Source organism: Prionailurus viverrinus, chromosome C2, assembly GCF_022837055.1.
Source record: "Prionailurus viverrinus isolate Anna chromosome C2, UM_Priviv_1.0, whole genome shotgun sequence".
In the NCBI taxonomy this organism is placed as follows: Eukaryota; Metazoa; Chordata; class Mammalia; order Carnivora; family Felidae; genus Prionailurus; species Prionailurus viverrinus.
The window spans coordinates 78,799,598-78,942,736 of NC_062569.1; the positions used below are offsets into that span (position 1 = coordinate 78,799,598).

General features: G+C 46.1%; 2 protein-coding genes and 1 long non-coding RNA gene across 7 annotated transcripts; 2 read left to right on the forward strand and 1 right to left on the reverse strand.

Moving 5' to 3' along the window:
* Positions 1–1,652: 1,652 nt before the first annotated feature.
* Positions 1,653–61,694, reverse strand: MASP1 (MBL associated serine protease 1). Of its 3 annotated transcripts, XM_047875313.1 has the most exons (16): positions 61,506–61,694; positions 54,660–54,910; positions 34,878–35,055; positions 32,909–33,040; positions 30,554–30,750; positions 28,917–29,064; positions 27,470–27,588; positions 26,413–26,491; positions 20,052–20,189; positions 19,170–19,244; positions 8,746–8,883; positions 7,224–7,337; positions 6,154–6,339; positions 4,317–4,384; positions 2,273–2,372; positions 1,653–1,843 (listed from the first exon to the last, which is right to left on the reverse strand). In XM_047875313.1, exons 2-16 carry the CDS (start codon positions 54,900–54,902, stop codon positions 1,653–1,655), a joined length of 2,106 nt encoding a protein of 701 aa, XP_047731269.1. In that variant the 5' UTR covers positions 54,903–54,910; positions 61,506–61,694. The 3 variants fall into 3 exon arrangements, with proteins under 3 accessions (XP_047731269.1, XP_047731268.1, XP_047731271.1); XM_047875312.1 differs by lacking the exons at positions 1,653–1,843; positions 2,273–2,372; positions 4,317–4,384; ... (1 more) ...; positions 7,224–7,337; positions 8,746–8,883 and adding an exon at positions 12,734–15,220 and having other exon boundaries at positions 54,660–54,891; XM_047875315.1 differs by lacking the exons at positions 1,653–1,843; positions 2,273–2,372; positions 4,317–4,384; ... (2 more) ...; positions 8,746–8,883; positions 61,506–61,694 and adding exons at positions 12,734–15,220; positions 50,989–51,074 and having other exon boundaries at positions 54,660–54,735.
* Positions 56,491–60,416, forward strand: LOC125175037 (uncharacterized). The gene is made up of 3 exons (XR_007155646.1): positions 56,491–56,623; positions 58,638–58,728; positions 60,347–60,416. It is a non-coding gene; the product is annotated as an uncharacterized LOC125175037 (long non-coding RNA).
* Positions 61,695–130,904: 69,210 nt separating the features above from the next.
* Positions 130,905–134,120, forward strand: RTP4 (receptor transporter protein 4). Of its 3 annotated transcripts, XM_047876590.1 has the most exons (3): positions 130,905–131,187; positions 132,122–133,077; positions 133,782–134,120. In XM_047876590.1, the coding sequence occupies exons 1-3, from the start codon at positions 131,006–131,008 to the stop codon at positions 133,829–133,831; spliced, it is 1,188 nt and encodes a 395-aa protein (XP_047732546.1). In that variant the 5' UTR covers positions 130,905–131,005; the 3' UTR covers positions 133,832–134,120. The 3 variants fall into 3 exon arrangements, 2 of the variants coding, with proteins under 2 accessions (XP_047732546.1, XP_047732545.1); XM_047876589.1 differs by lacking the exon at positions 133,782–134,120 and having other exon boundaries at positions 132,122–133,336; XR_007155956.1 differs by lacking the exon at positions 132,122–133,077 and having other exon boundaries at positions 131,050–131,187.
* The last annotated feature ends 9,019 nt before the right edge of the window (positions 134,121–143,139 follow it).

A 143,139-nucleotide genomic window follows, 5' to 3' on the forward strand; every position in this document is an offset into this window, starting at 1 on the left:
CTCCAAAACTTTGCATTGCAATTCTTTGGTGTCTGAGATAGAGCTCCAGCTTGTCTGACATATATCTGATGAAGTTGGGTACCCATTGCCATCTTCCCTTTACAGCATGGACCGCAAGGCCCAGAGAGGTAGAATGACTTGCTCCTGGAACCAGCGGCAGGCTGTGAATTGCTGTCCCTGAGCACTCAGCCTAGTGCTTAGTTTCTGTGAGTTCTCACCCCTCAGTATCTTCATCTTCCAACAAGAGGTTCTGACTGAGTCCACCAACCGCAGTGCAGGTTAAGAACTAGAATCTCCCACGAAGACCAATTTTGATAAAATAGAAGACAGGAACCTGGGGCTTCTGACCCTTGAAGAGCTTAAATCTCAGAGCTCTGGAGGGGATGAGGTCTCCCCAGAGAGGAGGTGGTTCTTGGAGGGGAGAGGCATTCTGCCTGGGAAACACTTGTGATCTTTCAGTGCCAGGGCATCCAGGGTGAGGGACGGGGTGTGAAATCAGTGGCACTGCTGCTTGGGGTTAGCTGGGGACATAAGAAGGAAGAGTTCAGGGGTCTGAGTCTAGCCTACCAGGGCTGACCTTGTGCAGCTCAGGTTCCCAGGAAGGGTAGGAGCAGATGCTCTGCTTTGGAATGTGGAAAGTTCCCTTGGCTAGCACTTTGCTAGGCGACATTCTTGGAAACCAGGGCATGGTAGACGGGGTGGGGATGGGGAGAGCAGTGGATGCAGTATTGGGTCTGCATCAAAGCTCTGTTGAACCTTAAAGTAATTTTTGCCTTTTGGTTACTTCAGCTTCAACTCATCTCATTAGAGAAACATGTCTTCGTTGGATCTTAGACTGTCAGAGCTGGGAGGGTCCTTTCAAATGAGGGGAAGGGACTGGCATAGAGCCACACAGGAGCTGGGGGAAGAGCTATTTGTAAAACCTGGCATCTGACTTCCCAGTCCACTGCTCCTGGTCTGCCCCCCTCCTCCTGTCCTGCTTCTCTCGGGCACTCTCTCAGTCTCATGTCCAGCTCACATTCACAAGTGCACTGCTATGGGACATGCTATTGGACTAAGAAACTTGTCACTTTTTCTTTTTTTAATGGGGAACATGGATTGGGACTGAGAAAAGTGCATGGTAGCAAAGAATCATGGAACATTTGCAGGCAGATGAAGGAGATGGTCAAGGTTGAGGAAAAGGGTACACACTGAGCAGCCCTAAGACCCGACGGGATTTGTGGGAGAACTTCATTTGCCTGGTAAACACAATGACTTTTGCTAAGTCATGTTTATTGAGGACTTATGTCTGCACTGTGCTAAGTGCTATGTATATATTAATTAATTTTATCTTCATCAGACTCTTCTGAGGTAGGTAAGGTATGCCATTTTTATAATATGGACAAAGAAACTGCCATTCAGAGGTAAAGCCACCTGCCCAATGATGCAATGTCAGTAAGTGATAGGGCCTGGGTTCAGCCTTGTGTTCTGATCACTCAGCTACTCTACTCCTTTACAGAGTGTGGAGAGGGGGCTGAGATACCTCTTTATTGGCCAGTAATGGGTGGGCTGAACGAAATGGGTGAAAGGTGAGGGGTGGCCATCTTGCATCAGATAATTCTCCTGTGCTGCTGAGTGACCCGGGGCAGGCGGTTGGGGGTGAGGAACAGAATTCAATTCCTTATCTTGGTGACCCTCTGGATCCAGTCTGTGTTGTAGTAGATGTAGGAATACACTCCATAGCGGTCCTTCTTTCCACAGTCGTCGCCCCAGGACACCGTGCCCACCAGGTACCACTGGCCTGTCGCGTTATCCAGGGTCACCATGGGGCCTCCGGAGTCACCTGAGCAAGCGTCCTTTCCCCCTAAATGAAAAGGAGATGCATGTTAAAGCTTTCCCCTTCCTAGCCCCAAATAAATCCAAAGGAGCCTCCTTTTCCCTACATCTGACTTGCAGTTCAGAGAATTGAACACGAGGGGGCGCAACAGACCATGTGACCCAAACCTGGACTCTGCAGTTCTGTCCGGCCTCCCGAGAGCTCAGTGATTTCAGTTATTGCAGGCAGGTTCGGGACTCTCCTTTCATAGGGGAATCCTTGGGCTTGGAGATGGGAATGATGGGAATTTCTTAGCACTCGTTTCTCTGACGCAGTGTAATTCTCCAGTGGAATCCTTCCTCTCGTGACCTCCCCCATTCCTCTCTGAGTCCTCCTCTGTTCAGCCTTAAAGACTGGACGATCTCCAGTCCTTCCATTGCTGGTGGTGCCCTGTTGTATGCCATCCTCTTGACTTACCTTCCTTCTCCCCAGCACAGATCATGTCCCTGGTCACTTTCTTCTTCAGAGGGGCATAGGCCTCTTGGCATGTGCGGTGGTCAACAATTGGGATTTCAATCTGCAACATAAGGCCATTGTTGGCTCTACCCCTGGCTGAGGAGTTCTTGCTGTTCTGATACCCCTAGAGCTGGCTCCTCCCCATCTCCTTCCTGGATGAGCTTAGGTCGAACCTTAGACCTGGTCTCAGAGACTATCCTATTGTGCAGGTGAAGGAACACTGAAGAATGGGGAGATCATGTTCTGCTACAGTCTTAGTCATGAACTTGCTGTGCGACCTTGAGCAAGTCTTTTGCCCTCCCTGGGCCTCATTTTTCTCATCTGTAATAATACTTGCCTAGCACATTCATTATTTCAAATATGGGAATGTATACAAAACATGGCCAATCTTCTCCCCCTGCCCCCATCCCTACAACTGCTGGCTGTGAGACCTGCGGCATATAGTTTGCTTACTGCTTTTCAGACCTCTGAGATCGCTTCCTCATCTGAGAAGTGGAAGTCACACTACTTGCCATACGAATCACATGGAATGGTCCAAAGAGGAGATGAATAAGCAGATACTTTGTAAATTACAAACACCGGATAAATGTTAAGTCCATAGGGGTTACCACTGCTTGCCTTACAGCAGGCATCACAGTAGTATGAGCTTCTGGACACTGGGTTTGTATTTTGTCCACTTCTACTTACATAGCTTGGGACAGAGTCAATACTCAGGGAATAGTCTTTTTAACTGAAGCAATAAATTGATACGTAAAAGTAAGATATTGTGATTATTATTGCCCTGGATTCAGCTTGGGGGTAAATGTTGGAGCAGATGTCTGGAATAAAATGAAGAAACATATGAGTCTCATTTACCCACACCAAGAACTGAATGGGTCATGGGACCCCAAAGTATAGTTCTTATTGACCTTTGTCATTTAGGTCCCTTTTGGGCCATGGTCTTCCCAGATCACTGGGAAGAGAAACTTAGGGCAGAGTGGTCACAAGCACATATCTTCAGCAGACCATCAAGTGCCTGACTGACCTCTATTCATTGTTCAGGTATTAAAGTGTTATTTTCTCTGGAGAGCCCTTCTGTACCCTTAAGACGAGGTTGGATTTCCTGTTATACATTCTGGAGCCTCCTGCACTTCTTCCTCATCACATTTATCATGTTGGTGACTACTTTCTGTCCCCCTCACTTGACTAAAAGGGCAGATCCAGTCCCTATAAGATTCAGGAACAGGATTTGTCCTTTTACCCCCCTGCATACCTAGTAACTAGTACAATGTCCGGAACATGGGAGGCACCAAATAAGTACCTGGAAGTTAATGAAGGAAAGGATGAATGGCTGTTGCAAATCTGAAATTTCGAAGTGTGTTAAAATAACATATGTTGAAAGGTCAAAAATTAGCTGTGGCAGTCACTAACCCCAGTCATGTCAGAGTCAGGCAGATCTTGGGGGGGGGGCGTCTAGCATTGCCCCTAACTTTACAGCTCGAGATACTATACAATGGTCTAGAGAGGCAAATGACTTGTTTAAGATCACCCAGCAAGTTAGTAGGAACCAGTACTTGGAGCTATGGCTCCTTACTTCTGGTTCAGTGTTCTTTTATGAAATGATATAAATGTGAACTCCTAAATGCAACTGTCAAGTTTATTACTACAAGAACTGCAGCTCTCAAGAGCTCATTCTTTAGCCCATTCTCTGGTATGTGAATCTTTATGGTATACTGATGGGTCACCTTTTGGGGTGTCCAAGCCTGCTGTTTTCTGGAAGAATTTCCATAAGCTGAGTCTTTAATATGTTACGGAAATACTGAACAATGTTTAGAGACTAGTTCCCCATGTAGAACAAACAGACCAAACTTGTTGGGGTTCAAAGTCCCAGTGAACTTTGGAGGTGGGTCTGGGCCCCTTTTGTCTCTCTCACCCAAAACTCTAAATCCCTGAGGGGAACATGGAGCAGAAAGGGTCAATGCAGGGCAGAGGCATCATTCTCTATGGGGCATAAATTGAACCTCACCTCCATCAGTGTCTCTGGGAACCTTTGCAAGAACTGTTTCCCCCAGCCACTGACGATGACCATGGCGCCTGGAGGAAGGAAGACACAGTGAGAGAAGAGAGGCTGTCTGTGGGGTTCTCAGAGGGTTGAGTCTTGCTGTCCCATCATTCCCTGCATGGGAAGGAAGGGCTGAATTTGTCCCCTTGGAGAACGGCAGCATGGTGGAGAGGAGAACTGCTGGGTTGGAGCTTACCTGCAATAGAGGTTCGGACATTTGTTTCTAGGACTCATTAGGTGGCTAATTTGTTGTCCAGTTTCTCCTGCTCCCAACTAGCACGGAACTTAGGCTCCATTAAGTTAGTAGACTCAGCTTTCTCTCTCTTCCCTGCTATATCCCCATGCCTCCAGCAGTGCTGGTGCATAGTAGGTGTTCAATCAATAATGGTGAGAAATTAAAAAGTTCAGCCTAGTCCACAATGTGCTCTGCTGCCTTCGGGGAGCCCCCTCACCTCCCTCCCTTGCTGAGGCTTGGCTTCCTTGTCCATAAAACAAAATGAATTGGCTGGACTTGGTATTCTCTAACACCTCTCCTAGCCCTGATATTCTAGAAGTCTATATGAAGTTGGCAAATATTGGGACAGTGTGGAAATGGGTTGAGCTCTGATAGAGCAATCATTTCTTCATTTGAAAAAGAGTCTGGACACTGGAAACAGCATTGGGTGTTAAGAGGGAAAACCTGGCTTCTGGTCCCAGCTACGCCTCTTACAAACCGTATCTTGGGTAAAGTCACTTCACCTTGTGAGGACTCATTTTCTCATCTGGAAAATAGGACTACAATACCACTTCACCAGGCTTTTAGAAGTAATAAATAAATTAACGAAAGCAAAGCAACTGGTACGTGTTAGGCACATGACATCTGATAAAGCAGAGTCATCGCTGTGCCTTTCCTGTTGGCTCAGCTCTATTCAGCCATGTTTTATAACTTGATCAAACCGAAGAAGGTTAGCTACGATGCGGCACTACTGGGTTTAGACCAAGATGAAAAGAAAGCCAGTGTGTTTGAGTGTATTATTGAACTTAAATATTACAGCCACCCTATAGGGTATTATCCTCTGTGTAGAGGTAAGGGCCTTGAGGGTCTAACACTGTCTCAAGGTCACCCAATTGGGAAACGGCAGGGTGGGGTTTTGAATCTATGTGGTGATGAAACCATCGTCTCTCTGGCCCAAGCTTCCTCTTTACTCTGCTTTGTGATGCTGCAGATGAGGCTCTAAAATGGGAGTTGTGCTTTGTTGAGGAGGAGGGGTCCCAGAAATAGGGGGCGTTTCCAGGAAGCCTTGCTGTTACTGTTGGCATTGCCCTAGCCCTGGGGGCTGGCCCTGGCTATTTCCCCAGCACCTCAGCACAGGGCTTTCTCCTCGGGCTTCTGAATCCCCTTTCCAAGTTTCTAGGTCCTGTGACTGCCCCCTCCCCCCTTTGTTCCCCCAGCCCCAGGAGGGGTGGGTTCTTCCTGTGGGTACTACCTGTGTTACATTAGCATTAGTATCCCCCTTTACTGTCCTAGTCCTCCAATGCCCTGTATTAAATTCTCTCTCTTGTGATAACTAGTCTGGTTTCTGTTTTCTCATCTGGATCCTGACTGACATAGTATTTACAGTACTGGTCAAGCCTGCCTATTTACTCTGTCCTGCCATGGAGCCGGTTCTGACTTAGCTGTTTTAGGGGAGGCAGTGGAGGGATCACGCAGACATGGTCAGCAGGCTCGGCTGGCACCAGAACCTCCCCAGGGCTGGAGAAGAAGTCCCTGTGAAGGCACCTGCTGCTCTGCAGAGGCGGGAGCAGGGGCGCGGCAGAGTACCTTCCTGTGGGGGCCCCTCGGGCAGACAGATGGGCATCACATAGTCGTTCAGCACCGGGCTCTCCAACAGCTCCACCAGAGCCACGTCATTCTCAAATGTGTTGGGGTCATACAGGGGATGGAGGAAGAAGCGTTTGACTCTGAGATGCTGTTCATTCTCATCTGACCGGCGCCTCCAATGCTTACCTGGGCAAGAGAAGGCCCATGAGGCATGCGGGTAATGGAGACATGGAGGGTAAGATCACACCTTGTCTCCTGTCACCCCCTGTCCCATCCAGCCTGTTTTCAGCCTTAACCCTTTTCTGCCTCTCACTGCTCTTTTCCCAGCCATCCCCTACTTGACTTCTGCAAAGTCATGGGCTCCTACCTCTGGCTTTCTTCTTGAACTGATCCCATTGCCTTATAATCCTCATTCTGATGATCATTGCCACATGTCTAAACTACATAATCACACCTCAGTGCCTCGGTCAGGTGTTCCCTCCTCCATGAAGCTTCCCTGATTCTTGCGTTAGATTTTTCAGTTAGAAGTCTCTTTCTTGTGAATTCCAATGGTACCTCATCTGTTCCCCTCCTATAGGACTCTCTGCTTCCTATCTTATACTAGAGGTCTCTGTGTTCATATTCATAGTAGGCTGTAAGTTCCTTGGGGTGCAGGAACTGGCTCTTAATTACACTGTGTTCTTAGATCCCGGCATAATGTCAGTAGGTAAGTATGTGCTGAACCGAACTGAATCAGCTGATGGTCTAGATTTTATAAAAGAGAGGGTCAGCTTGGATCATCTGTATGTGACTTACCTGAAACCATGGATTCATAGAAGCCTGAAGTGTCTTTAGAAAATATCTAGACTGGGATCCTTATTTTACTTATACAAACTGAGGGCTGGACTTTAACGACTTGCTCATGGTCTCACTACCTGCAAATCATAGCCTTGGGCTAGGACTGAGGCCTCTGGACTCCAGTTCTAGCTCATTCTTCATCCCAGGTGTCCTGCCCTGATGAGTGAGTGAGTGGACACAGTCTATGCCTGGAACCACTGTTGGCTTCAGGAGTCAGCCTGCCCCTCACTCACCCAGGATGATTTTGAAGTCAGAAGGTCTGATCAGGTCTGAGTCCTGTAGGGCTGGGTATTCTGGATTGAGTAACTGGTGGAGGCAGTGAGCCGCGGTCACAATCCAGCTGGAGCCTGAGAACAGAATTGTACATATGTACTGCCCTAGACTGCCCCCTCCTGCCTTTTGTTGCCTTGAGCTGAGAGCCTTTAGACTACTTCAGGCTTTCCCCTTTCCATTGTGTTTCACAGCCCAAATTCAGACACTCATTTGACCCTAATCTGAAGATGAGGATTTAAATCTGATTTCATCTATCTATTCTAACCAAGAGGCCAAGACTGAACATCTTCAATGGGATTTTAGGGCTCCCTTAAACCTATGGGCTTGGTGAACTCCACACAGCCCAAGATGGGTCCGCAAAAAGCCTTGTGCTTACTGGCTACCCTTTAGGCATCAGCCTCAACTGGGAACTTCTTAGAAATGCAGACTCTCAGGCTCTGCCTCAGATTTACTGAAATACAATCTTTATTAATTCTATAATAAAATCTGGGGATTTTAACAAGAGCCTCAAGTAATTCCTATTCATATTACAGTTTGAAAAGCACTGATCTAGCACGGACATGTCCTTACCTGACTGTACTGTCAGGAAGGTGAGTCAGTGAGAGACGAGGCTGGCAGCCTGGGAGCTGCCCAGGCAGATGTGGACCCATTCAGGCCTTCTGATCTCTCAGAGATCAGACCAGGAACTGGCCAGGGATTCTAGGTTGCTATTCATTTTTCCTATGATGTCAGAGCTGGAATGGATCTTTGATCATCTGGACCAAACTGCAGTGGGAAGAGCCGCCAGCCATTTCTTTCCCACCCTTACTCCCTTTCCCACCCACGTTCACTCCTTGCAAAATCCTGACAGTCCTATTTCCTAATACTTTCGAGTCTGCCTTATTTCTTTCCCTTGTCCCATGTCCTTATGCTGAGGCTAATGACTTCCCTCCCTACAATTGCAATGGCTACCTCACTGAATTCCTGGCTTCTGGATTCACTCTTCCTTCAATCCGTGTTACCCCGGCAAGAACTTTCCAGAATATGTTTATAAATCTGCAGCAGCCTTCAGGATAGATCTAAATTCCTAAATATGGCACTCAGGGCCTTTGTAAATCTCCCTTCCCTGACTTCTCCAGGGTGAGTTTCCTGGTTCTCTCCAGTCCCACAGCCCTAGTCACCATGCCTTTGAGCTGCACATAAGTGCCTTGTAATTCATGTTTGAGGGTCTGACTCCTTGACTTATTCCTTCCCAGTGCCAGAGACTGACCAGGACTTCATAGGTGTTTGTTGACTGAAGGAGCAACCTAGAGCAGGAACACATGTCTCCTAGCTCCAGTTAAGGACTCTTCCTACCACACTGTCCTTCTGGGTCCTGCTACTAGTGTGGACAGTGATTCTCAATGAAGAAATCTTGATCAGTCTCTAGAATGAAGGTTGGTTCCCTTCACTTTCACCCAGTCCCCGAATCCTGGGTCCCCCACCCTTTCCACATCTCCTTACCTAGAAGGGAGCCCCCACAGAAGGGCTGCTCACTCCAGTGTGACAGCATGGCAATCCAGGGGGTGGTGCCCTTCTGGGCTGGGCGTCCATTGAAGATCCTGGCCATCAGCTTCCGGGAGAACTTGGGGAGCCCACACACTGCAGCCAAAGGAGGGAGGGACAGATCACACTCTGGGCTTCATCTTGCTCTTTGCTAGAGGTATGAGTTCATCATCGTCTTTTAGGAACATCTATTATTTTTGATTTCCCAGCATTCACTGCACTTTAAGTAACAGCACCCCAGTTTTCCTCTGGGGTCTACTCTTCCCTCATTCTTAGTCTATTATGTCCTGAGTTGGAATGATCTTACATCTGTTTCCAGACATAGGAATGTGACCCAGACTTAATGAATTAAATCCTCTCATCCTCTGGGGACAACAATTGCTCAGAAATGGGAATGTAACCCTGGCTAGCCCAATGAAAGCTGGCCTTGGGAATTTTGCTAAACGTATTAGAAAAAGAGAAGGCCTTTCTCTATTGGGGTTGCTAAGCTGCTGGTTATAATCCAAGATCTATCAATGATCACTTCATTGAGAGTCTTCAGAGAATGATGCTACTAATGGAAAAAAGTGGGTCTAGATGATGAAGGATGAAGCAAGAGAAAGATTGTATCCTGATTTTTGGGTTCCTTGATCTAACCATACCTGAAGTCTTGTGATTTGGACTTTTTAACTATGTGAGCCTATAACACAAACTCTCTCTCCCTCCCTCCCCTGCCCTCTCTCTCTTCCCTAAGCTATTTGTATTGGGTTTCTTTTACATGAATGAAAGAGTCCTGACTAATAAAGAATTTTCATGCTCTATCCAGGGGGATCTCTTCTCAGAGAAGCCCTTCCTCAGGCCCTTGAGGGGTTGAAGACCCCTCCAAGGGTCTCCCTGATCCATATTGTTTCCACTGACTTGGATTCACAGACACAGACACACAGCATCTTACAGCTGAACAGCCTTGGAGACCATCTAGTCTATCCATCTCATCATACACCTAAGGAAACTGAGGCTTTAAGAAGGGAATTAACTTGCAAGGAGCTACTCTATGAGTTAGTGGCAAAATTCTAATCTAGGTCTCCTGACTTCAGGGATTTTCCCACCATATCCAGCACCACTAACTCTTACTATATGACTTCCTAGAGCACTCATACCCTAAGCCCCTGGATCCAGGTAGCCATTTGCCTTCTTGGTAGCTGTCACCAGGCTGCTGAGTAGGGCTGGGGAAATCCCAGATGGATGTGCTTTAACCTTGACTGCATCTTCAGTATCTTCCAGTAGCTTCATTCTACATGCCCTTGGCTAATGTCCCAGGCTAATGTCCTGCCCCTACTCCCAGCAGAATATCAGAGCCCACTGGGTGGGAACTCTCCCAAGCATTCTCTCTCCATCTTCCCCTGTCTATAAACCTTTTTCTCTTCAGAACTAATTCTGGACTCTGGATCTTCTCACTTCCACACTCTTGGGGACCTGGCTTGGGAGATTCTCATCCCTCTCTGATATCTTGAATCTTTCCTTTGCCCACACCTCCAAAACATGGCCAATTTCTCATCCTAAAATCGCACTTCCACTTTCCTGGCTTCTCATTCATTCTACAGTCTCTCCTTCTCCTCCCTTCCATAGCCAAACTTATGGAAAGAGGAATTGACAGTTAGTCTCCACATCCTCTCCTCTCCTTTGGAGGTGGATTTGGAAGAAGAAAGTGCCAGACTGTGCATACACTTGGAAATAAAGTGGCTATTTGGACATTTAGTAGATCCACAACAATATATGGAGGTAGAATGACTCTGGGCCCATACATAGGACTTCAAAAGGCATGTTTTCATGTGTAGGAAAACAGTATTTGAAATTTTCTGTCATATATTCTCTATCTCCAGGAATTCCCCTTGCCCTCTGGCTCCTTATTATTAAAGCTGAGCATCCATTGTTTTAGGTGAGGCTGGATACAATTCTGACTTTTGAAAGAACAAAGTAGAAAGCAAAGTTGGAAATTTAAACTTTCATTTGAAGAGTCAAGGATTGTGGTAAAAGATTTGTTAGGTTTCAAGGAACCCAAACCCAGAGAACTAAGCATATAATCATATAATTTTTACTATAAGTCATAGAGAAAAGTGGATGTAAGGATAGTTGCCTGCCTCAAGAGAGAGAGATAAAACCTAGGAAAAGTCTGGAGACAGAGGGGGGAAATGAGGGAGGGAGAGAGGAAGGAAAGAAAGAGAGAGAGAGAGAGAGAAGAGAGGAGGAGGAGGAGGAGGAGGAGGAGGAGGAGGAGGAGGAGGGAGAGTTGGAGATTTAAACACAGCAGGCGCCCTGCTTCCTAGAGCCTCTGAGTGGACAGTAGAGGCTGGGTCCTTGTCCCTGGGGAGTGTCCTGCTTGGAGGTTTGCTTCAGACTGTCCTGTGGCATTGGCACTGTTGACTACTGTACCCTTCCTGATAATGCCTCCTTGGCTTCTGAAGCACTTCTCTTCCTGTGTTTCTGACCCCTCTTTTTGGTCTCTTTCTTGGAGTTTCTCTTCTCTCCATGCCTTCCATGCTGCGGCACCCTTGATCAGTCCTTGGCCCATTCTTCTGGACACTTCCAGTAGATAATAGCAGTCTCCTGTGCCATCCTACTGTCTATACTGTACCCTGATGGATTCCAAATCAGTATCTCTGACCTGGCTTCACTTCCCAGTGATTCCCTTCTTGCTTATTCATTCCTTACATCTCCAGCTGGATTGCTCGTGACCTTCTCCCCTCTGATATTCCAGATGTCTGTTAAGGTCTGCATAGATTGCATCCTAAAGCTGGTAAAAAAAAAATCACCAGGGGAAGTAGAGAGTAATGTGACTCCTCCCTGCCATGTCACAAGGTGGTTTCCATGTAACCTCATGATACCTCAGTGTCTCGATATGTCACAACATAAAGTCCTAATATTTAGAGGATAGTAAAAATCCGACACACATTAGAACGCAAGACAGGATAGTGCTCGAGACCAGCTACATATACAATGTCAAGCATAATTTAGGATTCTTTTAGTTCTCAATAGTGTAAAAAAACATGATATTTTCATTATGATACGAACCCCAAACAAAGGCAAACCATGAGCACATCCATGGAGAGCCCTCATGAGCAGGTTAGCTGTGCCCCCCCTCCCCACCAGCTCCGTGCCTGCACTATTTCACACCAGGCCTATACACTGAGCCCTGCTGAATACATCATTTGGAGGTTTTAAACTCCCCCAGCTCCCACATCTGCACTGGCTTAGCCATAGGTCTGGTGGGTTTGCACCTTTTTCTCCAGCACCTTCCCCCTCCCCCCACTTCCCACACTGTGCTGCCCACCCTCAGAATCCTCTGCCTGTGAGACCCAGGAATCTGCATTTCTAATGAGCACTCCAGGTGATTCTAATATACTCCCAATTAGAGAGTCACTGGTTACAGGACATAGTGCAAACATTGTATGGCCTTTAAGACTCCTTCCACCTTCCCTGATTCCCTGATGCACCTCTCCACTCAGGCATGCTTCCCTGCTTGATCTTCATCCACACTGGCCCTTCTCTCCTGTCTCCTGGTGTGTTCTCTGCAGCCTGTTTATAAAGCTCCCCAAATCCTCTTCAGCCTTGTGACTCTCCCACCTTCAAGTGCCCACAGTGCTGTGATCTCTACTCTTCTTACGACACTTCGCTGCTTTCACCTGTGTGAGACAAGGATGCACGTGACCCTGTCTTGCATGCTAGTTTGGCCTCTTTGAAGTCAAGGACTTAAATGACAGGTGCTTCAGTGAAGGCACACACAGCCTGGGGGACACATGTCCATAACTGACTCCATTCCTCATTTTACCCTTTCTTGGATGATGTCCAAATGACAAAAGTTGTACCTTTTCTGTAATGGGAGAGAGAGTAGCTTAATGAGGGGCCAGTCTCCTTCAAAAGGTCAAAATACACAAACATCAACAATAACCAAACCTCAGAATGAAGGCTGTTTGTTATCCACAGAGGGTTTATTTCCACTTTAGACCCCTGACAGGAGAAACGGAGCACAGAGGCACCTTACAGAGTAGTGAAGCTTGTGGTATGAAATATACAAAATACAGCATTCTCTATGTGCACTGTTCATAGACATAGGAGTGTGTTTCATGAACTGATTGGACAAGCGGACACTTCCCAATGTTCTCTTAGAATTCTTCTCAAGAGACTTCTCTGGCTGCCTTTCTCTGATGGAGAATCCCCAGAAAAGCAAGCTCTGGGGAGGAGGAACACAGTCAGCCCTGTGAGAGGCAGGGAAAGGCTCTGGCAGTCAGAAGACTGAATGCTAGCACTAGAAGAACACTGAGAGGGATCTGATGTCTTCCTTTTCTAGATGAGGAAACTGAGGCCCAGAAAGGGAAAGTGATTTGTGAGAAGTTATACAGCCAGTTAGGGGACTGGAACCCAACACTCTTGGCTGTCTCTCTCTCTTCCCTGCAAGAGAAGTCTTCATGGGCAAGTCTCTGCTTCCCATGACTCGGGCTCATGGAAACCGGAGGGGTGGATCTCTCTGAACATCCATGCCAGGTGGGTTCTCTGAAGAGCTTAGACTGCGGGCACGCTGGGCAGTCTGGTGAGATCGGGTTACTCCTAATGTCCTGAGCCCACCCTTCTTCCATTTTCTTGCCCAGAAGCCCAACAGGACACAGTGTGGGCCTTCTCTTTTTCTAAACAATCCAGTTGTGTCTCCACGCCTAGGGCTGGGGCTCAGGTCGCCCTTTCAGATGATACACTTCAAAGCTGGAAGTTTGCTTCATGCTTGTCTGGAGCGGCAGGTGTGGACGCCCATGTTGTCAGCTGATATTGGAGAGTAACATATGGGTCTAAATGATGTGTTCAGAATTGACAATAGGAATTTATTAGGGATGGGGGGCCTCCCACTAATATTCTTCTCCTCCTGGTCACCACAACACCTTCCCAGCTTTCTCGTTGTCCTTTGAAATTCCTTTAATAGAGAACACAGGCATATGGCTTGGACTACAAGAAGCTTTTGGGAGAGAAACCTAAGGAACAAAAGTATGCCAAGGCATCACCCTAGGAGACAGGGCCTCGGGGGTCTGATCCCTGTGTTCTAAAACCCTAGAAGAGACTAGACTTGTCTGTGCCAGGGCTGATCAGGGAAAACATACCGACTCAGCATTCAGCTCAACATAAGGAAAGATTTTCTAACAATCAGGTCCCAGCTCGGGCACACCAACAGTGCGAGGAGCGGGTTTGGTAAGTGACTAGGAGTGCATAAGACCACCAGGGTCAAGCGCTCCCAAAGAGGAGTGTTGGGATTGGCCAGAGGTCTAGTCTCCCTCACTGTGCTGCCGGGGAGAGTGAGGCCTACAGAGGGGCAGGGGCTTGCTCAGGGCCATACACCCAGGTCTCTTATACAGCCTTTTCCTATACCACACTGCTGGCTCTCAGGGCCCCTGGGCTGTCTTGGGAGGATGAGAACAGCGCGTTCCATTCCATCTGGTCTGGTGAGTAACGTGGAGTGTGCCGTCGGAAGTGCGTGTGCAGACTCACTCGGGCTGGGGTGGGGCAGGCAGGCCCTGAGGAAGTCAGTCAGCTCACCGTTCCACCTGGAGCGCCCCCAGGCCTTGTGGGGAGCCCATCTGCTCCCACAACCAGTCCACGTAGTTGGAGACCTTTGTGTAGACCCCATAGACCTGCTTGCTGCCGCATTCTTCAGGGCCCCCCCATGACACCAGGCCTTGGGCCACCCAGCGCTGGGTCAAGTCATCCAGAATGACAAAGGCTCCACCGCTGTCTCCAAGGCACGTGTCCTTGCCACCCTCATAATAGCCGGCACAGAACATGTTCTCCGTGACACTGTAGTTACCCGATCGAGACTCATAGCTGGTTTTGCACTCAGCGTGTGGCACCACAGGTAACTTGACGTACTGCAGGACATCGGACAAGGTCCGTGTGCCACTGCTGATGATTTCATCCACTGTCACGTTAGGATTGGAGATGCCCCACCCAGCTACCAGGCCCAGCATGTGGGGCTCCGGGCCTTCGGGCTCAGGACTTGGTAGGCAGATGGGCATGACGTGGGGTCCCAGGGGCACAGGTTCCTGAAGCTGCACCAGAGCTATGTCATGGTTGTAGTTCTGGATGTTGAAGTCTGGGTGGAGCACCACTTGTGCAGCTGAGCTGTTGACAGCGCCTGATTTGTCCCGCACATCGTGCAGGCCCAGGTAGACGGTGACATGCTCCTTGGAGACCGGTGTCACTGTGTTGTCTCTTCTCTGGGAGCGCAGCACGTGGGCTGCTGTGAGGATCCAGGACTCGGAGAGCAGAGCCCCACTCCCAAACCACTTGTCATTTGGCACCCTTGAGGTGTCCTCCACCACTATCAGGGCCTGCCACGGAAAGAGGCCGGGCTCGGCATTCCGACCCCCAATGATTCTCTTGACCAGGTTGGGCAGAGAGCGGGAGGGCTGACCACACACTGTAAGGAGAAGGAGGGAATGGGGACAAGAGACAGAGACTGGTCAGGTCAGACATATGGAAAGAGCTGCTGAAAGAAATTCACATCATTCACTGTAGATTATGCCACACGGGACCCTACTCTACATCACAGGGCCACACTAGCCTGGGAGAGTTCTACACAGGTGTCATCTTCGACTTAGGTCTTTCTGATCTGGCCTGTGTATGGTCTGGCCCTTCTATAGCCAGTGCCATCGACAGACCAGACCATTTCATGTGTGGGGGCTTCACCATCCTGAATCATTTCCAGCCAACATCACTTTCGGCTTTGACCAGCTCATATTCCAGAAGAGGCCCATGCTGTGGGTACTTAGAAAAGTTCTGAAAACCATAGGTCATGGGCTTTAAGCGATGGAAGGAAACTAAAAGACTGTCCAGCGGGTCACAGCAAACACTGGGCTGGGAGTCAAGATACCTGGGGACTTGACCCAGCTTCTCTCTCCTATGTCCTGTGTGACTCTAAGTAAATTTGTCTCTTAATTTTTGATCTGCTAAATGAAGCAGTTGGCCAATATGATCTCCACGGATCCTTCAAATTCCAAATTCCCTCAATTTTTATTTCATTTTCCATGGCCATCCCCATTTTATGGGAGTAAAACTCTCCAGAGGTTAAGCAATTAGCCCAAGACATATGACTATTAAGTTAGTAGGAGAATTAACTAGATTCTAAGGTCAATGTCTTGTCCCATATCCCACAGTACCTCATTACGTATACAGATCATGGTCATGGGCTCTGTAACTTTTTCTTCTTTGGCCTAAAGGACTCATGCTATGAATGCATGCCCAGGGCATCCAAGGTTAGGGGAAAGTGGCATAATCTACAAGCAATGATGCATGGGCTCTGCTCTGAGCCACCCATCATTGCACCCAGGAACCATGTAGTACCTTCAGGGGAAGAAGAAAGGTCTGATCAAACTTCGTTCCACTGAGTTGTACCCTGAGCATGCACATGCACCACCAGCCTCCTGCAGCCAAATGTCTTTGGCCCATGAGCAGAGAGGGTCTTCAGTACCAGTCCCCTGCTGGTCAAGAACAAGCTCACATGGGCCTTCCCAGCAGGGCTCTTAGGCTTGGGAGGTGAGCCTGGTGTGAGTGTGGGCTTCCTCCTGGTTGCAAATGGCCAGGCTACATTCTTTGGTTCTGGATACTTTCAACAATTCTTTAAAGACCAAGGAATATTTGTGTTTTCTTGGCAACTTTGGGAGGTCAGGCTTTCAGCGACCTAATGTTTTTCAGATGCTCTTCTTCCTGATGCCAAAAGCTTCTGACATGATCCTTAGGCACTCTGTCCTTCACATCAGGCCAGATGTGAGCTGGCCTTTGCTAATTCTCTGTGGCCTGGTCTTTCAGAGTTGAAGGCCAGACTCCCAATTACAAGCAGCAGCCTACAAGGTGACATCTCAAGGCAATCTGTGACTGGCCCTGCACAACAACTCACTTAGTGCTGAAAGGGCCTCATCTGGTAAGGGACATGCCTGTGGTTGAGTTCATGCTTACAACAAAGCCAGCTCTGAATGGTGCCTTTCTTCAATGTCAGAGCTGGGGAAGCTTGGAGCACCACTAATTGACAGATGGAGAAATCGAGGTTCAGAGAAGGCAAGTGACATACTCAAAGTCATTAGTGACAGAGCCAGAAGTAGAGCCTGTTTCTTCTAACTCTTGTTTTATTTTCTGCACTAACGTCTGCTTTTCATCTTGATGTGCTTTTGTCCTTTCAAGAGGTTGAATGATGCAACAAGCCTTGAGCGAGCTCATTGAAATGGGACCTTCTTTTTGGCTGCTACCCTTTTCCATCAAATCTTTCCTGGAATAAAGGAATCTTCTTGAAAAACTAGAGCTTCAGCTGCAATGAAGCCAAATTCAGACTCTAGAGCACTGGAGGTACTGAGGGAGGGCCCTTAAAACAAAAATATAATATTCTAGAATTCTGGGTCCATGAGGATGCCATGAAACATAGAGTCAAGAATGGCTCAACATTGCTTGTGTTGACAGCAAAATTCTTGGCTTAATCTTCCAGCTCTGCCCCTAACTTTGTGGATAGCTTTGGATAAATCAGTGCTCCTCACCGATCCTCAGTTTTCTCACATGTAAAATGAAGGGCAGAGAGTATTTGCTTAATAAGATTCTTTGGAAAGGTGGATGTTATGATGCTAAATAAAATGGCTTTCTCCTTTCTGGTTTGCTTTTGGGTTCAATTTTTGTGTTTTAGGAGGAAAGGATTTAGAAATCTCTGGCATGGTCCAATGGTGAACCACAGTTCTTCCCAATACCAGGTGTTAAAAGAATTTCATGACTCACTGTATCCAAGATGCTTTGTGTAAATATAGAGGATGATAACCATTGAAGGTTATAGAATGTTATGGATCACTTGGTCCTACTCCCTCACTTCTGAGGTATGGAATCTTAGCCCCAGAGATTACTTACCAAAGATCACAATAAGAAAATGACAGCACCAGGACTAGGACCCAAGCCCCTGACTCCCAGCTCAATGCCTCTTCCCCTTCCAGAGGTTGCAATATGGCTGCCCAGGATGGAATCCACCTGCAATGTTTTTACCTTTGGCCCACATAGTATTTTAGCAAAATGGGGATTTGGCTTTCCAGTTTTCCACAGCTCCACCATTCCCCATCTTCTCTGAGGGTTCATATTGGGTGTGCTCTGTGCCCTTGGGTGTGCTCCTGGCTAAGCCTGAATGAGATGATGGGGATCAGCAGAGTATGAGTGGGTTGACCTTTCCTCCGCTTCACCTCCTCCAAGTTCTTTCTTAAGTATAAAACCCTCCCAAGTGATGTCTTCCTAACAAGTCCTGACTCCTCCACTCCCAGACTACCACACGCAGTGAATTCGTCCTTCTGTAGGATCTCATAGCAACTGTGATGGCCAACATAGAATGCTAACATTTTCTTTGGTTCTTACAGATAATGGTAGACAACCCTATAGTCTTTCTATTTTAACATCTATATCTAACATATAGAAGCCTACTGAGTGGATATTGAGGATTACTAAAAGGTACCGTTCAGATAATACACTGTCTCAGTTTACCCCACACTCTAATTCAGTAAAATACAAATGCCACACAACATTTAACTATACTGCAAAGCTCCTGCTGTTCCAGCAAATATGTAGGTGGGGTCAACATCACTCCTCAGTGCTGTCCTGAATGGTTGTATCTTTTAATGAATTCTGCTTGATAAATTAAGTCAATTCTGCTATTTTTGCTTTTATTAAGAGTGTATATTTCTGTGCCATGACTATTAATTTTCTTTTTGGTGTGGATTATTTGTTTCACCCTACAGAGTATGTTTGAGGCTACGGTTTTCTAGAAAGTTGATTTGAATATATGTGTGCACTATGATTGCAATGCAAATCACCTATACTTTTAATGCTAACACAAATATCCACAAAATATCTCCCAAATCTCTATGCACAGTGACACTTTCCGTTACCACAAAGTTCTTTTTTCATCTTAGAGTGGGGTGAGTAGGTGAGGCATGGGGCTGCAGTGGTCAGTAAGACTTGAATACGTTGCTCTTTGGAGGAACTTCTTATTCTGTCCTATAGTTGTCTGTTATTTGTCCTATGTTGCTCATCTCTACAACACAGTGAGCACTTGAGGACAGAGTGCCCACTTTCTTGATTTCCCTGGTGCACAGGAGGTGCACACACAAACTGTTGGAGGGAAAGCCTGGTGGGAATGGAGCAGAACTGCAGAAAGAAGAGATAGGAAGGCTCTTGGCGTGATAACAGAGGCTGAATGTAGAGGCTGGATGGTTTGCCAAGACCTGATCTTGGGCTCTCTGAGGTAGCCCTTAACAAAGGACCAAAGCATCATGTTCCCCATCCACTCTCCATCAATAGCCAGAGCACCTTGGATGGGAGACCTGGAGGCAGAGGACTTGAGGGTCAGGTACCTGGCAGACATGTGGGCTGGCTTCTCCCCAGTACTTCATTCATCCAGACTCCTTGGGCAGAACAGGTATATATACCTGGGAGAGTGAAAATAGATGGGAGAAAAGGGAGAGAATGGTTGATTTGTAGCACATGGAAAATAGATCTGGGTTCTTGATTCTTTTATAGTAGGCCATTGCAAGGGGTCTCTCTGATGCCATTCTCTTTAGGCCAGTCCTCTCTGCACCCTGAAGGACCTTTCTAAAATTAGAATCTATGCCTTCCCTCTGCTCACAATCACCAAGAGCTCCTCATTGCCCTCACAAACAAACAGCACACTCTTCAGCATGGTGTCCAAAGCTCTGTACAATCTGACTCCTGTCTGTCTGGGGCTGCCCCCTTCCTTTGATCCAGCCCAGCCCCTGGAAGGCACTTCCTCCTTCTCAGTCACCAGCCCTTTGCTCCTGCAGTTCCCTGTGGCGCACTTGTCTGCCCTCCTTTCCCCACTTAATAAACTCGTGTCCACACTCGTGTCCGCCATCTCATCTGAGTCTCACATTAGCTCTATGAGTTCCCCTTTTGAAAAGTGAGGGCTTTGAAGCTTAGAGAATTTTCTTAGTACCAGTCTGTGGCAGAGGCAAAACTGATTGGCTTTACCATCTCCCTGAGGGTTCCTTCTCTGCCAGGGGCTCTGAGTGTGCATGTGAGGGTTTTGGGGGTGCCATGTGGCCTAACCCGTGGGATGTCAGCTTGAGGCAGGGAGAGGTAAGACATGCCCTCAGGTGTTTCTCCTTCCAATTCCTCCCAAACTTCGGCCAGTAGACTGGCTGCCTCATCCCCCAGTCCAACCCTGAGGCCCAAATGGTACAAGGTGGGAGTGGGCTGGTTTAGCATGGAGGGCTCACCTGTGATATTGTGGAGCATCTTGTAGTAGGGCTGCTGGCAGGAGTATCGGATCTCAGATTTGTATGTGGTAAGTTTGTTCCTGGTGGAGAAGGTGATTTGCCCATGTTTCAGCTCTGCTGGGGCTCCACAGTCTGCAACTGAGAGAAGAGAGTAACACCTCTTAATTACCCTGTGCTCTTCTCCTTGGGGCCATATGAAGGATCTGTCTCATATAGATGTGCAGGTTGTGCACTGCACACAAGTTCAGAGAGCAGTGCTCTAGTCTATGAGAATGGTACCCTAGAGATTTTACAGGGCCTTTGCCACCATGAGTAGCTCTGCTTTTGGGGTCTCTTCCATCTACTGTGGCACTACTGTGTGGCCAACTCACCTGGCCTTGTGTCAACTCCAGGGCAGGGGCAGGGCTGCTGAGATTTAAGCAGACCCCAGTCTCTTCCCCACATAGTCCTTTCTTTGACTTCCAGTTCTATTGTGCAATCCTCTTAGTCTCTCCTGCCCAAGCATGAAGCCTGTAGCTCATTGAAAAAACTCTGGCTGACACGAACCAAGGAATCATCAGTTCTTCCAGACCCGACCACATGCTGAGCAAGAGCAGTTAATGTGCTCACATTGGTGCCTGGCATAAAAATACCAAAAACAAACAGAAAGACAGCAGCTCCTGCATGAACACACAGCCCCACCCTGCTGGCTTTCTGTGGGCATCCTGGCCACAGAAGGTGGGAGGTGGGGCCCAGGGTGGGCTAAGTTTGAATCGTTCACCTGCTTATGTTCTCCAATTGTTGGGGCTGGATGTTGGGCTTGGCTGTAGGATGCCTGCTCCTCAGAGGTGGTCTTAGGGGGTTGCCAGCACAAAGTCCAGTACAAGTCTGTCAGAAGCCCAAGTCATGGGCTGAGGACCCAATTTATCAAACGGTCTCTTCAGGGACTTCTTTTAGGGGTGGTGCTCATTTCTAAGGGCATCTTCATTTTAGGGCTAACAGCCTATGTCAGAGTTGAAGAATCACAAAAAAGTCGTAGATAGAACTTTGTAGTTCATAAGGAAGCCCAAAGGCGGACAATCCAGAATACCTTTACTTTACAGATGAGCCCAGAGAGAAGACTTGACTGGCCTAAGGTCACACAACAAGGTACAATCAGAAAACTGGACCTGATTTTGAATTCAGGTTTCTTTTGAGAAAACCAACTAACAATTCCTAAGGATCTGTTTTCTAGGTAAAATGGCTTAAAATCAGTATTAGCTGGGTAATGATGGACATTAACTATTAATCTTCTGATAATTTCAGAGGACAGCACTCCACAAAGAAGAACTTCCAGAATCCTCCCTCCTTGGGAAGCAGAGAGAGGGCAATTTCCCCCTGAGATGCTACCCAGAATTTGTGATTTTTAAGTTTAGAACTCTAAATTTATCATTTTGATCGAATAAAGAGTTACCTAATTTAAAACATAGATGGCTCCAAGGCCCTTCGATGTGGAGGAGAGCGGTGACAGCTGAGGGTAACAGCAGGTGTCTCCTATCCACAAGGAAGGCAAAAGCCAAGAGAACTGGCTAATGTTTTGTCTTGACCTCTAGTCTCCCTAGACAAATTGTTCCCATTCATTTTGATAACCCAAAACTAGAGACACTGTTCTACTCTGTATGATGAAGGTCAGCACTAGGGTCACCAGAGGTGATAACATCTATTATTTAAAGATATAAAACAGTTTGAAATGTGCTTTCCTGCTGAGTCTCAAAGCAGATCTTTCTTCCTTTTTTAGGAAATACCATTCACTGGTGCCTGGATCTTGGTATTACTGTTGTGTCTCTGAGCTTTGGTTCATTTTACCTATCCTTTGGACCTAATACCTAGTTCCAGGGGGAGGAATTGCAGGGTTGGGCTTAGATCCTAGAAGCCCTGGCTAGAAGTTCAGTCTATTGAGAGACTGTTACTTGGCCAGCAATGGTGGGGAGATATTTCTTGAGTACCTGCTTTCTCATCACTCTAGAGAAGGAACTTTGCTGGCCCTCTAGGCAGATGGAGGTGATAAATAGTATATAATAGAGGGTTGCTTCAGCTTGGGACTTCTCCCAAGTCTATAGTATCAGGTGAAGAGCCATGCCTCTCTGGGACCTGGAGACAACTTCCCTTTCCCGGGGGCCTTGAGTGCCACCTGGTGCAATCAAAGATGCTATACCCAGAGCCTCCTTCCTCAGCTAGCCTAGCCTCTTTGCTTTGGAAGGGGTCTCATCCTTTCTCTAACACTCCCTCTGGCCACTTCCCCACTCTGGAATCAAAACACTCTTCCTTTTTTCCATTCCCTTGGATGCCCTTTCTCATCATTCCCTGGGATGGGACGCAGCCCACACCCTGTCTCTGCTGTCACTACTGGCTGCCATTTATTTTCCTTCAGACACATCTTTCTTGACCTGCCATCCTGAGTGTGCTTTGCCACAATCTGGGGCTTCCTGCAGAACAATGCACCATGGGCTCTCCTGGCACTCACCCCAGCATCTCTTGGTCCCCACCCTCGGTGCACCTGTGCTCCAGCATCACACACCCTCACTGTGCCGCTCACTCGCCTGCTTTCCCCACACGGGAAACCATGTGGTCCACGCTCTGGCCACCCTTGAGGCCTTGATCAAGCGCTGCTTCTTCTTGAAAGCCTTTTCTCCATCTTCTACTTGGAGAGGGCTGCTTCCCTATTTCCCCTTGCTGAGGCCTCTGTTCATCTCTCTGATGTGTGCATCTTATGTTGCCCAGTGTTGCAATTATTTGGGTCCATATCGGATCTTCTGACTAAGTTAGGATCCCCTCTATCACACTGAGTAAAATATCTGTTGCACATTGTGGGCTTAAACGTATTGACTTAACTGATGCCCATCTTGACTGCCCACCTCATCTACGCTCTCGGGGGCACCCCTGCCCTAGGCTGGCACTGCCGTCTCCAGACCTGCCATTATCCACCTGCACAGGATTCTGCCCTCATCGAAAGCCCTCATTAATCACCACATAGACTGACTGACTGGTCACAGTAATGAAGGGTTTATCAGATGCGTCTATTCTGGTTTTGTTCAGGCTGAGGCAGAGATTCCTGCTGCCACTAACAGAGCCCTTTATCGTGACCCATTGATGGCCCATGGCGCGAGAGCTGAGGACTGTGCTTTCAAGCGTGATACCTATCTTTTGAAACCTTTAATCAGGGAGTTTTCAGAGATGCAAAATTTATAAGCCCTGGTCCAGAGGAAAGAATACTAATAATGATAATGATAACGGGCTTTCAGTCCCGTGTTAGGTCTAGGTGGAAGCAAAACTTCTGTGGATGAGAATAGGTCTAGATTTCCTAAAAAGCCATGCTCTAGGAGTTATGGTTAGTTTCACACCTACTCATGGTTAGAAAGTAGCAACAGATAAATATACTAAAGTCATAAAGTCACAGGCCTTCTGGCCCAGTTCAACTTGAAGTGTGGAGTGGATGAGGAACCAGGGCTCACTTTGACCTGGTCAGCCTAGGGCCATGTGATTGTATATGAAATCTTGTGTCTCTGGAACCAAAGTCATTTTTCCTTTGAGAATTGTATGGTCCGCTTGGAGGGTGCTAAAAAAAAATCCCCCTTGGCTTTTCATTATTTTCCAGAGTAATGTTTGAATGATGGGTGGGCCCTCCAGGAGGGAACTGTTCTCCATTACACAGCAGTTTTGACTGCTTGACGCTGTGTTGCCTTGTTCAACATCCACACTAATCCGCACAGAAATTGGAAATGGAGCGTTGGCGGGGTAGGGAGGGGTGGAGTAGCTCTGGGGCCCCAGGGTCTTGGGTATGGTCCATTCCTGGATGTCTGCACTCTGAGGGGTCCCGTCATTCACTCTGTCTCTTGCTCTGACCCGAGTTCGTTCTCCTCATCCATTTCGGTTTCTGCCACCGTGGTGAAGATCAAAGAGGGGTCAGGAGGTGCAGAGAAAGAAAGCAGAGAGAGGAAGAGAGGGAGAGAGAGAGAGAAAGGAGAGAAAGAGAAAAATTAGCAAGCAAAGCAGAAACAGTTCATGCAGGAAATACAGAAATCGCTCCACCAGATTGATTAAGAATGCAGTTTAGGTACAGCCAGTGTGGATGACAGTTTGGGATTGTGGAATTTGTACCATTCTGAGAATTTGCATGGTCATAAGTCCTGGCTCACAAGGATTCCAGCATTCTGCCCCTGAAGTGAGCTTTGTTTGCATCTGGTTTGAACCTTCATTTGACATATGCATTCAGCATGGAGAGTACTTGTGTTGGATGGCCATGGCAAGGTGGAGGCAGGGTCAGGACAACCCTCCATCATTTCCACTTCCTGTTCCAGTGCAAGTTTCTTCACTACACATGCACACTTCCTATCTGTTCCCAAACTCTTGCCCCACAATCCCTAGGGACTTGAAATTTCTTAGTCCTACTCATCTTTGCACCTAGGACCCAGCATATGTCTGGGACGCAGAGATGCTCAGTGAAAACCTATTCAGTGAATGAGTACAGGTGCCAGGTATGCCTGAATTGGGATTCTAATAACCCTAATCTGGGCTATGTTGGGAGAACCAGGCCATACTCAGGAGAAAAAAAAATATTCCTCTTCTTTAGTACAAAATGACGGCCATTCTTTTGTATATTAACGTAAGTCACTTAAAATAGTACCATCAAATGAAGTACTTCTGTTGTAATCGAAGTGTGCATGCTTCACTGGGGAAAAATTACTATTAAACTTTTCTACCTTCCAAAAGCATGAACGAGAGAAACCAAACCTCTGCCTAGTGAGGAGTTTGGATGTGGGGGGTGGGAGGGAAGAAAGAAGCTTTTATGAACTTTCACTTACTCCTGGTGCTCCACTGGCACAGTAGGTACATTAGCCCAATTGGTCTTGAGAAGACTCAAGAGTGTAGGAAACTGAGGCCGGAAGTCTGAGTAAATTGCTTAGGGACACTCAACTGGTCAAGTCTGGATTTGATCTAGAACTTTCTGACTTTACAAACATCCTGTCTTCTCCACACCACATTCTCTTTTGCTTCCTCCTTCACAATGCGCCCTTGCTTTGCCTTGTACAGTATTCACACAGAACTTAGTCGAAGCACTACACGTGAGCCAGGCATTGGAGAAGGTGGTGGACATGTCTGCTGGCCTTTGAGTTCCTCAGTTTCTGGACCTTTCTTTTCTACCTGAATTTCCTGTTTCCTATAGGCATCCAACTAGTGAAAGCCATAAAATGCGCCCCCCCCCCCCCCCGCCCGCCTTTTCCCACCCTGGGCTCTGACTCCAGCCACGTTGTCATATAAAAAAGAAAGATTTGAAAAGCAAGTGTATTTTCTAAAGTTCTGTCTGGGATTTGCCTCAAGAGAGCTCCTACTGACAGAGTCCCCCCCTGGGGCTTTGGGAGTGGATCTGCCTGCCTAGAGAATTTGAGCCATTTAGTTCTCCTAACTACAGGGAAGTGGGATACTACTCCACTGTTTATGGCAAGCCATGAAACGGGGGTGGGCAGGACCGACTCTTGCCTTTTCACCTCTCCATCCTAAAGCCAACCCTCTCTTTGCCCCTTCCCTTTCTTCCCTTCCCACCCTCCCGTCACCACACCTCCCTTCCCCCATGCTGCCATAATGAGTTTCCTAAAACTGTGGTCTTCGCAAGTCTCTAACTGGAGCGACCTGGGTAGGGGACAGGGTGGTGGCTGGTAATCTATACTTTCACAGTGCACACTAGGTGATTTATGTGGAATATATTATTTGAGAAATGCCCCAATGTATTCTAAAGTATGAAAGTTAGTTCAACTTTTTATTGCGCATTTGAGGTGAAGGATCTTGTCCATGATCATGGGGTGGGTTAGGAGCAGAGTCAATGCAAAATCTCAGGGTCTCAAGAGCCAGTACAGAGCTGTGCCCCTGGCCCCTGCTTCGCACAGATCTACTGACCTCACAGCCTTTCCTGACGGGCCCTAAATCATGAGCTGTTGCAGAAACCTTAGTGGGTATGGCTGATGACCACATAGAGATTGGCAAGGTCATTTGGCTCTGGGCACCGGTGCTAAAATAGTTTCCTGAATTAGTAATTGCCAGAGCTAGTTTCAGAGCAGGGGACAAGCTACTTCTTTAGCAAGTTTGGCAACTTGCCTGCAGGCAGAGGTAAAGTTAGCATTTGGGAAGTAAACTGGGACCAACAAGAAGTTTCTTTTGGAATCCTAATGTCGTATTGCCTAAACAAACAATAGTCTTTCGGTCCAGCCCTCACGTGTCTGCTGAGTTACTGGCTCTACCCCTCGTTGAGCACACCCGTCAGGTTTTCACCCTTGTGTGGTCTCTGATTGGAACCCACCAATGCTGGGGAGCTCATTATCCTTATCATAGACCAGTTTTGTTCTCTTACTTTTACAGGTGGGAATCTTGTTACTCCATGTCCCATCCTTCAGACACTCGATCTGGAATGTGTCCATCTCCACATTATCCTAGGAAGAAACAGGAAGAAGATGTGGCAACAGGGAGGAGGGGTGGGGTTGGTGGTTGTTCCCCAGTACAACCGGCTCAAATTCCATACCCAGTTGTCCTCGACTAACATTTTCCAACCACTGGCTTCCAAGGGCAAGCTTGACTTCATGGAAAAGACAGACTCTGAATTCATAGTGCCCATTCCTACCGCGGAAAGGGGCAAGGGCTGTGTATGAGGAAGGGCTGGGGCAACTGTCCTGGAGGGGAAACCTGTACCCTTGACTCTCTTTCCAGAGCAGGGCCTCTCAAACGTGCGTAAGCATCCGTATGCCTAAAGGCTTTTGCACAAACTGCTTGGCCCCACCCCTGGAGTTTCTGATTCAGTGGGCCTGGCTTGGAGACTGCCGTTTGCATTTCTAACGAGTGACATGATGCTGTGGTGGGGACCCCACGTGGAGACCCATCCGGTGAGAGCTCCTCCAGCTTGGCTCGCGCTGGACTCACCTGGGTGACATAACAGAAAAACCAACCACTGGCCCTGCCCCAGAGATCCCGCTTTAATTCATCTCAGGTGAGGCCTAGGAGGTGCTTTTGTTTCTATTTTCCAAGGTAGCCAGGAGGCTCCTGGGAAGAGTGAGCCATGTGCCGCCTCTCAAATCTCTGCTTCCCATCCCAGTTTCCCCCAATCGGCCTGATGAACTCCGTTAAGGTTGTTTGTCCTGATTGTAGGGCTGAACGGATCTTGATTTGTTTTTGCAATTCAAACCAGCCCAAGCTCTGATAAATGACTTTTGTGCCATTTCTAGAAGTGAGAGTCTGGGATGCATGCTTTGGATTTTCAGAGGGCTGGCATTTCTGGAACATGCTGGAGGTTTATGGGGAAGTTGGTAAATAAAGTGGAGGGGTCATGGCAAGCTCCGGGAAGCCCGTCTGCCCTGGGAGGCACAGGAGCATCTCTCTGGCCTGGTGGCCCTTCCTCCCTCAGCAGGACCCTGTACCTTTAGCACTTTGTAGCCTGTGTCACAGCTGATGAGCACCTGATCTTTGAAGGAATACTTGGCTTGCAAGGGCTCGATTTTCCCGTGGACAGGAGGTTGTAGGTCCGGGCACTCATTCCCTGGTGGGGAGCAATGAAAGAGCGGTGGGTGAGAAAACAATGAAAAGGCTGCAGCAGGTGGCCAGCCCCTGCAGTGCAAGGTATGGTGCAGGGGAGACCCACAGAACTAGGTGTTGGGGGTCTGTACCTACTAGGTTCTGAAGACTTATTCTGGAACCTTGAGCAGGTCACTTTCCAACTTGGACCTCTATTTCCTCATCGGTAAAATGAGCTGGTTGGCCAAATGATTTAATCACAACACACGGTAGGAAGGATATTAAATGTCACTGAGTGCAACCCTTGTCTGAGGCCTCCTTTACAACATCTTCCGTGGTAGACGTCAAACATCTATTTGCATTCCTACAGTGACAGGGAGCTTAATACCTCCCAAACCTGTACCTTTCCTACTGGACTCCTCTGATGAAAGGAACAGTGTTTTCCTATTTCACTGAAATTTATATCCTTGTCATTGGCACTCACTGGGCAAAGTTTATTCTCTTGGGCAGCTCAGTATGACTTAATCGCTCTTTCTCCCCAAGACCGTTCTTCAGAGTGTTAGAGAGAGACCGTGACCATATGCTTCTGAGTCCGCCCTTCCGAAGCCTAAATTGGACAGGATTCCCAGGTCTGGCTCCACCCCTGACATTTTTTTCTGGACAAACTCTCTGTTAATACACTCTCCATTCCCCTCCCCAGAACCAGGCATTGATGTGATAATGCAGGCAAGGCCAGGATATCAGATCTATGAGATCAGCCACAACCAGTACCCTCTTTTTCCTCGGCTTAATGCAGACCCCTGGGGCACATGGCTCTATCAGGCTTTGGGCCAGGACTGGCTGCCTTGGGGTACTAGGGAATGAGGCCTACGGAGGCTGCCAGTCTGGGGGCCACAGGAGGCAAACCGCCATGAGGAAACGTTTTGAGCTATAAGGCCCGCACTCAAATTCCTGCCCCAGACTTGGAGAGGGCTGAGCTGGGAGGGTTCTCTCCAGGCCCAATGAATCGGTGTGAAAGAGTAGTGTTCAGGAAATAAGGGTTTTTTTTGTTAGTTTCTTTGTTTATTATTGTTCTTGTTTAAATCTCTTTATGTGATTCTGAAGTGCGGCAAGTTTGAAAACTATGTCTAGTCTAATCCCACCATTATTGCTGCCCTTGCCCCCATTTTCTGGATGGTAAACTGAGTCAGGAGACAGAATGTACTTGGCCCCAACCACCTTTATAGCAGAGCTGAGGGTCCTGTCACGTCCCCAGAGGAGTCCCAGGCCTGCATCCCTCATCCCTCAGCTACTGTCCCATGAGGGCTGAGCATGGTGACTAAGTGTGACCCATGGGGGAAGAGGCTGTATTACCTGTTGCCCTGTACGAGAGCCTCCAGCCCTGGTTCTCGCCAGAGTTGTCGCTGCGGAACAGGATCTGGACACTGTGGCTCTGGGTATTGATGGGTTCTGGGGCTCTCTCTCCACAGAAGGGCCCCCAAACTTTTGGGTCAGCTTTAATCTGTGAGGGGCAAGATAGAGAAAAAGGTCACATCTGAGCTGTGGTGGCAGCTGCTGGGACCATCTCTGTACTGAACCCCGGCTTTCTGGAAGCTTCCATGTGCACCCATAGTATTCACTCATGTTTTTAGCGGGCATTAGCATTCACCAAACAGTTCCATCTCTACTCTCTCACTTACAGATTACAATGGACTTGGAAGTGGACAAGGCAGTCCTCTGCTCCAAGATGAACATACTATGTCTCAGAATGGGACAGAGTCCTGTCTAGGTGCATAGGATAGAAAAGGCTTCTGCTCTCAAAGAAACTGCAGTCTAGTCAAGGATGGAGGCGAGGGGGGGACTAACAATAAATAAGCAAAATAATTATAAAAAATAATCATGATGGTGTGTGTGTATATATATATATATAATACAAGTATATGCTATATATTTCTAATGTATGTAGTAAAATCTATGTAACCTATATAATTCATCATTTATATAATAGATAAAATATTTATTTGTTTATTTGTAGACAAAACTTTAAATAGATGGTCAGGGAAAGTTTCTTCAAAGAGGTGACACTGGATTTGAGACATGGAGAATGAGTAGAAGATTGTCACTTGAGGAAGAGAGAAGAATACTTTCCAGGCAGAGAAAACAGTATATGTAAAGGTCAAGGCCAAAGGTGGGAAAGAGCCCAGCATTAAGAGCAGGAAGGAAGCCAGAGTGGCTGGAACAGAAGGAGTGCCATAGCATGAGGTTGGAAAGGCAGGTAAGCACCACATGGTATTGAGGGGTTTATGTTTACTTCCAAGAGCAGTCCTAATCGGATCTGGATTTTATAAAGATCAGCCTTGATGTCATGGAGAACAGACTGTGTAGGGCAAGGCTAGTAGCAAGAAACACAGCTAGAAGCCTTGCCACGGACCAGGAGATAAGAGGGATTTTCCTGGAATGGAGTCAGTGGGGATGGAGAGAAAGAAGTAGGCACTATTAGCTGATCTAGATTTCCTGACTACCAGGTATGGGTCCTTCCTGTGCCTCTAACTCGTGTTTTCTTCCATCTCCGAGGACCAGGCCTCCTGACCCTTCATCTGGTGACTTCCACAATCTTGGGTGATATCTCCATCTTGTCACCTTATTGTGAATGGGGGAAAAGTGAAGCCCCATGAGGTTAAGTGCCTGGAGAAGGTTTACAGCATAGCTCCTGGGATACTATACGCGGCAGGCAGAAGTCTAAGATGGTCCTCATGACCTTCACCTCTGGTGTTCCTGCATGGTGATGTCACATGACATGGCAAAAGGGATTTTACAGGTGGCCAAGGAGCTAGTGTTGGATCAGGGAAGATCCCTAGGCTGGAGCTGATGGAGCTGGTAGACACTATTTTAAGTAATTTTTGGTCTTGGTCTTCTATCCTGGGAGAAACTAGAGGACCAAGAATATCGATTTTCCCAATTCAGCCAAGATCTCCCAGCATGGCCAGGGCAAATGTCCATTGTAGGCTTACCTTGATGTAGTCATAGGGGCAGGGCACCTCAGGGTGATCCTCAATGTCGAAAATGTCCTCAAACTGGAGGCTGACCATGAAACCCTCCTCTAGCTCTATCGTGTAGAAACATTCCGAGCTCTTAGGATAAGGGTTGGGGAAGTCGGGGCTGGTGATCACGCCGGTCCTCTGGGTAAAGAGGTTATCACTGCACTCCACTGTGGGAAACATACCAGAGCAAAGTGGCACACCACAGCCATGGCCACAGCAACCCCTTTCTCATCGGTTACTGTATGACTTTCCCACTGGTCCTGAGAGGCAATGGGAAGGCATCATTAGCCCCATGTTATGGATGGGTAGACTGAAGTCCAGGGAGAAGTGATGTATCCAAGGTCACACACCTCATAATGTTCAGAGTCAAGACTCAAAGGCAGTGAGTGTGATAAACCTTCTCATCAGCCTCTCTGGTATTGGTGTGGGGCAGAGGGGGTCTGAGAAGGAAAAGTTTTGAGATAGACTGGTAGGGGGAAACCTCTAGACCTCCTTTGTCTGCTCTCCCCTCAGCCCAGAACTCCATTAGGTCTCTGTTCAAAGCCTTCCTGATCCCTCATCCAACACGGGACACTCACACATATCCGTACTCTCTGGCCCTGACCTCGTTCTGTTTCTCCTCATGCGGCTGACCACTGCTTGACATTGTGCAATATATTTGTTAGGGGATTTTCTTGCCCCCAGTAGACTGTAAGTTCCCTGAGCTCAGGGATTCTGCTTTGTTCGCCACTGTAGCTGCAACCAAGGATCCAGTGTCCTGGGACCCTGGCCATGGCTTAGCCCTGCCAAGGCCCTTTATCTTCCACTGAACCTTTGTCCTTGGGCTGACCCCTCCCAGATCTGGGATGTCAATCCTTTCTAAGCCCTTGTTTATCCTGCTCATTTGAATATGAGAAAATTGTGGCTTAGAGAGGGGGCATGGCTAACCTAAAGTCCTATAACTGTGAGCTGCAGAGTATGGTTAGGATGAGGCCTCTTGAATTCCCACCTCTTTTCATTTCTTACCCCAAGCACTCTCTGGGGGGTGGCATTTAGCCCATGGAGGCTATTTTTTTTTTTTTTTTTTAGGCAAGGTTACTCTTTTTATGCATAATACACAGACAGGACATACAGTATATAAACATACATACAATATTATCTGTGGTATTAAAATTTCATGGGTAGGGGAAATTAGGAAGATAATGTTTTAAAAGGCTCCTGGAGGCAGAGGAGAAAATGAAAACAAAGACTGAGAAGCCTTGCTCATTCTTAGAGCCCACCGGACTTAGTATGTAGTAGATACTCAATAAATACCTACTGAATAAAAACCAAGGAAAATACAGCCCTCTTGAAGAAAACTCCTGTATGTGCCTCCTTTATACTGATGGATCACATGGGGGTTTTATTCAGAAGAAAATAAAAGTTTTTTAAGGAGGAAGGAAAAGAAGTCTTGTTTCCAGCCTTTCTCTCCTCCAATGATCCCCCACTCAGCTTCCAAGTGACCCTCCTAAAACACAGATCTTTACCCTGCAGCCATACTGATCTGATGGCAATGCCCCAAACATGCCAAGTTCTACCAGGACTCTGAACGTTTGTTCTCTCTGCCTGGAGCACTCTCCTTTTCCTTCTTCTTCCCACTCTGCCAAGGGCCACCATCTCTGGGACATGTCTGCTCACAGTGCTGTGCAGACTTAGGTCACTTGTGCTGAGCCCACAGCATTTGCTACATTTCACCACTTGCTTCTGTGCTGATAACCCCACCAGTCAGGGAGGCCCTCATGGAAAGTGGCTGAAGTCTTCCATTTCTCCATCCTCGCCCTGCCCGGAGGTGGCAGCAGGGTGAGCGTGTTGATTAAGACAGGAAACCAGAGATGGAAGGAATGGGGCATATTCCTCACTGTCTCTGTCTTTGCCTCTCTCCTTCCTCATCTGTTCTCTGGACTGAGGTTCTCTCGATCACAGAGGAACTTGTGAGGCTAGGGGAGTGAAGAGGTAAAGGAACGGCTGGGTGAGGCCGGGTGCATGGCTGAGAAAGGACTGGGAACCCAGCTTTTCCCATAACTGGGGCCAGGCCAGTTACCTACAGTAGGAGAGCAGAAGTTCCTGCTGTCCAGGAAGAAAGATGGCCTAGAGGCTTCACAAATGTGGTCCTTTGAGAACCTGAACGCAGACTTCCCGGCTGGCGGGCATTTCAGCATCTTCAGGCATAGGGTATCTGAGGCAGAGCTCTCTGGCTTCATTTTTACTTGTTTCTACTCCATATCTGTTCCGCCTCTGAGCCTCCCCTAATCTTATTGAGAAACATGGCACAAAGTGGTGATATACGGAGTCATCCTTGGGCCCCACCTCGGCAGGTCCTGTTGTCCGTGTGGAGGAGGTAGCCAAAGCGGCAGGAGCAGTAGTAGCCGCCGATGTAGTTGTGGCAGTAGTGGTCGCAGGACAGCTCCTCGTCCTCCCGCTCAGTGCACTCGTCTACATCTGCAGGGCAGGTAGAGCCTTTTGGTCAGTCAGTCCATGTGGGACGATGAAGACAACAGCCATGTACAGAGCACACAGTATGGGCCACTCCCTGTGTTAGCCTCACATAAAGCCCCAAAGTAGTCATTGTCTCCATTTACAAATGAGGCAACTGGAACTCAGAGAACGGAGGCAACTTATCCAAGACCGTCAAAAACCAGGTTCGAGGCCAGGCGAGCTGCCTCTCACGGGTGCCACTACCCCGTAAGAGTTGTGATACTAGCAGGTAGAACTCTTACCATCCCCTTTCCACAGATGATGAAACAGACAGTTGGGGCCTTTAAAGAACTTACTCCAAGTCATAGAGATGATAAAAGGTGGAGTCAGTATTCACACCCAGGTAGGGTAGCTCCAGAACCCATTCTTTCTTTCTAGTCCATGCAGCCCCTCTCTCTCTATATATATCCCACTTCCCTGGGCAGTGGGAACATAGACATTAAAGAAAGGCATGTTCTCAACCCAATTTAAAAATTTGATCATGCAAGGGCACCTGGGTTGCTCAGTCGGTTAAGCACCCAACTCTTGATTTCAGCTCAGGTCATGATCTCATGGTCGAGAGATCAAGCCCCACATTGGGCTCCATGCTGTCAGCTTGGAAGCCTACTTCGGATTCTCTCTCTCCTCTCTCTCTGTCCCTACACCACTCCCACACTCCTTCTCTTTCAAAACAAATAGATACACATCAAAAAAATTTTGATCATACATTTCCCCCTAAAAGCTAAAAGAATGGCCAACAGGCACATGAAAGGATGCTGAACATCACTAGTCACCAGGGAAATGTAAATCAAAACCATAATGAGGTACCGCTACATACCCCATCAGAATTTTAAATTTTAGAAATTAAAAAATTGACATCAAACTCTTGTACATTGGTGAAAGAATATAAAATAGTACAAAAAAACTTTGGGAAAGGCCTGGTAATTTCTTATGAAATTAAATATACACCTGCCCTATGACCCAACAATGTTGCTCCTACCTATTTACCCAACAGAAGTGAAAAATATGTTTACAAAAAAAGTTGTACAAGAGTGCATAGAAACTTTATTAGTGAGAGTCAAAAAACAGATAGAGTGCAGGTGTCTACCAATGAAAGAATGGATAAACAAGACAGTATTATATTCATACTATGGAAAATTACTCTGCCAGGAAAGGAGCAAGTTAGCGATGCATTGCAACATGATTGAAACTCAAAAACTTTATTCTGAGTAAAGAATCCTCACTTCCAAAATATATTTTGTGTACGTTCATTTATATGGAGTTTAAGAAGAGGCAAAACTCATCTATAGTGGAAAAAAAAAATCAGAACAGTTGTCACCTCTAAGGTAGATGGGACCAGACTGTGACTGAGAAGGAGCATAAAGGAACTTTCTGGGTTAACGGTAAAGCTCAACACCTTGTTAGGGGCTTGGGTTACATACAATATAAAATTTTTGAAACTCAACAAATGTACTGAAGGCTTATGCATTTCACTGAATGTACATTTTACTTTAAAAGAAGGAAAATTGTGAATCGATATTGAACTTCAGCAAAATGAAATGCATGGGTAAGTATTTAGGAAAAAGTGTACCACTGTCTGTCTGCAACTTACTATGAAATTCATCAAAAAGAGGGGATTAATAGCTAGATTGAGGATGGATAGATGGGTAGATATGTGATAAAGCAAATGCAGGAAGATATTAATGGCAGAATCTCTATGGTGAGTATGTAGGTGTTCATTGTAAAGAAACGAGCATGAGGTACTTTTAATCTTTAAAGAGAAGGGGAGACCTGGGGTGAGCCACCCATTTCTCCAACTTACCTACAGCCATGTAGTGGGCATCAAAACCCGTGAATCGCTCCTCATTGGAGAAATCTGACCGGAAAGTGATGGACATGAAGGAGCCGGGGGAGAACACTACTTCCTGGCCAGGGGTCTGCTCCGTGTCTGTGGTCTCCCTGCCACAGAAGGTTGCCAGCACCTGCTCTTCGGTTTCTACCTTTGGGATCAAAGAGGAAGGGAACAAGATGAGTAGCTTCCAAAATTAGCTTGGTCTCTAAACGAAAAGAGGGAGGGGCTGCCCATGAACAGACCAGGCAGCCTGGGAAACCCAGAGAAAGAGGATTTAGGACTCTGGGACTTGAGGAAAGACACAGTGCGGGTTAAGTCCATGTGGCCGCATAGTCACTGCCTCATTCCTTTGTTTAGGTCCATCAGCAGTAGCTTGACATTTGTCATCCTATGGACAAAAAAATGACTCATCTGTCAAAACTAACTCACTATTAGAACTCAGACTTAGATAACCTCACAGATGGATTCCATATGCAACAGAAACTGACCACATTTCCAAAGACGAGAAACGAACTCCGAAGCATTCACTGAGCATTCAGTGTGTGCCTGCCACTGAGTAAAGCATGGGAGCTGTGCCTGGGGAGCCAAAATTCAGACTGATGAAAACACAGACAGAGCTGTTGTACGGTGCGACAAGTGTTTTAACGGGAACGCAGTCACTGGGAACGCACTGGCACTCAGAAGATGAAAGATCCCATCAGAATGGAAACTACAGGAGAACGAGACTTTGTTTTCTTTGTAGATGTGTTTTTAGTTCATGGAGCAGGACCTGGCACCTAGCAATTACCCAACAAATGTTTGTTACCAAGAACTAAAGTGTAAGGCTCTTTCTGAGAACAAGAAGCCAGGGAGTCTGTGGGAACATAAAGTTGTAGGAAAGGTTGAAACGAGATTATGACTGACTTTGAATACCATAAGAACACTATGTGACTCTTAATTCTGAGTAAAGAAAAGACACTGGAAACTTTTGAACAGGGAAATTATATAATTAGAACTATACTTAGTAGGTAGTCTTAATAATTCAGAAATGGCTGGAATCATCCCTGAAACATTTGTGTTTGTGTTAAGACTCAGATGCAAAAATTACCTGTTTGCTAAAAGAATTCCCTTCCTTGGAGGAGCCAGAGACCCTGTGTAAATTCAGAGAACCCAGCGGAGAGCCTACATTGGGTGCCTAAGCTGATTTTGTGTGAGTTTGGTTTGGGAAGTACAATACGGTAGCTGGTTGGTATGTTTATTTGACTATGAATACTTGGCCTACCTACCACTCTATCATTTACACTGACTGGATTCTTTTGAGGCTGTATTTGTGTTTGCAACCTCTAGATTGACATTTTAGCCAAGATGCGTGAGAAAATCTCTTACCAAGAATGATTCTGATGCCTTTTAAAGTCATTAAGGGAAAGTTCTCAAAGGCTCTGCGTACCTCTAGTAGCTTCTAATGCATTCATTGTTTTGTTCATTAGCCTAGTATGTCAGAAGTATCTTGACATTTGACACTTCTGTTTTGAAACTAATGATTTATTTATTTAAGATAAGTGGGAGTTTTAAAGAAAAACAATTTGCCCTGGCAACAAAACACAAGGACAATTAATCACTAACTTTGGGAATTGAAGTGTAAACAGAAGATGAGATCATGGCTTTGCTGTTTATTCCTCTTCTCTGCAGATACTAGCCAAACTCACACCAGCCTTGTTACTGTAGAATGTACCTATCTGTACACAGTCACTTCCTTGACCACCATGGCTTGTTTGTTATTTTGGTTATCTGAGTTTTCCAGATAGCTGAAGTTTTACCTGACCATAATTAATAATAATAACCATCATCAGCATCATCATCATTATTATTATTTAGTGTAATGCTTTTTAAAGTGCTTTATACAAATCCCTGCTTTTGTAGGTGAAACATGCTAACCCTTTCTTGGTGACCAAGGACATTATTATGAATGTCAGTCATCTTGGGGATATTGAGTTGTTTAATGTTGCATGCCCTGCATCGAACATTCCTGGACCATAATGTCTTTGCAATTCTTAGGTCTCCTTTATGTAGTGTTTTATTTTGTGTATTTTTAAAAATCAGTTTATTAACTGAAATATGTTGTAAAATGGAAACCAGAGTGAAGGCCTAGGAAAGGCGTGAACTGGAGGACCCTATCTTGGTGACCTCTAACTCTGAGTTCTAATATTGATAATATAAGATATCCTGACCTGGCAGTTGAAGGTCCTGAGCTCTATTCCTGACTCTACCACAAACGGTCACAGGGCTGCCTCCTCTCTACTCTCAGTTATCCACCTGATAAAACAGGGGTTTGAACTAGCTGAGGTATATGTTCTCTTCTAATTGTGATATGCTAGTATTCTAACAAGTCGTTACACCCACACATTCAATAGGCCAACTGGAGGATGGTGAGCAGCATTTTCAAGACACCAATTGTTTTCTGCTGAAGAACTTGGTGAACTTGAACTTGTTTGTGGTCTATACCATGCCATACAAAGTCAGTCAGTTAACGAATAGTCATATGACTTGAGCATTAACACTTCCAGACTCAGCAGCTTCCTGCTTATATTTTGGTATCCCCCAAAGTCTCTTGGATCCTATAGTGCCTGGGGCATGGACACTTTCAAGTGAAATCAACCAGGGATAACTTGGATCACGGGGAGACATAATGAGGGTCTGTGATAACAAACTCCCTCATAACTTGCAGGATAAAAGACATTTTCATGATGGTAGATAAACAGTCATCATGTGCAGAGCCACACTATTCCAGACAACAGGTAAGCATGTTCTGGCTGAGGCCCATGGGAAAATCTCAGCCATCTATATCTTTAGGAACAGGGGATAGAAGGCTCTGGAAGCCTGGGAATTCAGCCTGCCGCTCAGAATAGAGTCCTGGAATATCAGAGCTGGGAGAGAAGGACCTGTAAGAGCTATTTCAATCCCCCTCCTTCTAAAGGAACCTGAGGTCCAGAGTGGGCCAGTGACTTGCTCAGGAGTAGACAGATAACCATGAGCATTTCCTGATAGCACTTTTGCTTTTGGAACTATTCTGACTCTGGAGAAAGGAACCCACCAGCCCAGAGAGTACATGACAAAAGACATAGGCACTTTGCCAAACAACTTTTCTGGCTCAAGGGCCTCTTGAAACTTTATCTTGGGGGCATGGACTGTCTCCCAGAGAGGATGTGGCTCAGTGACAGCTCCAGTCATAACCTAAACAGAAGGGTCACTGACCTTGGTTAATATTTGCAGCCCCTGCTAAGAATTGTAAAATTCTACAAAAATCATTTACCTCTGAGCACAAGCAAAAGATTGAGCCCTGGCTTCTGTTTGGACTGTCCCATTTCTAGGGTCATCATGTGAACATGATGGTGGGAAGTACATTATCAAATGAAGACACAAAATTCATAATAATAGAGAACCATCTGGCCAGGGATCACAGACTCTTCATTTTTCTATTTCTTATTATGGCAACCATATCCTTTCAGGCTATTGTTATTTAGGGCCCCAACACATGGATGCATGTCCTCAATTTGTTTTCTTTCAACTCAATTCAAAAAATATTTATGTACCAAATTCTGTCTGGACTGTAATGTGGAGGATGCCAAAAATTACTTATTTGTTGCATGAGCTTAATGAGCAAGTCCCCTGCCTCTGGGAATGTGAAATTTAGTAGGAAAGTAAGATAAGTAACTCAAATGGGTATGTGTTCAGGAACTGTCAGGGCATAGTTATAGCAATGAAAGATAGGAAGCCCCAGGGGTTTAAAGAAGGAAACAAATTCCATCCAGCTGAGGGGAATCATAAAACATTTAGGAAGAACAGAATGTTCTTTGAACTGAGGCCTGAAAGATGAATAGGAATTAGGGAGGTAGAAATAGTAGGTAGAGTTGGGGGAAGCAGGAGGAGCTTCTAGGCTAAGGGAATAGTGAAGTCCCGGGGGTATTCAGAGTCTCCACCATCCCTCCTTTCCCATCACCACCTGCCATGGGAAAGGTGTTGATGACAGGGAGCTGGGAAGAGAGATCTAAGGAAGAGAAGCCAGGGTCTGTTTTCTATGAATTTTCAACTTAGTAGAAACAGCACAAACCTTGGCAAAACTAAGACAGGCCAGCAGATATTTTAATTAGACAGATATTCAGGAAATGTGCTGGATTATTCTGCGGTCAATTTAGTTAATCTGGGAACGATATTCCTCAGAATCTCCCTTTCTGTATAGCTCCAGGGTAGAGGGGGCCAAAAGAGAGGCTTGTGTGAGTTTAGAGCACAACAGTCCTTACTCTCTGAAGGCTGTTTTGTGATCAGCTACGGAGAATGAACAGACATAGATGCGCCCAGTGGGTTCCCACTTGCCCTCACTCTCCTCCACTCTGCAGTCAGCGCTTCTTTCCAACTACTGGCTCTGCTGACCAACAGTGGCTCAGACCCACCACCCACTCTGAACAGCTTCCACCTCTGGGGGTGGTTCAGAGGTGTTCAGAGTCAACAGCTTCTCACAGACCTCTCCCCGTGGGCCCCCCTTCATGGGCCTACTTTGGCTTCCGAGAAGGTCTTGGATTCTCACATTCCCCTGCAGGTGCCAACATCTCCACCCACGTCCGGTTTTCAGGAGCACTGATTAGTGCCCGTGGTCCTCCGGCTCCCCAGTCCTGCTTTCACTTTCCCAGCTTCTCCTCTAGTCATGTGATTTCTGAGGCCCCAAATAGCTCTTACGTCTCATTGCTCACAGAGCAATTTCTCACTCTGCTTTCCTCACTGAACTCTGGCTGATGCAGGTAGCGGCTTCAGAAGTACGGGGCTGTGGCAAACAGGACCCTTGGCTTGGGTTTTGGGACTGGCTAGCAAGTAGAGGTTAGAAGAGCAATGAGCAAACCGCCACGGGGGGAGCTTGACAAAGACAACCTGCATCACGTAGTGGTGAGACAATTGGTACAACCTGCCCGTGGCAATGTAGCTGGCAGAAGAGTGTACACAGTGCACTTGTGGATCTGCTAAGGAGATCTCTGGACAGTGTTGAAAGCGTCAGTATGTGCTTCTAGCTGTGCGTGGCAAGGCGCTTCTGGAAGGAGTAGTCCTTCAGTGTGCAAGCCTTGTGACTTGCCTTGACAAAAGGCATGTGACATGTGGAGCTGGTGTGCCACTTCCAAGGGGCCCTGTGGCTCTTGCAGGCATCAGGGGGCCTTGTAGCTCTTTCCCTGTGTGCCTCCATGTGAGGAAGCCCTGTCACGCCTACTGGAGAAGCAAAGGTCACACAGGTCAGAGAGGAATTATCCCAATCGAGGTCTCTTGACCAGCCAGCTGACAGCTACCACCATCTGGAAGGTCATCTTGGACCTTCCAGCTTCAGTTAAGCTTCTAAATGACTAGAGCTCCTCGAATGACCTCAGGCAAATCCAGCCAAAGACCATCCCGTGAGCCTAGCCCAGACTTCTGACCAAAGGATCTGAGCAAGTAAAATGGATGTTGTTTTAGCTACTAAGTTTTACAGTGGTTTGTTGCACAGGAATAGATATGCTATGGGGAGTAGGAAGCAATTTGGGACAAAGGGAAAGAGTGACATTTATGAAGTGATACTTGGAGAATTACCATCTCATAGGTTCTTGGGGCCTTGGAAGCTACTTGGCCTGACTCCTTATCTCCCTATCACACCCCTATCAAAAAATCATGCCGCCTTCTTGAGATCAATTGCAAAGATGAGAAACTCACTACCTTCTAAGACAGATCAGGCTGTTTGGATTATCCTCCACCTACAAAGTTCTTGCTTGGCCTCCTATCTGGGAATAAAACTTAGGGGAAGATATCCTAAATGTGGAAAAACCTTTTGCGACAAAGATGTTTATAGCAGTCATGTATAATAATAGAAAACTAAAAAAAAAAAAATGGTAAATATCCAATTCTAGGGGAAACAGTCTAAATGAGCCTTAACTTAATAAATATTAGGCATTAATTATCACATTAATGAAGAATTTGCAATGACCTGGAAACTTTCTTAGTAGGTTATATTACGCATATTAAACATATACATGGCGTAATTACCACAATGCATTATGTCGAAGAAACGCATTGAAAATAAAAAGGAGAAAGAATTAGAGCAAACTGTTAACAATGGCTAGTTGAACTGCAGGTGATTTTTCTTTCTTCTGTTTCTATATTTAGAAGTATTTTAAAAAGAAACCTGGGCCCAAAGCTACTTCCTTCCTTCTCATTCTACCAGTGGCATAAAATTGGTCAGTTTAGGTCAACAAACACGGAACACACAAGAGCAGCAACTAACCCAGCCTGGAAGTTGAGGGTTGGTTTGCAGTCCCTCTGTCTCTCATAAACACCTGAATCTCTGGTATGGTGACTCCTCCCCACTCTGTCACCTCCTAATGTTTTCTTCTAGCCCTTGGGTCCCAACAGAGCTGAAAAAGAGGTGAGGCTCTTTGCTTTAATTCCACACAGATAATATGGTAAGAGGTAGAACTCTGATAAAACAATCAAGAAACTCAGAATAACTAAAATTCACATATGGCAGTGCATGAATGGTTTTTGTGATCATGAAGTCCAAGGGGGAGTCAGTGGATGGTGTGAAGTGGATGGAGGAGGGGAGACAGAAGAGTTCTTTGGTGTGGAGTTCTTGGAGACTGGGGGAATAAATAGAAGGGGGAGAGAGAGACAGATTGAGAGAGAGAAAGTGAGGTGGGGGCATATAAGAGTATAGTAAAAGCATCTCTGTTTGGGTTTGGTTTCTCAAGAAAGTGAGTTGAGTTGTGAATTGCTTTCAATTTTTAAATTTCTCTCTCTCTCTCTCTCTCTCTCTCTCTCTATATATATATATATATATACACTTATATATATAGAAGTGTATATATAAGTGTATATATACTTACACTTAAGTGTATATATACACTTAAGTGTATATATAAGTGTGTGTGTATATATATATATATATATATATATATATATATACATAAAGTGTTTGTTTACTTAGAGAGGGAGAGAGTGAGCTCTAGCAGGGGAGGGGCAGAGAGGGGGGGACAGAGAATCCCAAGCAGGCTCTGTGCTATCAGTGCAGAGCCCAATGTGGGGCTCAATCCCATGAATCATGAGATCATGACCCGAGCCGAAATCAAGAGTTGGGTGCTTAACCAATTGAGCCACCCAGACACCACCAAAATTTTTCCTTTTTCTTCTTCTTCTTTTTTTTTTAGTGTAATCCCTTACTGACACTGGATCATGTGGGACCTCATTTTTATATGAGTTACACATGAGTCTTCACCAGTTATTAGATGCTGGGAAAATCATTCAAACTCTCTGTGTTGTAGGTGACTTGTGGCCCCCCTCCCCCATAAGATATATTCAAGTCTTAACCCTTGGATTTGATTCGACCTTATCCGGAAGTAGGTCTTTGCAGATGTAGTCAAGGTAAGATGACCTCATACTGGCTTAGGGTAGACCCATGATTCAAAGACTGGTGTCCTTATAAGGGGGACGTTTGTTCACAGAGACACACGGAGTCAAGTGTGAAGGCAGAGGCCGAGATTGGAGACATTCTGCCACACAGAGGGAATGCCGGGGATTGCAGTCAACCACCAAAAAGCCAGAAGGGGCAAGGAAGGATTCTTCCCTAGAGCGTTCAGAGGAAGAGTGGCTTTGCTAACACCTTGATTTCAGACTTGAAGTCTCCAGAGCTGTGAGACAATACATTCCTGTTATAAGCCACCTAGTTTGTGGTGCTTTGTGATGGCAGCCCTAGGAAACGGCTATGCTCCGTATACAGGTTTCCTCATCTGGGAAATGGTGACAGCGATAGCGTTAATATCACAGGACTGTTGTGAAAGTGACATGAGTTCATACGCGTAGAACACTTAGAAGGGCACCTGGAATCTAGTCAGCTCTCAGGACGTCAGTGAGAAGAACAAGACTGCTGAGATCCGGTCATCCAAGATGACCCCCTTCTGCACTCCCTGCTGGGTGGGCATGGGTAATTTCACTGTTTGAAGAAGAGGGAGAGACTGGAACTGTCCCCGTATCCCCTCTGGTTTCCAATTTCACACCTTCATTCCCGATCTCACTGAAGCCATCAGCACAGACTTCTCATCCTGTGAGGACCCCAGAGCCCAGGCCGATGGAGAGGGAGGGGCACCTTGAGACCCCTCACAGCCTGGCCACTTCATGTGGCAGGTGGCATCTATCTTAAGTTCCTTTGGCCCTCTGCACTCGAGGCATCTCCTGGCAATCCCGGGAGGTGGGTGACAGACAGAGGATACTACACTGATTTCACAGAGGAATGTGAGGGAGCTCTCAAAGTTTCCATCCCGCAAGGGAATGTAAGTCCAGGAATCTCCTCACTTCCCTGTGTTTCAAAGGATTCTTCTATTCCATGGGGGGAAGGGAAGGGGAATAAATAGTTTCAAACAGAGAGGGAGGGAGTCAACCCACAAAAGACTCTTAAATACAGAGAACAAACTGAGGGTGGATGGGGGGTGGGGAGAGGGAAAATGGCTGATGGGCATTGAGGAGGTCACTTGTTGGGTTGAGCATTGGGTGTTGTATGTAAGCGATGAACCACGGAAATCTACCCCAAAGACCAAGAGCACACTTTACACACTGTATGGTAGCCAATTTGACGATAAATTATATTTAAAAAACAACAACAAAAACAAAAAACAAAGGATTGCTCTAGATGTGGGAATTTAGGTCGGGGATTCACGTGCAGCCCTGGGCTAGGACTTCTGACTCGCAAGAGAGTGCTCTGTGCTCCGGAAGCCACCCTCTCAGTAAGTCTATCACCTCCAGGGACCGGGCCAGGGCTCGACAGCTCAATCTTTTACTTTACACACTTGCCCAGATTTCCGCTAAAGATCACGAGAAGGAGCAAATTACAGGTACTGGATTCCAGACAAGAGCCTGGGACTAGAGAAGAAAGGAGGTGTGTGTGTCCGTATGAGTGCGTTTTGTGTATTGCATTCTGGAAGCTCTTGAAAGCCATGGAAGTAAAATAGCACAGCTGGTGGGTCTAAGGCTCAAGTTGGCTTGCCCGAGAGGGGCTGGAGGTTGATGCTTGGGTTTCAGCCAAGTCATTTGGCCATAAGGTAATAATAATAATAATAATAATAATAGCGCTGGTAACAGTCATTTCCCTCCTCTGTGTGGAACTTTCCAGCTGACAGGTATTTTCACCTTCTTTATTATATTTGCTTCTGCTGGCTCTCTTGCAAGGAATGCATTTCAGGCACACATTGTGATTCTGAGCCCAGAGAGGTGACATGAGTCCCCAAGGGAACACAGCCTAGGAGTAGCAGACCTGAGACAAAATCCTGATATCCTGACTTCCAGCCCTGGTCCAGTCACTGGAATCAGAGAACTACAGAAGGTCAGAGATAGAAAGGATATGAAAGGCTACCAAGTTTATCTCTTCTCTTTCTTACGTGGGGAAAGTGAGGCTCAGGGACACGGAGTAACCCCTTCAAAGCCACATGGCCTGATAATGGCAGAGGTGTGTCCCATAGTCCCAGTACGGTGTTCTTACTTATGTGTTCATCACAGTAAAAAGCTCCTAACAGACCTGGGTAAGCCCCTAAGAAGGTATTGTGTCCATGGAAATGACAGGCACCATTAACGGCGTGGGGGCCTGAGCCATGGCTGGCGGGTCCTCGGAGTCCAAGACTCCCACTGCTCCCGGGAAGGATTGCCTTTTTGCAAGAAGGGCTCTGGACAGAAAAGGGGATGGTCTCCAGGCAGCAGGAGCATGGGGAGAAAAAGAGGGCTGGCAGGGAGGGGCTCTAAGAGCCTGGGAAGCGGGGCGTCCCGCAGGTGGGAAACTGGCAATGCCCACTGTCCCAGCAGGAGCGGGGTAGAGAGGGGGTAGGCGGGAGAGTCTGGGAACTGGGGCTGGGCAGGAGGGCCAGGAAGGATTCACTCTCTCCAGCTTGTGAAAGACTCCCCACCCCGTGCCTTCTGGAACTTCAGAGCCAGGCTCATTCACATGCAAATCCCCTCAGAGACAAGGGGTGGGGGGTGGGGGGGCTGGGCCTCAAACTGTTTGGAGCCCGAAAACCGTCCAAGGGCAAGAAAACACAGCAGGGTTGTGTTTTGCAGCAGAGGCAGCCTGGCTCAAGGTATGTCACAGTCAGGCTGGGGGTGTAAGCCGTGATTGAGTAAGGGCTGAGTGCAGCGAAGGGGCCTGCCACAGGCCAGGGTCCCCAGGCAGAGTTCCCAGGAATGTGTGAGCTGGCATATTCTTCTGCTCCTGCCAAGGACCCTGTCCAGCCCCGGCCGTCATGAACATCCTCAGATCTTCACGGGAAAACTCCTGCAGAGCACAGGAACAAGGACCAAAGGACCTGGGTGCCCGCCCTGCCTCTCATGGCATGTGTCACCCTAAACTCCCCAGACAGTAGGGTGGCAGAGCTGGCTGCCACCAGTTTATAAGTGCAAAGGGTCAACTTTTCGGAGATTTTGCAGCCGGTTGTTAAAACACAGCCATCGTTAACAATTCCGTTTCGGAAAGTTGCAATTAATTAAATTCTATTGGAGACAACTTATACAGAAGCTCATCACCTCCCATTGTCAGTATTTAACTGGTTACCTATGCCCTGGAGGTAATGAGTGTCTAGGGCACCTGAATGGTGAACGGTGTGTGAATTCTGAGCATCTCTTCTCCCCGCCCTCCCCGCCTACCCCCAAGTCCAGAGCCACTTGTTAATCATTGACAAGCACACCTCTGTCATCAGGCCTCAGTGTTCACAAGCATCTACGGTGGGGGCAGGATGTTAATAGTGTCCTCTAGGAGTTGAGAGGTCATGAAACACTGGCATGAAAACAGCTTGTAAAGTCTGTCATTGCTGTGGGCGCTGAGCAGGGACCCTATTTCCCAGCCGCCTGGTGATCTGGCCGTCCTTCCCGGCTCCCTTCCTGCACCTGTCTGTCTCCATTTCTCATCCCTGTACCTCCTGCTCCGGTCACACTGCTTTCCTTGCTGTTCTTTAGACAGACCGGCCACGTGCCCTCTTCAGGGTCTGCGCCCTGGCTGTTCCCTCTGGGTGGAAGGCTTTTCCCCAGCAAGCCACATGGCTAACTTCCTCAACTTCTCCAAGTCTTTGCTCAAGGGTCACCCTGTCGATGAGGACTACCCTGACCGACGTGTTTATTTATTTTAATTTTGTATTTTTAAAAAGTGTGTATTTATTTATTTTTGAGAGAGAGAGTGTGTGTGAGCGAGTGGGGGAGGGGCAGGGAGAGAGGGGGACAGAGATCCCAAGCAGGCTCTACGCGGTGAACCCAACGCGGGGCTCGAACTCACGAACCATGAGATCATGACCTGAGCCGAAATCCACAGTGATGCTTAACCAACTGAGCCGCCCAGGCGCCCCCTGACCAACGCGTTTAAATCACAACCCTTGCCCTGCCTCACCGTGACCCCTCTTTATCCTGCTGCATTGCGTGTCTCTGCCTATCGCCTTACTACGCCCTGTATAATTTATCTATGGATTATGTTTGGTGTGTCTTATCTGTCTCCCTCAGGACAATATAAGCACCCTGCGGGCAGGGATTCCTGTATGTTTTATTGCTGTACCCCAAGCTCTAGTAACTAGTTTTCCCTCTTTGAGCACACCAAAGTAGATTCAAGCTCTGCTGTTCACCGAGGTGGAGCAGAGATCGGTCTTCGCACACACAGGCATGCAGATTCGTGCACCAGGTGTCCCGGCACCCCAGAGCACCCCCGCGCCACACCCATCTGAGTATGCCTGTGTGCTCTGCCCCGGCATCGGGACCTTCCTTCTGTTTTCCATCCCCCAGAGCCTACGCTGTTTGCCCTTCCTGCATATAATGAGCGTTTGTCACACTTTTCTGAAGCTCATTTCCACTTCCTGGGTTCTGTGTCCCTAGCATTAGAACCCACTATCTCAGGAGTGGAAGAATACCCCCAGGGACTACAACCGAGATTCATGAGAAACATCTCCCCTCCTCTCGTTTCCTTCAGAGGCCAAGGCCGCCTGTCCACTCCCAGAGAATTAGCAGAGCTGCTGCGGTAGCTGGGGTCAGTCACAGCCTGAAGGTCGAGGGCATGTTCTGAGTAAACACAGAGCACTGCACAGAAATTAGGAGCCCGGGGGTCAGGGGATTCGGGCTTGGAGCAGGGCCATGGGAGGGACTTATCTCGCCATTCCACAGCAGGATGCAGACTGACCCTATGAGGCCTGGAGAAGGGAGCACTGGACTGAGAGCTGTAGGCCGTCAGAACTGGGAGGGCTTGGAGACGCCCACAAGTCCTCTTCCCTCACTGGGCAGATGGGGAAACTGAGGCCCAGAGCAGGGATCTCACTTCGTCCAGCATCTCAGCAGGAGTCAGTGGCTGCCTTCTAGGCCACGGCCCTTTCCTTATACTCACTAATGGGACACATAGGCCTTTTCTTGCTCTGCCTGAGACCGTGCTCGCTGCTGGAAACAAACCTAGACGTGGGCCCTAAGGTGCCAGCGCTGACGGTCTAGTGAAACGACCTGGAGTTCACTGTTAGGGCTTGTGTACCACACACAGATAAATCAAGCCCTCATCCCTCACAGCTCAGTCTCCATTTCCTGATAGCTTTGTAAAATAGATGTCGTCTCCAAGTGAGGATAAAAGAGAAAGTTCTTTAACAGATTCTAGACAATACGAGGACCCTCAAAGTCCTTCTGTTTTACCAAATTTTACTAAATTACCCTGACGGGCAGGGTTGCCTTAGGACTAATACATAGCCAGGAAGCATACCAAAAGGTCTCTTCTAGGACAAAGCCTGTTCTAACAGAATGACTAAATGGAGAGACAAAATTATGACTTGGGGGTAAGCAGACCAGGGCCTGAGAAACTGGCTTTCTGTAAAGACTTGACAAGTCCACCTGGGTTCTTTGCACGATTTCTTTTTCTGTAAAGTAAGTGTAATGATCCCCGCTCTTCCCCCAAGAATCAAATGCGGCCATACACGGGGAACAAATGTGTGTTACTGAAAGGTAACTGAAAGGTAACACACAAATGTGTGTGACTGAAAGGTAAACGCACAGGAGAAATGACCTCTCGCATCTGACCAGTCCTTTCGAAATATTTCCCCATAAGTTGCCTGAAGAAACCGAGGGGCACGAGCAAGATCATGGGTAGCCAGTTACTGGTACGGTCAGAGTGGATGAGAAACGCGATGCTCATGCAGCACCTGGCGATACCAGCAGGCACTTTATTATGCACACGGTTGCCATCGTTACCCCTATGACAACATTACTGAGTGAATTCCATACGTGTTGGACAGATGTCATTAAAAATTCTGCCTCGTTTGGCATTTGCGATAAGCCCATGAGGTAGGCATCATATTATCCCCCATTGTGCAGTAAGAGGTGGGTGGAGGCAGGACTCCCTCCCCACCCCCCCCCACCCCCCCCCCCCCCCCGCCCCTGCCCCCGCCGTCTGACTGGCTCTAAAGCCTGATCTCGGAACCACTGAGCATGCTTGCCCCTTGCGCTATGAATTCTACTTCCAGCCAACATTTCGTTTAAACCCTCCCACCACCTTCCAGGAAGGTACCATGTCATGATAAACTTCTTTTGGTTGTTGTTGTACTAGCGATAAAACCAGTGCTTAGGGAGATCGAGAAGCTTAGGGAGTTGCGCTGTGAATTCCTATTTATTGTTATTTAGTATTATTCCTATTCCCCAGCCTTTCCTGAACACCCGGAAATGACTGCTCCCCGACTTGTATACTGCCTCACTCCCTTTGTGTTACTTGCACAGCTTTGATGTATTAATTAGATATTTGTCTCATGACACACTATGAAACTGCCGATTCCTGGAGGGCAGATACATGCGCCCTGTCTTTGCACAGGTGCAGTGTCCTGCTTACAGTAGGTTTTCAATGGGATTCTTGGACTGTATTCCATAGGCCATGGGGTGTCACTGAAAGATTAGAGAGTGTCACAGTCAAAAAGGTGTTTTAAGAAGATCTCTCTGAGGGCGTCTGGGTGGCTCAGTCAGTTGAGAGTCTAGCTTGGGCTCGGGTCATGATCTCCTGGTTTGTGAGTTCGAGCCCTGTGTCAGTCTCTGTGCGGACAGCTCGGAGCCCGGAGCCTGCTTCAGATTCTGTGTCTCCCTCTTTCTCTGCCCCTCCCCCACTCGTATTCTGTCTCTGTCTCTCTCAAAAACAAATAAACACTAAACAAATTGTTTTAAAAAAAAGATACCTCTGGACACAGGCAGAGGGTGGACTGGATGGGGAAAGACTGACAGCTGGTAGACGTTTAGGAAGCAATTGCAGTAGACGTGATGAGAGGAATAAGAATTGGAATGGAGGTGCCAACAGTGGGAAGAAGGGAGGAAACGCCGAGCGCGTCGAGGACAGAGGGTTAACAGGAGAACACTGGTGAGACGTCACAGGAGCATCTGGCAGATGCCAACTGAGCTATATGTACTCAGTGAGAAAGAGAGAGAGAATAGAAACCAAATGTAGGTTGTTATTGTCTCTTTTTCCAGTGAACAGATGTTGCAAAGTGAACTTGAAGATAGGGTGTGTGACTTTGGTGTTCCCTTGGGGGTTCTGGTTTCTCAGGACCTTTTTCAGTGACCATGGCTCCGGGGACCTTCTCTAGGCACAAGTCGCCACTTCATCTGATGCCCAACCAAAGGACCTAATTTGCTGTATTCCTGGGACAAAAGGTTCTTCTGTGCTCTATTGTACTGAAGAGACCAAATAGGATTGACTAGAGACAATGTTGGCCTTCGTGGCACTTACTTACATTTACATTATGTTAAAAACCTAAGCACCCACCCGGTGGGACTTCACTGTTAATTTTTTTTTTTTAACGTTTATTTTTTGAGACAGAGACAGAGCATGAACGCGGGAGGGTCAGAGAGAGGGAGACACAGAATCTGAAACAGGCTCCAGGCTCTGAGCTGTCAGCACAGAGCCCGACGCGGGGCTCAAACTCACGACCCGTGAGATCATGACCTGAGCCGAAGTCGGACGCTTAACCGACCGAGCCACCCAGGTGCCCCCAATTTTTTTTTTTTTTTTTTAAAGAAGAAAAGACTGAGAGTCTTGAGATACAAATTCTCAGTGTGGCCCTGGCCAACGAATGGCCCCTTCCCTAGGCTTCGGTCATGCTGGTCTGGTCGTGGAGTTGAACCATGATTTCTGAGGTCTTAGATGCATAGAATATCCGGGCCGGGGTGGCTTTGGAGACCGTCTGTTTCAACTTCCCTTGTATGAGAGAAGATGAAGTTGAATCCCCTCTAGAAATACTCACTTGCCCAAGGCTAGTGAGTGGAGAATGACCCCAAGAGTCCAACCCTTCTGACTCCACCACAGCCAGCGTCCGTGCTGTCCCGTGCCTGCAGTGCTAACCAGCTGTGACTCATCTGCCTCATCTGTGCGCTGCAGGAATCCACACATTGCAGCCACATTCCAAGGAAGCAGATGCTGTCGTGCAGATGTGCACACGCCTCGAAGACCAAGGACTGCGGGAAATCAGGCCAGAGAGGAATTTTCATAAAATGAGAGCATCCGGACCACAGCCTTGGGGTCCTGCTCTTCTTCAAGCCTCTGAACTATGGAGTCAGCAGTTCCATTATTGTTACCCTGATGGGCCTGGGTGGGAAGGACAGTTTGTGTCTGTGAGTTTAGGCTGGGCCAGCAAGGGTCCCTGTGAGCTCGAGGGTGCTTTAAATCTACTCCTAGGCCTGCCAGGGGAATTCAGTCACAGAGTGTAAAAGCCTCAAAATAGGGGATAATGTCCCACCAAAGGGACATCAGGGATATTTAAAGTTGCTTGGGAAAGGACAGTGGTGGCATGGCGTGTTTACAAGTTTTCTCTAAATGACATCCCCCGCGGACGGTAGGCTCTCATTGGAATGCTTATGGCCACAGAACTTGGAGAAGTGGATGTTGTAACACATTATTACTATTTTCTGGCATTATCCTAACTAGGACAGTGAGGGTTTGGTGGGGTCATCTGGAAAGTTCTGGTGAGGAGCATTAGGGTTAGAGTCTAGGAATTTAAGAGACTTTAGGGATCATCTCATGTCACCCCATCGTGGAACAGATGAGAAAATAGAACTTTGGAGAGGAATGTTGACTTACCCAGGAGTGACATGGCATGTTCCTGCTTTATTCAGATGGAAGGGAAGGAGCTTCCCTCTCATTCATAGCCAGGAAAGGCACCTTTTCTGGAGGGCAGAGGGAGGGGGGCAGTTAGAAGTGAATGGATTTCAACTGTATGTGGAAGGCTTCTGGGTTTGGAAGTTCAGAGGCCAGAGTACTAGCCTTGTGCCAGAATTTGGAGCTCCCAGGCTCCTCTTCTGTCTGGTGGGGACTAAAGCAGTATTCAAGTCATAAATGCTGACCTTCAGGGTGCCCCAGGAGGATGAGTGAGCTTCAGAGCCACCTTCCACCCGCCGGCCACTCTTCTGTTTTCTCTATCGCGCCTCCCAGAAATTTGTTAGACGAAAACTTTCACGGGGCAGAAATGTTTGAAAAACAATAATAACAACAACAGTGGGGGATTAACTGAGTCTCCTGAGGGCCGAGGCAACTTGACGTTCTGGGAGTTCATGACTCCAGACAGGAACTCCGCCAGGTGCCTGTGGGCAGGGGCACAGAGCGTGTTGCTATGTTAGCATGAGTTACCAGCCAACGAGGGTGCAACGTCCTGCGAGGGGAGGCCTGCTCAGGTCCCGTGGCCGTTGGAACCTCTGTAGGGAGGCTAATGCTGATGCCCGGGATAACATTCTGGAAGGCAGTCAGCACAAGAAGAGAGATACATCTTGCCCTCCCTGCCCACTACATGAATCCCTTTTTGAATTAGGAAAAGGTGTCTGAACCAGAGATGCAAGGACTGTGGGGCACTTCAGGTAGCAGACTGCTTCCTTGCTATGCCCAGGGGTCACAGTCTTATTCTGGAGTGGAGAGAGTGCTATAACGTTTCCTTCATTCAGGAGTCGGTGGCAGACTGGGGACTAGACCAGGCGTTTCCTGGATCCCAGGCAAGCGTCCAGGACCATGCTGCCCTTCCAGAGGACCTACCTCCATCTGCCTGGACTTTCTTGAAGGTGTCTCACAGTCCCTGATAGAAACTATCAATTAGTTTCCCAAGTATTCTTCAGCTAGAAAGGTCAAGCTTTGGGTAGAATACTCCAGGGTCCTTAATTCAGTGTCAGAAGAGGTCTTTGGGTTCTATTGTTGGACTGGAAAAGTGCCTTGTCGTTTTTTTCCCATTACAAAATGCAGCTGATGTCAGCTCCTTAATCTGCCTTGCCAGGAGACTCCATTTATTTGGGACAAAGGAATGAGTTAAATCCTCTGCTGTGTGTTTATTATCTCTATAAAGGAGTCCTAACAAGGTCAAGCTTGGCATCTGTCTGAACAAGAGGAAAACTGGTGAGAAATGATTTCTCAGTGTATATGAATTGAGAGTCAATTCTCCGGGTGGCGAAGGGGGGTGGATAATGAAAGTAAGTCATTGTTACAGCTAACGAAAAAATTCTGTGATTTCCACAGTCTTAAGGCCTCAGCTACTAGCAAAAGCAAGTTTTTTTTTTTTTTCCACTGCAAAAAAAATTCTAGATGGTTGACGTGTTTGAAAATAAGAAGAAAGCAGTTAGGAAGTTCACATCTAACCTTGTTTAAACCTATGGAACCTACTGTTGTATTAAGCCAATGTTTCGTCATTTTCCTTCTGGTTAAGACCACTTTCTAATCCAGATATTTGAGGATGCCATGGTTTTATGATCAGCATTAGTTGGGGGAATGGCCTGGAAGAGCCTGCCAACCTAATGTCCCCTACCCATAATGCATCTTCTCCTAGAGTCTGGCTATGGCAGAGGCTAGATTACATCCTGGAAGACATAACTAATGTATTTGTCAGAAATTTCAATTTAGGATGATGAACACTTCAAGTCTTGCTCAATACCGCTTGCTGGATCCCTGTGACTCTGACCAGTTGGCTCCATTTTTAATTAATTTAGGGAAACTATATGTCAGTCTAGATTGCCAGCCCACATCATCTCCTAGAGCATCCAGATCTACCTCTTCTCATTCTTGATCTGTCAGTCTTTTATTGTCATTATTCTTTTCCATCTTATGCAATGGCCACTCTTCTAGGCTCACGTCTCCCTGTGAGGGACCAGATCTTTTGTATCTTTAAATTCTCATAGTCCCTAGCATAGGACACTCACAGAGGGGCGGCATCACAATGAGCAGTGGTTCTCAAACTAGGAGATGCTGTCCCTCTGGAGATATAGGCAACTTCCGGAGGTGTTTTTGGTTGTCACAACTGGAGGGGGAGTGCTATTGGCATCTAGTGAGTAGAAACCAGGGATGCTGCTAACAATCCTATAATTCGCAAAACGGTTTTCCTCAGCAAAGAATGATCTGGCTCAAAATATCCACAGCGCTGAAGCTAAGACACTCTGTCGTAGACCACCAATTTGGGAAAGTTTTTAATCTTAGAAACCTTGCCGTAAATGAGATAGTTGGTGGAGACCCAATGTATAAAATAAGCAATACACAACATTTAAAATAAATTTAAACAGGGTGGGGATTCATAGTCCCACTTATCAGCCTCCTCTATCCCCACAGTGGTCTTATAAGCCCCTGCAGTATCCTGGGGCCCAGTGGATTGTGACCTGAGAGCCGTTCGTTTGGTGTAGCCAAAAGAACATGGAAATGAAAGTCACAAGACATGGGTTTGTAAATTGACCCACCGCTTCACCTTCTTGGGTTTGTTTCTTTGCCTGTGAAGTGCCTGTCTTATAGAATTTTTTTAAAGATTGAATGAGATTTCAAGTATCAATGTACATTGTAAACTCACTGCTTTGCTGTTGTCAAACATTCTGGTTAATACAAGGTTAACTCTTGTTGAATTCCTGGCTGTAGAAAACAGAGACTACGATAAGACTGAAAATATATAAAATCTACTCTGGAATGATTTGGTGAGAACTTTTCCAGAAAGCCAGAGAGAGCTTAGAAAGTAGATTAGTAGGTCTCCACATCTTTTTGAGCCAGATAGAACCTTAATAAACTTGATCTCCCAGACGTACTCCAACCTTTCTCAGCCCTACTTTCAGAGAACAGCTTCCCATCCATGGAATTGTTTGTGGGGTCCCTCTAAAGTTGAGGCAATATTGCTTGGATGCTGTAATCATTTCCTGTTCCTCTTCCACATGATCTTTACATGCACTTCTGATTCTGACCCCCCAACCTTGCCCACACCCTTTGCAGAGAAAACCTAAACTTCTCAGCATCACATTCAAGACCCTTCAGAATCTCACCCCAATCCAACCTGACCTCACCGCCCACTGTCTGCTACTGTATACCCAGCCTTCCCAAGTACCTGATCATTACTTAGGGAAGTAGGCAAGGCTTTCAAATGCCTCAGCTTTGGACATGATTATGGCTGTGTGTCAGTCTGGTTATGCTTACTCTGGGGTCTCTGCCCTTTTCTCACTGCTTGTAAAGGTGACCTTGGAGCAGAGGTTAGTGGAAACATTAAGGACTTCGAGAACAGAAAGAAAACAGGGGAGGTTACGTTTGGCTGAGTTACACCTTGCCAGCCTCAGTTTCCCTTGTGGTCCTTTCTAGATCTCCCACTCAGCCTGCACCTAGCATATCACCCCAACCTTCATTCATCATGTTGTAACTTTGTGTGCCTTCCTCACTGGACTGCTACCCTGGGAGGGAAAACACAGTGTTTAATTCTTCTCTGACTCCCAGTAGAGAACCTGGCGCAGTGAGGGAATATCAGGGGGTCTCACCTTCACATAGTCATATTCACAAAGGTAGGAGGACTCCAAGTTGAAGTGCATGAAGTAAAGCTTGATCCGAAATCCCTCTGGGACAGTGATATTCCAAGTCACCTCTGAATCACTCGGATAGGAGTCTGGATAGCCAGGTGACTGGATCTGACCAAACATATTGTTAAGCTCCACGGTGTGGGCCGAAGCTTTCAACAAGGAGAGGCACAGAGCGTGACAGAGAAGGAGCCACCTGAAAGACATGAATGGATCTACTTACGTTCATGGACACAGGTCCTCACCACTTAACTAAGTCCACAGCCAGGAGACCACGTTGTTGGCAGATCTCTGCCGCTGACGTGTTGTGGGTACTCCTCCCCGCTCTGGGCTTGCCTACCCAGTCTATTCGACAGGGAGATGGTAACTCCATGATTCCTAAGGTTTCTTCTAGCTGTGCTCTTCTGAAGGTTTGTTAACAGTATCCAGCTCTCCTAGAAAGTCCCCTAGTCGCGACTCTGACACGTATCATGTTACTGTTGAAAACTTAAGTTTCATGATTAGGTAAAAGTGGATGTCCTTCCTTCAACTCAGCTTCCTTTAAGGATCTTGGACTCTGGACTCAGTTTTGTCAAAAGTGAGTAACAGTGACGTGGTAATGTTGGGAGGAGACTTATGCTCCAGGATGGGATCTTGCAGGACCTCGAACAGATTCGACAAAATCGGTCAAGGTACGCAAAGTTTGGAATTAAGAAAGAGTAAGCAAAACATGTTCCCCCCTTGGGTAAGTGCTCCGATGAAAGGATCAAAACCCTGCAACTTATTTCCAGCTGTAGGAATCAGAGATAACGGACTGTTAAAAAAATTGCTTCGGGGGCAAGGAAAACCCAGTAAAACTCACAGAACACACCCCAAGTGGCGGAGGCAATGGCGAGGCAGAATGTCCACGGCTAGTCAAAACCCGAATGGTCAATATGCACCACAGCAGGCCTCTAATAGATTGTTCCTCTGCAAGACCCGAGGACCTTGAGCTCAAACACCCCAAACCTGGCTCATGAACGTCTTGCCTAAGTCCTCTTTATTCTGCTTCATATGTCAGGTCATCCTCTTCTCTTCCGTCAATTACGTTACACGTTCTTATCTGGCCTATTGTTATTGCACCCTAAGTAATCTCCCTGTCCCCCACTTGATACTATTCAGCCCTTTGCTGCTGAAGCTGATTTTCCAAAACACACACGACCATGCGGCTTCACTGTGGCTGTGGGATCAGGCCTCTGTCCCTGGGATCGTGGACGAGCCCGTTCTGATCTAGGGCTGATCTGCGGGTCCAGCCTCAGCTCGGGGCCAGCTGTGCCCTGACATGTCATTCTGAAAGCATGCCATGCCTGTCCACGCCTCGGCCCCCTTGCGCGTACCATGCCCATTCTTCGTCTGCTTGTCTTACTTATCTTCCACCACCCAGCTCACAGCTTCCCAGGCTATGGTGCGCTCATCACACCTCCAGATCCCACAGCTCCCCGTACATGCTTCCTTTCTGCCTGCATCACCCTGGGCTGCTTCAGATGCAGCCCCTGGAGCAACGGATATTTGGGTTCAAATCCCAACTCTTCTACTCACTGGCTGTGAAATACCAGATAAGTCTCTCTGAGCCCCAGTTTCCTCATCTGTTACGTGGGGAGTATGATCTCTAATTATAGGACTCCCATGAGCATTAGAGATGATGTATATAAAGGACCTAGTATACAGCCTGGTATAAAATAGGTGATGGGCGAATAAAATGAATGAATGAATGAATGAATGGATGGATGGATGGATGAAAGTGTGCCCGAGTCTTCTACAGCCGAAGTCAATACTGGGAAATTATACCAGCATCTTTGGATGACAGTAATCCCGCTTTATCTACGACCTCATTTTTTGTGGTTTCAGTTACCCCTGTTCAGAACCAGTTCAGAAGCAAGATGATCCTCCTCCTGACATATTGTCCAAAGGTCAGCAATAACCTAATGCTACATCACAGTGCCTACATCATTTTCCTCATTTCATCTCATCACATAGGCATTTTATCATCTCTGTATCCTAAGAAGGATGAGTACAGTACAGTTAAGATATTTTGAGAAAGACTTATATCGGGGCGCCTGGGTGACTCAGTCGGTTGGGCGTCCAGCTTCAGCTCAGGTCATGATCTCACAGCTTGTGAGTTCGAGCCCCGCGTCGGGCTCCGTGCTGGCAGCCCGGAGCCTGGAGCCTGCTCTGGATTCTGTCTCCCTCTCTCTCTTGCTCCTCCCCTGTTCACTCTCTCTCTCTTTCTCTCTCTCAAAAATTAATAAATATTAAAAAAATTTTAAAGATACTTTGAGAAAGAGAGACCACATGCAGGTGATTTTATTGCAGTATAAGTGTTCTATTTTATTATTAGTTACTATTGTTAATCTCTTCTTGTGTCTAATTTTTAAAGTTTATTTATTTTGAGAAAGAGAGAGAGAGAGAACAGGAGAGGAGCAGGGAGAGAGAAATCCAAGCAGACTCCCCATTGTCAGCACAGAGCTGGACTAGGTGGATGGAACTCACTAACTGTGAGGTCAGGACCTGAGCTGAAATCAAGAGTCGATCACTTAACTGACTGAACCATCCAGGGCCCCTCTTACTGTGCCCAATTTATAAATTAAACCTGATCCTAGGTATGTATATAGAGGAAATACATTGTATTTGCCAGCAGGGTTCCCTGCTATCTGTGGTTTCAGGTATCCAGGGAGGGTCTAGGAACCTATCCTCCAGGCATAAACAGGTACTATTGTAATGATTCCATCATTGCTAATCAGAAAGTTGTTTCTACCAACTCTCCCTCCACAGCACACAGATGCATATATACACATATATGGATTTTTGAAGATGTAACACAAGCTAACTGTAAATATAGATTATCTAGCTGTCTCAATATTGTATTTACATAAAAGGTAAATAGGTAAATGCAAAAGGCCTAGAAAGATATTAACAGGATATTAACAGTGGTTATCTCTAAAATGGGAATATAAATATTTTAAATGTCATCTTTGTGTATATGAAATGTTCACACTTGTCAGGAAGGACCCTGTACTGTTTTTTCTTTCTTTTTAAAAAAATTTTTTTTAATGTTTATTTATGTTTGAGAGACAGAGAGAGACAGAGTGTGAGTGGGGGACGGGCAGAGAGGGAGACACAGAATCTGAAGCAGGCTCCAGGCTCCGAGCTGTCAGCACAAGCCCCATGCAGGGCTCGAACCCACGAACTGTGAGATCATGACCTGAGGGAAGTCGGACGCTTAACCGACTGAGCCACCCAGGCGCCCCGCTGTACTGTTTTTTCAAGAAAAAGAAAATAATGAAGTTATTTAAATTTTTTCCAAGGTCCCTACAATAGTAACATGTAAGATTTCAACAAAGGAAACAAAATGTTTTAATCCAGTTGCCAGTGTCAATATTTTCTAAAAACCAATCTAGGAGGGAGGGCCTCCAAGGCAGACAGAAGGGAAGGCCTAAGTCCAAGCTCTCCAGTGCACTCACAGGAAAGAGGAGTCCAGAAACTCTATCTTTCAGGCCCCAGGCAGCCCCACATTCAAGCGAGGAAATGTACCGATGCTACCAGGGCAGGGAGTTCTGGTTCAGTTCTGCCTGGGGAGGGGAGGGCACTGGTCTTGGGTCAGAAGAGCTAGATTCAAGTCCAGCCTTTGACTTGATTTCTCTGCCCCATCTTGGGGAAGCCAGGTAATGCCTCGGTTTCCTCATCCAGTAAATGGTGATAATGACTTCCCTTAGGGCTGCTATCAGAGCAAAGGAGGATTAGAAAGTGCTTTGTTAACCGTCCAGCCCTCAGCAAATGTTAGTGATAATTACTCCCATCATGCTGCTTCCCGAAAAGCAGCGGTTAGGAAAGAGCTTTGGCTCCCAAGCTGGACTTTCCTGCAATAGCGACACCCAGATTATGCAAGGCTGAAAGGTCAACTTTCTCCATGCCTGCTTTTTCCAGACCGCATGGAGGAGACTCGGAGCCTCCTAATGCTGGTTTTGTCAAGAGTTGACGGCTGACAGCCCCATTCAGCCTCAAAGGCCCACATGTGGTAGGTAACCAGCCAGTGTGGGAGGAAGGCCTGCAAAGCTTTCTGTTCTATTTTGTTTGCATCTCAAGACAGTTTCAAACATAGGAAACAAATACCTCCTTGCACATAATGGGCTTGAGCATATGCTTGCTTGCTTTAGGGGCTGCTGATCGAAGAATACAAGTGGCCGCTTTTGTTTCCCGTGACACTCTCTGAATGTTTTTTGCTTCTTACACACCAGGCACTGGCTGTACAATTCCCCACACCTGCGACCTATTCTTGAGCTAATCAAAAAGTTTAGCTACATTTGCTTGAGATGTCAAACATAATACATAAAGCTGGGACTTGATGGACCCCCCTGCACGAGGAGGCTCTCCGGAGTGCACAAAATGCCTGTGTGTGTGTGTGTCAATGATCGCGGAAGAAATAGCACTTTCTATCCTCTTCATTCCCTCCCCTCACTTCAACCTACACTGCACCAAAACTTTTTTAAGTAGAAGAGTTGAAAGCCACTGTATAGATAGATCCCTTGGACAATGCCCTTATTTGACGGATGATGAAAAGGATATCCCAAGAAGTGGTACGTAATGCCCAACAGCAGATGGTGAATTAGCTTCCACAGAAGAAGGGAATCACAAAAGCTAACAGAGGAACCTGCTGGGTCCATGCCCATATCATGCCCAGGCATTTGGCCAAAGCAATTAATCCTGTGAAAAATAATTAAAACACTCATGGCTTTACGTAGAAATTAAAAAAAAAAAAAGATACTAATAACAAAGCCCCTCCCCAACAAATTCTAGTTTAATTGGTCTGGAGTGAGGTCTGGTCATCGGCCCTTTTGAAAGCATCACAGATGATCCTAATGTACAGCTAGAATCAAAAGCTCTTGGTATAGGATAATACACTTGGTTGAGAGTCTGGTGGAATGTAGCAGAAAAAAATCTTGGACTGGGAGTCCAAAGACCCAAGTATGAGTCGGAGCCTTTTCAAGATCATCAGGGTGGCCTCGGGCAAGTTGCTTAACTGCTTTTATCCCCACTTCTCCGTGAATCCTCATCTCATCTAAAATCTGAAGACCAGATGAGACAGGCCTATAAAAGTGCTTCTCAAACTCTGAAGTGCTGTGTCCCCGAGAGGCAAGACCCTTTGGAGACTTCTAGCAGAGCACGTCTCCACTGGTCGCCAACTGAATTCTGTTCAGCTACTATTTTTTGAATGCCTAATAGGAAACAGACATTACGCTAGGGGCTGGGCACACTAAGATAAACAGACCTAGAGCCTATACCTTAAGGAGCATTCAGTCTTGGACGAGGAGATAGATAATTGAGCGGTGAAATATTACAAAGACGAAAAGAGATGTAGCTCCCAGGAACAGAGACCGCGCAAAGGACAGGATGCTTATGTTGGGGATGCTGGCCAGGGCAGAGGACATCATGTTTGAGCTGTGGCTTGAACAGTCGGGTGCTCCAGGTGGAAAATAGGGAGGAGAGAGGTTCTGCACTAAGGGATGATACAGGACTGTAAATCAGCCTGTATGTTGGCATGCTGGGGCATTGGCCGGTACAGCAGGATTTGAATAGTGACACATCAGTCAAATTGTCACTCCACGTAGATGAACAGAAATCCTATCTTTTTGCAGGATAAAGGAAAACGAAGTTCGATGGGAAGCTTAACGCTACAATGGATTTTAAAAGAACAGATCGAATGAATCGTAAACACCTGATTATTTCTCTGAACCACAGGTAATCTGAGCCCAAAGAGTTAACACAGTCTGAAGCCCCCCAGTGGCCCCAGACCCAGAAAAGTTGCTAGGTGACTTTGCAGAAGAGAAACAAATAGAAACTCTTTTTCCAATTGAGAAGAAAATCAATGGGAAAAGAGGTGCTCGGGGACTTAACACATCTGCAGGGTGTTTTTCTTTTTCTGTCTTTTCCCCCCTGTATTTTTAACAGCATTAACGCTTAGAAATAGTAAAAATAATTGCACTGGCTGGGTTTTGAGACTCGCAGAGGAAAACTTAGAAGAAATGCCTGGTAAGAAGGATCAAGTAACTCTTAAGTATAAGCTGAGGAATAGGAAATCTTGAAGAGTTTAAAAACAATTAGAATTTAGAGTCCTAGATTTAGAACGCCAAAGACTCCTTTTTTTTTTCTTTCTTTTTTTTTTTTTTTTAATTTGTGGTATCCCTTTAAGAGCCATTCGGTGCAATTCATAGCCTGATTCATGCCACCAGCTGCCTCTGATTTCAGTGAGAAATGCAGAAATTTATAAGGAACTGTAAAATGGGGCAGGTTTTTCGTCTTCTAAATTGAGGTTTTGACTGGCAAACTTCTGAAGGTTTAAGAAACCACAGAGCTGAGCTGTGGGAAGCTGGTTTCTTTTCCGGTCCGAACAAATAAACACACAAACACATACCTAACTCGCAAAGTGTTGGAAGAGATAAATCAGTGCTCTTTGCAGAGGAGGAAAACAAAAAATCAGCCTTGCGGGCACCGGAGGAAAGTCACATCTGCCAGCAGACAGCACCCTGTGCTGGCAGAGGGGGAAACTGAGCTTCGGCAGTGTCCCGGCAGGATTTGCACAAAGTCTCCTGTTTCGAGCTGGGGTGTCCCCGCCGTCCCAGGGCAGCGCCCAGCCCGCATCTCCCTTCTCAAAGCCCCAAGGATTGACAAGAACCCCCTGCAACACCCCCAGGACACCCAGGTGAGTCTGCCTAGAGACAAGGTCAAACTCTCCAGGGCTGCTTGACACCTGGTTCCTGAAAGGGCACCCGTGCCCACTCCTGCCCTGGCACTCACCTCATTTTCCAGCCTTGGGTGCTCCTAGCTGCCTGGCCTTGGTCCCCCCGGTCTGACTTTCCTGTGAGCTTGTCCCCGGTGTGGTGTCAGCGATGCCTTATCTTTGTTCTGAGGTCCCTGTGTGTCTCTGGAATTGGCTGGCATTCTCCATTCAGGTCACGCCTTCCCCTGCCTGCAACAGATCCCCTCTCCCCCTCTCTCCCTCTGCCTTTTCCTCTCTCTCCTCTCTGTCTCTCCCTCTCTCTCTCTCTCTCTCTCCCTCCTCTCTCTCCCTCCTCTCTCTCCCTCTCTCCTCTGACTCGCACTTACACACACTCATAGGAACCTGACAGAACAGAATCTGTCTTCTTCCTGAAAAGATCTGCTCTCCCAGTTCCTTCCTTTATCCTGTGTGGCTGGCCCCAGCTCTTCAGAGAAAATAACTGGGAAGCTCAAAAAGGTATTTGTATCTGTGTGTGTGTGTGTGTGTGTGTGTGAGAGAGAGAGAGAGAGAGAGAGACAGAGGGACAGAGAGAGAGAGAGAATGTGTGTGTGTGTGTGTGTGTGTGTGTGTGTGTGTGTGTGTGTGAACGGTGGAGAGGGACAAAGTCTAATTTCTCTTTAGTCTCCCCTGCCAGATGGCTATAGTTTTCTGCTCGTCTTCAGGACACCGGCAAAAAGACACCAGTGAAGCAGAAACAACCCACTAAGAAGGCAATTCTGACATCTACACTAGGAAAGAAAAAAGGTCCAAATCCCAAAGCCTCAGACAGCCTGCAAACAGCAACAGATTTTCCTGCGAACAGAGCCACTGGCCAGGAATGGGAGGGAGCCCCAAGTCCCACAGTTGGCTAGTGGTTCTCCTCCACTTAAAAGCAAAACTTGTGCTGTTTACCAGCTCAGAGTGTGCAGAGATCTAATTCAGCCCAGTGCGGGTCCATCAACAGCAGGAGAGCCCGCACGCTATGGGTATAGAAACACCTGGGCCTGTGTACCAGCCTACACCCTGAGATTGTGGAGAAATGCAGCACCAGATCTAAGTCGAGCCGAATAATAAGACAGTTACTTCCCCACGACAATGACAACCGATACTCAATATGGAGAGAGACGTCTGGGCGTGAAAAATAGATTTTGCGGAGAAGCTTTTCTGTGTTAGGCACAGCGCTAAGCATAAGCATGGTCTCAAGTACTCCCGAGGATTTGTAAGGGTCACCCTATTGTACCATTTTACAGATGAGAAAACTGAGGCTCAGAGAGGTTCTACACCTTGCCAAGATCATCCAGCTCTTTTTTCCTCCTTTGCTACTACCGCCAAGAGTTGACATTTGTTGAGCCCTCTGTGTCGGGAACTGTTCTAGTAATGTGTTAATTTCCTTCAATCATCTTTATATCTCGTAGAGTTGGGTAGTAGGCTTAGCCCCATTTTACAGATGAGGAAACCGCCCAGAGAGATTAAGTAGTATACCCAAGATCACACAGTTAGAAAGCGACAGGGGACAAATTTGAGACCTTACCCACAGTCTGGCACTGCTCCTCACTCATATATGATAATGTGTCTGGCATTTCAAATACAGCATCCACAGGGAAGCTCGACTCGAGGCATTCTGGAAAGAGCAGTAGGCTCGGAGTCCGAATTTAGCTGTAATCTTTCCTTTCTGTGCGAGCTGACTGTGCACCGTTGGGCCCAATACTTTATTAACATCTCTGATCCTGCTTTGCGTCGGGGAAAGGAGGCTTGCTATGAGGCTTCAGGGTGATTATGTTTGTGGAAGTACTTTGCTAGCTGCCCGGTGGTGTGTATCTGAGAGAGGGCCCCCCGCCCAGTCTAACCCAGGTCGCGGACAAAGGTACTCTCCACGCTCGGGTACTGCTGCCTTGGCAGATTTGGGGGAACAGGGGTTTGAATCCCTCCCCCCCCCAGAATTCTTCTTGCCTCCGTTTTCTCTCCAGTTTCTCTATTTTAACACTTTCAAATGTCAGTCTTGCCAGGCCTGGCATTAGTGAGAGGCTGTGGTCGATAATGTGGGTGCAAATATATGAGATGAGAGAATATGTTTGAACTCAGGCACTGTTTTAGCAAAATGTTGCTTTCTGTTTCAGGCAGGGTAGGGGAAAAAAAACGTTTAAAAGTCCCATTAAGAAGCCTCATAGGCTCCTCAGACATCAAATAACTCTCGCAAAACAACATTTTAATGATTTAAGTGTAAATGAATCAGAAACACATGGATTGCATTTCTCTTGGAATACCCCAGGGTTTTTAAACCGAAGGAGAAAGAACTTGGCTCAAAGCACAGTGTGCTATGCAGAGGGCCCTGCCCGTCACAGACATTCCCTCTATTCATGTGGCAGCAGGACTGGCCCTCTCCTAATTTAGGGCACATACAGGAATATGCAATCATTTGTTCTGGGCACAGAGGGAAGAGCTTGGGAGAGAAAGCCATCAGCGTCTCCTTGTAAGTGTCATAGAGCACTTGAGCTTCCCAGAATAATTTCCTGGCCAGATTTTTTCAAGGCTGCCAATGTTCAATGGGAGGCATTTGAAATACGTTCTAAGCCAAAGTTCTGCCAATAGACAGCAGATCTGATATGTGTTTCCCTGGGAGTTCGCCAAGGCTCAGATGGAATCTGCATGAAAACAGGAACTGTGTGTGGCTGGCTCAGTGAATGATCTGGGTGAGATTCAGGGAAGTTTCCCATTAGACTAGAAGACATTGGTGATGTTGTCCTGACCTTTTGATTAAAAAAAAAAAAAAAAAAAAACAACTCTCTGAAGTATCATTAACAGACCATGAGAAGTAGGAGGAACACAAGGGAGATTGGTCTGGGAGTAGGCTCGGTGTCAGTAGGCTAACTTGTATGTGACCTTGGGCAGCGACTTTCCCAGCTCGGGGGAGGGAGGGGAGCGTCATCTGTTTGCTCCACTATAAACTCAGGGATTGGACCCCGTTGAGATGATGGAACACATATGAATGTGGATGCGAGAACTGTGGAATAACCCTGCAGTGAAGGTAGTTGTGGGGGTTGCTCTCATGACCTATGAAGAGAGTCGAGTCTAGAGCGGCCAACTCATCTCGACACTTGCTTTATCTGCGATCATCGCATATGACATTGCTCAGGATTCCGTCGTGGGTATTCAGAAAAATAATTTTTAAGAAGATTCACCTAGGTTTTTAAAAGTTTGACAAAAGGCTTAAAATATACATCCAATCAACTAACAGTACCTCATTTAGAATCCTAAAATATAGAACAACAGAGGTGGGCTCAACAGCCCCAGGTTAGAGTGCAAGACAGGGGTCAGAAATACAGCACTAAGAGGGTAAATGTGACAGCATTCCTACCACTAGGACCGGGCTTGGTTTATATGTTGTACCGAGTATTTATTATATACGACTCCTGAGCCGAGACTTTCTGGAATCCCATGAATGTGCTAGAAAATGTCAAGTATTTGGGCAATGGGATTTTGTTGGCAAAGTCGGAAATCCAGGCTTCCTATAGAATATCTAAGAAACTGGTAAATAGCCCCAAGGATGGCACCTTAGAATTATATTTTGGGTTATACAATACATTGACTATGTTGAAAGCCATTGCTTCAGAGCCTATCATATTTTCAGAATAATATGGGGGGGGCGGTTAAAGAAATACCAATCCCTAAACTTCATCCCAGGAGATTCAAATTCAGTGAATTTGGGGTGGAGAGCCTGAATCTCTAATTTTGAAAGCTCTCCTAGGGGCACCTGGGTGGCTCAGTCGGTTCAGCGGTTGAGCGGCCGACTTCAGCTCAGGTCATGATCTCATGGTTCCTGGGCCCAAGCCCACATGGGGCTCGCTGCTGTCAGCGCAGAGCCCGCTTTGGATTATCTGTCTCCGTCTCTCTCTGCCCCTCCCCGGCTCGTGTTCTCTCTCAACAATAAATTTAAAAAAAAAACATTAAAAAATAAAAGTCGTCATGGCATGTTTTTGCCTATCTGGGTACATACACCATAATGGTACATCTTATCATTGATGGCATTTTATTTTAGCTTTTACTTATCTATATATATTTTTTAACAATTGTAAATATTTATGCACCCAACATGGGAGGACCCAAACATAAAGCAACTATTAACATAGAGGAAGAAATTGATGACAATACACTATTGGTAGGGGACTTAAACACCCTACTTACAACAATGGACGGATCATCCAAACAGAAGTTGATGGCATTTTAGATTTGATGAAGTATCCTTAGCATGTGCCAGATGCTTCCATATACATTATTACATGTAGTAGTCACATATTTTTACAGAGGAAGACACTGAGGCTCAGAGAGACCGTGCCAGTAAGAGGACAACTGACATGTGGAGCCTAGGCCCCCCTGACCCCGGATCCAGGACTCTTTCCCTTCATCTGCAGCTCCCGATCCTGCCTGTGGACTTTGAACACCCATGAGCCATGCTATCACGTGTCTGCAAGAGTTCAGGGAAGGCAAAAAGCGTATCTGTTGAAAAATAAACTATTAGGCTCTATTATGAGCTGAAGTGTGTCCTTCCTAAATTCGTACGTTGAAGCCCTAACCCCCAGGACCTTGGAATGCGACAATTTGGAGATAGAGACTTGAAGAGGTGATTAAGCTCAAATGGGACCATTGTGGGGGGGGGGGGGCGATCTTACCGGTAACTGGCGTCCTTATGATAAGAGGAGATTAGGACACAGACACCACAGAGGAAAAGACCATGTGAGGACACAGGAAGTGGCTATCTGCAAGCCAAGGAGAGGTGCCTCAAAAGAACACCTCGAGCTTTCACTGGAAAACACCTGCCCACACCTCGGCTTTGAAGTGCTGGTCTCCAAAACTATAAGGAAATAAATTTATGCTGTTTAAGCCACCAAATATGTGGTACTTTGTCACGGCAGCCCTAGCCCATGTTCTCTTACACAAGGGTCTCGAAAAGCAGGAAGCACATGCCAGCAGGGTGTCAGGCCGATTTCAGATGCCACGGACATGGGATTCAAAAGTGCCGGGGAAACTGATATTCTGTTTGGTAGATAATAAGAGAAACCTCGACTAATATTCAAAGAGAAGTTATTTTCCTCACATAGCAAGAAGTGAGGAGGGACATAGGTCTGGGGCAGCTGCTGGGCATTGTTTTCTTTCTTTTTTGCTCTGCCAGCCTTAGGATATGGGCTTTTAGTCTCATGCTTACCACCTCATGGTCACAAAAAGGCTGCTGTAACTCTACATGTCACGTCCACATTCTAAACAGAAAAAAAGGAAGAAGAGGGAAAGGGAATTGGTGGACTTCTCCTTATGTCCCACAGACCAGAGTTGGGTCACATGGCCACCACTAACTGCAAGGGATGCTGCAAGTCCAATTCTTAGTTTTACAGCTTACATAGCCGAGACAGGCAGCAAGGAAGACAGGGGTTGGAAACGGAAATTGCATGAGTCAACCTTCGGTGTCTGTCACCACCATATGCCAAGAAAGTCCTGCCTTCTTCATTTCCCTTTCACTCCTGATAGTATTGAGAAGAAAGTCTGAGGGTGATGCCATTATGCCATAAATGCTAATTACCCTTTTATCAAGGACAGGCGGGTCCCAAATTCATAGTCTTGCAGAGGCCATATTATTCTTCTAGAGTTTAGCAATGTTTTATTCATTATTTTTATTTTTATATTTAGAGTGGCAACATACTTTCACATATATGGATTTCAGTTAAAAAAGAAAACAAATGTGGAGTAGATTTAAATAAAAATATAAAATAAATAACAATAAACATGTTTTCATGTATATGAAAAAAATTATAAATGTGGCCCAATATTGGAAGCATTGCTCTGGAGGGAGGACACAATAGAAGCAGCCTGGCATGGCCTATGAGTCAGGATGCTGAGAACAGAGGTCACATTCTGCCCTAACCCACTGAGAAGTCTTGAGCTTTTTGTCTGTCCTCCTTGGGCTTTGGATTTCTAATTCGCAACGAGGATGTTGGATTAGCTGTCTTGTTTTCATTTTTGTTTTATTTTTTTTAAAGGGTATCCTTTCTCGAACACTTTAAGATCGCTTTGTTTCAGTGTGTGGAACCATACCCGATGCATTACTATCCATACTGGACTAATGTTTTAGATCTCAAAGTGGCTTTACAAAGAGGGTGTACTCTGGGATATAACAGAAGAAAGTATGTTCGAGAAGAACGCTTTCCTCTTGAAAATAACCATTAAAGGGCATGCCTTATTATCGGCATTTTACGTGTATGATTAATAATATTGAGGTGACGTAACAGAGGCCTAGAGAGAGAAATGTGTTGTCCAGGGTCACACTGAAATTAGGTGGTGAGCTGAGATATATGAGTCAGAGTTTCCTACTCCAGTGCTCTTTTATGTTAAGTTGTAGGCCACTCTATTTGAAACTGAGTACTTTAAAAAGAAACTTGCTTGTTTTTCGGAAGACCCCAAATGACCCTTGCCTGGCCAGCACAGCTGGCTCTCTATTGCACAGTTTTATTGAACAAAGAGGTATGCTGAGGTGTTTGGACCTCCCTTTAAGAGCAAAATCTTCATGCCTCATCAGTTGCCAGTAGGCTTATAGATTCTAGAATCTACTTTGGGCTCTGTATCAGAGAGGATACCCCTCCCCTTTTCCTACCTCTCAGCCCAACCTGATTCCCACCTTCTTCCTTATTCTTTAGGCTGGAGTCTAAGTTTATGAGTGGAAATGAGTCAACTGGTCATACACATCAGCTTCTCTTGCTTCCTGCCTTCTTTTATTCAGTGAAAAAAACCAAAAACTAGAAACTAGCCTTCTTGAGGTCTTCTGGCTCTCTCTTTACTCTTCTTTCTCTATGCTCCTTGCCAAAGAGGGATAAGGGGAGGATGTTAGGATTTAAACTCTGGCAGGGGGTGGGCGTGCTCTACTGAAACTTCTGACTCAAGGAAGCCCTGCCATCTAGCCCAGCTTTACTGGAGGGCTCAAGTCTGTGGAACCAGGAACTAGCCTCATCGGTAACACAGGGTACCTGGTTTTCTGTTTGATGACCTTGCAGGAGGACAGGTGACGTTTCAGGAATGATCCTGGGATTCTTAAGTGGTTGAGACATACACCATCTGTTTGGGCAGAGATCTTGCCCCTCCCAAATTCATTTGTTGAAGTCCCAACCCCCAATATCTCAGAATAGGATAACATTTAAAGATACGGCCTTTATTTATTTATTTAAAAAAAAATTTTAACGTTTATTTATTTTTGAGACAGAGAGAGACAGAGCATGAACAGGGGAGGGGCAGAGAGAGAGGGAGACACAGAATCTGAAACAGGCTCCAGGCTCTGAGCTGTCAGCACAGAGTCCGACGTGGGGCTCGAACTCCCGGACCACGAGATCATGACCTGAGCCGAAGTCGGACACGTAACCGACTGAGCCACCCAGGTGCCCCTAAAGATATGGCCTTTAAAAGGTAATTAAAGTTGGGGCACCTGGGTGGCTCAGTTGGCTAAGCATCTGGCTCTTGATTTTGGCTCCGGTCATGATCCCAGGGTGGGGAGATCAAGCCCCATGTTGAGCTCCAATGCTGAGTGTGGAGCCTGCTTAAGATTCTTTCTCTCCTTCTGCCCCTCCCCCCTGCTTGTGCTCACTCTCTCTCTCTCTCTCTTTCCCTCGAATTAAAAGAAAAAGGTAATTAAAGTTAAAAAAGTGCTGTTGGGTGGTCCCTAATCCAGCATGACTGGTGTCCTTTTAAGAAACAGAGATTAGGACACAGATGACACCTAGGGACAACCATGTGAGGACACAGTAAAAAGGTAACCATCTGCGAGCCGAGGAGAGAGGTCTCAAAAGAACCCAAACCTGCCAACGCATTGATCTTAGACTTCCAGCCTCCAGAACTGTGAGAAAATACATTTCTGCTGTGTAAGTAACCCAGTCTGTGGTATTTTGTTATGGAAGTCCTAGGAAACCAACAAGCCCTCCCAACCTCCCTTATCCTTGCTCACCTAAGTCCATTTTATATCAACAGTAGTTTCTATTCACTCATTATGTCTTCCCTCTCCCAGAGGTTCCCCAGATGCTAAGGCCACAGGGACCAAGCAGATCCAACCACAGGACAGAGTTGTTTAGACCATAAGAAGCAAATGGACAGTTGGGGTAAGACCGTGGGGTGCGGTTGGGGGGCAGACTCGGATCATGGATGAGTCAGGGTCCTTACTTCCCTAACTCTCTACTGCTATTTCATGACTATTACTTTTCCACCCTCCTTCCAAATTCCCCTGCCCTTCTATCACTCTGGCAAACTGCTCATCCCTGTTACTGCCACCTTCCAATCTCTTGTTCCCATCCTTTGCTCCTTTCTTTAAGAACTTAGGCGTGTGGCACCATTGCTTACCTTTCCTTCCGCGTTCCTCCTGACATCCTGAGTGACCCTAGGCCTTCATCCTTTAACATCCTCATCCTCAATGATGACTTCTTCCACCTGACCCTAACCACCTACTACATCCATAGTCACATCCACCTCTGAAGTCCTCAGCTCATAACAAACGCCCCATTTTCTGACCACCGTGTCCTATCTTTCTAGGTCGTTTGCTCCTTCCATCACCCTGCAGATTGCAGTAACAGTAGACTTCAATCTCATCAAGACATTCTGTTCTTTGACACCACTCTATTTTCAGTCTATCAGGTCCTCCTGCCTTTACATCTTTTCTGAATCCCACAACCAATCGCCAGCATTCTTTTGCAGATGATTCTATTCTTTTTTTTTTTATTTTCATTTTTTAACATTTATTTATTTTTGAGACAGCATGAACAGGGGAGGGTCAGAGAAAGAGGGAGACACAGAATCGGAAACAGGCTCCAGGCTCTGAGCCGTCAGCCCAGAGCCCGAGGCAGGGCTTGCACCCACGGACCGCGAGATCATGACCTGAGCCGAAGTCAGACGCTCAACCGACTGAGCCACCCAGGCGACCCCAGAGGATTCTATTCTTTCTCTCCCTGTGTTCTCAGCTCTCCTCTTGCTTCAGGGGAATCATTCTTTATCTTCCTAGTGAATCATTACGAATCTAATGAAAGCTAGATCTCCTGTCCGGAATACCCCCCATAAAGCCCCATAGTTCCATCTCTCAGCTCCTTCAACTCTTTCTAAAAGTGTCACCTTCTTAGTGATACCCTTCCTGACCACTCTATTCTATCGCTTGTATTTCAACCCACACTCACACTCCCCAGACCTGGTTTCAGTTTTTTTCATGGCACTGATCACCAGCTAAGATACAATTTATTTTGATCATTATTTGTCTGTTGCTCCCTTGCCATCCCATTGGAATAGCATCATCTCCAGGTGGACAAGTAGTTTTGTATTTTTTGTTTACTGCTCTGTTTCCAATTCCAGACCAGTGCCTTTGATTTGTACTTAGTAGGACCTTAATAAACATTTGTGGAATGGTCTTTCCTCCCAGGGAAAAATTTAAATATGCACACACTCTTAAAACTTAGCATACGATGTCTGGGTCTTGATGGCCTTTCTGAGGCCCTGAAACTCAGAAGCTTAGGGTTAACCCTTCTTCCTGAATATTTCTAACGCACTTCATGACTACAATTTTAAATGCTGTTGTATACTGATTACTTACAAATCTATTTCTGTAGCCTATTATCTCCCCACAGTTCCTCGCCCACCGATCAAGTGTCTGTTCACACCTCCATCTGAGGTTTCTACTGGGCAGAGGTTACTATCTTTCCATTCTCAGTTTGCTCGTTCTCCTGCACCACCTATGTTTGTGAACCACCATTAGCTCAGAAACTCACGCCAGATATTTGAGAGTCAGCTCCGATGTATTTTTTTCCTTTCTCCTCATGTGCCATTAATCAATAAGTCCCATTATTTGCATGTAAGTCTCTTGCAAATCCAGCATCCCCACTGCAACTGCACTCGCGGAAGGCTTCATTAATTCACACTGGCTTGTCTCAATAACCTCCTAATTGGTTTTTCTCTCTACAGCACCATTCTTGAAAAAAAAAAAATCTCATTAATTCTCTCCTTTGTTAAACCTTTTCCTAAACGCCCTCCTTTGCTTAAAGAGTCAAATAAGAGTGTCTCAAAATAACATTTGAACCCTGAAGCCTCATGTTGACATGAGGTGCCGTGAGATTGAAATAGTCTGCAGTGTTGAGACAGCATGTGGAGGGCAGCTGCATTGGCAAGTCCGCTGGGTCCACAGCACACTTTGCATGAGTGAGAAAAAAAAAAACAAAACTGTTGTATAAAGCCACAGAGCTTTTGGTTTTTGTTCGTTTCTGTAGATGATCTAGCCTAGCCCAACTCACACGATACTCTTACGTCGAATTGCTCTTTTCACTTCTATATTCTTCCCCTCACTTAGGCACACACACTTTAATGTCTAGAACTGGTACCAAACTCGTAGTTTATTCCAGGTTCCATCACGCTCTTTCATGCATGCATGAACTTATATACTTGGTTCTCTTGGTCTTTACTGCTATTTTCTTCCTCATTTTCTTGTAGAACGTTCTCTAATTTATCCCTTGAAATCTTGCGTAAATGTCAGCTTTTCTGGGAGATCTTCTCTGATCACCCAGCGGAGAAGTAAATACTACCTTTGTTCCTTATGCATACTTTAAATTATTGCATGTGTTACATTATAAAAGTGGTCAGCAAAGTCATGGTGATATGGCAGCTGAATAGAATGAGTACACGTCAGCTAATGAAGGGTTGGTGGGTTCAGAAGGGTGGGCTATATTACCTGGACATCAAGAGAAATAGAAATTTCCAATTTCTGTACCCAATCCATAGAAATACTAAGAAAGACTAGAAATGAGAGAAATAAATGAACGGCTGCACTCAGAAGCAAGAAAAGGAAAGATCTGTGGATGAGAAAATCTGTACAAAGAGGTCTGTAGATGAGAATTTGTAGCAGTGATCCGGGGAACCCATCCTGACCATGGGAACTCATCCTGTGGGAACCCATCCTGACCATGTGGAAAGCCATCAAGGTCCCATGGGGAAGCTGGATTCTGACAAGGCTGTATCATGAAGTCACTTGTTAAGAAATAGAAACCACCAACACAGAAAGGGCACCAAACAAGCATCAACAGATATTTTTTTTTAAGATTGTATATGGAAAAAGGATCATAAATTCAATAAGAGAAGAATGTTATGTAAGGAAATAGGGTTAACAGAAATGTAAGAGCAGCGTTTTAAAAAATAAGCTATCTCTAGAGTGCTAAAGGAGGGTGTATCATCTATGAAACAAGAAGAGGAGAAAGAAAAAAGAATAGATTGAAACACAAAAGGAAGTAATTGGATAATCAGTGAAATTAAACCAATAATTTTGTATTTATTAAATATAATTATGTTAAGTACACGTATTAAAATTAAAAATAAAATGCAGTACTAATATGATGGCTGAATGGTCACAAGTGAAGAATTAATTAATGATCTGAAGAATCCAGCTGAGGAATTTCCCCAGATAAAGAGATCAGAAGTATGGAAAAGTAAAGGGAGTATAGAATCAGAAGATCCTATGTGTGGCTAGTGGAATTTTCATTAAAAATGGAATAAAGAGAAGGGAAAGGAAGAAATCTTTGAAGAAATATTGGTCTCATGGGGCTCCTGGGTGGCTCAGTTGGTTGAGCACCTGACTTCGGCTCAGGTCATGATCTCTCAGTCTGTGAGTTCAAGCCCCGCGTCGGGCTCTGTGCTGACAGCTCAGAGCCTGGAGCCTGCTTCGGATTCTGTGTCTCCTTCTCTCTCTGCCCCCACTCCTCCACTCTTTGTCTCTGTCTCTGTCTCTCTCTCTCAAAAATAAATAAACATTTTAAAAGAAAGAAAGAAAGAAACATTGGTCTCAGTTTTCCCAGAATTGAGACAAAACCATGAACCTCAGACCGAAAGGATCTACCGAGCCTCATGTGAGATACATACATAAAATTATACATCGATTCCTTGCTGTGACATTTCACTATATCAGAGGTAGAGTTAAAACCTTAAAAATTACCAAAAAAAAATAATGAAAACCAGATTAATATCCAGATTTTCTGCCAGCCACCTGGAAATGAGAGGGAAGGAAAAAATGTCTTAATGTGCAAAAGAAAAATCCTTTGAGCCTGTCATTCTACACTAGCCAGAGGATTATGTAAGTGAAGCTGAAATACAGACATGCTCAGGCTCTAAAAGCTTATCACCTGCAGGTCTTTTCAGAAAGAATCACCGGAGGATGTTGGAGATGGTTAGTGTTGACGAAACCGTGGAGAAATAGGCACCCTCGTATATTGCTTGTAGGAATATACAAGCATGGCCACTTGGAGGGCAAGCTGGGGGTATTGGTAAAGCAAAAATGTGCATAGCCTACAAATCAAGAATGTTACTATAGGATATCCGTCTTAGAGAAACACTCACATGGGCGAGCATGTTCCTTGTGGCATTGTTTGTAAGGTGAAAAATGAGCCTCGGTAAAATAGTGATTAGATGTAGTATGGAGCACCAGTGAGAGAAAATGGGAAAGATCTATGTACAGCAACAGGAATTTATCTCCAAGACTTAGCACTGAGTGAAAAGGGAAGGTTGAAGGATGATATACATGTGTTAGGATGCTATTTATTGAATGACAAAACAATAGGCTCACCAAACAATCCATATCTTGTACATATCATAGACATTTTGCATGTATTTTGCATATGTCTTAGAAGTAAGTGTGGGAAGGAGATCTAGCCAATGTAACCGGTTACGCGTGTGGTGGATGTGGTCAAGAGAGGCTTCATTCCTAGTTCCCAAACCGCAAGGCCTTTGGTGCCTGGTCAGGGGCGCTCAGGCAGCAAAGTGGCACAACCCAATTCACAATGATAAAAAAAATCCTGCTGGGTATCGTGAGGAAAATGGATTTGGAGGATGGGAGGCAGGGAGGCCAGGTAGGAGGCTGTCGTAGTGGTTAGTTACAGGACTCATTCATCCATTAGGCATTCCCGGAGCCTGGAGCCTGTGAAAATGTTTTAATTAAAAAACAAACAAACAAACAAATATATAATAATGCACTTGGCTTGGATTACATTTGCCTTTATACCAAGGCATGGCTAAAATGTGATTTTTATTCATGTTTTAGATGGATGGAGGGGCTCATAAAGGCAGAAGTGCCTAGAGCCCTCAAAAGTCATAAAGCGGCCATGATTGGGAGAGAGTAATGCTTGCACGGATCCGAGTGGAGCCAAGTGGACCAAGGCAAAGTATGTGTTGTGATAAGAAGAGCCTGAACCTGGCCGTAAATGAGGGAAGGGAAAAAGCAAAGATAGAGTGCCCGGAATGCTCACTTCAGGTGGCACCGGTACCACTTACGGAGACAGGGAAGAGAGGAGGAGAGCAGGGCTTTCCGGATCACCAGCCCTGCGTGCCACACCAGCTGTGGAAAAGTCACCACTGGTCCAGGATCTTGAAAGGGTTGAGGACTACCGCTGAATCTTTAGGCAACAGGAAGGCAGAAAAGATTTTTTAGCGAAGGCTGACATGATCAGACAGTGTTTTAGACAATGCATGTTTGGGGGCACCTGCATGGCTCAGTTGATTGAGCATCTGACCGCGGCACAGGTCATGAACTTGAGGTTTGGTTCATGAGTCCAAGCCCCACGTTGGGCTCGCGGCTGGCTGTTGGTGCAGAGCCTGCTTCAGATCCTGGGTCTCCCGCTCTCTGCCCCTGCCCCACTCACGCTGGCTCTCTCGGAAATAAATAAACGTTTGCAAAAACAGTAAAAAAAAGAAAAGAAAGGAAAGGAAAAGAAAATGCATGTTTGATGAATGAGCACACGGGGGATTAAAGTGAGTTGGTCGGAGCCTGGAGGATATCCTGGGAGCTAATAATACCTATGTAGCCAGGCCCCCCGATTCTCCTGCCGCTCCCAGACTCAGGAAAATGAAATGAAACGAAAGCAGTTTGGGAAAGAGCTGGAAAGACCTCCCAGCTCGACCCAGCCCAGAGCACAGCTTGGCTGAGGCTCGGGCTCATGCGGAGCACATGGGGCTTGTGGCTGGCTGTATTCTCCGGCCAAACCACAGGGCAAATTCAAACCCTTCGGTTGTCACAACACAGCAAACCTGAATGACCACGGCTTTTTTTTTTTTTTTTTTAAAGCAGGACCTTACAAACAAAATACTTCTTCACAAAAAAAAAACATCTCAGGAAAGCTGGCTACCCCTTAGGCAATTGTTATAAAGGTTGGGCTCAACCACAGTCCGCGTGGAAAGGGCATAAAGCTCTGTGGACCTTCTGTCTTTGCCATGTCTGACCAAGAAAAAAGGGTGACTCATCTGAAGCCATTGCCGGTAGACCCTGTTAGGTAAGCACTTAGCACATGATGCTTACTGCTGCATTTTTAGGAGATAAGCCATGACGTGACCCAACTCTTTGGGCCTGAGTTGTTTGGATTTTCTTCCCATAAATGGGAGTAATGATAACATTTTCCCTACATACTGTTTCAAGGACATAGTTATTCTTAAAGGCTTTTAAATAATGCACACCTCTGAGAGATCTAATGAAAATTGTTGCCTTCCAGAGAAAATTGTGTATTCAAATAAAAATGCTCATATACCTGTTTGTAGGATCAGGGATTACAACTTCCCTGGTAATACCTTTAAATTTTTTTACAATGTTTATTTTTGAAAGAGAAAGAGTGAGAGAGAGAGAGAGAGACAGAACGTGTGAGCATGGGTGGAGGAGGGGCAGAGAGAGAGGGAGACGGAGAATCCAGAGCAGGCTCCGCTCGTCCAGCACAAAGGTCAACGTGGGCCTGAACCCAACGAACCGTGAGATCACGACCGAGCGGAAGTCGGATGCTCAACAACCAACTGAGCCACCCAGGCACCCCCCTGGTAATATCTTTAAACCACCCGCAAAATGACCGTCCATTTATGGGGTCTCAGCCTATAGTAGTAATTATTAGCATGGTTGGAAAGTAGGGGTAGAACGATCATGAAAGGTACATGTAGAAAGTGGCCTTCAGGTTGGGACTAAAAACAACAACAACAACGAACAGGACTTCAACAGGCTGATGGCAGGGCAGGAGCTACAGAAATGGCAAAAAGTGAGGTGGGAAGGCCAGTGATGGAGGCATGATGCACAATGAATAATAGAGCTGACCGTTTGTGGAGCCTGTGCTGTGTGCCAGGCATTATATGCATTCTCTTATTCGATCTCCACAAGTCAGTTATCGTTAGCCCCATTTTAGAGACAAGGCAACAGAAAATTAGGGTGGGAAATAATGAGATGATAATGGAGGTAGGGACTTAGCTTTAAAGTCTCTATTTCAGTTCTCTGTGCCATTCTTTTTAGTTTTGGGTGTGCTTGAAAATTTTCCTGATAGAACATTTTTCAAGTCTCCTGCTCCTTGCAATTTCTCCACCACAAGATGGCTTAACGGAAAAAGCGCTATAACCTAACACCCGTTAGTTGTGCAGCTTTGGACATGTCGCTTTCTCTTTCTGAGTTTTGCTATTTATTCTCATCTGCAAAATAAGGGGGTTCATCTAGAATTATCTCCAAGTACTCTCCCAACCTTAGAGTCTATGATTTTTTTTAAAGTTTATTTATTTATTTTGAGAGAGAGAGTGCAAGAGTGAGAGCAGGAGAGAGAGAGAGAGAGAGAGAGGGAGAAAGAGGGAGGGAACAAGCAGGGGAGGGGAAGAAAGAAGGAAAGACAGAATCCCCAGTAGCCTCCATGAGGTCAGCACAGAGCCCGACACAGGGTTTGATCTCATGAACCATGAGATCGTGACCTGAGCAGAGATAAAAAACCTGAAGCTCAATTGACTGTGCCACCCAGGCACCTCGAGTCTATGATTTTTTTAAGGAGAAATTATTCATTATTCAATAAACAATTGTTTTTCGTGTGTTCATACTCCTATTTTCTCAGTAGCTTGTGTCATTTTATTTTTAAGACAGCTGTTTTGAGGTATAATTGACATCCAATGAGCTACACAAACTTAATGTGTACTATCTGATAAGTTCTGACATATGTTTGCACCTCTGAAGCCATCACAATAATCAAGACAATGAACATTTTGACCGTCCCCCAAGGTTCCTTGTGTCCCTTTGTAGTTTCTCCTTGCCCCTCCACCGTGCCCCTGCTTCCCTAGGGAAAAACTGGGCTTTTTCTGTCAATACATATGAATTTGCATTTTCCCCAATTTTGTGCAAATGGAATTGTACGTTATGTTCCCATATTTGTCTGGCTTCTGTCACTCAGTGTAATTATTTTGAGATTCACCCATGTTGCATGCACCGTTAGTTCACAAGCCACAATTTTTTATCTATCCATTCATTAATGGACATATGGGTTGTTTCCAGATTTCAGTAACTACAAATAAAGCTCCTGTGAGTATTCACATGCATGTGTTTGTTTGGAAACATGGTCTCATTTCTCTTGGATACATTTCTAGGAGTGGAATGGCTGGGTCATATGGTAGGCACAATTTCCCAAAGTGAACATTCGAAGTGAACATTCTCGTTGTGCCACATCCTTGCCAACACGTGGTAAGGTCAGTCTTTTTCATTTTAGCCATTATTTTTTTTTAATTTTTTAATTAACATTTATTTATTTTGTGAGAGTCAGAGACAGACTGAGCACGAGCAGGGGAGGTTCAGAGAGAGGGAGACACAGAACCGAAAGCAGGCTCCAGGCTCTGAGCTGTCAGCACAGAGCCTGACACGGGGCTCGAACCCACGAACTGTGAGATCATGACCTGAGCCAAAGTCAGTCGCCCAGCCGACTGAGCCACCCAGGCGCCCCTAATTTTAGCCATTCTTATATATTTTTAGAGGTATCTCGCTGGGTTTTAGTTTGCATTTCTCTAAAAATGATTTTGAGCATCTTTATTTGTTTTCTGTATCTCTATCTTCTTTGTAAAGTGTCCATTCAAACCTTTTGCCTGTTTTTTCAATCATATTATTTGTTTTCTAATTATTGAGTTCTTTATATATCCCGAGACCATTGTATACCCAAATCCATTTCAGATACATGATTTGCAGATATTTTCCCCTAGTCGGTGCCTTGTGTTTTCAATATGTTAATGTCTTGCAGAAAAAAAAAAGCTTTTATCATTATTATTTGGAGAGAGAGAGAGAGAGAATGTGCATGAGCAAGTGAGGGGGTGGGAGGGAGAGGACTCAGTGCAAAGCCCAGTGTGGGGCTCAATCTCATGACGGTGAAATCATGATCTGAGCGAAAATCAAGACTCAGATGCTTAGCTGACTGAGCACCCAGGTGCCCCCAAAAGCTTTTAATTTTGATAAAGTGCAATTTAGAAATCTTTTTCCCTCTGGATCATGGTTTTGATGTCATATCAAGGAAATCTTTGCTTAACCCAAGTGTCTGGCATATTAAAGCACTATATATTGGGTGGTTTAAATAATAGACATTTATTTTTCATAATTCTCTAGGTGGCAAAGTCCAAAATCAAGGAGGCAGCAGATTTCGTTACTGGTGAGGGCCCTCTTCCTGGCTTGCAGACTACTTTCTTGCTGTGTCCTCACATGGGAGAAAGAGAAGAGAAGCAAGCTTTCTGGTATCTTCTCTTATAAGGACACTGATTCATTATGAGGGACCTACCTTTATGATCTCATCCTATGCTAATTTCCTCCCAAAGGCCCCCTCTTCGAGAACCATCACTTTGGGGGTTAGGGCTTCAACATGAATTTGAGGGTGGGGCACAAGCATTCAGTCCATTGGTCATAATGATTTTTTTTCCCTGTATTTTTTTTCTAGAATGATCCACATTGAACTGATTGTTATATATGGCATGATAAATGGATTTAGGAGAATTTTTTTTTAATTTAGATATCCAATTGTTCTAGCATGTTTTGTTAAAAAGACTATATTATTCTCGACCAATTTGCCTTTGCACTTCTGTCAGTTGTCCTGTATGTGGGGATCTATTTCTGGTGTCTCAATTCTGTTCCATTCATCTATTTGTTGATCTTTGCACCAACACCACATTATCTTGATTACTGTAGCCTTAGAAAAAGACTTGAAATCATGTAGTATTAGCTCTCTAACCTTGTTCTTTTTCCAAGGTGTTTTAGAAAAAGCTTGTCAATTTCTACCAGAAAGCTTGCTAGGATTTTGACTGAGATTGTGTTGTATCTATAAATGAATTTGAGGAGAGCTGACATCTTAAAAATATTGAATGCTCTGACCCATGAACACAGTATGTCTTTTCATTTATATCGTTCTTTAATTTCTCACAGTGATTTATTATTTTCAGTGAATAGTTCTTGTCTACCTATTGTCATATTTATCTCTAAGTATTTCATAAATTTTTATTTTATTGTAAATGATTTTTATTATTATTTCTGATTGTTTATTGCTAACATATAAAAATACAATTCATTTTGGGTATTGATCTCATATACTGCAACCTTGCTGAATTCACATTTGAGTTCTAGTAGCTTCTTAAAATTTAAGATTCCATTATATTTTCTACACGGATGATCATATCATCAAAAGAATAAAGAGAATTTTACTTATTTTCTAATCTGGATGCCTTTTATTTCTTTTTCTTGCTTTGTTACACTGGCTAGAACCAAAAGTACAATAGTGAGTAGAAGTGTGAACATAAATGTCTTGCTCTTGATCTTATGGAGAAAATACCCAGTCTTTCGCCACAAAGTAAGATGTTAATCATAGGCTTTTTGTAATTGCCCCTTACCAAGCTGAGGAAGTTTTCTTTTATTCCTAATGTGCTGAGAGTTTCCATCAGGAATGGCAGTTGGACTTTATCGATTGTTTTTATTTTTCATTTTTGAGATGGTCATATGATTTTTCATTTTCCGTTTACTAATATTGTAAATTTCACTGGTTTACTTTCTTCATTTTTCCAGAAATTTAGTTTTGCATTCCTGAGATAAACCCCACTTGGTCATGATATATTATTTTTTTTCATATGTTTGAATTCATTTGCTAAAAGTCTATTAAATTTTTTTTGTGTCTATGGTTATGAGAAATATTGCTCTGAAATTTTCTTGTAACATTTTTGTCTGGGTTTCTTGTAATATCAGCAAAACATGGCCTCATAGTGAGTTGAAAAATAGTCCTTCTTTTTCAATTGTCTGGAAGTTTATCTACATAAATAAACAAATTGATATTATTTCTTCTTTAAATCTTTAATAGAATTTACCAAAAAGATTATCTGGGCCTGCCCCTCCCTTTTACTTCATGAGAAAAATTTTAACTGCAAATTCAATTTCTTTAATAGGTATAGGAGTATTCAGATTATCTAGTTCATCTTGAGTAAACTTTTCAAGGATCTATGCTGTCTATGTTGTCAAACTTATTGGTATAACATTGTGCACAGCATTCTCTTATTATGATTTCAATATTTGTAAAATCTTCAGTAATGTAACCTCTTTCATTCCTGAATTTGGTAATTTGTATTCTTACTCTTTTTATACTGATCAGTCTATATTGAAATTTGTCAATTTTATTACCTCCTCAAAGAAACTAGTTTTGGTTTCATTGATTTTTTTCCCTCCATTAAATTTCTGTTTTATATTTCATTGATTTCCTTGATTTCAGCTCAGGTCATGATCTCACAGTTCATGAGATCAAGCCCCATGTTGGGCTCTGTGCTGTCAGCCTGCTTGGTATTCTCTCTCTCCTTCTGTCTCTGCCCCTCCCTCACTCATGCTCTCTCTCTCTCTCAAAATAAATAAATAAGCATTAAAATAATAATATATGTTTCTTATAAACAGCATACAGTTGGGTCTTGTTATTTAAAATTTATCTGACAATCTTTGCCTTTCAGTTATGTGTTTAGATCATTTACATTTAATGTGATTATTGATATGGTTGTGTTTGAGTGTATCATACAAGTCTTTGTATTCTATTTGTCCCATCCGTTGTTTGTTTTTCTTTTTCCTTTTTTTTAGCTTAATTTAGATTAGAATAAGCATATGTGTTATAATTTAGTTTTATCTCTTTTGTTATGCGCTTATTAGATATAATTCCTTGTTTTGTTATTTTACTGGTTGGTTTAAGGTTTCACGTATCAGTTTACCTTCAAGTGATATTATACACATTCATGTATATTATAAGAACCTTACAATAGCATAATTTCATTTTCCTCTATGTCACTATACTGCTGTTGTCAGTAATGTTCCTTATACACATGTTACAAACAGCTTAGTATGTTGGTATTATTATATTTTTAAAATATAATTGCATTTTATTTTGTTATTTTTTTTATTTTTTAAGTTTACTTATTTTGAGAGACAGAGAGCATGAGCAGGGCAGGGGCAGGGGCAGAGAGAGAGAGGGAGAGTGAAAATCCCAAGCAGGCTCCACACTGTCAGCACAGAACCCAACATGGGGCTCAAACTCAGGAATCATGAGATCATGACCCAAGCTGAAATCAAGAAACAGATGCTTAACCGACTGAGCCACCCAGGTGCCCCAAAAGATAATTACATTTTAAGTAGATTTAAATAATAATAAAAAAACTCATGTTTTTTTAAATGTACTTAGCATTTCCAGTGCTCTTCATTCTTTTGTGTAGATCCATATTTCCATTTGGTATTATTTCATTCTGTATGATGGAGTTCCTTTAACACTTTTTGTGTGTGTGTGGATCTGATGCTGATGAATTCTTTCAAATTTTGTATATCTGGAAAAGCCTTTATTTTGTTCTTGTTTTCTAAAAGATATTTTCACTGGAAGTAGAAGAGTCTATACTATTTTGAGGGTGAAGAGAGGTATAATTAAAATAACAGTTCACATATATCAAGCACTTACTATATGTCACCCTCTGAGTTCAGTATTATTATTATTTGCATTGTACAGATTTGGAGATTGAAGCTCAGAGAAATTAGGTAAGTTGTGCAGTGTCAACATGCCTATCAAGTGGCAAAGTGACATTATGCACATGAATCTAGTGTCTCTAATTTAAACCACAACATTCCACTGTCTATCAAGAAATAGAAGACATGTGAGTACACACTCCTGGAAATGCCTTATGCTTGTATTTCTGAGAAAAGATAAAGTCATTTAAGAGTCATTCCAGATTCTTTCCAGGACAATGGTCTCAACAGGAAACTCCCAGAGCCCTGTGAATCTGAACAACTCTCCAGAGACATGCTTATAGAGAATATGATCAACAAAGCTCCACAACACAGCTGGTTGGCTCAGACCAGTCCAAAGCAATTCCCAGTGCCTGGGAAATGGTCTATAAAATCAGCTATTCAAGGAGCTGGTATGGGGACTTATGATGTATGAAAGATCCTTTCCAACATATCCTCAGGGACGTGGCCAAACCAATTGGTAGATCAATAGGACTAGTAGGGAGAAGATCAGGGTTTTAGTCCTGCCTTTATTATTTTTTCTGGTGGTGTGAACCTTAAAAAATAAACTTACCCCCCTGCAACTCAGTTCCCTCTTTATAATATGATAACAATAGTAACATGATAATGATAATTCTAGTGCACTCCTTCGAGTTTTCCTGGAGAATCTGGGAGATAAAGAGTAAACATACTTGAAAATCCTCTAAATCACTCTCTTATTTGTCATCTGTACAGGAAGCCTCCCTTACTGTTCTCTCCTTCACACCTCTTCAGCTAGAAGGGTCCTTTTTCAACTTTCAGAGGCATTCTACATTCCTTCTGAAGTCATGTATCTCTGCCGCCCTTGCATTTCAGTCATTTATGTCTGTATTTTATACTTTGTAGTATACTGTAAGCTCTTGAGTAATATACCTATAACTACATCATTGCTCTAGCCCCCAAGCATTGTGCAATGCTTCATGTACTTAGGCGTGCTTCACACTCCCTAAACATGTGTTCAATCAATAAAAGATTGTCAGAATGAATATTGTTAAAAATGATATTGGGCTGGGATTTCAGAAAGACCCCATTGGACCCAGGTGAAGATGTCCACAAAATGCCCCCGATGGGTTTATATTATTTTTATCCTCCTTGATTGGAGGAATTTAGAAAAATGGATCCATTTTGATTGGTGTCTTTCGCTGTGCCCTGGCTCAGAGTTGCATCTGAAATGTACTCCAAGTCCATTCTATGATGCTCAGAGAAAGGTTGTTAATACCCTTAACCAACCTGTTCACGGCTGATTATCTCTTTCTGAGAACAAATACCGTGGGCTATAGGAGCTTCCCTGTGGATGGTGGCATTTATCTTCATGTTAACACCCATGCCAAGTCTCAGCAGAGGATAGGGCAGATGCTAAAATACCTCCACATCATCATCCCTCTGCCACTGTCCAAGTCCAAGCCCTTACTGTGTCATTGGGAAATTTGTGAGCACCTTTGAACTGGCTTTCATTTTTCCAGACTTGCAACTTCCCATGTATTCTCCACCATGCTCATCAGTGATTCTTTTCAAACAGATTGAGAGGTAATTTGGGTTCCTGTACCCAATCCCAAAGCATCTCAAGCCTCAAAGCAACTCAACACCATCAAGCAACTCAGTTCAACTCAATTCTGGCACAATCTGCCTAGAGACAACATCAGATTCAGATTCCATAAGTTAACAACTCAGTCCTATAAGATTGTCCCCCTGTCCCCCCACTTGAGATGCCAGTCACAAGTCCAGGCTGTCACCGGTGCTCCTGTCCAACCAGCTATAGACTGAAGGTTCCAACAACCCCCTCCAACCCAGGGTGCCAATTGCAAGTCTAGGTTCCTTGTGCTTCTGATCAACGGGCTATAAATCAAAGTTCCTATGATCGCCTCCTCCAGTTTGATTAGTTTGCTACAGCAGCTCACCGAACTCAGAGAAACACTTTATTTATTAGAGTATCAGTTTATTATAACAGGATATAACTCAGGAACCAAGGATATAACTCAGGAACGGCTGGATAGAAGAGATACATAGAACAAAGTAGGGAGAAAGAAGATGAAGTTTTCATACACGCTCCAAGCACACTGTTTTCCCCAGATCTCCACATATTCATCAACCTAGAAGCTTTCTAAATCCTATCCTTTTGGGTTCTTTATGAAGGCTTTTCTACATAGACATGGGTGATTAAATTATCAGCCTTCAGCAATGGATCCCACTTTCGGCCCCTCTCCCCTCCCTGAGGTCAGAGAGTGGGACTATAAGTTCCAACCCTCTAAATCACTGGGTTGATTCCTCTGGCAACTGGGCCCCATCCTCAGGCAGGGTCCAAAAGTCATCTCATTAACATAACAAAGGACACCTTTATGATTCATCACTTGGGAAATTCCAAAGGTTTTGGGAGCATTGGGCCGGAAATGGGGATGAAGGCCAAATATGAGTTTCTTATTATAAATCATAACATCACGAGAGGCAATAGTGCATGGAGGAGGAGACATGAGCTTGCAGCCTGACAGACCTGGCTGTGAATCCAGACTGCCATTTCCTGGATATTTGATTATGGGGAAGAACCGTTTTCCCTTCCCCTTCATCCCTCATTTGTTGTAAGCATTATATGATATGTTACATGAACATCTCTTAGCAGTGTGCCTGGTGCATGGTTTAGTTCTTAAAATTTTTTTTAATGTTTATTTATTTTTGAAAGAGAGAGAGAGAGAGACAGAATGCAAGCTGGGGAGGGGCAGAGAGAGGGAAACACAGAATCTGAAGCAGGCTCCAGATTCACAGACATAGAATCTGAAGTAGGCTGAGCTGTCCACACAGAGCCCGATGTGGGGCTCGAACTCACGAACTGTGAGATCATGACCTGAGCTGAAGTCGGATGCTCAACCAACTGAGCTACCCAGGTACCCATTTTTTTTTAATGTTTTTTATTTATTTTTGAGAGAGAGAGCGTGAGCAGGGGAGGGGCAGAGAGAGTTGGAAACACAGAATCCGAAGCAGGTTCCAGGCTGTGAGCCATCAGCACAGATTCCGACGCAGGGCTTGAACTCGTGAACCACAAGATCATGACCTGAGCTGAAATCGGGCCGCTTAACTGACTGAACCACCCAGGTGCCCCATCCCACGGTTTGGTTCTTAAATTTGAGTAGTTGTTACTAATTCCTACCTTTGTCACAGTGAAATGTTTGTGGCTTTGAGTAAGTCACATTTGGTGTTAGAACTTCAGAACCCCCGTGTGAAAAATAAACAGATTAGTTAGGATCTCATTCAGCAGCAGCAGTGGATAATTCTTTAAATGGACTATGAATTCAATGCCATGTATGAAAATTTAGATTTGGGGCTCTCCAGAATAATCATAATGTTTTTCACGTTCTGATGAACGTGAAGTCCCCTTCACTGCTTGACAACTGCACACTGAGAAATCAGGGCTTGTTGGGAAGGAATGAATGCATCCTAGCTCAGCATCCTCTCCCAGCAGTGGTTTACCCAATCACCCCCTCTTCAGATCTCTGTGGTCTGAGGATGGTGGAGGAGGGCTCCTGACCCCTTCTGGCAGTGTAATCTTAGGCTGTTTTGACTTCTCAGAACTCCAGTGCCTTATGTCAGTCCTTAGACAATCTCCAAACTCCTTCCATAGTCTTGGTTCTGAGGGGGCATTTCCCCGTGAGGAACTAATCCACACTCACATGAAAAGAGAGCTGGTTGTGTAGGTGGGTGGGCTATTGACGTTGGGTGGGGTGGCATGTTCTTTTCTCCAATGTTCTGTGGAAGAACGATGGGACAAAACAAGGACTGGGTCTACACCCACACTACCTGGATGGTTGGACGCAGCTCTGAGAACTTGGGCATCCCATGTAACTTGCCTGTATGTGTTTCCTCGTGGGACAGGAGTCATTGTTCAGCCTCCCATTTGGCACCTTTAAAATGAGAAGGACTGTTATGGCTGGTGTTATTTTTCTGAATATCTCAGGCTTCTGCCCAGAGATACAGTGAAAACATTGTATATCACACGTTAAAAAAAAAATGAAATAGACACAAAAAGCTTTTATGCCAAGTTAGAATTTGGAGCAGAAATTATTTATAAAAGAGGCATTGCTACTGGGCATGTTTTGGTCTTCAATTAAATTCTTTTTAAACTCTGGCTCCATGGTGTAATGGCTTTGGAATTAGCAATAATGAAACATTAGTTACACTGGTGAGTAATGGTTTTACTTACAACAGGATGGAAATGTTAACCCAGTGGTGCCCAGAAGCCAAATATAAGACCTCTAAGTGTTTACCATCCTGTGTGTTAGAAGTCACGGTCGTTATCTTTCTCTGGGTGGTTGAGACACCCATAGCAGGCTGCATTTTACCTTATAGTTTTCCCTGGCTGTTCTCTCTCTGCTTCAAAACCCGTTAGATATCAACTTGATATCAACTTCTTTTTTTTCTCCCTGGCAGAGAAATTTGGTCTGAGAAATATTGATTTGGCCAAATTCACACAGATTGTAGGTGACAAAGCCCAGAAGGTCATGAGGCAGTAAACCAGTGGAGAGAGCGGGGTCTGAAGTCAGGCGTCCGTTGATGTGGACACCTGTGTAAGTTGGGAGTAGTTACTAAGTGTGAAGGGGGGGGTGGGTAATGCCTGCTTCACAGAGATAAGTGCTTAGCCCAGGGCTGTGCACTTACTTAAACAATAAAAGTGAGATGCTTCTTTGTTTTCTCCTCTTTCCTCTTCATCTTTCGCCTCACTTGAGCACGTGGGTGTTGACAAACACGGGCCGCAGCCAACCTCCTACTTACGCAGCTCCCCCAAATCACCCGGGAATGTTCCCCCTACAAACCAGTTCGGGATTGATTAAATTTCCACTTCCCTTTCAGCTCGTGTGTCCTGGGCTTTGGAGACGTTCCTCCCCTCCTGTCTTTCCTGCCTTCTACTTTTGCAGTCAGCCCTTCAGCCTGAGCCCTGACCTTACATGGCTCTGGAGCCTTCCCATGGGCTAAAGGGAGGCCTGCCAGGGGCAGTGCTTTATTTTGGGTGGAAAAGGGGGAGGAAAAGGAAAAGCTGGAGCAGCTCCTCTCTCTTTAGCCTTCGTCAGGAAAAGGTCCCTGCTCTGATCTCCCGGAGCCCAGCCCAGATGTCACCTTCCCCCAGACCTGAATTTCTTTCTCCTTGGCTTAACTCCCTTGCTCCAGCCCTTAGGGCCAAGCTCCCTGGCAAGTCTGCTTTGCCTCTGCAACATGGGGTGTGTAGCTATCCTTTGGGTTTGCAAAGAGCTCATGTTAGCAGCAGGATCACCTGAGAACGTGCTAGAATCCCACGTTCTCTAAAGTTCTGCACCAGATCTACCGAAGGAGAACTCTGGAGACAGAGCCCAGCATTTTGGGCTTTAACAAGCTCTGCCCCCCGCCCCCGGTAATTTGGATGCACCCAAAGTGTGAAGACCACAGTTGTAGGGAAACTGAGGACCCACGTGCTCCATCTGACGTCTTGCTATTCCCAGGGGGAACCTCACAGGTTTTTCTTAAAGGCTGTATGCTTTCTCCAGGGTCAGGGCATGGCGGTGAGAGATGGAAGGTGGAGGAACTCAGCGAATTCTGCTCTGTGGGAAAGGGGCAAAGGGGCAGGAATCAAATATTTCCTGAGTCTTTATTACGAGTCAGGCACTTGGCATCTACTGTTTCCTTTCCTTTCCTCTTTAATTTAACAATTAAAAAAAATAAATGTTATTTACTCCTATGTTGCAGATGGGGAATCTTAGCAGCTGGGCTGGGAAAAGGGTGAAGAGAGGGCGAGACTGACATAGACCCGGGGCCACAAACTGGACCACAGATGGGGCAGGATGTTATATAAAAAGAGTGGGGCACCTTCACGTTACGAGTGGTGAAACTGAGGGCCAGAGAGAAGAAGGGTCCTGCCCAAGGTCACATGGAAAGGCAATGTCTACTAATTTCCAGTCCAGTGTTCTGACCCCCCCTCCCCCACTATCAATAAGCAGTTTCTTGCATTTTTACAAATTGCTTTTAAACTTTTTTACTCTGAAGTCATTTCAGATTGACAGAAAAATTGGAGAAGCTGTATAGATGCCCATTACATCCTCACTCTGCTTCCCCTAAAGATAACATCTTACATACACATAGTGTAGTTATCAAGAAATTTTAGGTCTCACTAAACCTTTTTTTTTTTTTTTGAGATACTTGTGGATTTGCATTCCGTTAAAATAAATAATCTAGAGTCCTCGTGTATCCCTCATGCAGTTTTCCCCAACGGGAATAATTTAACTAGAACTTTTATGTTGGTGGATACGCCTTTGTTTTATTTTTCAAGTTCGTCCTCCCTCGGGAGAAAGCTTTCAGATTTCTTCGGAGGGGCCACAGAAGACAGAAATTAAAAAGAAATCAGAATGATAGTGGTTTTCTCAGCAGGAGAGATGAACATTGTGCTTTTTCTGGACCCGCTGTTGCTTCTCCAGGGACCTCCCTTGCCTTCCAACAAAAACCTCCGGGGCAAAGGTCCTGCAGGTGCCTTTGGGAGAGAGCCGTGCAGGCAGGAGGCAGGAAGGAAGTGGTGGCAGTGCTCCAGCAACTTCAGACCTCAGGAAGCTTGCCCTTGAGAAGGACCTTGGAGGTCAGCCGCCCAATTCTGCATCTGAGGCTTATGTCTCTACCAGCCTCTGCTCCAACTTTGCCAATGCTGAGAAGCTGCCCTTATTCAAAAGCGTTGATAACTTGGGGTGCTAGAAAGTTCTTTCACTAGACATGACAGCAGGACCATATTGTCTTGTACCCTGTGAGATTCCTACCCTCCCGACACAGTGCTCAATAACACTAGGTGCGCGAGTGGCGGAATGAATGAAGAAGTGAACAGACATTCTGCCCAGTTTACGAGGTTGGAAGCACTGTCTCCCTCTGAAGAGCCCAGCGTGCCAGGGACAGAGCCAAGTGTCTGTGCCTTGTCAAGGCTAAGAGCCCTGGAACTTGAGAGGGATGGAGACCTTCAGGGTAAGATGTCTCTGGGGCGGGGAGAGGAGTCTTTCAAGTGTTCTGAGCGCCTGGCCGAGCGGCAGCCTTCTTCCGTGGCCCTGACTTATTACATTCCTGGGTAAGTTGAGGGAAATTCAATCCGTATGTTCCCAGGCTTATTTACATGACTCTCAGCAAGATGCTGCCATTGTGTAAGAGCCATTTGACGTCCGTGGTGCTGCCCTTTTTTTTTCCATTCTGAGAAGAGTCCCTGAAGAAAAGCCAACTCTGCAGTCCGTGTGGAGGGAGGAGTAGGAGCACAGAGAACAGTCATCTGGGGCCGGACCCACCAGGCAATGCAGTGTCTGTGGAGACCACTTTCAGTGAACCTGCAGGGGGAGGCTGAAGAGAGAGGGGAAGACAGGGGCATTGGCGGGTCACAGCCCCCAGGATTCCTGCCCGGTCCCGTGCCCATGTGAGCTCTGCCAGCTGTTGACTGCAGGACCTCATTGCAACGGGCGGAGGTGGGAGCCCCTCAAGGAGTCACAAAACAACAGGAGGGGTGGCTGGAGCATCAGGAAAATGGGGGCTTCTGGGAAAGCCACCCCAGTTTGCATTGTAGCACAACTGTGGCCAACTTACTTCCTCCATATGGGCCTCAGTTTCCTCTTCGGCAAAGTGTTAGGCTGTACTCTATTCCACAGTCTTTGTGGGTGCCAATAGCCTACTCGAGAACCCTTTTTTTGTGTATTATTGTATTATCAGGCACTGCTTAAATAATTTTCAAGAAGATATGTTTGCCACAGTCATCGGTAAGAAATACACTTTACACACTCACCTAGTGCCTATAACCGAAACAATATTTTCACAAATCAGTGTTTATCCTTCCTACAAGATGGACATGTAGATCAATGGAACCGAAGACAGAGTACAGAAATAAACCTACATATTTATGATCAACGGATTTCCAGTAAAGATGCCAAGGCAACTCAAGGGGGAAAGACAGCCTTTTCAGATGGTAGTGACACCATTGGATATTCACAGGCAAAAATACACACACATACACATGCATAGACTTAGACTCTTACTTCTCATGACACAAAAGTATGAATTAAAAAATAGATCGTAGACTGAAATGTAACACCTGAAAGTAGAGAGCAAGCTGTGTGTAAGTCCTCACAAGTGTTAAGCAAAGTGAAAGAAGCCAACTGTGAAAGACTAAGTACTTTGGGCTTCTCTTTATGTAGAGTTTCTAGAAAAGACAAAACATTAGAGACAGAAAATAGATCCGAGGTTTACACAGCCTATCAGGCTGCCAACAGGTGTGAAGGAACTTTCTGGAGGGTGGCAGGGTTCTAGATGGCGGTGATGGTTTCAGGGCTGTGTAAATTTACAAAAAAAATATATATATATATATAATGGATGGATTGTATATAAAATCTAACTCAAAGACGGGGCGCCTGGGTGGTGCAGTCGGTTAAGCGTCCGACTTCAGCTCAGGTCACGATCTCGCGGTCCGTGAGTTCGAGCCCCGCATCGGGCTCTGGGCTGATGGCTCAGAGCCTGGAGCCTGTTTCCGATTCTGTGTCTCCCTCTCTCTCTGCCCCTCCCCCGTTCATGCTCTGTCTCTCTCTGTCCCAAAAATAAATAAACGTTGAAAAAAAATTAAAAAAAAAATAAATAAAATCTAACTCAAAGAGACACGTCAGCCAATAAAAGTAAACTTAAATGGTAAAGATGATAAATGATTGGTCCCTTTTTTGGGATCTTTGGGCGGGATGAGTTCATTCCAAACCACCTCTTCCTAACTTTACCCGTCTCTCTCCGTAACACCCACGGCATCATTACGCATGGATATGCTGCTCATAAATGACTAGCCATTTGAAAAGATTAGAATAGATATATAGAGATTTGTGTTGAAAACCAAACTCTTTTGAGAAAAGAAGTTTATAAATCTAAGCCAGTCTTCCAACACTTTTATATGTGATACCAACACATGCCCAAAATTCTACCAAAATTATAAAGTCTACCAAAAATTTGTTATAAAAAAACTTTATAAATATTTTTTATAAGATTATAAAGTCTACCAAAAATTTGTTATAAAAAACTTTATAAAAAATTTTTATAAAATTATAAAGTATACCAAAAGTATACCAACATTAGCCAAGGCTTCAAGCACGTGTTGGTTCTGAATACCTATGAAGCACAAGGAAGAATGTTTTGTGTCTCTTTAGCAGCTTAGGATGGGAATCAGACACCACCAAAGATTTCCTAACCAGTTAAGTGTCTTCTAAACCTCACTGTGGTTCATTGACAGCCCCCCCCCACCCCAAGATCTACCCAATCAGAATCTCTGTGAGGCCAGACAGAAGGTCTTGGGGATGTCTTCTTGCAAAGCTCCCCAGGTGGTCAGGGACATTTGTGAACTTGGTTTGGCGAAATCAGCTCAATTAGTTTTGAGATCCATCACAAGGAACTGGCTTCCACTTATTGTTAAAATATCAAGGTTTGCAAATGAGTTACTTTAAAAAACATTTATTAAGCAGAGTACAGACTAAGCTGTCTCAACAATCATACCACCCACTCTTCCCCACCATCGCGTCTTTAGAAAAGTGTGAAAAAGTAACAGTGGATAGGCTAGAATTTTGCTACATCCTGGGATCTCACATTGATAACCTGAGGTCCTTAGCTTTTAAAAGCCTCGTAATCCTTTTCGGTCAAGTGGAGAATATTGTCAATTAATTTTTTAAACCGTTGTCTGCTGTTCAGTCAAGTTGCCCTTCTGTGCTTGTGGAAGCTGACTTTTAAACGAAGTACAGAGTTCATGTCTGCTAAATTAAAGCTGGGTTTTAGCTCTTCACTCTAGACACTTCACATCTCTTTAGATCTTCGTTCCATTGTTTAATGATCTTACTATTTCTCCCAGATTTATCTCAACTCAGATTTTGGCAAAGTGAGTTGATATATTTACGGTATTTGTTATCTTTGTACCTCATTTGAATCACCCTGCAAACCTGTTTTCAAGCACACCTTTCCCCTCCCTCTCCCCACTGGCCTCAGGAGAGAGGGGCTCTGGACCTCGCCCCAGCTCCCGGTCCTCTCCAGGATGCTCCCTTCTCCGGCCACCCTTCCCTCCTGGACCCTCTGCTGTGATCTTCAGCCACTCGGCCTCCATACCATAGAGAGATAGTCAACTTTTCCATCCTGAACACCAAAATTCTTCTCTGGCACCTATTTCCGTCCCCATCTGGCTTCCATTCTCTTTCTCATTTTCTTTCCAGGTCAGGCTTCTAGAGGGAGGGAGAGCCCCTGAGTGTCCGTATTTCTCTTTTCCAGTTACTTCTGACCTTCTATCGTCTGGCTCTGTCCCCACTGCTCCCACAAAACCGCTTGCAGGATAGTCATTAAGGACCTCCTCATTGCCCAAAGCCAATCACCGCATTTTCTCTTCATACCTAATTTAACTTTCCTGGTGAGTTTGCTTTGGGGAACCATTCTGTCCTTAAAACAATTTTCCTGTGGTCTTATAGGCACTGCTTGTTCCCTTGTCCCTTCCTACCCCTCCAATTGTTCCTCTGTAGCTCCCACCACAAAGCATCTTTTTCACAGCCCCGTCTCTCGCTGTCCTTGGCCCTTGCTCCCCTCATTCTTCTCCAGTGGTGCCTCAAGTGCGGCCCTTGAGTCGTTTGTAGCAGAAGCTTAATTCTTGCTAAAAATGCCAAGTGCTGGGGCACAAGCCCAGACCTGCTGAGGCCGAATCCCAGGAGGGGCCCCGGGACTCTGCTTTAGAAGCTCTCCCTCCTGGAGACCCCATAGCACACTAAAGTTGGAGAACACCAGCTCTATAGACTTTTCCTGGGCCACGTTCTTTATTCTAATGTTTCCGACTTCATTGACCCCACTGCTGCCCAGACCCCCATTTCATTGTTGTCTTTAAAATCTTTTGCAGGGATTTCACCCCTAGAAACAGAGGCTAAGCTCCCATGTCCTGGCATGAGGAGCCCTTGTGAGTTGGCCCCCAAGTTTGCCTTTCTCACCCACAACTCTCACATGCATCCTGTACTCCAGATATACCCTTCCCACACCTACTTGTTCACATCTCTGGGGCTGGCTGTGTCTGCTGTCGGATGCCCTCCACCAGGGGCCACCTCCATTCACCTTCAAGTCTCAGAAACTATCTTGAGATTCACAGTCTCACCCCAGTGTTTTCTCTCTGCCCTTAGGGTACCTCTGTGTAGGACTCCCCACATCATATTGTGATCCATACTTGACCTTGCTGGGGCTCCTCCCTGACTGGAGCACCACACGATAGGGACCACGTCTTGTTCTCTTCAGGACCCTGAACTATAAGGGGTCCACAGCATGGAGTAGGAAGACAGTGGTCATGGTGACAGGGGCAACAATGGTGCTCCTGGCCCGCATGCATACTGTACTGCTCATCTGGGTGATGGGGAACTTCATGCATCTGTCCATGTGTTCCAGGCTCCAGGCTGGGTCCTGGGATACAGAGTGTGAACAGTCTCTGCTCTCAAAGGTCTCTTTTTGAGTGAAGGATGCAGAAAAGTCAGTAGGACAACCTGGGTAGAGAAGGCCATTGCACAGGGAAACTTAGAGGACTTTAGGAGCACAAAGGAGGGCATTCAGCCCAGACATTGGTTCCAGATGGAAAATTCCTGTCCTGGGAAAAGGGTGAAGTGGAACGAAAAGTTAACATTGCACAGGGTGGGAGAATGCTCAGGAAGGAGAATGGGAAGGCCTGAGCTTCAATGTAGTCTCTGCCACTGATAAGCCACCTGCTATATCACTTATGCCATCCCTGAGCTTCAACTTGCATGTCAGTAATGGGCGGAGTTTGAACTGAGTTCAGTTTTGAAATCGGTAAAAAGCAAAGTACAAACTTAGTGCTAAGTCTGTGTTGTAAAAGGTGCATTCATAAGTAGTGACCACCAGGTGGCACCAGAGAATCACTTTTAGCACAAACCCCGGGGTTTCGCCTCCTTTACTGAACCCTGGAAGGGGTGGGGCGGCGTCCTTTAGAATTTGAGGCTGATGGATGCCACCAGCTCAAGGCTTGGCTTCTATGTAAGGCTCTTCTGAGACATAGGAGCAGAAATCTCTTTTGAAACACACCACTCTGGGGGAGCTAGGCATTAGTTGTCTTTACACGAAGTATAAAATCATCTTCTATGCCTGCTGATGTCCTCTGGAGCCTGTTCCAGCATTCGCATGCTACCGTTCCGGCTCTGACCCCATGTGTTGGACACGAGGAGGGAGAAGCATTGCTCTAGTCCCATTGGGACCACCTACTCACTTTTCATTCTCTGTGGGAGGCAGGCAGTGACCACAGGAAACAGCATGCATTGTCTTGCTAAGGACATGTCCCATCCCTGGGGCTTTGAGCAAAGCCAAGTAGTTGGGAAGATGACAAGTCCACTCTAGATCTTCATGTGGCTGGAACTGAATCAGAGACCCCTGTCAGGATCTGATGGAAGCCATGGACCCTCTCCTTCAGAACACTTACAACATGCATGTTGTTTCAACTGCTTCCAGACCTTTGCCTAAGGGACCCAGGCTGTGGTCCTTTCAGGGTTTCACTGGACCTTAAGAAATTAATGTGTAGTCATTCTCGATGGTCAACTATGCACATTAGCCTCTTAATTTGTAGTAAGACTATTTCCTCCTGAGACGGTTATCTCTTCCAGAGAACAAAGAGTGGCAGTGATGGGTCCCGAGTCTTAGGATGGCTAATATCTAAACAGTGGACTGTGCACAGATGAGTTAGACATAACCCTGATGTGTTTGGATCTGGCTTTCATGGGAGCACCTGGGCTGCCAGAGGAGGCTCCATTCTGGAACTCTGCTCCAGGAGAGGCTGAAGAGCTGCGAATGTTCCTGGCTGGGGACCGCGTGCTGGGAACGCACCTTTGCTGCACCAGGAAGACTGGGAGCTTCTGGCCAGCTACTCATCCACATCTCTGTCCTTTCTTTGTGAATCTTGCTTGGTGCTAGAAAGCTCCAGAGGTTCTGCCTGTGCCCTGTACAGATGCTCCACACATAAATGCCTTTGGGATTCTTTGCTTCCTGAGGCTGACCTAGAAGCATCATAAGACAAAATAGCTAGCAATGACCTGGGGATGAGTGTCTCCACTTGGGCCTGGCTCTGCCATTTATTAACTGTGAGACTCTAGGCTTCAAATAGAAAATGGGGATAATGACTTGTCTTCTTTGCTTCATAGCGTTCATGTATTCAACAAATACGGATTGGGCACCTGTTATGTGCCACTCACTGCTCTAAGCACTGTGGATGCAGTGGATGAAACAGACATGATTTCTCTTGTCTTGATGAAGCTAACAGTCTAGGGCAGTTTGAGAATCAAATCTGAAAACGTATCTGAGTACCTTCTGTTGTCTCTGTAGTGTTGGGCTGGGCTGCCATTCATACACTCTTCTGACTCTTTGTCGTTGTTGTTTAACGGTTTTGTGGCCCACTGTGGCAGGAGACACAGACTCGGGCTCACAAATGTTACCAATGTGGGAAAGTTCCAAACAAAGTTGATGGCTCTCAACTCCAGTCAATGGGAAATTGTAAAGGGGCTGGCCACACCTGTCTTCCTTCCTCCTTCATAGTCTCTCTCCTGGAAGATAAATCAGTGGGACTGAGACCTCCATTATTTAAACAAGCCAGAAAGTCTATTGAGGTTTGGACAGGCAAGATCTTGCAGAGCGTGTAGGTAGGACACTTCCATCCCAGCACCGCAGGGCATCCTGCGTTTCAAGTCTCTTGAGGGTTTCTCTCTCTGATCCCACTGCCCTCACCATATCTGATGCTGGGTGCGCAGCTTCACACCCTCCCCTACTCTGCACCCTCGCCTCTTGCTTTATTTATTTATTTCTTTTTTAGTGAAAATAATTTAGTATGGCATGGGGAAGGAATCTTGTTAACAACCGAAAGGAAATAGAAAAGAAAATACCAAGCTGTACCAAATGAGACCTGTTCATGGAGAACAGGGTCTTGAGCCGAAGCCAGCACTAACATCTTCCACCCGAATCTCCTTACTGACTCTGCCCCATCTTGTTTCCTGGTCACTTGGGCTTGGGGCCTACTCAAGGACGTGTCCAAGTTTTTGACATGCATTGAGGTCACAGCTGATGGGAAGCCACCTCCTACTTTTCTCTGTGTTTCTTGTATGCATCCCCTCTCCTTAGCCCGCCTCTGCAGAGGATTGTTAGATGATATACAAGGATTGCTTCCTTGGATCTGTGCCCTCTGGTTGTGTCTCTCACATGGAATTTTGGCTCAGCCAGGACACTTACTTTGGAAAATGGAACACTAGCAAACTTGATGCAAGCAGAGGCTTTAAAAAATGCCTGATTTCTTTAGCTTTCACTCAGATGTGCTGAAACAGCAGCACAAATGTATGGCAAACAAGCCAGGTTGTCCCTGAAGGCGCTAGCTCAAAGATTGGAAACAACCCAAAGGTTCCCATGTACTGATTTGAAAAGATCACCATGGTTTAGTATATAAAGAAGAGTAGTATATCCAGCATAAGAAGGTTTTGTGTCCAAAATATGGGAAAATAAGAACATACATTCATGTATGGTTGTGTCCTCATTTAAAAAAAAAACAAAACAGTGGAGGGGCGCCTGGGTGGTTCAGTCGGTTAAGCGTCTGACTTCAGCTCAGGTCATGATCTCGCGGTCCATGAGTTCGAGCCCCGCGTCGGGCTCTGTGATGACAGTACAGAGCCTGGAGCCTGTTTTGGATTCTGTGTCTCCCTCTCTCTCTCTGACCCTCCCCTACTCATGCTCTGTCTCTCTCTCTCTCAAAAATAAATAAACGTTAAAAAAAATACAAAAATAATTAAAAAATAAAAAAAAACGGTGGAAAAGTATATGAGAAATGAATAAGAAAGTGTTATCTGTGGCTGGGAGCGGGCTGGGAGAATAGGGCAGACTGGGGACAGGGACAGGGAGGAAGATTTTTCACTCCTACCTTTTTACAATGTTGAACTCTGTTTTGATCAATTCAACTTCTGTATTAAAATTCTATTAAAGAAAATACAAGGAAAAAGTAAAAAAATACATAGAAAAAAAAAAAGCCTGATTTCTCACTTAGGCCTCCACCACTGCTCTGAGAACATGTTTGGGCTGGGCTGCTAGAGGGATGTGACAGAGAGCTGACCAGAGAGTCCCCAAGCCAACCTGCCAGCCGAACAACCACAGACACATGCATGGGCCCAGTCAGGATTGGTCAAGTAGGGCTTCTAGGTGACCTGTAGGTATTGAAAAATAATAGGGAGTTTTAGGGTGATTTGTTACTCAGCAGTTCCTAGCTGATACAACTGCTGCTCAGGCTGTTATCATGCCTTTCTTAACATAGCTCAAGAAAGGTATTGGTAATTTAATAGTAATTCATTGGAATTTAGTGGTAGCTCATCTCCTGGCCTCCAGGCAATGTTCTTCCAGTCTTGCCTCCACTCTGATGTCAGAATGATCCACTCATGTTATGTTGGACTGAACTGAATTATTGAAGAGGCCATGAGGATCATCTGATCCTTTTCACAGATGAGGAAACTGAGCCCTAGAGATGGAAAGTGACTTTTTCATGTCACAAAGATTCAGGGACAGCCCCCATCAGCTTCAAGACAGGAGTATAAATCTCTGGGTGCCTGTTTGAGGCTCTATCCATGCACTGGAAACCTGCTACATGATCAGAGTAGCTCCTTGCCATCTTCCACTCTAACAGATCCATTCCTGGTAGCGAAGGTCTACCCTCTCTTTTCACTGAGGAGCATTGGGAAGGTCCAAATGTCTCTCCCCAAATGTCAAAGGGGAGAAGTGTGTGATGGCCCCATTCCAGTGATACCCTAGGAAATGACAGCTTCCCCCAACACAGCTCAGAGGCAGGTCTGGGCCCTGCTCAGTGTGGGAGGTGGGTCCTCTGTTCTGGGACAGCTGTCCCTAATTTCCTAACCTTTTTTGATGATTCCACAGATATGACCGGTGAGGTCCCCTTGCCAGACATGCTCCTATGGTTCTTCCCAGGGTTACAAAACATGCCCAGCTCGAAACTTTAATTCTATTTCATTGACTCCTTTAAGAAGGCAAATGGGACAGGATGAGGGTGATATTATCAAAGGAAAAACCTTGATGGCACCTTGATTTAGAAAGCAGTGAATCACTGAAGAGCTGTGTAGCACGGTGCCTCCAAGAAGGCACACCCTTGTCACCAGGGTCGCACGCAGGCTCTCTCCTGGCTGTAACCGAACCCATTTTAGGCGTCCTGGGCACGGGCAACAGAAATGCTTTTATGTCGTGTGTGTTCTTCCTGCAACGCCCAAGCCTTCCAGGCAAAACGATTCTGAAAGCAACCAGTTCAAGGTTTCCATTTGATCTTATGGATCTTATGGTTTTCATTTGATCTGCTTCGTGTGGTTCTAAATTCCCACAACCATAGGTGGTATAGACAAAGTACACTGATATTAATGGTGGGGATCTGCGAGACCCTGGGTCCCCACTTCCTGCTCTTACCCCCTTTCCCCTCCAGCAAGGCCGTCTTCCAGGCCAGGCTCGTCTCTGGGTGAAATGCTGTCGGTGAACAGGCTAAGACTGAGTAGCAGCAGAAACCCAACAGCCCAGAGGACTCTGGACTGGAAATCAGGGCACCTCCTCACCCCAAGTGTTTGCCAAGGTAAAATATAATCCCTTTCCTCTCCCTAGGACCCTATCAGTCATTTGAATACCCACCCATTTGAATACTCTTACTGGGTGGGCTTTCAAGCCACAAGGTGGTTTGCAGAGGGGACCTGCACGTAAAGGGTCTGAGTGCACTCAGGAAGGGGCGGAGAGGGGGACCCGTCGCTAAAATCACCTTTTTATTGAAGAATAAAGGACTGGAGCTATTCTGTTCTGTGGAAATTATTCTGGAAACTAATTTTCCCGGACAGATGGAAAAAGTAGGGAATGCAGGAAAGAATGATTAGGGGTTCTGCAAGACGAGCCCTTCTCTCTTGTTTCTGAGAAAACTGAGGCACTTTGGTCCGTCCTGTTTTGAAGAAGACATAGGTGCAGGAGATGTGTACAAAACAGGTTACTCAATCGCCACCCTGCCTCTGTCCCCAGCCCAACCCATGCACATACCTGAACGCACAGAGAGTATCTCGCGAATCCTGTGAGCTGCTCTGAGGCCCCCCATCCTTCCAGGCACTCAGCCCCCAAACTGTACTCCACACTCTCTCTTCAAAATTACAGCCGGGGTGGTCCTGTAAAACACAAGCCACATTAAATCGATTCCCTTGCAAACCCTTTCATCAAAACGAAGCCAAATTAAAACCCATTCGTATTCTCTACCGATGGCTGGACTGTCTTGCCGGGCTGTGCAGAATCTGCCCGTGCTCCGTTCACCAGCATTATCATCGGCTCTTGGGTTTGGGCCTAATTCTCTTATTTCCTCTGAAAGGCTGAAAAAAGTCCTGAAAATGAGAGAACAGCAGAAATAGGCTGGGAACTCTTTGGGGTTATTAATTTTTATTTCCCGCTGGGTAAATTGGGCCCGAGGTTCTCCCGAGAAGCCCAGAGCAGTGATTTCAGGGGGCCCTGCCAGGGTAGGTCCAAGGGATCCATCCAAGGCTGGCACAGGAGAGCAATTGGAGGAAAACCAAAAAAGCCCATGCAAGTCAACTGGAAATAAATGAAGCTTGGATAAGCTTCATTGCCCGGCAAGTCTCCCCCCTTACCCAGTGTCCTTCCTTTAAGGGGCACTCTGCCAGCCAAGTTCCTAGATCTTCAGTCTACAGAATCTGATCTGAATAATAGGAGGTAATATTATACAGGAGATAATGGCTAATAATTATTAAGCACTTACTTTGTGCCATACGCTATTCTAAACCATTTATACTCAGCCATTCATTTGTTTACTCCTTCAACAGATATTTATTGGCACTTAATACATACATAAATAAACACAAAACAGAAAAATAAGCCCCTGCCCTTCACAGCTTACATTCTGGTACAGGGAGACACAAAATATACAGTAAATGTAATGAACAGGTAAATTGTATTGTATATTAAGAAGTGATGGGCTAAGGGAAGGAAAAGGGAGTATGGGAGAGCAGGGATCAGTTTTTTTTTTTTTTTGTAACCAAAAATTTTTAAAATTTTTTATTTTATTTTGAGAGAGAGAGAGAGCACAAGCAGGCGAGCAGGGGGGAGGGGCAGAGGGAGAGAGGGAGGATCTTAAACAGGCTCTATGCTCAGCGTGGAGCCCAACATGGGGCTTGATCCCACGACCCTGGGATCATGACCTGAGCTGAAATCAAGAGTCAGACGCTCAACCGAATGAGCCACCCAGGTGTCCCAAGGGACCGGTTTTATATAGTTGGGCCTTACTGAGGAAGTGACATTTGAGTGGGGACAGAGGTGGTAAGGAAGGTATCTATGTGATTAGCTGGGGGACCAACACTCCAGGTAAGGGAACAGCCGGTGCAAAGAGAACAAGCCGGATGCTCTAGGACCAACAAGGAGCCCCGTGGCTTGAGCGGAGGCAGCAGGGAGGATGGGGGAGTATAAGGTCAGAGATGTAAGGGTTTGTAGAAGCTGTGAGAGTCTTAGGGGGCCACTGTAAGGGCGTGGCTTTCTCTCTTACCAAGTAAGGAGCCACTGGAGGATTCGACTTAATGTAACTTACATTTTACAGAATCTGACTTCTGTGTTGAGCACAGAGTGTGGGGGGCAAGGAAGAAGTAGGGAGACAGTCAGACGGCTGCTGCAATAATCTTGCTGAGAGATGATGATGGATCAGCAGAGGGGACGAAAAAGGCTTAGATTCCAGATATATTAAAAATTAAAAAAAAAATTTAATGTTTACTCATTAAAAAAATTTTTTTTAATGTGTATTTAGTTCTGAGAGAGAGAGAACGAGCACAAGCAGGGGAGGGTCAGAGAGAGAGGGAGACACAGAATCTGAAACAGGCTCTGGGTTCTGAGCTGTCAGCACAGAGCCCGACGCAGGGCTCGAACTCACAGACCACAAGAACGTGACCTGAGCAGAAGTCGGACGCTCAACTGACTGAGCCACCCAGGTGCCCCATGTTTATTCATTTTTGACAGAGAGACAGAGAGAGACAGAGAGACAGAGCAGAAGAGGGGGAGAAGCTGAGAGAGAGAGAGAGAGAGAGAGAGAGAGACAGAATCTGAAGCAGGTTCCAGGCTCTGAGCTGTCAGTACAGAGCCTGATGTGGGGCTCGAAGTGCTGAACTACGAGATCATGACCTCACAGTCATGCTTAACCGATGAGCCACCCAGGAGCCCCAAGATACCAGATATATTTTAAATGTAGAGTCGACAGAGCTTCTTGGATCTGTGGTCAGAAAGAGAGGAATTAAAAATGGATACCAGGTTTTGGCCTGAGTGCTTAGAATAGAGTTTCTTTTAGGCAAAATGGACAATGCTGGTGAATAAGCTTCTGGAGGAAGATCGGGAGTTCCGTTTGGGACATGTGGCATTTACCAGAGTGGACAGTTGGATATGTGAGCCTGGAGTTCAGGGGAGAAGGCCAGCTGGAGCTATAAATTTAGGGGTCGTTGGCACACAGGTGGTAATTAAAACCTTGAGCTTGGATGAACTCACCCAGGGAATGTGCATAGGTAGAGGGTGGATTGAGGACCTTGGGGTGTCTCACATCCTGGGTCTGGGAAAAGATGAGGAACCCCCAAGAAGAAGGAACAGTCAGACAGGAAGGACAAAGCCAAGAGGATGCTGTCCCAGAAGCCAAGGGAAGGGAGAGTGTCAAGGAGGCAGCAAGGATCTGCTGTGTCAAATGTCACTTGCTCACAGATAGGAGCAAGACGGAGAGCTGGCCGTTGGGTTTAGCAATGTGGAAGTCACTGGTGACCCAGACAAGAATGCTTCGTGGGCAGTAAAGGGCATCCAAACCTAGTCTAAGTATGTTTAAGGAGAAGTAGGAGAGGAATTGAACACAATGAGTACAACAACATAAGAATAGGTAGAGAGGGGGAAAATAAAGGCTCTAGGAGAAAAAGACGAGTACTGTTGGAACCATGTCTTTGGGTCACCTAAACAGGGTTAAGAATCCAGTCACTTTGGATCACTGAAGGGCTGGCTTTGTCATAGTTTTCTAGGGCTGCCAGAACAAAGTACCACAAACTGGGTGACTGAAACAACGGAAATGTACTGTCTCACAGTCCCAGAGGCGAGAAATCCAAGGTCAAGGTGTTGGCAGGGTTGGTTCCCTCGGAGGTCTGTGAGACTTTCTTCCAGCCTAGTGGTTTGCTAGAAACCTTTGTCATTTCTTGGCTTGCAGGCACAGGACCCTGTTCTCACCTTCTTGTTCATATGACGTTCTTCCCATGTACACGGCTGTGAACAAGTTTCCCCTCTGTGTAAGGATGCCAGTTGCATTGAATCAGGACCCTTCCCTACTCCAGTATGACCTCATCCTAACTATGTGCAATGACCCCATGTCTAAATCAGGGCATATTCTGAGAAGCTAAATTTTTAGAGGGCACAATTCAACACATAATAGCTTTACTATTTTTTATTTCTTAAATTTTCCTTTTTTAATGTTGACTTAATTTTGGGAGAGAGAGAGAGAGAGAGAGAGAGAGAGAGAGACAGAGCATGAGCAGGGGAGGGGTAGAGAGAGGAGACACAGAATCTGAAACAGGCTCCAGGCTCTGAGCTGTCAGCACAGAGCCCAACATGGGGCTTGAACCCACAAACCGGGAGATCATGACCCGAGGCAGGGTCGGTTGCCCAGCTGACTGAGGCCACCCAGGCACCCCAACACATAATAGCTTTAGATAGGGGATGGGCAATATATCTTTCGTAACAGGAGAGAAGGTAGAGTACTTGTCCGAAATTGCTGCCAGGCTTATAGATACATTTGTGAAAGTCTGTGGACCTGCTCTTCTGATTGCTTTAATTTTTTCAGACGTGGAAATCAAGGTCATTAGCTGAGAGTGCTGGCAAAGGCAGATTGAGGAGAAGGATGTTGTCAAGTTGTTTCCAGCAGGGTGAGAGTGAGTGGTCTAAGGAAACACAGCATGACATCTGGGCAACTTTATGAGTGCACCTGTGGTCCTTGGTCCTGTGTCTAAAGCGGGGCGGTTTGTGTGGCGTTGAATTTTTCTCAAGCTCCCTTCAGCCACACAGGGGCAGCAGAGAGTGTGGGGAGGGTTGTGATTTACTAGGGCGGCGGTTTTACAAAGCAGATTTCAGCAGGGGAGGAAAAGGGGGGAGAAGGGAGTGGAGAGTAAGTGCAAGGAAGTTGTAATGATAGACTGTGGAAGCAAAACTGGCTAAGAAGGAAGAGAGGACCCTACGTGGAGACACTATGATTAAGCCAATTTTACAGAAGAGGAAAGGGATGGATAGAGAAGTGAAGTACTTTTTCGGGTTGGATTAGTGGCAGAATCAGAATCCAAACCCAGCTGTGTGGCTCAGAGCCCACGTTTTTAGAGGCGGGACCAGAAAGGTGGGAGGAAAGAGGCAGGACGGAGGACGCATCAGATTCGTTTGGGGACTGTTCATTCCAGTGGCTCAGCTCATAACCATTCTTAACCACAAGCTAAGGCATTCCTGATCCCTGTAACATGACATTCTATGATTCCAGTGGCTTCCTCCTCTTTGGAGAAGGATCTTCCTCTTTGATTCTGACAGAAATAGGTCTTTTATTTAGGACAGATATCTGTTTCCCTACTAACCTCCCACACTCACTTCTTTTCCTCTCTTAAATGTATATATATAGTGTTTCATTGTTCCAAAATACTTTTATATTCATTTTCAGTCTTTGTGTCCGCAGCCACCCTACTATGGCAGTTATTGTTATTCCTATTTTCAAGATAAGGCAATGAGGCTAAGCCTCATTTGGAATTCAAGAGTCAGACAATGGGGCGCCTGGGTGGCTCAGTTGGCTAAGCGGCAGACTTCTGCTCAGGTCATGATCTCACAACTCGTGGGTTCGAGCCCCTCGTCCGACTGTGTGCTGATAGCTCAGAGCCTGGAGCCTGCTTCTGATTCTGTCTCCCTCTCTCTCTGCCCCTCCCCTGCTCACACCCTGTCTCTCTCTCTCTCTCAAAAATAAATAAACATTAAAAAAAATAAAAAAAAAAAAGAGTCGGACATTGCTGTGACCAACATGATGATGGGCAGGAAGGAGGGTGTAAGCAGGCAGAACTAGGGGTTCTCTGAGCTTCTTGAAAGATGTGGTAACTTCATCCAGGCTTGTGGTCAGTCTTGTGTTCCTCTAACCAACAGACAAAACCAAAGTCTTCCTGCCTGTTTGAGAGGGAAGTACAGAGGACTGGTGTGGATGAGACCCGGCCAATGACCTGCTGACTGATGGATTCTTGGCCTTCTATTTCTCCTCTCTGGGCCATCCTTCATAAATTACGGAGCTGATATTACTAATTGTAATTGTTTTGTGAATGAATTATTTTTCTTTATACGATTTTACGTCTTCTGTACTTTCCAAATTTTCTACAATGAGAATGTCTTAACTGACTTTAAAATGTGAATGTATTAGTTAACCTTTAAAAAAGTGAAAATGAAGGAATTGAAGTAAATGGCTTCTGAGATCCTTTCCAACTAAAAATATGACTTAATTATATTTTTAGAGAGAGGGAGGGAGGGGCGGAGGTAGAGAGAGAGACAATCTTAAGCAGGCTGCACATTGAGTGGCTCATGATCTGAGCCAAAACCAGGAGTTGGACGCTCAACCGACTAAGCCACCCAGGTGCCCCTCAAAAATATGATTTTAAAGAAAGATTAGAGGGGCGCCCGGGTGGCTCAGTCGGTTAAATGTCTGACTGCGGCTCAGGTCATGATCTCACCGTCAGTGAGTTCGAGCCCCGCCTCGGGCTCTGTGCTGAGAGCTCAGAGCCTGGAGCCTGCTTCAGATTCTGTGTCTCCCCCTCTCTCTATCCCTCCTCTGCTCACACTCTGTGTCTCTCTGTCTCTCAATAATAAATAAACTTTAAAAAAGAATTTAAAAAAAAAACAAAACAAAAGGAAAAGTTAACAAATGAGGTCACGGAGCACAGAGCAAGCTGTGAGCTGCCACTGAGCAGTTACGCCAGCTCTTAGAGCAGGAGCATCGACAGGTGAAACATGGAGCAGAAGGTCCAATTACTTGGAGGAAAGAGTCAGAAGTCCACCCTCTCTGTGATATAAGTTCAAGATGGAGACAGTGGACAACATGAATGAAAGAAAATCAGAGATTTCACTGAGGAAAACATCCCAGTACCAGAGAAGGGTACATAGGTAGATGAAAAGAGCACACGAGGCTTCTGGGTAGAGTGAGGAGAAAACTCAGCCCTAAACTCGTCCGAGTGAAATTTGGGGAAATGAAAGGAACAAAACCCAAACACAATCTAAAAGCTTTCAGAAAGAAAACAGATTTATCTACAAAGGAAAAAGAATCAGATCACCAAGCTTTTGATTGTCGATAATGGCTGCAAGAAATAATGGAATGATGTTTCGTGTTAAGAAAGAAAATGATCTTGAGCCTGGACTTCTATAATGACCCAAGTGATCATTAAAATGTAAGGTCAAACTCAAAGCATTTTAGGCATACAAAGTCTGTACAGTGACTCTCACTGCCAGAATTTCTGAAAGCTCTGGTCTAGCAACCGGAAAAAAAAGAACACGAGAGAAAATTATTGCAGAGAGAAACATTCTTGAGTAAAGAAACAAGGACAACTTAAAAATAAAATTAGTGTTGACTATTAAAAAATTAATATTATGCTAGATTTCAAATCCATAATGATCCCTATGTATAATCTGGGGTAAGAGGAGGTTAACATTTTTGTTAGAAATAGGGGGAGAGGGGCACCTGGGTGGCGCAGTCTGTTAAGCCTCCGACTTCAGCCAGGTCACGATCTCGCGGTCTGTGAGTTCGAGCCCCGTGTCAGGCTCTGGGCTGATATCTGTCGGAGCCTGGAGCCTGTTTCCGATTCTGTGTCTCCCTCTCTCTCTGCCCCTCCCCCGTTCGTGCTCTGTCTCTCTCTGTCCCAAAAATAAATTAAAAATGTTGAAAAAAAATTTTTTTAAAGAAATAGGGGGAGATATAGATACAGCTCAATTTTAGGTTATAGAAAAATAGACTTATTGTATTGTTTGGACTGCAGCACTAAGTGGGAATTGCTTTCAGACTTTGAAACGAAGATCGGGAAGTTACATATAAAAGAAAAAAAAAAAGACTCTGCCATCAAAATGGAAATAGCAGTCTTACCCAACACCCCCGATCGCTGAATAACTCCTTAATTTGCCTTCAGCACCTATTGGTTGACTGGTTAAGAGTAAGGATGGAGGGCTCTCAAGTTTTGCTGTACAATAAGATCAGCTGGGTAACTGTGTTTATAACTCTCAATAGCAGGTTTCACTCCCTATTAATAAGGTCAGAATCTCTGGGGTGGGACACAAGCATCAATAGTTTTTAAAACTCTCCAGGTAATCCCAGCATGCAGCTGAGTTAGCTAAAAGGAAAAGATCTCACTTCATGTGGAATTAGATGGCCAAGTGACAGTGGTGAGGTCCTTGCACCTTCTGACATTCCTCTTACCCATCTCTGCGCCGTAAGAGTTAACATGGATGCCCGCCATGGGTCCTGCCAGAGCTGAGAAACTGATTGTCTAAAGCCAGTTCAGAAAGAAGAGGATGTGTTTACTTCCTTCTGAAATGTATCACAGGGGACCTATCTGAGTACGGTGCTCACTCCCTTCCTGGTCATCAGAGTTGGCACCCACATTATTGCTCTGTCTGCTCTATTATAGCCAAACTTGACCCCCTTCTCATTAGGAGCTTATTAGGAGGCTGCCCACAGCCACAGGTTGAAAAGCCTATCAAGACATTCTTGACCTAGAATAGTGGTTAGCCCCCTTGCTGCGCTCTGCTGTTGGTCCCAATGCCAAGCCTGCAATACCTTCCCCTCTCCTCCCTGTCTATTCAGGACATACTCAGCTTATCTAGGAAGACACTGTTTGTTTTGTTTTGTTTTGTTTTGTTCTCTCTACTCACTATCTTGGCTCCTAAGTACACGCCAACCTCCTTTTTGCCAATTATTTTTAACATCCTCCAAATGCTTGTTTGATTGTAAGTCCGATATTATGAAGAGGCATTTAAGCCTGCAGTCTTTGGTTTTTTGTTTGTTTTTTGTTGTGTTTGTTTGCTTTTTTTTTGCTTGAACAAGAGTCTGCTTGTTTGTTTGTTTGCTCTGTGACCAGCTTGGGGCTTGAACTCGTAACCCTGAGATCAAGAATTGCATGCTCTGTTGACTGAGCCAGCCAGGTTCCAGGCTCCCCAAGTCTGCGGTCTTTAAATGCGTTCTCAACACAACCCACCCGAGGGTATGTCACTCTCCTGCATGTCTTTTCCTCTTTGACATGGTGAAATCTAAATGCCTTTGCGTGACGTCCATGCACTCATCAATCTAGCGCTCATCAACCTCGTGAAACACCACTTTCTCTGCCTTCTGGTGAAATCCATTTTCCAGTCATGTCTCCAAGTCTCCATGCCTTCACTGCTGGGAGAACATGCTACCCACACAGCCTCTCCACTCATCTTCTCTGAGAAGCACTCTTGGAGGCCGCGGTCAGCATTGGGTTCACCTGCCTCTGTGCTCTCATACTACTCTTTTCCTCCCTCTATGATGGAAGTCATGACTGTGTGTTATAATTACATTTCTCATGTGTTGGTTTCTCTTGCTAGACCACAGGGAACTCTGTCGTCACCCATGACTATCACAGTGCCTAATGTTTAATAAATACTTAGCAGATGAATGAATGAATGAGAGAAATGATTTCTAGATCCTAACTGACTTGGCAAAAAAAAAAAAAAAAAAAAAAAAGACCTTGAGCTTGGTCAAAAATCAGGCTTAACGTGAGAGTGTGTTAAAATGCTTATTCCCAGGCTTCCGTCCATAAACGTTTTCATTCGGTAAGATGGGGATAAGACCTGGCAATCTGCATTTTCAAAAGCCTCCATATATGAGTCTGATTTGTCAGATCTGGGGACTTGCCGTCGCCTGGGGGATTTTCCCTGGGAAATGATGTGCTTTTGCCATTCTTCCAGTGTGTGGAGTCCAGAGAAACAGGGCTGGTCATGGGGCTGTTTGGCCTCTCCCTTTCCAGGAGGTTCCAAGAGACCAGCTGCCCCTCCAGCATGCTCACCCGAGTGACGAAGAGTCTGTCCAGCTTAAAACTTTCTATGGACTGTGCCCTAAAGACAGCAGACCTGTGCCCACGCAGACTTGCACGGTCATGGAGCCCATCCTGACAGCGGATTTGCATTTTGGCTGCCTTCTAATCCAAGAGGATCTGAGGAAAATAGAGCAACACTTTGCTCTCTGGGTCCTGTCATCTTTTCACTTTCTGATGTGACTGACAGCCCGGGCGTGGGCAGTCTGTTTTTTCAGCCTCCATCCTTCTCTAAGTGAATATTGATGCTGTGTTTACCTCTAATTAATATTCATTGCAATAAAGGAATTACACTCATCACTATTAATTATATCCTTCTTGCAGAAACCGGCTTTTAATAACATATATTCCAGGGTGGAAAAAACAAGCTGCCTGTCCCCAGCCTTGTCTGGTGCCAGGAAAGCCGCCTCTGTGAGTGATACAGGCGGTTTCAATTTGTTTACTTGGTGCGGTGGGAAGAGCTGTGGGTGGAACGTTAGCTCCTCGAAGTTCTAGCTCCAGCCCCACCGCAGCTACTGTGGGTTCTTGGGTTAATCCCTTCCTGCCCGGGCTTCACCTTCAGGTCTGAAATGTGGTTGGACCGGATCAGTCATTCTCGTCTATGGCTGCACATTGGGATCACCTGGGGGAATTAGTGAACAAGGCCAAAGCCCGCACCATATTCCAGATGAAATAAAACAAAGTCTCTGTGGACTGGGCCCAGGCACCGGTCCTTTCTGGAAGATTCTCAGATGGAATTCTTTTGAACGTCGAGAATTTCAGGGTTGATAACTGCTGATGTGGGAGTCCTTACCAGTCTCCTAGTTGCTTACGGCTCCTGCACAGCATCCAGAAGGACGCTCAGCTCTGCCCTGGTTCTCCCTTGTGCTGGGGGCTTACATCCTGGATTCAGCTTCGTGGCGTTCCCTAGGAGCGGAGAAGAGGGAATAATATTCACCAGACACCTGCTATGTGCCAGGCACATCCAGTATCTCATCTGTCGGTCATCAGACACATGTCTCATGTCTGCTATGCGCCAGGCATGGGGTATTTAATGTTGGCGAACAAGGAACCTTCTGATCTAGTAGAGGAGAGAGAGTTTAAGCCGATAAGTAGCAATTAATTACAGGAGATTAAAGAGTTGCAAAGTAAAAGTAGAGGTTATCAGAGCACGTAACGATGATGCTGGGGAGTGTTGGTCCAGGAAACCTGCTTGATAAAGGCACATCTAAGATCTAAGGCCTAAGAACAAGCAGGACTTAGTTCACTTAATCGACCGGGAGGAGCACTGGAGTCAGAGACAATGCCCTCACGAGGCAGATGCTGTGGTTCCTGTTTTACAGATAAGCCAACTGAGGCCCAGCGCTTTTCCTGAGGTCGAGGCAACCACCTTAGTTCTAACTTTTTGGCCGGGAGGGGTTATTAGACACCACTGAAACCACGTGATGGGGCAGAACGGGTCGAAATGACCTTGGCTGCAGCTGGACAGAGTAGGAATCAGGTTGGAGCGGGAACGGAGTGAAGCCACAGGCCCAAGGTGGGCTGCAGGTAGAAAACGCCACCTGCTTGGTTGCGCGGCAGACTGAGCGTGGTCCCGGAACACATCACAGTGTTCACGCCCATCTCGGATGGGAGTAGCGTTCTTGGTAAGGCAGACAGGACATGTGGGATGCAGGGAGGGGTCCAACAGCAAGGGATACTCGGATGATTCCAGCAACGGGTCTCCTCCCGTTAGCCTGGCGTTCAGAGATGGGATCCCAAACTCGGAGAAAGGCAAGACAGTGCCCTGCCAGTCAGGACTAGACAAGCCCAGCGATGCAACTGCCTCCGGGAACAGGGTAACACCACATCTTGACAACTGGCCAGGGCTCAGAGGTGAGAGTAAAGCAGGAAGTCAAAGCCAGTGTAGCGCCACCAGACTTGATGCTGAGGTCCAGAGCTTTGACCCACAGGATCGGTGTGGGAGGTTGTGGGCGGGCTTACCTGAAGATGGGAATCAAGTAGCTCCAAGTGTGGAGGGAGCAGGTATACGGAGGGGGGAGGCAGGAGGGGTTTGGCTGTCCAATCCAGTGGTCCTCGGTGGTTATGCGATTCTAGTATCTCCTTAGAATTTTCTTCAATATGTCTGGGGTAGAGTGTGGGCACCCGCGCTTTTAAGAATCTCCATAGGCAACTCTAGTGGACGTAAGAATCACTGATTTAGACCAATACCTTCAGTGTTGCAGATGAAGAAACTGAGGCCTACAGAAAAGAGACTTGCCCAAAGTCATATATCATACTAGCAGAAATAGGATTTAAACCCTGGTTTCTTCATCCCCAGTCCAAAGTACCTAAATGTTCAAGTTGGAAATTAACGTCAACAGCAGTAACAACAGCCCCTTAAGTGCATACCCCTAGGCCTCTGATTCCATCTGATCTTCACAATCAGGGACTATTTATGCCCCAGGTATCAGATCAGCAAACAGAGGCTGTGTGACTGGAAATAATTTACTTGCTCAAGGCCATGCGGCTGGGCTGGGACAAGAACACCTTCTTTCCTAGTCCTGAGATCTTTCTCCGGGGTCAGATGATAAAAGTAGGCTTTTTTTTTCCCAAGAGGAAGGCCCGACCCTTCTCAACCTGGACAGTCTAATGGCCCCCAATCCATTTCCTGTACATGTCGCCAACAAGCCCCTAATGGAGTGACGCAATAAAGCCAAAGGGGAGCCTGGTAATTAGTGGCCTAGAGGCATAAGTGACATTTGGACAAGTGGACAGCTGGCTGCAGTGCATTTGGCACCCCAAGGGTTCCAGCAACCGGAGCTAAAGCGCCAAGTACATCAAACTCAAGTGTCACCAAGGTCTGAGCTCAGCTGCTCCCTTAGCATTTGCAAAATGTCCTGCCCGCAGTCTGCCCCTCGCATCCTCTGTTGGCCATTTTCAGGAGCAGATGAGCTGAGGTTACATGCAGCTGATCCCAGACCTGCTGGTTAATTATCTTGGCCTGTAATTAGTGTTTCTTATTCCTCACTCCTTGCCAACTTCCGCAGTTAATGTATCATTCTCTCCCGGCAGATTCTCCTTTGGGAGGGCGCCGAGGCCACGGAATGAAAATTTCCGGTAGTGGCAGCCTTTTGGAGTTGTTCGGTCTGTGGACATCACCCCTGGCACCATCCCTGATCCCTCTCTCTGCCTCACAGTCTGTATCAGTCACCAAGTCTTCCGGTCTCTCCTGAACGTTTCTGTACCATGCCTCTGTCTCCCCATCTTTGTGCGCTCTGATTTGCTCAGGCTTCGTTGACTCCTGCAGTATTTTCTTAATGGGCTTCCTGCCCGGGTCCTGCAAATATCTCCTATGGGATAAAGGCAGAATAATCTTTCTAAATTGTCTACCAGGCTGCGTTGCTCTCCCATCTAAAGCACAACCTTTTTAGTTGGGCATGTAATGCCCTGTGCAGTAGGCTCTATTTTTAAACTCTTTCTTTCACATGGTTTTTACACTTCACTAATTCGGAACTGCTGTAACTCTCTCCTCCTTCCCTTGCACATCCCAACATATATGTATATATGTGTACATGCACACACGTGCAGGCATCATCCGTCCACGCTGCCCCGTCACCGGGAGGATGGAAGAAGGGGCAGGAAGGGGTCCTGATTGATGTGGGTGCACCCTAAGAACCATCCCAAGGAAAGGGAGAAAAGACTCTATGTGGCTTTGGGAGATAGGACTAGGAGCTGTAAGTTCTTTTTAATGTACAGAATAATTATTCAACGGTCAATAGTGTTTGAACACAAGGTGGGCTCCCGCAGGAAATAGTGAAGGTGGCCCCTGGGGGATTCAGGAAGAGGCTATCTGTCCAAGCTGCTGGAGGTGCAGTTCTCGATCTCGGCACAGTCTGGGAGTCCTTGGCCCTCCGCTGACATTCTAATCCCAAGGTTCTGTTAATTTCTGATACGAAATCCGCATGAAGTTTTGCTGGATCCACAACGAGTTATCTCTTTGGGAAAATCTCTCACCTCTCTGCACTCCATTTCCCTAGATGCATGCACACAACTGCTCTGCAGACATCCCCGACGTGGGCGATCTCTACAAGGCACAGGGAACTGTAGCACTCGCTGCCTCACACAGCTTCGAGTATCTAGCGGAAGCTAGAGTCTTACACTCATGCAGCTACGCAAGCTTGAGGGAGAAGAGCAGGAAAATCATTCGAATAATGCAGGGACACCACCTGGCCTTCCACTTGGTACACAGGGCCCCGTGCCGGGAGAAGTGTGGTGGCAGGTGAGAGCGTGCCAATCCCTCATCACCATCTCATTCCCCGAGTGCTGCTTGGGGGTGGAAGGCACCCTCAGCGATGTGGCGACGACACCAGCCGCTTCATCTAAGGCATCTCCAGAAAGTTCCAGCCTGGAAAGGCCAACGGGCGGTGTTGGACTCAATGGGAAACATTACGTCAGGTAACGTGGGGCTTCCCGAGGGACTTTAGAGGGAAATTTGGGTGCCGTTTGATTTTCCCTCAGATGCCAACTTGAGTTCAGGTAGAACTCCGCTACGTAAGGCCTATCACCATTTCCAGTGTGGACCACAGAACTTCTCTCCTCCTCCACAGAAGCCTGAGGAAGCATGGTCGTGGCCTCCCCGCCCCCCCCCCCCCCCCCCCCCCCACCGCATCTCAGGAATTAGTGATGAGTAATTGTTTAGAAAACAAGCTACGTTAGTCTTTCAGGATTACTGTGGTAGAAAGAACATTATTCTAATGGTTAGTGACCCCAGTTATGGTCCCTTACCAGTTTTGTGATTTTAGGTAAATCTCTTCCTTCCTGGGCTCGGTCTCTCTATGTGTGTTGAGGGGAGGGAGGGGATAAGGGACTAAATGATCTCTGTTCTTCCTTCCGATGTGAATGTGCTAGAATGCTCTGATTTCTCTATGTCAAAGGTCAACAAACTTTTTCTGTAAACGGCAAGATAGTTAAGAGTCTGCATGCCCCATGGTCTCTGTAGCATCTACTCAGTACCATTATTGCATGAGAGTAGCAATAAATTAATGATTGTGGCTTTGTTTCAATAAGATGTTATTTATAAAAACAGGTGGCAAGCTGAATTTGGTTTGCTGACCCCTGGTTTGTCGACTCTTGTTCCAGACGACTCTATTTTCCACAAAATAGGACTGTCTCCAGCCTGAAGTAAGCGGTGGGGACTCCACTCTATTCCACTAAGTTGACTCTTTCATGAAGAGACTCGCCCAAGGCTCCTTCCTTCACCTCTGCCAGATTCAAGTGGTTCCAGCTTATAGTCAGCCTTTCCTTAAATCATCTCCGAGTTCTCTTGAATTCAGAACCGAGAACCATGTGGTAAAGTAGTGGGAGTTGACCATTTTCAGTCTGTAAAGTAAGTCTAGGTTTTCAAGATTTCTCAAACCCCTATGATGAGTGGAAAATGTAGTGAATAATAGAGTTATTGAATCTTTCCAATAATAAGATCTAGAGAGAATATCTCAAGAGCGAGGCACATTGATCTTAACTTGGCATTATCCTCTTGATCTAGCATCAGTGACTTTTATAAATATATCCTCCTATAACCATCACCGACTATTGTATCAATTTTATCACTTCTAAGCTGGGTGTCTTCAAAGAAGTTAATCTCTCTGGGCTTCAGTTTCTTAATTGAGTGAAACAATCTGTTTAAAGAGCTTTGCACAGCACCTTACTGGCACACAGTAAGCAGTTGATAGATAGATGCCTTGTCCTGTGAATATTCTCCATACTTACCCATCTCCGGGCCTTACTTGTCTTCACCCTTGCACATCTGCATTCTTCCCATTCTCCAAGATTAAGCGCAAATATTAACTGGCCAGAAAGTGTTTCTTAATCTTCCTGGCGAGAAATAAGCTTCCCACGTCCCGCTAACCCCCTTAACGGAGACTCCTAATTCCTGGTTATTTTCTCCTTTGTCAGAGTGTGTCGGCACCTGTTACCATAAACCTGTTAGGGACAGAAAACCTCACCAGTTCTTGTCTGGATTCTCCCCATGGTGGGAGCCCCATGCCTAAGCGCACAAAGGAGTCTTTGTTTGGGTTGGTCAAATTAATGAATCAAGTAAATGATGAAAAGCCTCACTAGCCAGATTCGACTTTCTCTTCCACTTTGCATTCTGTACTTGGTTTCGTGAGGATGGGGTCTCCTGTCAGTTTCCAGTAGAAATCTAACAAGGCTCATTCGTCTTCGGATTATATTGGATATGATAACTGACAGAGATGTGATTCTTACTCAGGTTCGTTTGAGTAGGGGTGGATGGTTTTTCTTGATAACTTGCAGCTATGAACTCATCCATTTATACCACAGCCAGGCACAGACTGGAGACTTGGAATATGGGCCTGGGAGACAGCAGGAGCAGGTGGGCTTGAAGCCTAGGGCTCAAGAGAGGATTTGTCACATTTTGCTAATTAAGTCTGGGGCCCCTCTTTCCCTCAGCCTGTCAGGATGATGAGAATGGGCTGCAGCTAAGCTATTTTACTAGAGAATTCCCATTGTAATATTTTTTTCCTTGTCCTTAGTGAAAGAGAAGTCTGTGTGCACTAGCCATGTATTGAGGCCATACTTTACCCCAGTTTAGAATGTATATTTGTTCCTACTTGACTTCCAACTTACGGAGTTTAGTTTAACTTTGGGGAAATTTTCGTTCCCAGGCCTATGATACTTCCACGTGTGGCATGAATTACAGACTTTTAGAAAATTGAAAAGGGACTCGGAGATCAATGACTCTAAAGTCCAATGCATTCCTTTTCCCCCGATCGTCTCTAAGGGAGGGCCATGCATCTCGCTCTGAACGCGCCCAGGGACAGGGAGTTTTACTGCTGTGTGACAGCGCATTTCTTTTTCATCGTAACACCAGTTTTTATTGATGTTAATAGTCACATCAGCTTGCATTTTCATAGTGACATACTTGCAACAAAGTATCTTCCTGTTCATAACGTTTTGACTTTCACAAGGTTGTTGGGAAGAGGCGTCGCCGCATTCTGTCGGCAGTCTTCACTGATGGCGCATTCTGTCGGCAGTCTTCACTGATGACGGATGACTGCCACCACGCCAGGGGGTCTCTTTTTTCAAAAATAACAGCTGTTTTCCCCTTCCGAACTATGAATAGTGGAGCGTATGTTCTCAAAGTGCAGGGGGGGGGGGGGGGGGAAGAAAACACTCTGTTTTGAACTCAGATGCTGTCTCAGTACTCCTTTCAGATGTCTTGACCACGTGGCCAGAGTTCAGGGACCAAAGGAAGCCTGGAAGAGGTCCCACCTGCCCTGACTGGCACTTCAGTTGCCATGGAGATGATTCAGGCAGTCACCTGGGATCTGCCTGCAGCGAGTGATGGTTCGCATCTCAGAGAGCCGGGGGCCAAGCCCGGGAGCCGCTGGCCTTGAAGTCAGTGCAGCACTTTCAGCCCCAGGACCGGCTCTCTCGGCCCCTGCTGGCACCAGCTGTCCTGGGTGGGCCAGGCCTGCTGAAGGGCGCTGCTCTTTTGCAGTGTCCTCTTTTCCCTCTCACGAGCCTGGATAAGTTCATGAACCCAGTGGCCTTCCCCTTCCTTAATTTAGGAATCCTAGCCTGTCTACCTGTTGCCATGGGTCTACCTGGAGAGGGTCTAATGCCTTTCAAGGCCTCAACAGCCCAGCCTTAATTGTGTTGAGGGAACCTACACTGGCTGATGGGGCTGACAGGTGTAAGCTGTGTTCATAAGAATGAAAATTAATAATAATGATAATAATAACGCGAGGCATTTCAGAGAATGAAAGGAAAGCTATAACACTGACACATAAAAATAAAACAGAGCCCATTTAAATGGAATAGAGGAAAGAGAGAGCAAGAATGAGAACGCTTTGATACAAATTTTGAGTGAGATTCAAGAAGATGTTACAAAAGAGAAATAATGAGAAATAACAACAATAGAGGCGCCTGGGTGGCTCAGTCCGTTAAGCCTCTGACTTCAGCTCAGGTCATGATCTCATGGTTCGTGGGTTTGGGCCCTGCGTCAGGCTCTGTGCTGATGGCTCCGAGCCTGGAGCCTGTTTTGGATTCTGTGTCTCCCTCTGTCTCTGCCCCTCCCCCGCTCGCACTCTGTCTCTATCAAAAATGAATAAATGTAAAAAAAAATTAAGAAATAACAACAATAATAAGAAAGAACCCTCAAAAGTTAGGAAATATAGTTAAAAAAAATTTCTAAAATTGAAACTTCCCACAGAAGCGGTGATAATATATGCAGGGACTGAAAACTGGATTAGTCATCTAAGAAAGAAACCTAAAAATATAGTCCAGAATATAGACCAAAAAAGACAAATCAATGAAAATTTTAAACACAAATAAAAGAGAAATGGAAGGTGGACTCAGGAAGTATAATTGACAAAGACAAACAGCTCCAGAAGAGGAAAAGGAAAGAATGGAGAAACAATAATTAAAAATTGTGATTTCTTGGAACTGAAGAGAAATGCTTTTGTATAAAAAGTCACAGGATTATAGATGTAATTAATAAAATAATACGAACACACATTTTGCGGTGAAGTTTTAATTTCCAGAAATAAAAAGGATATTTTACAAGTTTTTTAAAAAGAGAGAGCAGGTTACTTACAAGGGGAAAGAATGATTTTGACATTCATGTTCTTATCCGCAGCAGTGGAGGCTGGTAGACCTAGGAAGTATTTAAAGAGGATGAGTAGAAAAGCAGAACCGTGATTCCTTTGGTCCTCCAACCAAGGGCTGCAAGGGCTCAAAAGAGTATGCACCTGTGAACATCTTACAAAGGACTTGAAGATCTATGCCTTCTAGATTAAAATTTAATCAGGAATAAAAATTCAGATTGGGGAAAATGAAACATACAAGAAAAAAATGCTGATTTTCAATGAATCCAGAAAATCTCATTTTAAAATATAACTCGAGTTTCTTAAAAGAGAAGAAATCAATATTTTAACAACTCGGACTAAAGATTCCAATCCTGTTAACAGGCAAAAGGAGGATGGAGTGAGGGAAGGCACGCTAATAGTCTCTTGGTGAGGGAATGTAAACGCGGTTAGTAAAAGATTGTAGTTGGATAGGTTACAATAAGCAATCCCTAGGAATCTGGTTTTGGATGAATGAAGAAAATAAAAAATATAAAGCATGAGGAGTGGGAAAAGTATAACAACAAGAAGACTCTAATTGAAACGCATAATTCTTCAGGAGAGTTGAAATAACCAAAACTGACTCCGGACAGGGCTCTCTGGCCCTCCCCACCGTGCATATATGGGTACAGGGGCATCTGTGGGCGGGGCCTTTGTGCCAGCAGCTTCCAGTGACTGGGAGGTTCGGTTCAGGAGGCCCCCATTTGGGCTGCAGAGCTCAGCATGTCCTTCGGGCCATTTCTGCCAGTATCATAAGGTCTACTATATTTTCATTCCCTCCTGGGTCCAATGTCTACTTTTCCATGTAACCTGGAAGTGGAAGGAGGTGTGGATAATTAGCTTTCTAGCATATTCCAGAGTGTAAACAGAAGGAAAATTTTTCCAGATGTTTTAATAAGACTGGCATAGAGCCGACACCAAAACTCGATAGAGGACACACACACGTGTGCACGCACACACACGCACAGATACAGACAGCTCTGATTTATGAGTGTTATATTCATTTTGTCAAATGGACTTAGGGAAGACAATGGAGCTAACTCGTTCATGTTGCTAACAAATATGGGAGTGTGTCTTCCGGCAGGCTGAAACTAGGCACTTGAAGGTTCCTGTGTGCTGCTTCCAGGCACCCTTTCTCCTGGGTGGGGCAAGGTGGTCCCCAGCAGGTGCAAGCCGGCAGTCTCTCAGTGGGGAGCCACAGCAGAATAAGAGCCACGTCTGTACTGACAATTCCAGTACAAGTCCTGAGAAGGGAACTTATTGGTCCAGCTTGGCTCCCATGTCCATTACTGAGATTCCTTCTGTGGCAGATCTGGTGCTCCAGCAGGTCCGGAGGGCACCATGGGTCCACGTCCAGAACAATGGCAGAGTTAGCGTAACCCGAGCCTCGCGGGCTCAGAACGAGTAAGCGGTAACTGTCCAAATGAAAACAGGGCCCTTTAGGAAGAGAAAGGAGAATGGATTCTGGGCAGATGGAACAAAAACAAGTCAGACACACACAGACAACAAACAAAAATACAGGGGCGCCTGAGTGTTTCGGCTGGTTAAGCGTCCAACTCTTGATATGGGCCCAGGTCATGATCTCATGGTTTGTGAGTTCGAACCCCACATCGGGCTCCATGCTGACAGCATAGAGCCTGCTTCGGATTCTCTCTCTCTCTCTCTCTCTCTCTCTCTCTCTCTCTTCCTCTCTCAATATAAATAAATAAGGTTTAAAAAAACAAAACAACAGCAGCTAATGTAAGGTTAGTCATAAAAATCTTAGCAAATCAAATGTAGCTGTATATTCAAGGAATAGTACACTACTAAAGTAAAGAGTATCCCAGGTATGCAAGGATGGCTCAGCATTGAGAAATCCATGAGTGCAAATCAGAACAGTAATTGTTTCAAAAACAAAAAACAAAAAACAACAAAACAACATGTAGGGGAAAGGCATAGGACCTGATTCAGCATCTATTTCTGGTTGACTCATTCCTTCAGCAAATATTTCTTGAGCACCAACTATGTGCTAAGCACTTTTTCCAGGGAACAAAATGGAAAATGGAAAAGTGAACAAAATGGACAAAACTCCCTGCCTCATGGAGGTCATGTATTGGTGATTAAAATGTCATGCAAAAATAGTTAGAAAGTGAACCATCCTAATATTATGATAAAAAATTATCTTTCAGATGCTAACAGTAAGCTTTATATTAAATATTGAAGCACTAAAGTTCTTCATATCCTAGAGTTCTTATGTTATTTATCTTTCAGAGCACAATTTTAATAAGATTTCTGAGAAGCATCAATATAGGTACTATCTGAGTCCTTGCTTGTTAAGAACATCTTTTTACCCCCTCGCAAGTGAAAAAACTTGATATATTTTTCAGCCTTGAATGTTTTCCCTTTAAACTTCCCAAATGTTGTTTCTTTTCCTTCTGGCTTTTAATGTTAATAAGAAATGATCTGAAGCTAACTTGATTTCTGTTTCTTTGTAGGTGAGCCATTTCTTTTCCCGTTTGCTGGGATACCTGTAGGTTTTTGTGTTTCTTGTCTTCCTCTGATATGAAAAAGAAAAAAAAGAAAAAACTTACCAGAGTATGTGCGTGTGTAGGACTCTTAATTAATGATGGCCTTTCTGAATCCTTTCTTTCTTTTATTTTTTTAAAATAATTTATTGTCAAGTAGGTTTCCATACAACACCCAGTGCTCATCCCAACAGGCGCCCTCCTCAATGCCCATCACCCACTTTCCCCTCTCCCCCACCCCCCTCAGCCCTCAGTTTGTTCTCAGTATTTAAGAGTCTCTTATGGTTTCAAACTGAAGCAGAAGTCTTTCTCTGAAGCGTAGGTCTTTCTTTTTCTGGACCTCTGTATTCTTTGCCAGGGTTCCTTGTGTGACCTGGAAGTTTGTTGGGGGCAGTGGCCTCATTTGCCCGCCTTCAGAGTCCACTGGCATCAGGCTCATATGTCCTTGGCCATGCTCCAAAGTAAGTATACCCTTTATGCTACAAGGACCAGGAAACTTAACTCAAACAGATTCGGACAATAAAGGGGAACAACAATGCCCAGTTCACTGAGATAAGGTGAACCCTTGAAGAGGGTTTTGCCAGGGCCCAGTGATGTTGTCAAGAACCAAGTTTCTTTTGATCTCCCTTCTCTGCCTCTGAAGCGTCAACTTCACTCTGAGACTGAACTTCCTCAAGGAGACAGAGGAGGTGCATGCGGTAGGGTCCGGAGATCCGATCTGCACCCTACACGACCCAGCAGGAGTGGGATCTCACCGGCTCAGAATGGGCACCCGAACTGATAACTGTTGAAGGGAAATGCACTTTCACTGATAGGTTTAGACCCATCTTGGCCCCCCTTTGGCCCCCAAGGCTGAGATGGGGTCCATTCACTGCTGTTCCCTGCCCCACCACACCACAGCATTATGGGTGACAGGGAGTTACCTATAATATATTCAGGTTTTCAATGTTTCTTTTAGCGTGTTCTCAGAGTTGGAGGCAAGTTCCAGAAGTGGTCTAAATACTGCAGACAGAATCGTATAATAAAGTTAGGGAGAGTACCCGAATAAGAAAAAATGCGGAGTGTCCATAAAATATGAACAAGCCTCAGAAATATCATCGGTTAGAATAGTATTCAGCAACAAAAAAAGAGTGAAGCACTGAGATCAGGGATGCTGCTAAGTATCTTGCAATGCACAAAATAGGCCCCCATAACAAAGAGTTATTTAGCCCAAAATGTCAATGGCTGAGGTTGAGAAACCCTGGCCTGAAGAGGGAGGCAGAGGTCATGAAGGGTTATGGGGTCAAGCCGAGGAGTTGGGTCTTCCATTTAAGAGTAGTAAGGAAACAGGGGATTCCGTGGTGGGGGTGGGGGGTGGGGGGGTGGTTGGCATAAGATCTGAATTTTAGGTAGATTACTTTCAGTGCGGCACATTGAAGGGTCCTGTGGAAATCAAAGTGGAGGCGGTCAGGAGACAATTGCAGATGAGGTTATGACACTCAAAGGGACTGGACCTGTAGGCGGGCAGCAGGGTGCATAAGGCCATTATAGAAAGGAAAGCCTGGGCTATCCTAAGAGTAGAACATCAGACAAGACGGTAGAGCTCTGAGGGCCACTGCTAAGCACAGGAAGAACTTGCACAGGAGGCTAAGAGAGTGGCTAGAAAGCTGAGCAGAAAAACAAAACAGAACAGGACTGTGTGGTATCATAGAAGTCAAAGGAGCTTTTGTTTCAAAGAGGCCGAAGCCCTGCCCAGAGATCAAGTCATATGATGACTAGGAATTACCCAGTGGGTTTAGGAACAGGAAGGTTAAGGGAGACGATGGTGAGGCTGGGATTAGTGGGGTGTTGGGGACAGAAGTCAGGTGTAGTGGGAGGTAAGGAAGTGGCGGCAGTGAGTGTGTGACTCATTCGAAAAAGTGGCTACGACGGGGAGGCAGGATGTCAGTGATGGCTGGAAGGGGAGGTGGGGTCAACACATTTAAATGCCAAGTGGAAGCATCAGTAGACAGAGACCATCAGAAATATGAAATAGGGAAACGAAAACGTCAAGATTTTCGGGAAGGATGGGAGTCATTGCTCGGCTTAGGTTGAAGGACACCTCATTAAAAAGCAGGAAGGAAGGACAGAGGGATGGGCACAAAGGAGTTTGTAGGTCTGGTAGCAGAACATTGAAGAGGTCCTCATCTGAAGCTTTCGGCTTTCCTGGTGAGTGGGGTAAAGCCATCTCCTCAGCATGAGCTGGGAAAATGGCAGGTTGGGATTTGGGGGAGAGTGTACACAGTTCGAAATAGCTGCAGTAGAGTGGAAGAGAAGGAAGCCGAGAATTTTCTGGACAAGGTAGAGGGCTCTACTGAGACCGGAAACGTAAATATGCAATGGCATCCACATGTGTGTGTTTTCCCAACAGCATCCGGCAGGCTACTTACGTACTTGACCAAAGCAGGAAGCAGGTTCACCCGTGGTTGGGATTTTTAGCAGTCAGATGGGACAAGTCTCAGTGTCAGACCACCTTATCTAATCTGGAGACGGAAGGAGGTGAAGGTGGCAGGGCGCTGACGGACGGAGAGGGTAGGGAGGGCAGGGGCTGGCAAGGTCTAGCAATAGCTTTGGTGGGAGTAGCCGAAGGAGAGAGCTGGTTGCAGCTGGACACGGGATAATCTGGGACATGACAAGGTCAAGTATGAGGCCGCGGGATGGTGTGGCTTAACTGAGTGGAGATGAAAGTCCCTGAAAATGACTAGAGCCAGGAATACAAGATGGATTTTCGTCATCAAAGCTGCCTTGTCTCGGGAGACTAGAAGTAGAACATACCTCTCAAGGCAAGAGCAGATCCTAAGTAATGTCTTGTTTTCAGTTCTCCCCTGCATTTTATCTGTAAATCTAGACCCACTCGTACTTGTTACGCATCAAATCTATCTAGCAGTCGGCACTTAAGGAAATCATGCAGAGAAAAGTGGAAACGTTTCTGAAGGCTACAAATGAACGCGGACCATTGTGTGCTCACTGACTTGAGGGTCAGAGCTACGGAAAGTGTGGTAGCCTAGACTTTATCATAATCTTTTTGCAAACAAGCTCCCACTTAGCCCACTTACACTGACCCTTGGACTTGCACCAAGCCAAGCAGGGCCATGCCAGTTTCTCCTGCACTTTATTTTCAATACCAGGGGAGAGGGAGATGCACTCAGAGATTTTAATAAATCCAGGGAGACGCCCTAGAGTCCTCTCCTCCAGCCGACCTTTGGTGGTGAACTGTTCAATATCCTCTCTATGGGGATGCCCTGTCCATTCCTGGAAGAGTTTGAATGTCAGTCCCCGTCTTTAATTCTTAATCCGGCCCTCTGTGTGTTACTCAAAATTCCTGCGATGCTGCTAGAAGAGAGGGGCTGGTGGGTAGGATGAGCCACTCCGTCTCTGTGCCGCTTGGAATGACAGTCTTGTTCAGTTGTCCCTTACGTTGTATGAAAGCTCTTCTTGTAGCTTCCCCCTCGGGTCAGCCCTTGGCGTTCCCAGGGACAAGCTTGCACGCTTCTGCACACACCTAAGGTCTTTGGTAATTCTAGCTAGCCCTCCGTCTAGTGGATCTTCCCTTCCTCAAGGTACATAGCCCTGTTTCCTTCACCACCCCTCCCTTGTCTTAGGCACCGACCTCTACACACTGTCCTCCTGCACGTCTAGATCTCCTCCTCAGCTTTACCTACTCCCCAGTTCTCTTTGAGGGAAAAGTAAGCTCTACCAGGAGGTAGGCTTTCCACCTTCAGAGAACTGCTCTAAAGTTCACTACCCTACTACCGCCTCGGGACAACCTGAGGCTGTGGATCACAAGAATCTGGGATATGGAAAGACCCTTTTGCCCCCCCAGTGTAGATCCATAACCTCAACCCTCCCACAGAATGCCAGCGCTAGGACTGAAAGGGCTGAGCCCGAGACTGTCCGAACTAATGCTTTATTATGCGGAAAGGAAGCTGAGGCAGGGAGATGCCCGGTAATGGTGCCTGAACAGACCATGGCAATCGGCCGTGGATTCAAATCCGGGTCCTCTCCCCCCAATCCGATCCCTTTTGTTTATCAATTTCCCTGGGGATAGTAGCTCGTTTTCTTCTCCCTAAATATCTGGGCCAGAATAATTTTTCAGCTCAGTGCCACACGGGCGTGCTCTGAATACTCATTTCCCGCGCCCCGGGAGCTTAACGAGAACAAAAAGTGGATCCGAAAGTTAATCGGTTATTGGGAGACATGGATTGTAACAAACGCAAAGTGGGAGAAAACACACAGAAAGTAAAGCCTCGCAGTGTTTGCAGCCTTATGACATTCACCAGGCTGTGGCCGAAATTGGACACGACAGAGCGTTATAAATTGTGGGGCTGGCAGAGAAGAGCCAGGGGAGAAAACAGTGCGGCAGTGCCGATGCCCGCAGCCACATCCGTCACCTGCAATCTCCCAGCCCGCCTGCCTTCAGAGCAGGTCTTGTGCACCGCGCGGTTCGTTCAGAAGCAGTCGCTCTCCCTACTCACCGAGCTCTCTGCGGATCTGACACTTGCTACTGATGCTCAATAATTAAAGGTGCTCCCAGGGCCAGCTGAGCCCCTCCTCACCGAAACAAGGTGATAATGAATCTGGATTTTGAAAACTGAAATGGAAAAGAAAAAAAATCTCTGAAGAGTTGGCAGGGAGAGAGAGAGAGAATTGACCTCTTTTCCTCCAACAACAGTGGAAAGCCTAACCCTCCATCTTGTGGCCAAGAATGAAAAGCGCCCCACAGGGAGGTATGGGAACCAGGCTGTGAAATTGATCCGGGGAGTGAACTGGGAGAAATCAATAACTTCGTGGAAGACTTTAGGTCAGATTCTGAGATGGCTCCAACACTCATCTCCTAAACTCTCCTTGGGGGGAAAATATTGCCAAGCATCTACCTAGAGATCGGGATCAGGGATCCTTTAACATACTCCCCAAACCACCCCTGGGGGACCTGTGGCTTTGAGCCCGCTTGCCTCCTGCTGCCGGCCTGGCCTCTTGGCTGCTCTCAGCACCGCTTCAGAATTCTCACTGATACCAGGATCTCCCCAAGGCCTGGGCTGCACTGTCATGGCCAGCCTGAGGCCGCAGAGGTAAAAAGCCAAGTTCCTGCTGATTGGAGTGACCAATCACAGCTGCAGGCCGTGCAGCATGTCTGCAGCTTTGCATCGTGATGGCCAAGGCTGATCTGCCTCCATTGCTCATAGCCCTCTTCCCTGGATTTCAGTGTATACCATTGTTGATTAAATTCGTACAGGACGACTGTGGCCTTCTCTTGGACTCCGTCCATCAGAAAGCAAGCTGCTTTCTGATGCCAGGGCCACTCAGCCTTGGCAAGTCAACGACTGGACTAATCAAGGCTGACCTTGCCTTCCCGAATCACACAGTGCAAGAAAGTGCACAAGTGGGACTCAAAGCACCTGGCTGAGCCTCCTGTCGCTGCCACTCAGAATGTTAGATCTTGGCGAGTGGTTCGGACTGCCCGAGCCTCAGATTTTTAACGTATTAGTGACTTTTAGGCAAGAGTGTATGCCAATATCATTCTTGGAGCTTTTAAAAACTACATGCCCTCTCCACCCCTCAACCTGCAGAATCAGAATTTTCAGAGGTGCGCCTGGACCCTTGTATTTTATAAAGCTCCATTAGATGTGTCCGTTCTGGAGCATTTCTTGTTTAAGAGTCCTATGCCATCACATTACTAGAGGGACAACATAGATGTGGGGATAAAGGTACATTCTAGCAGATAAAATGCTCTACAATTTGGTTATTCATCTTATCTTTTACTTTTCTACATACAGACACAGACACAGACACTTTCTAAGTTCTCAGTCTAACTGTGTCTCTTCTTTCCATAAGTGGGTCCTTGTCTCTTCCTTACTGTTGAATTATTGAGTTCAAATGCTCTGGCCCATCCAAGCACAACTATTTTAAGCTGCTGTATAGTCTTCTTTTTTGAAGTGATGCCACCTGGTATTTTGTAGTTGTTTTTTTGTTTTTGTTTTTTTTTTTTTTTTAGTTTTTTACACATTTATTTATCTTGGGCACCTGGATGGCTCAGTCGGTTAAGCGTCTGACTTCGGCTCAGGTCATGATCCCACAGTTTGTGAGTTCCGGCCCCACGTCAGGCTCTGGGCTGACAGCTCAGAGCCTGGAGCCTGCTTTGGGTTCTGTGTCTCCCTCTCTCTCTCTGCCCCTCCCCTCCTCATGCTCTGTCTCAAAAATAAATAAAACATTAAAAAAAACTAAAAAAACCCACACATTTATTTATCTCACGGGATGGGGGGGCAGAGAGAGAATGAGACACAGAATCCGAAGCGGGCTCCAGGCTCCGAGCTGTCAGCACAGAGCCGGATGTGGGGCCGGAACTCACAAACTGCGAGATCATGACCTGAGCCAAAGTTAGATGCCCGACCGACTGAGCCACCCAGGCGCCCCTAGTATTTTGTAGTTTTGATTCATATTTATATCATATTAGTGCATACATCATTTAATATAGTGGGATGGGTATTCCCATTTCATAGATGAAGACATTGAGGTTCAAAGAGCTTAAGTAACTCGGTAAATGTTAGAGAATGTATACCCTCATCTTCTTATTTGGAGCTCAAGCTTTTCCCCCACTGACAATTCTTCCCCCAAGAATTGTATCTGAATTTGCACTTATAATTCAAATATTAACCATTACAAAGTGAACCAGTAAAGGATGGGACCTAGAGAGCCTTTAAAACCTCTTCCGTGGTTTGATGGTTTAATGATTCTAGCACATGTTTGGAAATCTTGATGGCTGACTGAATTCTTTTTTTCTCCCCCAGATATTATGAGCTGAGAGGAGAATGAGTTTGCCCTGTGTGGGACCTGGCTCCTCTCCCAGAGAACAGCCCAGGAGTAGTTCTGCCCTGTGGAGCTTATGCCTGGCTCTTTTCTCTCATCATTGCAAGATTGGTAGGTTTGTCCTTACGGCAGGCAGAAAGGAAGTCACACGTGGGAAGCGCTGGGGTCGTTCCCATGTGTATGGTGGAGGCCAGCTGCCGTTGGCTTTGGGTATTTCCCACCCCTCGGGTCAGTTAGGCTTTTATAAAATCCAAGTGTGATTTTGGTGACATAGCTTTCCTTGACAGAAGACCTTGTTAGGAACAGAGAGGTTTGGGTATCTTTAGGTTTTTTAATTTTTTTAAATGTTTATTAATTTTTGAGAGAGAGAGAGAGAGCAGATGAGGATCAGAGAAAGAGAGAGAGGGGACACAGAATCCAGGCTCCAGGCTCTGAGCTGTCAGCGCAGAGCCTGACACGGGGCTCGAACTCCGGAATGGAGAGATCATGACCTGAGCCGAAGTCGGACGCTTAACCGACTGAGCCACCCTGGCGTCCCCCTGGGTATCTTTAAAAAATGGTTATTTTCCTCCTTCCCCTGCTGAAAGCACAAGAAGAATTTTGTCCGTCTTCATAGTGAAGAGACCTCGTGGGGTTCTTGGAGATAGAATTCACGAAAGGATGGGAATCTCTTCTAAGACTGGGCTCTCCTGGATTTTCAATTCTTAAGCTAGTTTTCGTTGAGCCCCCAGCAATTGGCCGATGGCAGTTTCGAGTGTTCTGGCCAGTACTGGTTCCAGCTGTGGTGGCTTCTGCTCCCGGGCTTTTGGCTCTGGTAAGCTGTGATCCTCTGTGTCCCCCTGTTTGTCTCTCCAGTTGTCTGGGTAGCAGTTTGCCCCGCGTCCCCAATTCTCTAGTGAATCTAAGAAGAGTGGTTCGTTTTCAGTTTGTTGAGCTTTTTTCTTGTGAGGATGGCAGTGATGTCTTCTCAGCTCCTTATGCGCCAGAGCAGAAAATGCCTTTGTACACAAAGGAGGGAAGTGAAGAAAAGTTACTTGGGCTCTTTGTCTCGGCTGGGGTTCAGGAAGCACACCCGAGATCAGAGCGTGGTGTAGGTGGTTAATGCGAGAGGCGATCCCCGTGGGCTGGAACAAGTGGGTAAAGTGAGTCAGGGACAGGAGAAAAGCCAGTGAACCGTGTGGCGTTAGCCTGCTGGTTTTCCGGCACTGGTGTGCCGTGTGGGTGGAAGGGTTTAAAGACCCTGCTTTAACATATCTTTATCTTCACCACAGCCTTGGAATAGGGCCTGACTAGTTCTGACTCTGGTTTTAAGGCTGCCTGTAGTGCAAAAGAGGAAGTGCTGTCAAGAATGGGAATGTGGGGGTAGGGGGCGCCTGGGCAGCTCAGTTAAGCAAAGGGCTCTTGATTTCCGCTCAAGTCACGATCTCGCGGATTGTGGGCTCGAGCCCCACATTGGGCTCTGCGCTGACCGCCTGGAGACTTGCTTGGGATTCTCTCTCTCCCTGTCTCTCTGCCCCTCCCCTGCTAGCGTGTGTGCTGTCTCTCCCTCTCTTTCTCTCTCTCTCTCAAGATACATAAATTAATTAAAAAAAAAAAAAGAATAGGACTCATGGGTTCTACTCGCAGGGGCTTCTGGGTGGCCTGAGGTTGGTCACCTTCCTCTCTGGGGCTCAGCTTTCTTCAAGCTCACGGAAGATCTTTTCTACTCCTAACATCCAAATGGGTGCCTATGGGGGGGACACCCCAGCATCCTGGATGGACCGCGTGAGGCCTGAAGCCAAATACATTTTCACAGAAATTGTGAAGTAAGCTCCCCCTTTGAAAACTTGCGAGTTGTTTTTTTTTAAATTTTTTTTAATGTTTATTTATTTTCGAGAGAGACAGAGACAGAATGCGAGTGGGTCAGGGGCAGAGAGAGAGGGAGGCACAGAATCCGAAGCAGGCTCCAGGCTCCGAGCTGTCAGCACAGAGCCCAACGCGGGGCTCGAACTCGCGGACCGTGAGATCATGACCGGAGCCGAAGTCGGATGCCCGACTGACTGAGCCACCCAGGCGCCCCGAAAACTTGTGAGGTTTTGAGTTGTTTTGACTTTACATAGTTCTTCTGATTCTTTCTAGGATATTTATTTATTTATTTATTTATTGTCTTTCTTGCCCAGTCTGAATTCTTAAGGGGCTGTTGAGCTCTCTGAGTCCTTATGTGCACATTTATTTGTAGTTTTTTTCATCCTGTATACTATTTAATATATATATATATATATATACACACACACATATATATACACGTATATATATGTATACGTATGTATATACGTATATATGTATATGTATATATATGTATATATACACACACATATACATATACATATCATATTATACATGTATATAATAATATATATATTCTATATAATTTAGCTTTGTTTTTATCCTCAACATATTTAAGAAAGGCTTTATGGTAACTTAACAAGGAAACCTGTAACACAGCAACAACAACAAATAGCAAACGCTTCTGTCTGCTTGCTAAGCGCTGGTAACTATTTTTCAACTCATTCAATCCTCAGCACAGCCCGGTGAGGTAGGTGGTATTATTATCCCCATCTTTTAGATGCAGAAACCAAGGTACAGGGAAGTGAAGGCGCTTCCCCGGGCCTCCAAGGGAGAGAGTACCCAAACCCGGGTGGGCTGGCTCTGGTCTGTGCTCTGAGCTGAAGGGACAAGTGGAGAAAAGTGAGACAGGGACGGTGAAGGTATATATCTGTCTTTCCTGATAGCCTGAGAATGAGGACGAGGAGATGACGGTATGTAATAGATGTGTTATTTGTTCTTTTAAAGACAACCGTCTAATTCTGCCTTCCCTGTTCTACGTAGTGGTGAACAGCCATAAGCATGCAGCGCAGGGGCAGTGGTGTGGAGAACCAACCCCTTCCCTTACGTTCTTCTATGACAATATGATTTCAACACCTTTCCTCCCCTCTAGGCTGATCTTTGGCTGAGAAGCTGTCCTCACTGGACCAACAGTCCTTCCTAGGATATGTCCAGGAGTCCCAGCCCAGAGAGGGCAACCCTCAGAAGAGCAGATTGAAGACCCCCATTTGGATTTCCCCAAATTGCTCCTTCTGCCTTCTGCCTATTCTCCTACCATTAGAAAACCATTCCTTCCTCTTTTTTTAAAAATTTTTTTAAAATTTTATTTTATTAGAGAGAGAGAGAGAATCCCAAGCAATCTCCATGCTCAGTGCAGAGACTGATGTGGGGCTCAAACCCACGACCCTGGGATCATGACCTGAGCCGAAATCAAGAGTCGGATACTCAACTGACTGAGCCACCCAGGTGCCCCTCAACCCCTCCTTTAGACAAGCCCACATTTTCCTGGGATTCAGTGTGGCCTCAGAGAAATGTAAGTCTTCCACTCTGCCACTCATTCAACAAGTGATCCCGGGGTCCAGGAGGTAACGATATGGCTGGTGTCACCCACAAGCAGGCACCCCAATTCTAGTACTCATTTCTCCTTATTCTGAATCCCCAAAGCAGGAGATATGGACTTAGCTTAGGGGTCATCCAGCCTCATTATTCCCCAGATTATTCCTTCAAAATTTTCTGTTATCTGTTCTGCATATACCTCTAGAGTTTCTGGGAGTCGAAGAGATGCTTAAAATCGAAGTAAAATTATTGTTACATCAGGGACTACATTTCTAGTTTCTTGTTTCTCTCCTTTGATCAAACCAAATCCTTCCAGCCCCTTCCAGCCTCCTTCCAGCTCGAGTAACTACAGAAATAAATTATCAAGTGGATGACTGCCATAAAGAGAAAAAGTGGATGCTTAAGGGTTTTCCAGGCTTTTTTTTTTAAGTTTATTTATTTATTTTGAGAGAGGGAGTGAGGGTGAGAGCAAGGGGGAGGGGCAAAGGGAGAGAGGAAGACCGAGAAGCCCAAGGAAGCTCCGTGCTGTCAGCACAGAGGCTGACAGGGTGCTCGAGCCCATGAACTGTGCTATCATGACCTGAGCTGACATCAAGAGTTGGTTCCCTAACTGACTGAGTCATCCAGGTGCCCCTAGGCTGGGAGGGAAGAAGGGGAACATGTTAAAATCTAGAAAGCCAGAGAAGGCTTAGACTGATCCCATTTGGGACACAGTAACCCTAGTGGGGCTTCCAAGGACATGAGGTCCTGCTTGTCTTATCTCTCCCATTTGAGTTTGAACTCCAGAGTTACTGGGTGCATGAGAACAACATTGACCACACGCTCCCACACTACCTTCCCATGTCTGCGTGAGAATGTGAGCATCTGCGGGGGTAGAAGCTGCTTTCTTAGTCAGCGGTATTTATCCCAGAGCCGAGCAAAGTGCTTGGCCTCGTGTAAAAATAAGAGAAAATTAAAATACTTAGGTAACTTACAAATGCCCCCAGAATCTAGAACAGAGCTCTGTATTCAGATATCTCTTAGAGAGTTCTGTTCACAAACTAGCAAAACTCTGCTGCCCTCTGTCTTCTGAACAAAGACCTGTTCTGTGTACTCAGTCTAAAACGAAACCTAAGAAAATAGCTGACGTGTGTTCCTGACAGAGAAACTGAAACTGATGTTTTTTTTTTTCTTTCCCCTCTTGCAAGTTGCCAAATAAAACTGAGCTACTCACCAGGCATGGCTCCCCAGCCTCAGGAGAAGAAAACGGTTTTAGATGTTGGGACATGGGAGCAGATATTTCAAGAACTGATGCAGCAGGAGAAACCCCGGGCCAGATGGACCCTGAAGTTGGATAAGAATCTCGATCCAAACTGCCTTGCAGAAGGGTGGAAGCAATACGAGCTGAAAGGATTCGGCAGGTGAGTGAGAGTTTGCCTTTCAGTGGGCATTCTTGGACGAAGAGGCCAGCTTAGCCTCAGCAGCATCCTTGGGTTCCTTCCAGAGCATGTTAAAGGAACAAGGGTCACCAGGATCTCCCTTTGCACAGTGTTCTTTAGTATGTAAATGCTTCCATTTTGTTTAACGCAGGAAGTTTCTTCTTTTACTAGGCTTCCTCCCTTAACCTGAGTGGAAACCACAAATGGGATGCTAGGGTTCCCCGGGTGGCTCAGTTAAGCATCCAACTTTGGCTTAGGTCACGATCTCACGGTTTGTGAGTTTGAGCCCCTCGTCAGGCTCTGGAGCCTGGAGCCTGCTTCGGATTCTGTGTCTCCCTCTCTCTCTGCCCCTCCCGCACTTGCGCTCTGTTTCTCTCTTTCCATCTCTCTCAAAAAACGAATAAACATTACAAAAAATGTTTTAAATCTCACTGGCAGGGGGCAGAAGGACCCCTCCCCGTGAGACACCCAGAGATATTTTACTAGCAAAGAGGCAAACGTGGGGCCACACAGGATAGAAGCTATGGTGGCTCACAGGAAAAAGCTTTGTTAAAAACACAATCCCTTTCATCTTTTTTTTTTTTTTTTAATGTTTATTCATTCATTCTGAGAGAGAGAGAGAGAGAGAGAGAGAGAGAGAGAACCCCAAGCAGGCCCTGAGTTGTTAGCGCGGAGCCTGACGGGGGCTTGAACCCATGAACTGTGAGATCATGACCTGAGCCAAAATCAAGAGTTGGACACTTAACTGGCTAAGCCGCCCTGGCGCCCACCCCTCTCATTCTTATTTGGCAATGTGTCAGTATCATATGGACTTTTTCAAACTGGAAGAGATCTCAGAGACTGAGGCCAGGAGGGCCAACCTGCTTCGGGTCAGCAATCACCTGAAGGCACACGGCCTTGTTCCTTTTATCTGCAGGTTCCAGTGTTCCTCATGCCAGCGGAGTTGGGCTTCTGCTCAAGTGCATATCCTATGTCACATGCACCTGGAGTCCCACAAATCCCAGGGTCAGGTGATTATGCGCCTCTTTGCTCAGAGGTGCAAGAAGTGTTCCTGGTCTCGATTTGAGAACCCTGAGTTCTCCCCAGAGAGTACCATGAGGATTCTGAAAAACGTGGTGCTGCGTATTCTGAAGAAATTCTATGACTTTAAGAAGGTTTCAGAGCTACCGATCATTCGGGAGGTGCCTTTGGATGGGTCCCATGACACGAACAATTGTGAAGGTTGCTCTCTGGGCTTCTGCTTACTGAGATTGCGAAACAACACGACGGAGCCATCAGTATCCCCATTCTCTCCCACTGGTTCCTCATCTCCCACTGGTGATGTGTTCAGCCAAAGCCAATGGAATGGGTATTATTATGTCTATAAGGCATCAGGGCCCAGCCACACCACTGCTGAGCCCAAAGGGGAGACCAGCAGGCAGCCCATCCCAAGGACCGACAGGCAGGCTGCACAGGGAAATTTACAATCCACACGGGGGACAGCACCACAGGCCCCCTGCAGGACATACTCTGAGGTTGTCAGGAGGGTAGGACAACAGTCCACACAGCAGGCATGCTCACAAGCCACACAAGGGGCAGGTGTGCAGGCCACACGGGGGACAGACCCAAAGACCACGTTGAGGGCAATCCCAAAGGCTACATCAGGGTCAGACACTCAGACTATAGGGAGAACAGTCCCCTCTAGGTCAAATCTACAGCTCACGTGGACAGACTCCGTGGCTACACACGGGTTTTCGGCCTCCAGTGGAACTCAAGCTGCCTGGAGAAGTTCACCCAGAAATGTTCCAAACAGCTATCCCATATACGCTCCGTTAGCGCAACAAGATTACTTCGTTGATGAGGAGAGATTGAACCTGTTCTACTTTCTCTGCGGTATTTGTATCATTGTCGTTTTCATAGCCAAATGGTTAGAAGAAGGAAGATGGCGATAAGCTTGTCTTCTTTTGTCTCAGTTCCACGGTAATCAATGAACTGGTTGCCATTTTAGTACGACACAGAACATGCTTTCAGACCGTGCAGGGTCAAGTTTGTAAGAATAAACACTAGTTTCCTAGATCTCCTTAGCAGATAGTCTAAAACATAACCTAGCAGATAATGGACCCAATAATAAATATTTGATGACTCACTAAAAGCTCTTCATTCATTCATCCACTCATTCATTTATCGGTATCTATAGATATCGATAGACGCCACATCTTGACAAGAACTGAGGGTCATGAGTGTTATCAGAAAGTTATTGTGGTAGGTAGAATAATGACCCCCCGAACTTATCCGTGTCCTAGTTCCCAGAATGTGTGCATATGCCACAGGGAAAAAGGACTTTGACGGTGTGATTACTTTAAAGATCTTGAGGGGCACCTGGGTGGCTCAGTCGGTGGAGCGTCCGACTTCGGCTCAGGTCATGATCTCACGGCTCGTGAGTTCCAGCCCCGCGTCGGGCTCTGTGCTGACAGCTCGGAGCCCGGAGCCTGCTTCGGATTCTGTGTCTCCCTCTCTCTCTGCCCCTAACCCCCTCGCATTCTGTCTCTGTCTCTCTGAAACATAAATAAACATTAAAAAAAAATTTTTTTTTAAAGATCTTGAGATGAGGCGCTTATCCTGCATTATCTGCACGGGCCCAACGTAATCACAATGGTCCTTACAGAAGGGAGGCAAGAATGTCAAAGTGAGAAAAAGGAGATTTAACGATGGCAGGAGAGCTTGCAGTGATGGGCTTTGAAGATGGAGGAAGTAGCCATGAGCCAAGGAACGCAGGCAGCTCTAGAAGCTCATAAAGACAAAGGAACAGATGTTCCCCCAGAGCTTCCAGAGGGAACCAGCTCTGCGGACGCACGACTTCAGCCCGGTGAGACTGATTTTAGACTTTGGACCTCCAGAAGTCTATGATAATAAATTTGTGTTGCTTTAAGTCACTACATTTGTGGTCATTTGTTATAGCTGTAATAGGAAAGTAATACAGCTATCAAGATCACTCCAAGGATCAGGCAATTATGTTTTAGGTATGCTTCCGTTGAAACAACAATAAAAAGAGCATTTTGTGGATTAGAAATATCTATAGGCCGGGGCGCCTGGGTGGCGCAGTCGGTTAAGCGTCCGACTTCAGCCAGGTCACGATCTCGCGGTCCGTGAGTTCGAGCCCCGCGTCGGGCTCTGGGCTGATGGCTCAGAGCCTGGAGCCTGCTTCTGATTCTGTGTCTCCCTCTCTCTCTGCCCCTCCCCCGTTCATGCTCTGTCTCTCTCTGTCCCAAAAATAAATAAAAAACGTTGAAAAAAAAAATATCTATAGGCCGGTCCCCTCTTGTTCTTCTTCCTCCCCTACTTAAATCTATCCAAATGCCCCCGTCCAGAAGAGACTCCCTTTGATCTGGTGACCCCTGGAGCTATCCTGTTCTCTCCCTTCTTCCAGCACTGGATGAGGAAGCACGGAAGAGCTTGCCAATCCTGAAGCCTGGGCCTCAGTTTCCCCATCTATAAAACAGGCTAATGTCTTCCAGTGAAACATGGTAGATTGAACACGTGCATTTCTTTCTTGAAATCTTACTGAGTGACGGCGAAAGGGGGCGGGGGGGGGGGGGAACGCATCAGCACACAAGGGTAAAGAGAATGGGTAAAAGCCAGCAAACCGAGGGACCAGTGATAGGTCACTGACTTGGCAGAGTAGGGAGATCCGGAATAGAAATCGGGTGAGGGAAAACTGAGGCGCAAAGCAATTCATGCGACACAATTTCAGAAAGTTCAAAACCGGAGGCCACAGCCATGCTGAAGGAAGCTGCTGGGGACGTGGAAGCAGGGGGATTGGCTGAAGGCGTTTACAGCACGTTTCTTTCCTCCAGCCCTCTGCAGCCCAGTCACCACTCTTAACTGACTCCAGGTTTATTCTCTGAAGACATTGACTTAGAGGGACTCTGGACTCAGGGACTAGGGTGATGTTATGGGACAGAGTGCCACCCAGCAATCAGAAAGGTAGTCAACGTCTATACACTGACTATGGGAGTCCCTTACCCACTCCCAAACCTAGGAACCATGCCAGGCTTATATCCTACGCACCCGCCCCTCAAATACACAGGAGAGTGGATGGGTCCTCTTTGGGAAAACCTATCAGCTCAAGAGAAAAAACAATGCATATCTATGAAAAAGGGTGGGGGGGGGGCTGTGGTGATGAGTTTCATCTAGCGGAATGACTAGCCAAAGTAGCTCCAGAGTAAATCCACCAGATGCAAGAGCCCTGCAGAGGGTCGGACACCTCATGTGGACAGATTGCCGAGGGCTTATCCAATATTTGATATGTGTGAAGGGAAATATCAACTGTGAAGGCGAAGAAGAAAACCAAATTTTAAAAAAAAGTGGGGAGTCAGAGAAAACGGATACTTTAAAGATACGAAAGCAAACCAAAACCTATTTCAAAATGATTATTTATGCCTCAGAGGGACAAGAGAGGGTATCATCTTCGCGAAACATGAATTAGACGGATTCTCTGCAGCACTCTCAGGTGAGGCAGTTATCTCTGGCTGGGGGTGAGTCTTTGGGGGGAATCTCAGCTACAAGTCTTATGCAGGCAATGCTCCTGAGAGCTGGAGGAATGAACACCCTGGTCCTGAAGGCCGGGCTCTGGCCAGGGGACCACAGCCTCCACGACAGGCAATATTTTGCACCACTCCAATCCACTTGCTTGGTCTAAAATGCTCCCTGAATCCTCCAGGATAAGAGGAAAGATAGCGAGCAAACTAAGCCCCATCACTGCATCTGTCTTGGGATGGCAACTATCTCCCTTTACTACTCATTCTCCATTCCCCTTACCTGGGCACCTCTGCCGTTCGGGTGGCTTACCTGCTCAGCCTTTCCAGACCTTCATCTTGGCGGTGTGGACCCTTCCTCACAAGGCCTTTCTCAGTTGTGGTTTCTGCATTTGTCCATCCACTGTCAAAAGTACCAAGTACCAAAAGAGGAAAGTACCAAGAGAGGCACCAGCGGATCACTTGAGTGCCAAATATATTCTTCCTGGGCACCCCCCTCCCCGCGTCCTATTTTCCTCTGATGATCAGGAGAGTGACACTTTCTTGCCTGCTGTTGTCTTGGCAAAAAAGTCTGAGACGACCAGCCTTCGCTGGTCATGCAATTCTTGCCGCAGTCCCTAGTGGGAGCAGTCCCCACCCGGGGTGGCCAGACCTGCAGAGCCTTGGGTTGTGGTGATGGGACACCTGAAAATGGCGCCTGATTTAATGTGAGTGATGGGAAACAAGGTCGCTCCTACTTCCATCTCTTGATTTCCAGATCCATATGCTCCACCACTGGGACCGCACACACAATGGTCATTGATTCAGAACGTGTACTACTCCGCCCCTGTGGACGGTGACTCGTCTTTGCAAGGCAGCATCTCCAAGCAGCATTACAGCCACCTCTTTAAGGGGCTGTATCATTGATCCGTACCTCAGGCTGGCCGCTTCTGGGTGGTGTTGTATTTGAGAAAACCAGGAAACTGCATGGCCTTATCACCTCTGCTATAACTCTTTTGCTCCACATTTGGTCATTTCTCTAACGTGATAATATGTGATGCGTTAGTTTGCTAGGGCTGTGGGAAAGAATCTGTTCTGTGCCTCTCACCCAGCGTCCCGTGGATTGCTGGCAATCTTTGGGGTTCCTTGACTTGTAGCAGCATCACCTTGCTCTCGCCTTTTACTTTCACGAGGTGTTCTTCACATGTGCGTTTCTGTGTCCAATTTTCCCCTTTATTTTTCTAAATAAAAAAAAAATCTTTATTTTTGAGAGAGAGAGAGAGCAAGGGAGGAAGAGAGAGAGAGGGAGACACAGAATCCGAAGCAGGCTCCAGGCTCTGAGTTGTCAGCACAGAGCCCAAGGCGGGGCTCAAACCCACAAACGGTGATTTCATGACCTGAGCCGAAGTTGGACGCTTCACCGACTGAGCCACCCAGGTGGCCCCCCCCCGCCTTTTTTTTTTTTTTTTATAAGGACGCCAGTATGATTTTATCCTAATTACTACCACATAATCGAACTAAACTACTGGTGAACCAAGACTGGCCTTTACCTTCCTCTATTGACTGGTCTTAAGTAACAATCTCTTCCTGACCATGTGATCAGCTGTGAGCTGAGGGAGAGGCGTGAGTGCACCAGTGGAGGCTGACCTGGGGGCTGGGCCCCCAGGTCACCCAGCTGTTTTGTTTTCTCCATCCCTGACTTCTGTTCAATCCCGGGCCGTGTCACTTCCATATTCTGATGTATTGTGCTGGGCCTGCTCAACCTTATGACTAAACGAGCCTTTCGGAATCTGGCTCACAATGGGCATCTCTGGCCCCATTACATTTTGATATCTCACGATCAGGGGTCTTACCTCTATGAGGCCAAGTGGCTTGTAGAAGTTGGTTTCTGAATGGTGTGTAATTCTCTAATGCGGATGGGCACCCTGGTACCAAAGGGTCAGCCGGGTCATATGGCCCACGTGGCAGGGCCACTTGCATTGCATTGTGCTTCCTTTTAGAGGTGTGAGGACCTGTGCTTCCTTTTAGAGGTGTGAGGGTCAAGATGCTATAATTTGACCTTCCCGTTGGAAGCGCTATCCTGCCGTACTCCAAACTACTGTGCCCCTAAAACCTTTACTGATATGGCAGGGAACCTTTGTAGGATTCTGTAGGACCCCCACCCTGTGAAGTGTGAGGTCTCCGATGCACTTGCCACTTCTTACTCCTCTGGTCTGATTAAAATGGTATCGTTGATGGAGTAAACCAATGTGACGTTCTGCAGAAAGTCCAGATGGTTCAGGCTCTGCCGATTGTATCATGACCGAGGATGAGAGAGAAAACATGGTCCTGGGACAAAAGCGTAAATGTAAGCTGCTATACTCTCTGTATGAAAAGTACGGCGTAATGTCCTCCAGGATGTGACTGGCTTCTATAGGAGCTAGACCGGGGAATTAATTGAGAATCGGCTGGAGATCACCACCTCTGTGTCTTTTAGGTCTGAAGGGTGGCTCTAATCTCTGCCATTCTCCCTGAGACATGATAGTTTTGGCTTTTATGGTACTGTATCATGGTTTTTTGAAAGAGAAATCTTCAGCTATTCTCATTACAGTAGCTCTTACCCAGAGGAAAAAGAACCAAAGAAGGGTTCTACTTCCACTGCATGCGTGCATTCCAATTATCCATTCAGGGACTGGCCAAATGCACCGGGTGAGCCCATGGATTTACTGTATTCATCATGAGCCTGATGTGAGCCGGGACTCAGCTTATAACGTGGCCCCCAGATACTTCTACTCAAACAGCAGTCCATGATTCGTTTCAGATCCCTGGGGATCAATATCAATTCAGATCCTGAACCTAAAAGCCCTCAATATGTCTAGATATTCCTCTTTCCCCAGCATACAGTTACCCAAATAAATGGCCATACATCTGTTTGAGGAAGGACCGGGGACTTTTGCCTCATTCTTTCCCCTTGGGAACCAGCCTCTCTGTCAGCCAATGAGTTATGGGTCTGAAAAGTGGCTCCGATCTTACTAAATAAGCATTCTAATTTTTTTTTTTTAACTTTATTGGTTCAGCTTCCCTCATATTCCTGATCATCCATTTGTGGTTTCTTTTGATTGTGTAAATTGAGAAATATTCTTACTGGCTGCCTACCTGTTTATCGTCTACATAAAAAATAGGAAATAGATACAACTAGTATATTGGTACAGAAGGCCCAATATCCAAACAATAGGCGCTCCAGAGAGAGAAAACAGAAAATGAAAAAACAAAACAAAACCTTTAAAAGCCTTTCTTAGAACAAAAGGACAGGACTTCCTGCTTGAGAGGGTCCCTGAGGGGCCACCTATGCAATGAATGGACAAGGGTCACATCTAGACACATTATTATGAAATTTCTAACACCAGATATAAAAAAGACTCTAAAAGTTCTGGAAAGAAAAACAAGACAAAAAAAAACAAAGACAACATGCAAAGGGCCTAGAGCTGTAATTACATTGGCCTTCCAACATCTCAATGTGTCTCAGAGGCATTCATGCTTTTGTGTATTTGCAGATGTCATTTTCTGATTCGGTAATGGCTCTTCTTTTTCTCAAACTTGTTTTGGCCTCTGTTTTTTGTGTTAGAGGATTTCCTCAAACATCTGGTAGTCCTTGGCTCTCCATCCAAGTTCAAATACAAGACACTAGAAAGTGGACTGGCATAGGGTATGCTGGAAGACAATGGAACGAAGCCTTCAAAATTCTGAGGGAAAAAAGTTACTTCCAACAGAGTACCCAACCAAAACGCAGTCAAATGTAGGTACAGAATAAACCTCATTTTCAGTCACGCAAGGGGTCATATTTTTACCTCCTTTCCTGCCGTGGATCCATTTTCAGGAAGCCCCTAGAGGATATTCCTTCCCTCTCTCCTCTCCCCACCGCAGTGTAGAGTGAACATCCGGAGTCCAGTCAGTAGGGGCTCCCATACGGCACAGGGACTGGGTGAGCTCCCAGAAAGCTGGAGAAGCCAGCTCCCAGAATACTGACTCCCAGCTGGCCTAAAAAGACAAATAAATCCACACTGGCGCTGGCTGACAGAGGGCTCCAGGAGGGCATGCTTCTAAGGGGAACATGGAGGAAACTGAGAGGCTCCCTCAGGCACCTGCAGGTGTGGAAGTATGCAAGTTCACACTTCCAAAGGAGTATGGAGATGAGGTAGACAAGAACACGGAAAATCCACGCAGAGAAACAGAAAATGAAGACCAAGGGGATCATCGATGGCAGGGCGAACAAAAACGGTTGTACAAGAAAGTAAATGCAATGAGACCATATGGCTTAGCCACGAGAGCATTCCAACAGTCCTAACGTCAAATATCATGCCTGAAGGGTACTTTAACAAAAAATTAATTAAAATTAAAAGCAGAGGGGCTGAGGGTATAGACGACTGCGAAATCTGTATCTTGATGGTAGGAAACCCGTGCATGGTTTTGAAAAATCGAGAAGCAGAGACGCGGAGTTTAAAGACCAGAGAGACAAAGGCCATTGTTTCTAGGAAGGAAAATGGAAGCAGGGGGGCGGGGAAGGGCGGACTTTTGTAATAGACGTTACAGGACACTCCGCTTTGCTTGCAGCGGTGTATACATTTGGCTGTCCCCAAAATTAACATGAAACGCCACTTTTGAGGCATCTGATTAGATGTCCAAGCTCCTCCAAGTTTCCCCATTCTGAGCTGCTGGCTGCTTACTCTCATAGGCCTGTGCCCGTGGCTTTTCTCACATCCGGGCTCTTCTTTTCTCCCACTCCTCCTGTGGCCACAAGGCAGACACTGTGGGAATGCGGCCGGAGGGAGGTTTTCGAGGCGCAAGCCCCAGGCTAACGCGGCCCCCTCGGCCGGGCGGTGGGAGGCTCCGGTGGGACAGGGGAGAGCCCTGGCTGCAGAGAACTTTAAATCGGTGATCACACCCGTGAAACGTGGTCTGCTGTTTAACCTCACTCGCGCCGCCAATTCTGAATTTCAGTGGCAAAATACTCCCCGAAAATAGTATTTTGGTGGCCTCCATTTTAGAACAAATTGCTGCGGTTACGGGGTGACCTTTAATATTATGTTTGTAAGCGTGGCTGCCGCCGATAAATCACTGCGGACACACCCCCACCGAAGAGCTCCTGGAAGTGACTGCAGAAAATTCCGGCGGGGGCGGGGACGGGGGCGGGGGAGACCCGCCCCCGGAGCGGATCTGGTGCGGGTCTCGGGCGCGCCGCCGCCCAGAATCGGGACCCCAGGCGGCAGGTCTGAGCTGGGCGGCCCCCGCCCGCCAGCCGCGGAGGGACCGCCAGGTGGCCGGGACGGTGCCGAGACCTGCGCGCGGGGCGCCTCCGCTGTCCCCGCTTCGTGCCCGTGCCGCGCGGCGGCGACCCGCACCCAAAGCGGCGCGGGACCAAATCGGCCTCCCGCTCTGCTAGGTCTGGCTCGGGAGAGAAAGGCCCGCGGCGCAGGGGGTGCCCGGGCAGCCAAGGCCGCGGGGCGGGAGTGGGGCTGGGCGCCCTCGGGCGGGGGCCTGGGGCAGAGGGGAAGGCGGGGCGGGGACGAGGTGAGCACCCCTTCTGTCCTGCTCCTTCTTCTGCGCTTCCTCTCTCCCTGCTTGTGGTTGGGGGCGAAGCCACTCCGGCCTTTCATTTAGCTTTTTTTTTTCTTGCTAAGGATGTGGTCCTGGAGACGACTTGTACCTGAGTTTTGTAAAGGGATGTGCGATCTATTTGGAGTTGGCTTTCCCTTCTCAGAGACACAAATGTTCCTTCGCCCAGAGTATTTGGAGAAACTTCTTTTTAAACTGGAGTAGATGATGGGGCGCCTGGGTGGCGCAGTCGGTTAAGCGTCCGATTTCAGCCAGGTCACGATCTCGCGGTCTGTGAGTTCGAGCCCCGCATCAGGCTCTGGGCTGATGGCTCGGAGCCTGGAGCCAGTTTCCGATTCTGTGTCTCCCTCTCTCTCTGCCCCTCCCCCGTTCATGCTCTGTCTCTCTCTGTCCCAAAAATAAATAAAAAACGTTGAAAAAAAAATTAAAAAAAAAAAAACCAAAACTGGAGTAGATGATCCCTAAGCTCTCTTATAAGGGAAGAAGGGTGCTTTTTAAAAAGACCCATTCAGGGTGTTAAATAATACATCATTGTTTTCAAATTAGATTTCCAGGATAACCATACCCAAGCACTTGATGCTTGTGTTTCTATGGGATCTTGTGTAACCACTAGGTATCCAATAAATATTATGTGATTTGGCCTTTCCTTAGGCCCAAATTTCATCTGTCCCCCAGCCCCCGCCTCTCCCCACTGTCCCCAGCCCCACCTTAAACTGTTTAGTCCAAGAGCCCTGAAGGCCCAGGATGTGGCTGGCCTTCAGGAAAGCATGACTCCATCCCCAAGCTGAGGAATTAACTGGAATCCTGAAATAAAGCATGGGGATGTTCCTGGAGGGAAGGAACGTGTGCAGAGAAATTCAGCAACACCTCGCCAAGCCATGAGTGTTATCAGTCAGGCCTGGCAGCCAAGCTGGAATCAGAAACAAAAATATTTATTTTAAGAACACTGTGAGCACCGAGCTGATTCTGAGGCAAACAGATCTGACCCGAGGAGGCTCAGCAAAACAAAACAAAACAAAACAAAAACACCCTCCTTTTAACAAGATCAGTCATCCCCTGAAATGGAAGAGTTTTTCTGTGTGTTGGATAGTCCGGGGCCAAAACCTGTGGATTTCAAGGAACACTAAATGCATCCAGTGGTCTCCTCGACCCAGCTTTCATGTTCTCTGACCCATCTCCCCTTCACATCTTCACTCCCATGAAGTCAGGGCACTTTCAGCTGGAGTATGATGGCTAAACATCCTCTGGCCAAGAAGGCAGAGGGAGAGAAGCCTCTGGAGGTTTGGAAGGACAGATTCATCAGATGTCAGACCAGGAAACAGGTTTCCAGAGCAATCCTGACCCGCCCCTTCGCAGCAGTGGGAATGGGGGGTGTCGCTGTTTGACCTCTGTTGCCTCGAGTGGCAGCCAAAAGGTACCAGCTTCCACTTTAAGATGTCAAATAGGTGAACACTCGGGGGAAGACGCCTTACCATCCAAATTAAACTAAAAGGCTGGGGATGTGGAACTGGGAGTTTCTAAGGTTTATATTGGGAAGCAGGGACTGGTTGGGGCAGGGAGAGGCAGAAAAAAAAACCAGGAAAAAATTCGGCAAAACAATGTAGTCCAGTTCCTGGGACCTTCTAGAACCACCTTTAGAGTTGCTGCAGGTAGGCAGAACAGTGCTCTAGTGTGATTTGACCACCTCTCTGGGGCCTGGGTGACAAATTGTCTGGCAGGCCCAATTTGTCTGCTCCAGAGAGTTAAGGTGGCCCTTTCCCTGGAGACCCCGGGAAGCTGGGAAAGAGGGCTCAAGGTGGTTTAGTGGCTCAGAGACCTTAGACTGGGCCCTTAGAGACCTTCTGCCCTA

Coding starts and splice junctions, on each gene's coding strand:
- RTP4 (XM_047876589.1), top strand. CDS start 131,006: ATGGCTCCCCAGCCTCAGGAGAAGAAAACGGTTTTAGATGTTGGGACA. Junction 131,188..132,121: donor GAGCTGAAAGGATTCGGCAG/GTGAGTGAGAGT, acceptor TTTTATCTGCAG/GTTCCAGTGTTCCTCATGCC.
- MASP1 (XM_047875312.1), bottom strand. Junction 29,065..30,553: donor GCCCCTATGACTACATCAAG/GTAAGCCTACAA, acceptor TGCCCCTCACAG/ATTAAAGCTGACCCAAAAGT. Junction 15,221..19,169: donor CCAGCCCACATGTCTGCCAG/GTACCTGACCCT, acceptor TTCTCCTTACAG/TGTGTGGTCAGCCCTCCCGC.